This window comes from Chiloscyllium plagiosum, unplaced genomic scaffold (genome assembly GCF_037043375.1).
Source record: "Chiloscyllium plagiosum isolate Xiang-an unplaced genomic scaffold, Cpla_swu_hap1 HiC_scaffold_27, whole genome shotgun sequence".
Taxonomy (NCBI): Eukaryota; Metazoa; Chordata; class Chondrichthyes; order Orectolobiformes; family Hemiscylliidae; genus Chiloscyllium; species Chiloscyllium plagiosum.
Window position 1 is genome coordinate 2,321,824 of NW_028270165.1, and position 144,179 is coordinate 2,466,002.

Below are 144,179 nucleotides of genomic sequence, written 5' to 3' on the forward strand. Positions count from 1 at the left end.
TGATTATCGGGATCCATTCCCAAACACTTTCTTGTGGCCCCCTTGAGCCTTTTAAGAAATGCAGAAGTGGTTCCATCCTTCTCTTGTCGTACTTCAAAGGCCTTAACAAAGTTTTATGATCTTGGTGCCGCCTCTTTAATTCCTAATATTCCCATTTCTCATAGATCCCGCATTGACTCCCTATCTTCTCTGTCATTATTTTCCCAATGTGGGTCAACATTTGGGAATTTTTGTTCTGCTGGGGCCCCTTCTTTCCCAACTGTGTGCCTCTTTTCCCATTCCTATAAAGCCGCTCTCCTAATCATTTCTCGTTCTTCTCCTGAAAATAACGTTCTTAAAATTGCCATCAGTTCTCCCTGGGTATATAAATTAGTCCCCAGGAATTGCTCTAATTGTTCGGCTAGTCCAACCGGATCCTCCATTAAACTTTTCATTTCCTTTTTAAAGACCCTAACTTCACTGCTAGTTAAGGGAGCGTTTACATATCCGATTGTACCTTCCCCAATCGGAACCTCTCCTAAGGGACATAATTTTACATTTTCCATTATCTCTGCCCCTCCTTTACGTGTGGTGGCTCAAATGACTCTGCCCCCCCCCCCCCCCCCCCCCCCCCCCCACCCAGGTTCTGCATCTTTTAGTTCAGAGTCCATTTCCATTTCTGTGTCTGGACTCGGTTCTACTTCGGGAGCTGTAGGCTCGTTCCAGGGAGTAGTATATGGGGGCGGCAAACACATCAAGGGATCCCATTGTGGTTTCCCTTGTTCATTCTTTTTCTGTTCTTTCCCTGATTCCTCCCTATTCATGGGACATAATTTTACTCCCGCGCTCACTATCCAACAAACCGCATAATCGGACTCTTTTTGACTGTCCGCTTCTTTCCGATTGACATATATATTAAGACCTTGACGCAGCCAATCCTCATCGGACCCATATTTGGACCTAAAAATACCAGGCGCCTCAATACTTTCTCTAGTCCAGACAAAACAACAATAGTTTACCATTGTAGCCTAATCTTTCCCCCGTGTCCGGGAGTTGTGTTCCCAATTTCCCAACATTCTCCCTAAAGGACTGTCGGGTGAAATATATTCCCCTTTAACGTTATTTACAGATCGATCGTTACCCAGCCAACTCCCCGTGCCTCCCATTGTTGCTAAGTTAATTAATCTTAACGAGGTCCGGTGTCACCATTTTCCACACCCCCTTCAGGGTCCTGACTAGACACCTTACTCGTCCGATTAATCTGACCAACTATATGCATTTTGAGACTTCATCTGTTTTCCATAAATTACTTTGATGTAAGGATAAAAGAGATTAGTTAGAAACTGATAGTAAGGCAGTCATGACCTGTAAAAAGAACAGGAGTTAACATTTTATTTCATAATCTGTAAAATTTTTAACCTTAAAAGAAATCATGTTAAAATTTCCATAGTAGAAATCAGATTCAAAACAGTCCTGGATCTCAAGCTCCACGGAACAAAGCAGAAACATTCAATCACCAACAAACAAATGTGCATTCAAACCAAATCACAAAGGGTTATACTTTCTCGTTGCTGTCCAGCTCTTTCTCTCTCTCTCTCACACACACACACACACTCACAGACACCATGTCTCACTGACACTTTGAGCTTCCCGCAACGACTCCTCTAGCTTTTGAATATTCATCTGGACGTCTGGCCATAAGTTAGTTACGAAGTGCACCCTCAGTAGCCCTTCAGCTACTCGCCCTTCTGACACGGGCTGCTTTCCATTGACATATGCTTAATTTTATATATCGCCAATTCCCCATACTTTTATATGTCCCGACCACCAAGGCAAGACATAAAAGGTCTCTCTTCTTACCTTGGTCTATGCACAGAGTTACCTGGTCATTTCAGTGCACCCCATCCCGCAGCAATTCTCGCAGCAAATACCGCTGCCCCCGGTTGCCTGGATATATCCTTTGCTGAAAATGTGTTGCTGGAAAAGCGCAGCAGGTCAGGCATCATCCAGGGAACAGGAGAATCGACGTTTCGGGCATAAGCCCTTCAGCCCTTCTTAAAGGATATATCCTTTGAGAACTTTCCCTACCCGGGTCTTGTGCACAAGAGTTGCCCGCCCGAACCCGCCGCGTCTGCTTGCCTTGTTTCCAGGGTCTCCCAGTCCGGATCGTACTCGCCCAAACCGTGAACGACAAGCAACGGAGTCGGAGATCACCGAAATAGGCGAGGTGCACCTCCCCGTTCGTCCCAAGAGTGTCGAGCGGTCTGAGTTTTGGATCCCAGAACGAGGCCCCCAATTGTGAGAAACAGAACTCACTCACAAATCAATCAGCCTGAGACAAAGCCTTGGAAGCAAGAACAATTTATTATCGTCTTGTAAGTAGCGGATGCTTCTGCAATCAAGCAGAAATGCGCGCCAAAGCAGAGCATGTTAGCTTTCTTATTCAGTTTACAAGTTGCGGAATCATGCCTCCCTTTTCCCATCCGATCATAAGCCGATTACCTCACTTGTTAGTTATTTTCTTATCTGGTCATCCTGCTGTCCTTGTCTGCATTCTTTGTTCCTTGTTTGTTACAGCTTGTTCTTTTATCCAGTTTCTCTTATCATACTATAAACTTTATTGTGAAATGCCCCTGCTGCTTCTTTTTGTGGTCAACTACAATACTTTAAAGTTATTTCCTAGATTAGAACTATTTTCTTTAAAAGACCCTCTATATTCATTAAAGTCTTAACCTTACGTATGCTACATGCTACAAGAATTCCGCTTCCCTTCCCCCCACTACACCACCTCACCCATCTGCAAAAACATTTTTAATCTCCCACAGAAAGAGGGATAGGGATGTAAGGCAGGATTTCAGGGAACTAGAGTGGAAGCTGAGGGCTAGAACAAACAGAGTGGTTGTCTCTGGTTTGTTACCCGTGCCACGTGATAGCAAGACAAGGAAGAGGGAGAGATATCAGCTGACACGTGGTTACAAGGATCGTGCAGGAGGGAGGGTTTCAGGTTTTTGGATAATTGGGGCTTATTCTGGGGAAGGTGGGACTTGTACAAACAGGACAGTCTTCTCTTGAACCAGAGGGGTACTAATATACTGAGTGGGAAATTTGCTGGTTCTATTCGAGTGGGTTTAAACTAGCTCAGCAGGGGGATGGCAACCGGGGGTGTAGGTGCAGTGCACAGGAGGATGAGAGTAGGAAGGACAGGGACAGGATTTCAGGGTCACAGGAATGTGATGGCAGACAGCGAAATGGTTTGAAGTTTGTCTATTTCAACGCCAGAGCATCCGCAATAATGTAGGTGAGCTTGCAGCACGGATAGGTACCTGGGACTTGGATGTTGTGGCCATTTCGGAGACATGGAGAGAGCAGGGTGAGGAATGGATGTTGCAGGTTCCAGGGTTTTGATCTTTCATTAAGAACAGCCAAGGCGGTAAAAGAGGGAGAGGCGTGGCCTTGTTAGTCAAGGATAGTATAACAGTGGCTGACAGAACTTTTGATGAGGACTTGTCTACTGAGGTAATGTGGGCTGAGGTTAGAAACAGGAGAGGAGAGGTCACAGCTTGGAGTTTTTTTTATAGGCATCCGCAGAGTTCCAGGGAAGTGGAAGAGGGGATTAGCAAAATTATTCTGAGTAGGAGTGAAAGGAACAGGATGGTCATTATGGGGGACTTTAACTTCCCCAACATTGACTGGAAATGCTTTCACTCTAGTCCGTCGTATGGATCAGTTTTTGTCCAGGGGAGGTCACACTGGATCTGATGCTTGGTAATGAACCAGGCCAGGTGTTTGATTTAGTGGAAGGTGAGCACTTTGGAGAGGGTGACCATAATTCAGTTAGGTTTCATTTAGCGACGTAAAGGGATAGGAACATGCCACAGGTCAAGAGTTATCGGTGGGGCAAGGGCAATTATAATGCAATTTGGGAAGACTTAGGATGCATAGATTAGGGTAGCAAAACGCAGGGGATGGGGACAATTGAAATGTGGAGCTGATTTAAGGAACAGCTATTGTGTGTCCTTGATAGGTATATCCCTGTCAGGCAGGGAAGAAGCTTTCTATAGGTATGTGAGGAATAAAAGTATGATTACGGTAGAAATAGGGCCAATCAAAGACAGAAGTGGGAAGTTGAGTGTAGGCCCTGTGGAGATTGGAGAGGTGTTAATGAATATCTCTCATCGGTCTTCACTCAGGAAAAGGAGAATATTGTCGAGGAGAAGAATGAGGTACGAGATATTAAACTCGAAGGGATCAAGGTTAGTTGCACACAGGTGTTATCAATTCTAGAAGGAGTGAAAGTAGACACTTTCTACTTGGATGGGATTTATCCAAGGATTCTCTAGGAAGCGAGGGAGGAGATTGCAAACCCTTTGGCTTTGATATTTGAGTCGTCATTGTCGACAGGCTTAGTACCAGAGTGGAGGATTGCAAATGTTGTGTCCTTGTTCAAGAAGGGCAGCAGAGATGACCCAGGTAATTATAGACCAGTGAGCCTTACGTCTGTTGAAGGAAAGCTTTTGGAAAGGAATATTAGAGATAGGATTTATAATCATCTAGCAAGCAACAATTTGTTTTCAGATAGTCAACATGGTTTCATCAAGAGCAGATCATGTCTCACAAACCTCTGAGTTTTTTGAGAAGGTGAGCAAGCATGTAGATGAGGGTAGGGCAGTTGACGTGGTGTACATGGACCTCAGTAAAGCCTTTGATAAAGTTCCACATGGTAGACTGTTGGAGTAAATGCAGAGGCATGGGATTGAGGGTGATTGAGCAGTTTGGATTACAAACTGGCTTTCTGAAAGAAGGCAGTGAGTGGTGGTTTATGGAAAATATTCAGCCTGGAGACCGGTTACTAGTGGTGTGCCACAAGGATCTGTTTTGGGACTACTGCGGTTTGTCGTTTTTTTAAATAGCTTAGACACAGGCATAGGTGGATGGATTAGTAAATTTGCAGACGACACTAAAGTCGGTGGAGTACTGGACAGTTTGGAAGAATGTTATAGGTTGCAGGATGAGCAGAGGATTAGATAGGGGAGACAGTGAAAGACGTTTTCTTAGGATGGTGACGTCAGCTTCCCAAAGTGAATCACCTCACATTGAGCTGCATTGAACTCCATTTGCCAACTCTCAGCCCAATTCTGCAGTTTATCCAAGTCCCCCTGCAACCTGTACACATTGAGGGGTAATAGATTTAAGACAGATGTCAGAGGCAAGTTCTTTATGCAGAGAATGGTAAGGGCGTGGAATGCCTTACCTGCTAAAGTAGTCAACTCCGCCACATTAGGGAGATTTAAACATTCCTTAGATAAGCGCATGGTTGATTTTGGGATAGTGTAGGGGAACGAGCTGAGAATGGTTCACAGGTCGGTGCAACATCGAGGGCCGAAGGGCCTGTTCTGCGCTGGATTGTTCTATGTTCTTTGTTCTATGTTCTAAACTTAGTGCCGGAGGCGGAAAGAAATGAGCAGCTTTAAACAAAACCCTCTTGGAGTTCAAAGCTTTCAATGAGAGTCTGAGCCCGGTGGTAAGTTCAGGTAACCTTTATTGCATCCCAACTTTGTTACAGCTTCAGATCCCCCCAGCAAAAAGGCAGAGAAAAAGCAGTTGCTTTTTGAACAGCTCAAGGTTAAAGTGCACACACCACACCTCTCCTAGTCCCACCCCCCTCACTGTCTTTACTATTGCCCAGCACCAAGTTGTCCCTTTGTAATCGGATCCTTGTTACAGCCGTAACCCGGAGGAAGTATTGCCTCACTCAGCAATTTCAACCCATACCCTGTCTCCAAGTAAGTTTCTCCCCGCTCATTTGCCAGGAAGGGGCAGTGTAGAGTCAACCAGACTGCTGTGGGTCTGTAGTCACGTGTAGGTCAGACCGGATAAAGGGTGCAGCTGGAACGACTGAATGAATCTTCTCCCACAATGGCGGTTCCCTTCCCGAACAAGGGAGGGGGTGAATTAAATGGGGGCTTTCTCCCCTGTACCACCCACTCCCTCTGCCATCTGTCGTGGCAGGATTCAAACCTGGGAGTCCCCGGATCTGGGTTGATAGTCCAATCGATAATGGCACTCGGTCGTCACTCCTTCAATCCCCCTGTGATGGCACGTGAACTCGCTGGTGCCTCCGCAGGTGGGAGGAGTAGGTGAAGTCCTTCCCTCACTGAGAGCAGTTGAATGGCCTCTCCCCTGTATGGACCCGCTGGTGGGTCAGCAAGGTGGAGGCCTGGGTAAAGGCCTTCCCACACTCGGGGCAGCTGAAAGGCCTCTCCCCCGTGTGGATCCGCTGGTGCCGCATCAGGGAGAAGACGTGGGTAAAGGCCTTCCCGCACTCTGGGCAGCTGAAGGGCCTCGCACCCGTGTGGACACACTGGTGGGTCTGGAGTTTGGAGGAACGGGTGAAGCCCTTCCCACACTCGGGGCAGCTGAATGGCCTCTCCCCCGTGTGGTTCCGCTGGTGGGTCAGCAGGTTGGAGGAGCAGTTGAAGCCCTTCCCACATTGAGAGCAGGTGAACGGCCTGTCCCCCATGTGGACCCACTGGTAGGTCTGGAGCTTGGAGGAGCAGGTGAAGCCCTTCCCACACTCGGGGCAGCTGAAGGGCCTCTCCCCCGTGTGGATCCGCTGGTGGGTCAGCAGGTTGGAGGAGTAGGTGAAGCCCTTCCCGCACTGAGAGCAGGTGAACGGCCTCTCCCTCGTGTGGGCATGCTGGTGGGTCAGCAGGTTGGAGGAAGTGCTGAAGGCCTTCCCGCACTTGGGGCAGCTGAAGGGCCTCTCCCCCATGTGGACCCGTTGGTGGCTCCGCAGGTTGGAGGAGCAGGTGAAGCCCTTCCCGCACTTAGAGCAGGTGAACGGCCTCTCCCCCGTGTGGACCCGCTGGTGGGTCAGCAGGTTGGAGGAATAACTGATGGCCTTCCCGCACGCTGGGCAGCTGAAGGGCCTCTCCCCTGTGTGGTCCTGCTGGTGGGCCAACAGGTCGGAGGAATGTCTGAAGGCCTTCCCGCAGTCGGTGCAGGGGAATGGCCTCTCCCCGGTGTGAAAGCGCCAATGAGTCTCCAGGGCAGACGGGAAACGGAAACCTTTCCCACAGTCGCCACACTTCCACGGTTCCTCCACAGGGCGGAATTCCTCAGGTTTCTCCATGGCCACAGCTTCAGCTGCACACAAACACGTGTAGAGCCCCTCCCTGCCGTGAAATCCCCTTTCCAGGCCGTATAACGGTTTCAGGCTCCACGCACAGTGCGCTGCAACAGTAGGGTCTCTCGTCCAGTCCCACTGATGCTGAAAACGTCCTCAAACAGGAACCAAAAAGCGTTGACCCCTCTCACAGAAATCACAGTCAAAAATCGTTGCGGTCCCGATGGATTGAGTGACTGTCAGACATTGACATCAAAGAAAGGACTGCAGACGCTGGACAGTCAGTCAAAACATGTGGCGCTGGAAAAGCACAGCAGGTCAGGCAGCATCCGAGGAGCAGGAGAGTCAATGTTTCGGGCATAAGCCCTTCATCCATTGATTTTGAAACTTCAGTCTTCAGATTTTCAAATACTCTGCTAAAAGAGATTACAAAAGTCATCACTATCAGTGCAGGGTAGACATTCAGAACAAGCAATTCTACTTTCTGTGGAGTATTCTTTTGTTGTTCCACAAAATTAAAAGCACCATCCCACTCCGCTCTAACTAATTCCCCTGAGGGTGCTGATTCAGGATCTTACAGGGGCAGGAAAAGCAAAAACATTAAGACTGACATCTCTCTGAATTTTGGAAAACTCCACCTGAAAGTTAACATCTTTCACAACACTGGGATACTGCTGAGTGAGCCTGTCTGATTTTGGGAAGCAAAAACAAAAGTGTCAATTCAGGGTGAACCTGCAATGCAGCTTCTTGAGGAAGGACCAGACATGAAATGGTTAATGACCCCAGGAAGGTGGGAGCAAAATGAGACATCAAGGCATTAACACCAATACACTTCAGTCAAACTGTTCAGCTCCCAGTCAGGGCAGAACATGCTCTGAAAGTCCAGCCTTCACAACCACACTTCTGCTTTCACTGAAGACAATTAGAGTCTCACAGCGCAGAAACAGACCCTTTAGCCCAACCTGCCCAGATATCCTACATTAATCTAGTTCCGTTTGCCATCACTTGGCCCCTATATGGGCCGGGTGCTGGCAGCTGGGACTAAATTGGGTTGGCTATCTTGTCAGCAAGGACGAGTTGGACCGAAGGGTCTGTTTCTGTGTCGTACATCTCTCTGACTCCAGTTGCATTTACCATCACTTGGCCTCGACCCATCTGAACCCTTCATATTCAGATGCCCGTCCAGGAGCCTTTTAACTTGTCATCGTACCAGCACCCAACACATCCTTTGGCAGCTCACGCCATCGCTCAAGCAACACCACATTGAAAGCGTCTGGTCTAGTGCACCAGATGACATCAGGATAACCTCAGATCGTTCCAGATCGCATCGATACTCAGGTCAGTGGCTTTCCCGATCAGGATGTTGTACGTGATCAAACATGTCCGTGGGTAGGCGATCCTCCACCTCTTAGTTCAAGTATCTCTACGAGAACTCCCTTACTGGAGGGTCCCTTGGAGACACTTCAACTGGACTTCATTGAGTTGTAGAAATGAGTTGAGTTACTATAAATATGTTTTGCTTATTGCTGATGTCTTTTCGAAGTGGATTGAAACCTACCCTCCTCCTAACGCTACTGCTGAGACTGTGGTGAAGATTTTGTTTCAGGAAATAATTCCCTGCTTCAGTGTACCTGCATACATTAGCTCAGACAATGGACTCCACTTTGTAGTAATATTAATGGAGAACTCTGTTCCCAGCTTTGTATTTGTCAGCAACTGCATGGTGCTTGTCATTCTCAGGCAGCCGGCCTTGTTGAATGTTTTAACCAGACTGAAGACTAAACTTGCCAAATTAATGGCAGAGTCTGGCCTCTCCTGGTTATGTTAATCCCTGTGGCCTTATTCCAGATGCGATCCATGTCTGCGAGCAAGACACGACTGTCTCCAGCTGAGAGTCTCTCTGGTCACTGCCTCCGCACCCTTTGGAACGATTCGGCTCCCTTCTCAGTCCACTTCCATCACATGACCGAAGCAATGATTGGTTATGTTCTTGCTCTAACTAATGTTATGCATGCCTTTCACTCCCAGGAGCGTGCGGCCTACAGATGTTCCCTCCCTTTCATCCTCGTCACGGGTAGAGCCTGGTTCTTTGGTGCTCATCAAGAACTGGACTGGCAACGGTCTCCAACCTCGTTGTTCCAATGTTAATATGTTGTTCTCATGTTAATCTTATTACAGACATTTGAACTAAGAGGAGGGACATGTAGGGAACCCAAATGGACAGGGTCCACTCCTTTTGTTGGGATTCCAGGATTCTCTCCTCCTCTTCCCCACTTTTGATTGGTGCGGTCAATCAATTTACAATGGTGCAGTTGGACCCAATCTGAGTGCCCAGTGACTTTGATCACCGTAGGGGTGGAAAGTAAAACCTGGAGGGAACCCCTTCCCTTGTGCATTTATAGGCCTTTTCTCTTTTCAGAATCTGATACTGTCACCAAGACCATGTACAATAGAGCTAAGGGAGAGCCCAACGGGAACAGCATTCTGAGGACCATTGTCTCCCATACAGTGCGAGTGCTCGAGTTACTTGGCCCATTTTTTTTTTAAACAGAGCTCAAGCAACACCTTTTACTCCTGTCGACCTGACCAGACCACGCTGCTGTCACATTTCAGTAACCAAACTATTATTTCTTCAGCTCCGGTAAAGCTACCAATTTCCTTGTCCTGGATGGCAAAGATGTCCCTCATAAAGTCACCATCGGAGCCCTTGTTCCCACAACAGTACCTTGTCCTGGCCAGTGGACAAGTCGATGGAACCTCCATCTGAGGAGGATACAGCGGTCGGTCTCAGCCAACCTTGCTCCAACTGGAAGGATCCAAAGGGACTGGGTGACAATACAGGACACCCGATAGCCTGGGGAATCCAGAGTACCCTGAGGTTGGAAGGATCGGCAGGGGTGACAAGTCAACAGAACCGCAATTCTCTCTTTTGCGGCCTGACCACTCGAGGAAATAAGACTAAAGAGGCTCTGGAACAGAGTAAACTGGGACTATCAGACCTGTGTCTTTACTCTGTGCAGAATCGGTATGCCTTAGACTATATACTTGACCGGGAGGGTGAGGTCTGCACCATTGTCCAAGATAAATGCACTATGGGCATTCCCAATCTTACTAGAAATATTAACTAAGATACAAGAAGAGTTCCAGAATGACTGAAGGGACAAGTTGGGGAAACTGCAGATCGGGTTGATGGCACAATTGGCTTATCAATTTAGCTATGTATGTCAGAATACTTTTCTTCTGTTTGTCGGTATTGCTATTGTTAGGTGTTTAATTGCTAGGCTTATGAGGTCCCTCAGTGATATAGATTTGCCCCAGAAGATGCTCCTTTTGCGATCTGATGGCTCACCCACACGTGTCGATGGCGATGATAAATATGACCAGAAGAGCTGCGAAGGTGGAGGTGTCGCTCTACAGGATGTTGATGGCTGGACCACCTTGAAGGGCATTCGTTTGGACTAGCCTTCTCTTTCAGTGATAACGGTGCAATCAAAGGGAGGAATGAGGGTGTGGGCATCTGGGTGAGAAAGTCTATAGCCTTAAAACTTGTCTTTAAACATTCAGACTAAAATGTAATGTTGAATTATTAAATACATTTACTGCACTAGAAAATAAACAGGCAGGAAGGCTCAGAAAGAGGAGAGAACTTAATGATAGGGACACCTGGGCTCACCAAGTGATAACAGGATGCTGAGGCAATTAAGAATGTTTACCTCAGCATCGGTGAGTCTGTGTGAACAGGACACCAAGTGATAACATTCACAGCCGTTCCCGTGTGAAATGAATGATAGTCTTTGAATTTGACCCTGAAACAAGACTCGGTACTTTCCATAGCTTTGTAATTAATGGTTGGATTTTGTCCATTATAATGGATTCTTATTACCCCTTGCAAGCGGAGCATTCACAAAATATATCTTTGCTGTCTTGAGAGTTCAAAAGGACACGAGAGAGAGAGAGACCATTTTATTGCTGAGGCTGTTGAATCCCGTAGAGAATTAACTATTAGTGCTTAACTGCTATGGATTGAATTGAATTGCATTTTGCGACTTTATGATGAGAGATTTTTATTCCAGGCTTCCAAAGAGTATGATCTCCAGGACAAACCAAGAGAGAGGCTTTACAGGTCTGCGTTCTCAAAGGATTCCCTGGGCCACCTCAAATCTCCACTTTAACATGGGAGGTAGGACAAAATGGCTTCTGCTTGGCTAACTCGGTGGGACTGAGTCAGGCAGATACTCACGACTCAGAACAAACAAGAAACCACAGACTGATGCAAATCCAGGGGAAAAAAAACTGCAAATGCAGAAGTAACAAATGTGAACCTAACCATCAATCGCAGAAGTAACGTTTTAATCCTAACCACCAGAGAGGACAAATACGATTTCAAGAACAGGTTGTCGACAAAAAATCATGATAGATTAGATTACCTACAGTTTAGGAACAGGCCCTTCGGCCCAACCAGTCCACACTGACCCTCCAAAGAGTAACCCACCCAGAACCATTTTTCCTCTGACTTATGTATCTAACACCATGGGCAATTTAGCATGGCCAATACACCTGACCTGCACATCTTTGGACTTGGGGAGGAAACCAGATCATTCGGAGGAAACCCATGCAGACATGGGGAGAATGTGCAAACTCCACACAGACGGTCACCCAAAGCTGGAATCGAACCTGGGAGCCTGGTGTTGTGAGACAGTAGTGCTAACCACTGAGCCACCTAGGCTAAGTCAAAAAAGCATGAGGACCATCCGGGATCTGATTGAGCATGATCACATAGTAACAACCAATGTCTGACTCTAAAGAATGTACATAAGTTCTATCCAAACTCTGTAAAAGTTGGCGGATTTTTTTGGCACTCTAGGAGTACTCATCGGTGGCCCAGTGATTAGCACTGCTGCCCCACAGCACCAGCGTCCCAGGTCCGATTCCAGCCTCGGGGGCGCTGTCTGTGTGGGGTTTGCACATTCTCCCCATGTTAGTGTGGATTTCCTTCCACAATCCAAAGATGTGCTGGTTTGGTGTATTGGACATGCTAAACTGCCCATAATGTTAGGTGCATTAGTCAGAGGGCGATGGGTCCGGGTGGGCTACTCTTCAGAGGGTCAGTGTAGACTGGTTGGGCCGAAGGGCCTGTTTCCACATTGTTGGGAATCTAATCTAATCTAATCCTTCTGGGCTGATCAAAGTCTACCGACCGGGCCATATCAAAGAATAAACTATTGCTTGTGTGATTGACAAAGTCACTTCCAGGTGTGTTTATTGACCAATCCCAGAAATCCGAAGATCCAGACAGCAGTCCAGATCAGAACAACCAGATAGGAAATGGTTAATGTCCCCAGGATGTGGGGAGCAAAATAAGACACCAAGGCGTTAACACCAACATCAGGGAAAAACTGAACTATACAGACGTGACAAACATTCGTGGCAAGCCAGAATCACAGATGAACAGCACAGAAACAGTCCCTTCAGTCCATGCTGACCAGATATCCCAAATCAATCTAGTCCCATTTGCCAGCACTTGGCCCATGTCCCTCTAAATGTTTCCCAACATGTACCCATCCAGATACCTTTTAAAGGTTGTAATTGTACCAGCAGCCACCAGTTCCTCTGGCATCTCATTCTTTACACACACCACCCTCTGTATTTAGGAGTTGCCCCTTCGGTTTCTTTTAAATCTCACCCTAAACCTATGAGCAATCCCAGATCAAAGACCTTGTCTATTTAGCCTCGTCATGCCCCACATTATTTATACAAAGTTGTAGGGTCACCCCTGTCGGATATAGGTAAAGCAGTGTTACTTCTGCAACCATAATTGCTTCTGCAAGGTAAATGAACTAACGCCAGGGCATAATTGTTTCAGCCAAGAGTGGAGTTAACAAGAATGAAAGCTATGTGAAGGAAATACATAATTGCTTTTGTATTAGCTAAAATGTGCATACATGAAATGTGCCTGCAAACAATGGTAGATGTTACAGACAAACAGATAAGGTGCTGTGAGGGGAGGGGGTGTGGGTTAAGCTAGATATGCTCGTACAAACAGTTATAAGCATCTGTTTCCTGCTTCTGCAAAAACAAAAAAAAACACAATCAAGGAGATCAGAAGGCTCAGTGTCGGCGAAAAATGGGAGGAAACGTTGCTTTCGCAAACAAGGAAGCAGCTGGCAGTGAAAGAGGATATACGCCAAACACTTTGTTCACGCACAAGGCCGGATAAGGCAAGAAATAGACAAGAGTAATGGGCGCCACCGGGAAAGAATGGAGGGACAAACCGACCTTTTGAGGGTCAGCTTGGAACATCAGGGCGGGGGCGGAGGAATGTGAATGAGGGAAAGAAGCTGAATGTGCTGGAGCCAAAGTGGAGAAAGAACAGAGAATACAAAACCGGCTTGAAGCTGCAATGAGGAATATTGCATGTGCTGTACTTGTACCTGTTGCAGTTACTGGCGGGAACCGGGTGTATTTTAAACATCAAAACAGAAAAGATACCCAGCCCTCCCCTTCCCAATCTCTATCCTTCAGTTCCTCCTCACCCGGGTAACTAAGACACATACCTGAGTTTGCGGAGTCTGCTCCCTCCCTGGATTCACTCCAGTTGCTACAAGTGACCAATTTCCCCTCCTCCCATCTCTGTCTCCCTCCCAGGATGAAGAGTCGTCCAGAGGGCGGGAGATTCACTTTGAAACTGACAGGGCCACTTGCGTGCTGTGACATCACAAAGGAACTCGTGGCGGGGCCGAGGAAAAGTGACGGTTGAGGGGGCGGGGCACTGCGCATGCGCTGCGCCTGCAGCAGACGAGGACGAGAACGCACACTTTCCAAAAAAAACACTCCCTTCAGAGAATCCCCACAGTGTGGAAGCAGGCCACTCGGCCTGACCGAACTTCCCAATGGTGACCCACCCACACCCATTCCCCTACATTTAACCCTGAGTAATGCACCTTACCTGCACATTCTGCCTAATTTAGCATAGCCAATTCACCCTAATCTGCACATCCCTGGGCACAATGGGTAATTTAGCATAGCCAATCCATTCTAACCTATACATCCCTGGGCACGATGGGTAATTTAGCATAGCCAATCCACCCTAACCTGCACATCCCTGGCAGTATGGATAATATAGCATGGCGAATTCACCCTCACCTGCACATCCCTTGGCACTATCGGTATTTCAGCATGGCCAATCCACTTTAGATTAGAGTGGTACTGGAAAAGCACAGTAGTTCAGGCAGCATCCGAGGAGCTGGAAAATTGACCTTTCGCACAAAAGCCCTTCATCAGGAATAGAGGCAGAGTGCCTGCAGGGTGGAGAGATAAATGAGAGGGTCACGGGGGTGGGGGTGGGGATTGAGAGAGATAAATTTCAGGTTGTCAGGTGTATGTTGATTTTAAAGAATATAAAGGTCTTTTAAGAAATAGTTTTAAGCTAAGAAATTACTTGTAGCTGACCACAAAAAAAAGGGCAGCAGGGGCATTTCGCAATAAGCTCATAGTTTGTAGTCTGCTTTTTGGACTATCAAGATAGTAAAGGATGATCTCAGAAGTCAATCGTTTAGATAAAATAAGAGGAACTGGACAAATAACAGGAAGGCTGTAACGAACAAGGACAGCCAAATAAGGCAGATTTAAAGAAAAATAAGCGAGGTAATTAATAAGTATGATAGGCTTTGGCTTGGGTGCAGTGAATTACCAAATGAAGGAATAACGGATGCAAGTAATCACCAAATAAAGGGATAGAATGAAATAGACACTCATAGGTTTATTGCTCAGTGTAGCGGTGTCGAGAGAGCCCTCAGAAAAGTATAAAAAGCTCTGTATTTTACTGTCAGGTATGTCTCTCTTCATACAGCCCCCCATCTTGCAAGATGTTCGAATAAATGTGCTGCTTCAGAACTCTGACTCGGACTGAAAATTATTGATTAAGTTGTGTTCGTTTCTCACAGCACTATGGGTAATTTAGCATGGCCAATACACCCTAACATGCACATCCCTGGGCACTATGGGTAATTCAACATGGCCAATCCACTTTTGATTAGAGTGGTGCTGGAAAAGCACAGCAGTTCAGGCAGCATCCGAGGAGCAGGAAAATCGACGTTTCGGGCAAAAGCCCTTCATCATGAATAGAGCTTGCAGGGTGGAGAGATAAATGAGAGGAGGGTGGGGTTGGGGAGAAAGTAGCGTAGAGTACAATAGGTGAATGGGAGTGGGGAATGGAGGGGATAGGTCAGGGAGGAGGGTGGGGGAAGGTAGCAAAGAGTACAATGGGTGAATGGGGGTGGGGATGAAGGTGATAGGTCAGACAGGAGGGTGGAGTGGCCTGTTCGGATCCGAACTCTGCTGGTTTAGAGGTGGTCCAGAAACCGTGTAGGATGAGTTGGTTCCAGAGGCAGGCACTGAGGAAGCAAATGTGGCTGTGGTAGCGAGTCTGTTTCAGGACATGGTTGAAGAGCTTCAGGGCAGAGGAAATGACCTGGAAGTTGCAGTGGGAGAGGGATTCCTTGATATTCTTGTAGAGAGAGAAGGAAAACTTCTTCAAGGCAGGCATCCTTGCAAGAGGATTCACTGTAGGGTTAAAATCAACTAGGTAAAAACAAGGACTGCAGATACTAGAAACCAGATTCTAGAATCACACAACTCCAGGTTGTAGTCCAACAAGCTTCCTTGGAAGCAGTAACATTTGGAGTGCTGCCTCTTCATCAGGTGGTTGTGGAGGATAAGATCCTAAGACACAATTTAGAGCAAAACATTCCAGTGTCCTGCCACTGAAATGGTATATTGAACAAACCTGGATTGTTAAGTCTTCCACCTTTTCAAATAGGTTGCAGGTCTCATTACAATGTAAATCCCATAACTTCTTGTTGTCACCTTCTTGATATAACAAGGTTTTAATAGCAAAAGCTCACATCTCAGCTCAGACAATGCATTAAAGGTGTTAAGTCAGAGTCTGCCTGTATCCCAATCTTGAGTCAGACTGGTTCTGTTTCCGAAGTTGAATTTACAAACTATTACATGTATTGACTGCCTGCAGATTTTTCCTTAAAAAAAAATGCACATAGAATGTATCTGCAAATATACATCGCTACCCCCCGCCCCCCCCCCCCCCACCCCCCCACCCCCCCCCCCCCCCCCCCCCCCCACCACACACACACAGTTTGTTGAGTGAATTCGTACTTGCAGAATTATGTCTTACTTTGCTCAAAAACTGCACGAATCCATGTAAGATTCTGTAAATCAGTTTAACCATTGTGGCACAGACAGTCTCACACAGGAGAGCTCACACCTTCAATACATTATCTGGACTGACGCAACACCAATTGGTAAAGTTCACTTGAGGATTTAACTATTTTAAAAGGTTTTGTGATTTACATTTGAAAGAACTGAAACTATCATGGTCATTCGAACAGATGAGAGACTTAACAAACAATCCGGGTCTTTTTCAATATACAGTTTCAGTTACATCACACTATAAACTGTTGCTATAAATTCTGTGTCTTACAATTTTATATTCCACAATCCCCTGATGACGGAGTTGCACTCCGAAAGCTACTGCTTCCAATTAAACTTGTTGGACAGAATTTCTCAAGTAGGGCACCATTCGAATCCTGGGAGACTGCTATTTCTTGTTTACTTCGTAATGAACAAACATTAAGCACGGTCACCTATTTATTTCTCATTTTGTTTCATTTTTCTTGTTTTATTCCCTGCGATGATGTGGGAGAATTGTTAGATTTGGGTCAGCCATTTGGTCACATATTAAAGCCTGGAAACCATTTTGAATCTCAGCTTAGAGCCTGCTTGCTAAAGCTCGTGTTTCCCAGGCTCAGCAGAGACGGTTGGCCTTGCAGTTGTACTGCTTCCTGATAAACAATTTCTTTCCTGACATGGGGCTTTATTTCCACCCCCCACAGTTGGCGAGTCAGGCAGGAGATACCCTGGTCCTGCCAGGTCACCAGCCGATATCCTTTGATTGCTGCTTTTGTCGTGTCCATAATAAAGGGGAAAGCTGGCCAGGGACAAAAATGCTGTTAGAAATGATGACACAATTCTCCCTCCTCAGCCATAAGATACTAGTGAGAGAACTCAACATGGTCCTAGCGTCTGGACGTAATGTTGCTGAGAGCACTTGTGCCTTACAAAGTTAGTAATAACGAATTTGCTTACCCCAGGGTTACGAGAGGTGAAACCCTATTTGATAAGCCCAGGACCCACAATGAGGTCCGTGGCATGCTTCAAGGTGCTCCCGATCTGTTTGAGTGCCCAACGTTAGCTTTAATTGGCGAGTAGAAATCTGAAGTATAATTGCTCGCTTCAGGATGTCCAGACTTGAATGAATTTAGCATACAGGACACATTGGGCAACTATTAACTGAGACATGTAGAAAGTTGAAGAGTGTTACAGAGAGAGAGACGCACAGGCAGGCAGAGAGAGAGAGGCACGCAGGCAGAGAGGGGCATAGGCGGGCAGAGAGAGAGGGACGCAGGCAGGCAGAGAGAGAGAGAGGGGGGGGTCATGCAGGCAGGCAGAGAGAGAGACGCAGGCAGGCAGAGAGAGAGAGGCGCGCAGGCAGGCAGAGCGAGAGGCACGCAGGCAGGCAGAGCGAGAGAGAGGCGTGCAGGCAGAGGCGGGCATAGGCGGGCAGAGACAGAGAGGGACGCAGGCAGGCAGAGAGAGAGAGGGGGCGCAGGCAGGCAGAGAGAGAGAGGCGCAGACAGGCAGAGAGAGGGGGGCGCAGACAGGCAGAGCGAGAGAGAGGCGCGCAGGCAGGCAGAGCGAGAGAGAGGCGCGCAGGCAGAGGCGGGCATAGGCGGGCAGAGACAGAGAGGGACGCAGGCAGGCAGAGAGAGAGGGGGGGCGCAGGCAGGCAGAGAGAGAGGGGCGCAGACAGGCAGAGAGAGAGAGAGAGAGAGAGAGAGAGAGACGCGCAGGCAGGCAGAGCGAGACGGAGAGAGGCGCAGGCAGGCAGAGAGAGAGGCGCAGGCAGGCAGAGAGAGAGGTGCAGGCAGGCAGAGAGAGAGGTGCAGGCAGGCAGAGAGAGAGAGGGGCGCAGGAAGAGAGAGAGAGGTGCAGACAGAGAGAGAGGGGCGCAGGCAGGCAGACAGAGACAGAGAGAGGCGCAGGCAGGCAGAGAGAGAGAGGCGCAGGCATGCAAATAGAGACAGAAAAGAGAGAGAGAGAGCCGCAGGCAGACAGAGAGAGTGTGTTTGCTAACCACCTCCTTGCCTGGTCAGCCTTTTTCCCTATCTACAACTTGCTTTCATAGAATCACCTCGTGTACATTGTTATAAATATTGTCTAATAAGAGTAGATTTATTTAGAGTTTACATTCACGGGTACGCCAAGCCTCAGCATTAGGACCGGGGCATATTGGAGCTGAGATGGAAAGGTCCGTTCCTAGTCCTGCTGGGTTACCCGGTCAGCAGTCAAGGTCAAGGGGAGGCCGCATGGACACACACAACACAATGCAAATGAGCGCCACCTCCTGGAGGAACACCAGAAGACTCCGTCAGAGACACATCTTCAGCCTTCATCCATGAATGGCTCAGACTGATCATTCTGCCTTTCACTGCACTCTTTCTTATCTTTCTTTCACTAACTATGTTTGATTGGGCCTGATAACCGCTAGTAAACAGAAATTACAGTTTAATACTTTTTTTATGCACAGAAGGTCAACCACTCTCGCTGCTAGGTATGTGCCCATATCCCCATCCATCCTGAACTCGTACCATGCGAGCCTTTATGGAGTTTGAGCAACTTGCAGCTTTCATTCCCCCTGCCTTTGGAACTGCTCAACTGGATATCAAAGTCACCTCGCAGACAATCCTGTGCTCGGCTCAGTTCACTGTTGTGGTCCTCCTCTCCAGCGATCTCACAATTGCTGAGATTTCCCATTCCTGATGAAACCCCTGATGATGATTCCCAATCCGTGGAACCTTCTGCCCCTGTCCTTACTGAACCCGAGGACTATCAGTCCGATTTCCAAGCACCAACCCCTGACAATCCTCCTGGCTCTGGGTATAATCCCTCTTTCGCTGACACCCACAATCTCTTCCTTTTAATAAAAAGGAGGGATTGTGGGAGAATTTGATCAGAATTGACAAAACTGCATGGAAGCCATTTTGTCACAAAGCAATGTTTGCAATAAAATGTAGCCTGTTAACATAATGCTGTCTGAGCCCTGGCTGAGGAATTCTGTTTTGATAGCCTGACCTTGCAGCTGCAGGCTGTCTCTGCTCCTCAGGCCATTAGACTGTGCTGCATCATAGAATGATGGATTCGTTCTCTCTGTCCCTTATCGGTAATTCGAGCCGAGCTGAACCTGCAGTATAAGGTAACATTCAGTTTTGTAAACATTAAGAAAAATAGCTCTGGACAATGTATGTGAACCTTACGACTGCCCCTCAGTTGCATAATTGATGGAGAGTGGGGCTTGTGTTTTACCATAAAACTTGTAACATTCTGAATTTATTGGAATACGTCTGACTTTGTTTTGAACGAAGAGGTACTCCCCATGGCAGTGAATAAAGCTAATTAATTGCTCAAGGTCTCCTCTCCTGACTACTTTGCTTTAAACGATTTGACACACGAGTTCATTTGCCCCAACAATACTAATAGTTACATCGAAGGGAGAGAGAATTTCTCAAGTAGGACACTATCAGAATCCTGGGAGAGCCCTATTTCTGGTAGATTGTGGGTTGGATTTCGATTGACTGAATGTTTTCTTGTTCTGGAAGCTGTAAAAGAGGCGTGAAAGCTTCAGCAGAAGTCCAGCAAAGCTGAGAACAGACCGACATCTTACTCTGTGGGAACAGGGAGATCAGAGGACAGAGAAATCAGGCCCTGAAACCCGAGCTGACACCAGACTACCGTGTGATCAGTGCTTTGATGAGCAGTACCAACCCTCTGCCTTTACCTCGCTTCCTATCTGACTCCCCCCTCAATATTCAGGATCCAATCCTTGCCATCCTGAAGCCATGTCTTTGTAAGGAGTCTCAGACCATAATTATTCACTTCCAATGTGTGCAGTTAATGCATTCACTTTTGTTACAATGTGGCACACATTCAGACACACCATGTATCTTTTCAGTTTTTGTGACATTAGTATCCAGTTTCGATTGCTGGTATATTTACTCTCCTTGTCCCTTTCTATTGTTCTCTGATGTTCATTTTCCACATCACTACATTGCTCACCGGCCTCGATTTGGATTGGCCATGCTAAATTGGCCACAGTGTCCAGGGATGTGCAGGTTAGGTGGGTTAGCCATGGGAAATGCAGGGTTATAGTTTCATAGTAATAGAAGCAGGAGTATGTCATTTGACCCATCCAGCCTGCTCCGCCATTCATTAAGATCATGGCTGATCTATCCATTGTCTGAGCTCCTCCTTCCTGCATTGTCCCAGCTACCCTTAATTCCCAGACTTAGAGACAGTCTGCCTTGCAGCTGTACTGCTACCTGATAAACAAATTCTTTCCTTGCATGGGAATATCTTTCTCTTTGCAAAGACCTATTGTACACATCAGCAACTAACCAACACTGTCCAGACACTACGTGACTGGGTAAAGTGCCTCAGTTTGCTCAGTTTCCTGCAATTAACAGTTTGCTAATTGTTAAATGACTGTAACCTATAGAATCACACAACTCTGTATCGCGTCGGAGTGACTTGAGACTATTAGGTCGACTTGGCTCTCCCCGTGACTTCCGAATAAACAGTCAATAACTCAAGGTTTGTGTGTCATGATTACTTATCCAATACTTATTGGACTACTACGAGCAAGTCACCCACAGCGTAATCCACTTCCATCCCCAACATGGATCAAGACGCCATCCTTTTTTGCCAGATAAGTAAATGTGTCAAGTTCAGGAAACAAAGCCTGTCAAACATTAACAGGCACAGATCTAGACCAACCTTTTCCAGAGTCTGTCCCTTCACCTCGATTGACTTTCTTTTTCCCTCAGCTCCTACAAACCAACAGCTAAACCCAAGGATGAGAAAAGAAATGGGAAAGGGGACGAGAAAAGAGAGTGCGGTAGTCCCAGATGTTAAACAGAGAAAGGAAGTTGCAGTCTGGACTGAAGCTCAATCTTCATTCAGAGAGAGAGGAGCAACAGAACTTCAGAAGCTCATGGTCGACCTTCCGCATTCAGACAGTGGCAGGGGTTCTGATTAGCAGGAGGACCAGGCCCCTTCCAGACAGATTCAACTGGCCAAATGCCAAAAGAAGGAAAAAAGGGGAGAGCCACAATTTTGTTTCACCTTCCCACCCCCCGGCTCTACATAACCACGCATGTTCCTCGCTTTTCTCCTTACCCTCACCCCTCATGATTTTTCAAATCTCAATAAGGTCATCCCTCAACCTCCTCCACTCCAGTGAAAAAATCCCAGCCTCTCCCTATAACTCAAACCCTCCATTCCTGGCAACATCAAAGTAAATCTTTACCGAACCCCCTCTAATAGTATTCTTCCTATTACAGGATGACCAGAACTGTACTCAGTACTCTAAACAAAATGGCCTCACCAACATCCTGTACAACCTCAACATAGAACAAAGAAAACTTACAACCCAGGAACAGGCCCTTCAGCCCTTCAAGCCTAAGCCGATCCAAATCCCCTGTCTAAACCTATCGCACAATTCCTGAATCTGTATCCCTCTGCTCTCCCCTACTCATGCATCTGTACAGATGCACTTTTTTTAAAAAAAGATATTTTTATTGAAAATTTAACATGTTTTTACAAGTTTACAAATAAAAAAGCACAAGTACAAACACTAATATACAATTAAATCTTAAATAAATAGCCAAAACTTGTCAAACAAAAAGAAGAGATATAAAAAAGAAAAAGACAAAACTCAACTAACTACGAATCTAACCTATAACTAACCAGAGTGTATGATCAAATATCTTACATTATTCAAAAGAAAAAAGGATAACATAGTAATGAAGTAGTGAAATACATGCTCGTAATGAGTTAACATAAGTTGTAATAAAACCCGTATTCATGCGGGATTCCTCTCTCAAGGGACCAGCCAGAACTGTTACCTCAACTAGATGAAAGTCCTTGATAGAATGGCCAAAATATCTGTATCTATGTAATTCAAAAAGGGCTGCCATATTTTATAGAATAATTCAGTTTTTTGGTGCACCATATTTGTAAGGAAGTCAAGGGGAATACATTCCATGATTAATCTGTGCCAATTCTGAAGTCCTAGAGGGCCCTCAGCCACTCAGTTTACCAAGATATTGTTCCTTTCATAGAAATAGAGAATGGAAAATAATTTCCTCCCGTGCACATCCAGAGAAGGTAAGCTCAAGAAGCCCAGAAGAGGAGATACTGGATCTACTGTAATTTCCGTTCCCAAGATTTCTGTCAGAGCGTTTACTACTTTGGTCCAGTATTTGAGGATCTTATGGCATGTCCACAAGCGGTGTGTAAGAATGTCCACCTCTGTATTACATTTGGGACACATTGCAGATGCTCCTGCCCTAAATTTTGCCAATAGTTCTGATACCATATGGGCCCTATGAAGTATCTTTACCAGAATGGCCTGGGTTCTGTTGCAAATGGAGATTTTTTTTGGCATTTTTCCAGATGTCATTCCACTGTTCTGTAGAAACCTCCAGCCCCAAATCCTGATCCCATGTTCTAAGCTCCATATCTTCCGACACTTCATCACGTAATAAATGATAAAGAGTGCTGACCGAGGGTACACCTATTGGCCACAACCATCTACCTTCTCTATCTGATTTATAGAAAACATCTAATAACGTAGTCATCTTCTGTATGTAGTCTCAAATGTAGAAGTATCGAAAGGGGTCTCCATTAGATAATGCAAATTTCTGATGCAGCTGTTCAAAAGACATCAGGACCCCCTTCTCAAACAGATCCCCGAAACAGGAGATATCCCTAGATCTCCAGGATTTGAATGTGGCACCTGTCAGCCCCGGTTGAAAACCCCATGCCCCCACTATAGGCGTATAGGGGGATGTTTTATGTGAATTACCCTCGTTTTGCCACATTATATTCCCAGCTTTAATTGTGTTTAATACTATAGGGTTTCTCCAGTGGTTCGTAATGACTTTCATCTTCTCTAAAAATAAGAGGTTAATAAGAGGGCACTATACTTGAGAAGCCTCGATGTCCATCCAGATTGATTGCGGGTCAGACGTGACCCAATCGGCTATGTAGCTTAACAAGGAACTTAACTAATACTTCCTAAAGTCTGGAAAATCCAGCCCTCCACCCCCCCGCCCCTCCCACTCTCTTTGCCTGTGGAAGCTGTAGCTTCCTTAACTTAATAAGGGGCTGTCTCGGAGTCCAGATGAAAGAACCCAGCCAACCATACAATCTGCGCAGTGCCGTACTCGGCAGCATCACCGGAAGCATTCGCATAGGGTATAAGAGACGGGGCAAGACACTCACTTTAATTAGGGCTATTCGACCTAGCCACGAAATTGGAAGGTCTCCCCAACGTTAGATGCCCTGTCTTACCCTTCCCAATAGATGCACAAAATTGACCTTATATGGCTGGCCAAATACTGGGGTGATAAAATTGCCTAAGTATAAGAAACCCTCCAGAGACCACCGAAAGGGGAAGTCGGATCCGTCCAATAAATGGGACATACTCGTGAGGCATTGCCTCAGGTTTTGAAAAATTAATTTTGTAGCCTGAAAATTCACTACATGTATTAATAACTTGGATTAAGTGAGGCACGGACATCAGAGGATCACGAAGAAAAAGGAGATCATCATCTGCATATGGGGTAATTTTATGTTTACCTGTACCAACCCTCAGGGCCGTTATATTAGAGTAAGCCCATATCGCTTCCGCCAGTGGCTCAATTATTAGCGTGAATAGCAATGGTGAGAGAGGACATCCCTGACAGCAGCCCCTACCCACACGGAAGCTATCCAAACCTAATCCATTGGTGATCACAACTGCTTTGGGATCATTATACAGTGTTGAGACCCATTTGGCAAATACGTTTCCAACGCAAAATCTTTCCAATGTATTGAACAGGTATGTCCCTTCAACCCGGTCGATTGCCTTCTCCGCATCCAATGAGACTACTATTCCTGGTATTTTTTCCTGATGACAGACTTGATTCACATTCAAGACTCTTCTAATATTATTAGATGATCTACGGCCCTTAATAAACCCATTCTGGTCCTCATTTATGATATATGGCAGTACCCTCTCTCGCCTCAATGCTAATGTTTTAGAGAGAATTTTAAAATCTACAGTTAGCAAGGATATTGGTCTGTATCATGCACAATCTTCTGGATCCTTTCCTTTTCTAAGAATAAGGGAGATATTCACCTCTTTCAGTGAAGGCAGGAGGCAGCCCTGACTTATATGAGTAGTTATACATGTCCATAAGTGGGCCAGCTAATACTCCTGTGAACTCTTTGTAAAATTCAACCTGAAAGCCCGCTGGACCAGGTGCCTGACCGCTCTGAAGTTACCCGATTGCATCAAGTATTTCCTGGGTTGTAAGGGGAGCATTCTGGACCGATATCTATTCCGGGATTATGTCCGGAAAGGCCAGGCTTTTAAAAAAGGACTGCATCCTGCTGGCTCTATCTTCACAATCCTTCAATCAGAGTAAAACTTTCTGAAGATTGTGTTGATCCCTTTATGATGTGAATCAGAGTACCAGCACTTTCCCTGATAGCTGGAGGGGTCCTTTTTTTCCTTGCAAGAAATGCTAAGCATCTTCCAGGTTTATCGCTAAATTCATATAATCTTTGTTTTGCAAATAATATTTCCCTCTTTGCCGTTTGGGTGAAGGCGGTATTCAGAGCTGTCCTAAGGGTCATAATCCTTTGTAATTTGGCAATAGAAGGTCTGTCAGCGTATGCTGTTTCAGCTGCTTTTAAGCGAGCGTCAAGTAGACGCTGTTGTTTTCCCTTTACTTTTTTCTGGGTCACCGAGTATGAAATGATCACAACTCTCGCATAAGCTTCAATAGTCTCCCACATCATTGACGGGTTACTAGCCGTACCTGAATTAATTTCCAAGAAAGCTTTAAACTCGAGAAAAATATTTTGCAAGTTTTCTATCCTTCATTAAGAAGGAATCCATACGCCAATGTCAGGGGGATGCCTCGTTGTTCCTAGACTTGATTTCCATGTACACAGCAGTGTGATCAGAAATTATCATATCACCTATTTTACAGGATGATATGGAATTTAAAAATGTCGAGGGGGCAAAAAACATGTCAATTCTAGTGTGACATTTATGTGGATTAGAGTAAAGAGAGAAATCTCTGCCTTGCGGGTGGAGGCACCTCCACACATCTATTAATCCTAATTCTTGATTCAAATCCAACAATTAGAACATAGAACATAGAACATTGAACAATACAGCACAGAACAGGCCCTTCGGCCCACGATGTTGTGCCGAACATTTGTCCTAGCTTAAGCACCCATCCATGTACCTATCCAATTGCCGCTTAAAGGTCACCAAAGATTCTGACTCTACCACTCCCTCAGGCAGCGCATTCCATGCCCCCACCAGTCTCTGGGTAAAGAACCCCCCCCCCCCCGACATCTCCCCTATACCTTCCACCCTTCACCTTAAATTTATGTCCCCATTGTAACACTCTGTTGTACCTGGGGAAAAAGTTTCTGACTGTCTACTCTATCTATTCCTCTGATCATCTTATAAACCTCTATCAAGTCACCCCTCATCCTTCGCCGTTCCAATGAGAAAAGGCCTAGCACTCTCAACCTATCCTCGTACGACCTATTCTCCATTCCAGGCAACATCCTGGTAAATCTTCTCTGCACCCTCTCCAAAGCTTCCAAATCTTTCCTAAAGTGAGGCGACCAGAACTGCACACAGTAATCCAAATGTGGCCTAATCAAAGTCCTGTACAGTTGTAACATCACTTCACGACTCTTGAATTCAATCCCTCTGCTAATGAACGCTAATACACCATAGGCCTTCTTCCAAGCTCTATCCACCTGCGTGGCAACTTTCAAAGACCTATGAACATAGACCCCAAGATCCCTCTGTTCCTCCACCTCACTAAGAACCCTACCGTTAACCCTGTATTCCACATTCTTATTTGTCTTTCCAAAATGGACAACCTCACACTTGGCAGGTTTGAACTCCATCTGCCACTCCTCAGCCCAGCTCTGCATCATATCCAAGTCCCTTTGCAGCCGACAAGAGCCCTCCTCACTATCCACAACTCCACCAATCTTTGTATCATCTGCAAATTTACTGACCCACCCTCCGACTCCCTCATCCAAGTCATTAATAAAAATTACGAACAGCAGAGGACCCAGAACTGATCCCTGCGGAACTCCACTTGTAACTGGGCTCCAGGCTGAATATTTACCATCTACCACCACTCTCTGACTTCGACCGGTTAGCCAGTTTTCTATCCAATTGGCCAATTTCGCTCTATCCCATGCCTCCTGACTTTCCGCATAAGCCTACCATGGGGAAACTTATCAAATGCCTTACTAAAATCCATGTATACTACATCCACTGCTCTACCCTCATCCAATTGTCTAGATCTGGGGCATCCACCCGCAGTACTCTTGGGAATCCTGTCTCTTTCCGGCTCCATTATGCAATTTGAGTCTCCCCCTATAATTGTATGACGAGCACCGAGAGCCATCAGTTTGGAGAAGGATTCTGTTATAAATTTGAAAGGATGCGCTAGGAGACAATACTGGTTTAAAATCCCATATTCCTCTCCATTTATAAGGGCTTTAATTAGTATATATCGTCCAGATTCATCTTTTATCTGACTTAGGATTTTGAAAGGGAGATTCTTCCAAATAAGAATGACTACTCCCCTACATTTTGAGCTGAAGGAAGAAAAGAAGGCCTGATCAAATCCACCCTGTTGTAATTTCAAATATCCTTTATCCAATAAATGGGTCTCCTGTAGAAGAGCTATATGAACCCTTTCTTTTTTGAGGTTTGATAATATTTTCTTCCTTTTGATTGGAGAATTACTCCCCTTGACATTCCAGGTGCACCATTTAAGCGAATGACTCACCATAATCATCCAGGCAAGTCCGAGACCCCGTGGGAGGAGAAACACCAAACCACCCTGAGCATAGACCATAGAAAATTCACAAAAATAGAGATTCTTTATTACACTCACACCAATATAACAAACAACTATTTCTAAATAAAAGAAAACTGAGATTTTTCCCCTCGTTACCAGGGGAATCACTTCCTTTCCGAAAACCCATCATATCCTCTCCCGACCAGTGCCCCACCCTCGACCCAGGCTCCCCATAATAAAGTGAAGAAAATTCAAGTGTATGACTAAGCTAAAGTTAACAATGAGTACCCTACCCTCCTCCCCCTCCCCACCCACACATCAACACCTAGATATATTTGGCGATGTTAATACCACGCATAAACATATAAAACTATAAAATTACAGTCTCAGCAGGTAATAATTAATTATGGTAATACAAAATAACAGGGGGAAATAACCCCGCTTTAAGAGAAAAAATAAGACAAAGCAGAGACCCCTCACCTAAATCTACTAGACCACCCGACCTCTATATATTTACAAAAAAAGGAGAAAAATCGCAGAGTGGAGAACAAATAAGCCCCCCCTCCCTTCTCCCTGGAGATAATATTAAGCAATAAAGTAATAAATGAGAAAAAAAGAAAGGGTGAACCAAAGAAGGGGGAGGGCAGAACAACATCATTCACCACACGAGTTAACTCTTACAATTTATCTAAGAGAGTCCAAAAATTCCTTGGCCTTCTCTGGCGATCTGAAGTTATACACGGACCCTTCGTGGCTAAAACGTAGCGTCGCTGGGTAGCGCAGGGAGTACTGAATGTTTAAATCCCTTAAACGCCCTCCTCTTTTGTACCAGAGCTGGGGGAAAGTCCTGAAACAGCATAATCTTGGATCTTTTGTAAATCATGGCTTAGGGATCTTTCCCAAGATTTCTGGAAGCTTCCAGGAGCATCTGATTCTCCTAAAAGCACTGCAGCTGGAACAGAACCGGGTGGGGGTGCTGGTCCAAGCTGGGCCTGTGTATTGCAACCCGGTGGGCACATTCTACCCTGACCTGGCCTGATCCAGCCTCCAGATTCAATAACTGCGTAAGCCACTGCTCCAGAAACATTGTAAGCTGGTCTTCCTCTTCTCGTTTGGGAAGGCCCAGCAAACGAACATTCTCTCGACAAACTCGAATTTGAGGTCGTTGATGTGATTTTCCAAGGCCCGGACTCGCTGTTTGAGAGTCGAGACCCGACCCACGGAGCCTTTAGCTCCGCCCCTCCGACTCGATGTTCGATTCTTTCCAAATCTCGGTCGTGCTTCTGCAGCGCAACCGAGAGCGACTCCCACCTGCTCCTGGACTCTTCTATGAAGGTGTCGATCTTCTCTGCAAGCTTAGAAATCACTGCAACGAGGCTCGCTACCATAGTTAAGTACCCTGGGGCAGCTGCGGACGCCTCTGCTGCAACTGGGGAGGGGTTCCTATGTGCTGCTAGCTAAGGGCATTCTTTCCTTTAGTCATTCTAACGGGGCACTAAACTGTTCAAGTTTGGTGCAAAATAACTAGTGTATTTAAATAAAAGCTATTTAAGTGATTTGGCAGGTGTGGTGAAGGCAGGCAGCCCACTTTGCCTGAGTCTTGGGCAGAGCACTACAGACTCAGACTTGCTGGGTCGCCGCCATCTTGGATCTCCCCCGCCCAGATGCACCTTAAATTAATCTACTGTCCCTGCCTCTACTTCTGCTGGCAATGCATTCCAGACATCTATCACCCTCTGAGTAAAGTACTTTGTGTGTGCATCTCAACATGATGTCCCAACTCCTGTACTCAGCATGTGAACAATGAATTCTGGATTAGTGGTGCTGGAAGAGCACAGCAGTTTAGGCAGCATCCAAGAAGCAGTAAATCGATGTTTCGGGCAAAAGCCCTTCATCAGGAATAAAAGCAGAGAGCCTGAAGTGTGGAGAGATAAGCTGGAGGAGGGTGGGGGTGGGGACAAAGTAGCATATAGTACAATAGGTGAGTTGGGGAGGGGATGAAGGTGATAGGTCAGGGGCGGAGGGGGAAGAAGGGTAGAGTGGATAGGTGCAAAAGAAGATAGGCAGGTAGGAGAAGTCATGGGGACAGTGCTGAGCTGGAAGTTTGGAACTAGGGTGAGGTGGGGGAAGGGGAAATGAGGAAACTGTTGAAGTCCACATTGATGCCCTGGGGTTGAAGTGTTCCGAGGCAGAAGATACACCATCCTCTCAACCTCTATGTCCTCGGCAGAGTCGGACGGGGAGTTGAAATGTTGGACCCGGGGGGGTGTGGTTGATTGGTCCGGGTGTCCTGGAGATGTTCCCTAAAGCGCTCTGCTAGGAGGCGTCCAGTCTCCCTAATGTAGAGGAGACCGCATCGGGAGCAACGGATACAATAAATGATATTAGTGGATGTGCAGGTAAAACTTTGATGGATGTAGAAAGCTTCTTTAGGACCTTGGATGGAGGTGAGGGAGGAGGTGTGGGGGCAGGTTTTGCAGTTCCTGCAGTGACAGGATGGGAGGGTGGGTTGTAGGGCGGGGCGTGGACCTGACCAGGTAGTCACGGAAGGAAAGGTCTTTGCGGAAGGCGGAAAGGGGTGGAGAGAGAAATATATCCCTGGTGGTGGTGTCTTTTTGGAGGTGGCAGAAATGTCGGCGGATGATGTATGCGAAGGTTGGTAGGGTGGAAGATGAGCACCAGGGGCGTTCTGCCCTTGTTACGGTTGGAGGGGTGGGGTCTGAGGTCGGAGGTGCGGGATGTGGACGAGATGCGTTGGAGGGAATCTTTAACCACGTGGGAAGGGAAATTGCGGTCTCTAAAGAAGGAGGCCATCTGGTGTGTCCTGTGGTGGAACTGGTCCTCCTGGGAGCAGATAAAGCGGAGGAATTGGGAATACGGGATGGCATTTTTGCAAGAGGTAGGTTTTACCTATGTGAACAATGAAGGCAAGTGTGCGAAACACCTTCTTCACTCCAGTTTACCAGTGATGGAACTTTCAAGAACAACGAACCCGAACACCCCCAGGTCTCTGTTCTACAACACGACCCAGGCCCTAACATTACCTGTACAAGTCTTGCCCTCCTTTATTTTAGTAAAATGCAACCCCTCACTTATATCCATACTTCTCTCATACACACACGCTCTCTCTCAGACATACACATACACCATCCTCTCAACACTCTCACCCTCTCGCAGACTCATTCTCCATCACAATCACACTTTATCAAGCATGCACACATGCAAATACACACTCACTGACGCACAGTCTTATACACAAACTCACATACACACACACTTTCCTGATGAAAGGCTTTTCCCGAAACATTGATTTTCCTGCTCCTGGGAAAATACCATGTCTATTTACCCTATCCATGTCCCTCATGATGATATAAAAGCGTATAAGGTCATTCCTCAGACTCTGGCATACGACGGAAAACAGTCCCAGCCTGTCCTTATGTCTCTCCTCACCCAGGTAACCAAGACACATACCTGAGGTCGCAAAGTCTGCTCCCTCCCTGGATTCACTCCAGTTACTACAAGTGAGCCTGCTCCACAATCATTAAGATCATGGCTGATCTATCCATCGTCTCATCTCCTCCTCCCTGCACTGTCACAAGGAACCCCTTCGTTCCCCTATCAGGCAAAAACCCACCTAACTGTGTCTTGAATATACTTAATGAAGCTGCCTCTATTGCTTCCTTGGCCAGAGTATTCCATAGATTTTGATGAAGGCCTTTTGCCCAAAAGATCGATTTTCCTGCTCCTCGGATGCTGTCTGACTTGCTGTGCTTTTCCAGCACCACTCTAATCTAGACTATTCCATAGATTCACGACTCTCTGGGAAAAGCAGTTCCTCCTCATCTCCGTCTGAAAGCTCCTCCCTCTAACCTTGAGGTCGAGTCTCACCCACCAGCAGAAATTACCAGGCAGGATAGGGCTTCATCCCCACAGTGCAATGACATTAGGAAGATGTTTCCATTGGTAGGAGAGACTAGCACCAGAGGGCACAGCTTTAAGAATAAAGGGAAGACCTTTAGGAACAGAGATAAGCGATGTCGCCTTTTCTGCCGACAGCGAGCATGTACAATGTGTTGGTGACACGAGTGAGCAGGCGTGCTGTTGTTCACACCACGGAACAGACACAATATGCTCTGTGGCAATGTTGGTGTTATTGACAGATGTTAAGTGTTCAAATGCCAAGAGGAGAAACAAAGGGTAGAGCCACAGTTCTTTTTCCCCATGTGGCTCAACATTTTATAGCTTTTGCATTTTGTCTGGCTGCTCAACTTTTTTAAAATGACTGTTCGTCAGTGTCGGGGTGAGGTTCACAACTAGAGGGCAAAGGTTTAGGCTGAGAGCAGAAAGATATTAAAAGGTACCTAACGGGCAACTTTTCCATGCAGAGGGTGGTGCACGTATGGAACGAACTGCCAGAGGAAGTAGTGGAGGCCAGTATAATTACAGCATTTAAAACACATCTAAATGGGTATATGAACAGGAAGGGATTAGAGGGATATCAGCCAAGTGCTGGCAAATGGGACTAGATTAATTTAGGATATCTGGTTGGCATGGACAGATTGGACCAAATGGGTCTGTTTCCGTGCTGTACATCTCTGTGACTCTAAATAATAAAGTGTACTTTTCCAAATAACAAACTATATCCATGTTAACAAGGCTTAGTGCACCACATGCTTTACTAACCATTCTCAACAGGTCCTGCCCCTTCAATAACTGAGGAACATATACATGCTGTTGCATAATCTCCTTCACTAGTATTTACACACTACCTTCAGCAATTGCACAAGTAACAGCAAAGGGTAAACAGCACAAGGATTAAACAAACAAACTGTGAGGGTAAACAGCACAAGGATTAAACAAATAGTGGGGGTGAAACAGCACAAGGATTAAACACACAGTGAGGGGGAAACAGCACAAGGATTAAACAAACAGTGAGGGGGAAACGGCACAAGCGCCAGTAAAAGCAGATGGAAAGTGAGTGTAAAATGTCACTATGACAGGACAGGACAGGACAGGACAGGCCCCACATTCCTTCCCCTCCGCCCCACAACCTGCCTCACCTTTCACCTCCCGGGCCCAGTACCTTCCAGGTGGCCCCATAGTTGACACAGGGGCCGCCCCACGACCAGTAGAACTCCACCACCCAGGCGGCCGACGAGTTCCCAAGCAGGCCCTTAGCCTCATCCGCCTCCAGAATGCTCACCGGCTCCTGCCTGCTGTACAGCCGGCCGGTGTGGCCGTGACACAGCAGCTGCGCCAGGAAGGCGGCGGTGCCCAGTGACGGGTGTCTACCCCGGGCCGCACGGCGCCATTTTCCTAACGGCCGCCCTCCCGCCGCTTCCCCGCTCGAGCGACTTCTCCTCCCAACCGCCTTCGCCCCCGCGTGACGTCTGCACGGGGGGATGGGCGGGGCCGGGGGAGCCTCACCGTCACCAAGCAACAGCCACCTCGCGCTACAACTGCTCATTCACAAAAAACAAACTCTCCTGTCTCGCTCTGCAGCTGCAGGGGGGCACTGCCACGTTTCCAGGAGCCCTGTCTACATTGGGAAAGCTCACGGCTCAATTTAAACAGATATTCCGACATCTAACGGAACGGCGTCATATCTAAAGGGGGAATCTGTATTTTAAAGGGACATGGACATTTTAACAGGTATTTCTGCAAATAAAGAGATGTAAATGGACGAGATTATATTTCAAAAGGGACGTGGGCACATTCAAAGGGATATCTTAATATGTAAAGTGACGCAGTTATATCTAAATGAATCTACATTTCGAAGAAACGTTGCCCTATTTGTAAGCAGAAGAACCCCTTTAAGAGACATACTGATATCTAAAGGGGTAAATATACACTATCCAGGAGCAAGATTGCGCTGAGAGGAACATAACACATTTAAAGCGCTGAGCTACATGTAAAGGGGCATTTTTATATTTAAAAAGGTACATTGAAATCTAAAGAGATATTGTACATAATTAAAAATACATGGTAATATTTAGAAAGCACGACCGTATTGGAAACAGTCCAGTCATTTTTTTAAAAAGGGGGTTGGAATGGCCGTGAGATGGTTTAATTTTTAAGAAAATAAGCAGGTTAATTCTGATCCAGTAAAAGCAGTATCCAGTCTCATCTGAGCGCGGAACCAACTCAACTGACTGAACAAGCGAAATAACTTTTCTGTCTGCTCTTTAGATGTGACATCCTCTCCCTCTCTCTGTTGATGCAACAGGATTACCAGAGCTGGAAGTATCACTCTCGGAATTAAATTGCTGATTGACAGTTTACTTGAACTGTTTAACATAAGGATTTAAAAGCTGCTCGCCCGATCTCGCACAAAACACAAAAACAAACTGTTCACCCGTGCCTGTGCAGAGGAGAAATTTCACTTGGAATAGATCACAAAATAAGAACTGTTACCAGTCCCGCAACTCATGTGTTTCCCATGGACAAAGTTAAACATCACACACCACCAGGTTATAATCCAACAGGTTTGTTTGGAAGCACTAGCTTTCGGAGCGTCGCTCCTTCATCAGGTGGTTGTGGAGAATGAGATCATGATCACAATTTATATCCAAAGGAGTCTAGCATCATGGAAAGGTGACACATCAACAATTTAAGATTAAGTCTTTCACCTTTAGAATAGGTTTCTGCTCTTTGGTATGTTAATCCCAGAACTTGTTTTTTGTTACCTTCTCAAGAATGCTACTCAAATGCAGAGCTTTTCTAACAGTAAGTGTGAATTCTGTCTGCACTCGAATGTTGAGTCAGGACTGATATTGTTCTTAGAGAAAAACTCTACATTTAAATGACATTTTTGAGAAGGTAATTTATAGATTAGGGTGTAGAGGTTAGGGTGGATTGGCTGTGCTAAATTACCCTTAGTGACCAGGGATGTGAAAATTAGGATGGATTGGCCATGGGATGGATTTGGGCGAGATGCTCTTTGGAGGGCTAATGTAAAATAGATGGGCTGAATGGCCTGCTTCCACATTGTTGGGATTCTATGACTCCCTCCACAAAGGAGCATTTTATCTGCATCTATCCTGTCAAGCCCCTTTCAGAATTCTACTGGTTTCAATAAGACCACTTCAATAAGATCACTCAATCAGGATTCCCAAACTAAGCTTGTCCCACTTGCCTGCGTTTGGCCCATGTCCCTCTAAACCTTTCTATTCATGTACTCATCCAAATGTCATTTAAAATTTGTAACTTCATCTGCATCTACCACATCCTCATCCAAGTTCATTCCACGTGTAAACCAACCCTCTGTCAAAACGTTGCCGCTCAGGTTCCTTTTAAATCTCTCTCCTCTCACTTTAAAAGAAATATACCCCCTAGTCTTGAGCTCCCCTACGCTAAGGAAGAGCCTTTTGGTGTTCACCTTATCTCCACTCCTCATGATTTTATCAATCTCAATGATGTCACCCCTCAATTTCCTGTGCTCCAGTGAATAAAGTCCCAGCCTCTCCTTGGAACTCAAACCCTCCTGTCTTGGCAACAACCTGGTAAATCTTTACTGAACCCTCTCTATTAGAATTCTCCCTATTACAGGGACACTAGAAGCATACTCAGTACTCTGAAAGTGGCCTCACCAACATCCTGTACAACCTCAACATGATGTCCCAACCCCTCTACTCAATGGTGTGAACAATGAAGGCAAGTGTGCTAAATGCCTTCTTGACCACCCTGTCTAGCAGCGATGCAACTTTCAAAGAACTGTGTACCTGAACCCCACCATATCTCTCTTTTACAGCACGTCACAGGGCCCTACCATTATCTGTACAAGTACTGCCCTTCCTTGTTTTAGCAAAACGCAAGCCCTTGCTTTTATTAATACCTCACTCATACACACGCTTTCTCTCAGACACCCACACATACACCCCCCAACACACTCACAGGCACATACTCCATCACACTCTCACTTTACCAAGCAAGCACACACTCTGATGTGCACTCTCATGCACAAACTCACATGCACACATTCACACATCACTTTGTGGGCAAACTTGTATTGGCAGAATTATGTTTGCAGATACATTCTACTTTGCTCAAAAAGTGCACAAACTGCAGTTAGTCAATCCATGTAATATTTTATAAATTCCTACTCTGGAATGAGAACCAGTCTGATTCAAGATTGGGTTACTGACAGACTCGAACCTCACATCTTTAATGCATTGTCTGGGCTGAGGTGTCACCTTTTAAAAAAAAAACCTTAAGTCATCTCGAGAATGTGAATTAATAGTAGTTCTGGGATTCACAAATTAATGAACTGAAACCTGCAACTCGTTCTAAAAGGTGAAAGACTTAACAGCAATCTTGGTTTGTTCAATATGTCATTTCAGTTGCATGACACTGTGATCTTTTGCGATAAAATCTGAGTCTTATGATCCTGCTCCACGGTTACATGATGAAGGAGCAGCGCTCCAAAACCTCATACTTCCAAATAAACCTGCTCCACAGTTACATGATGAAGGAGCAGCGCTCCAAAAGCCAGTGCTTCCAAATAAACCAGAAGGAAGATAATCTGGTGTTGTGTGATTTTTAACTTTATCCACCCCACCAGTCCAACATCGGCACCTCCACATCATTTCCAGTCGACACAGCCCACACCTCCCAGTGATGCCAGGAAACTGTCCAATGACAATGGGATGATGTAGTTCCCGCACTCCTGAAAAATTCATAATTTCTAACAATACTGGCCACTCATTCACTGCTGCAACCGATAAACAACATTGGAAACATAGTACAGGAGACTGTCAGAAATGAGCACAACAGGTCAGGCAGCATCTGAGGAGCAGGAAAATCAACATTGCCTGAAAAATGTAGATTTTCCTGCTCCTTGGATGCTGCCTGACCTGCTGTGCATTGCCAGCACCACTCTAATCTTGACTCTGATCTCCAGCATCAGCAGTTCTCACTTTCACCTGTAAGAAATGAGCAGTTTTAAAACAAAAACCTGGTTGCAATTCAAAGCTTTCAATGAGAGTCTGAACTTGGCGTGAAGTTCATGTAATCTTTATTGCGACCCAACTTTGTTACAGTTTCAGAATCTCCCAGCAGAAAGGCATAGAAAAAGTAGCAATGTGTTAAAAACAGCTCACAGTCAAAGTGCACACACTCCCTCCAACCCCTCACTTTCTTCATTATCGGTCACCACCAAGTTGCCCTTTGTAATTGGATCCTTGGTACACTCTTAACCTGGAGAAATTATTGCCTCACCCAGCATTTTCAACCCGTATCCTGTATCCAAGTAAGTTGTATAGACAGTGCAGAGTCAATCATACTGCTGTGGATCTGGAGTCACGTGTAGGCCAGATCAGGTAAAGGATGCAGCTGGGACGACTGAGTGAATCCTCTCCCTAAAAAAGAACTGCGTGAATCAGGTGGGAGTTTTCTTCCACCCCCACTCCACCGACAATGGTTTCACCGTTAGATTCTGAACTCCAGATTTCTGACTAAATTCCAATTCCAACATCTGCTGCAGTGGGAATCGAACCCGGGAGTCCCCGGAATCAGATTGATAGTCCAGTCGATAATGGCACTTGGCCGTCATTCCTTCAATCCCCCTGCGATGGCACATGAACTCGCTGGTGGCTCCGCAGGTAGGAGGAGCGGGTGAAGGCCTTCCCGCACTCGGGGCAGCGAAAGGGCCTCTCCCCCGTGTGGACCCGCTGGTGCCTCAGCAGGTTAGAGGAATTGCTGAAGGCCTTCCCGCACTCGTGGCATGGGAACGGCCTCTCCCCTGTGTGGACCCGCCGGTGGGTCAGCAGGTTAGTGGAATGCCTGAAGGCCTTCCCACACTCGGGGCAGCTGAAGGGCCTCTCCCCGGTGTGGACCCGCCAGTGGGTCAACAAGTGAGAAGAATACCTGAAGGCCTTCCCACACTCTGTGCAAGGGAACAGCCTCTTCCCAGTGTGGACCTGCTGGTGGCCTAGCAGGTTAGAAGAATTGGTGAAGGCCTTCCCGCACTCAGGGCAGCTGAAGGGCCTCTCCCCGGTGTGGACCTGCTGGTGCCTCAGCAGGGTGGAGGAATTACTGAAGGCCTTCCCGCATTCAGGGCAGCTGAAAGGCCTCTCCCCGGTGTGGACCTGCTGGTGCCTCAGCAGGTGGGAGGAATTACTGAAGGCCTTCCCACACTCGGGGCAGCTGAAGGGTCTCTCCCCTGTGTGGACCCACTGGTGGCTCCGCAGGTGGGAGGAATTGCTGAAGGCCTTCCCACATTCAGGGCAGCTGAAGGGCCTCTCCCCCGTGTGGACCCGCTGGTGGGTCAGCAAGTGGGAGGAATTCCTGAAGGCCTTCCCGCACTCGAGGCAGCTGAAGGGCCTCTCCCCTGTGTGGACCCGCCGGTGGGTCAGCAGGTGGGAGGAATTGCTGAAGGCCTTCCCACACTCGAGGCAGCTGAAGGGCCTCTCCCCCGTGTGGACTCGCCGGTGGGTCTGGAGGTTGGAGGCATTGGTAAAGGCCTTCCCACACTCAGGGCAGCTAAAGGGCCTCTCCCCTGTGTGGACTCGCTGGTGGGTCTGGAGGTTGGAGGCCTGGGAAAAGGCCTTCCCACACTTGTGGCAGCTGAAGGGCCTCTCCCCCATGTGGACCCGCTGGTGGGTGTGGAGGTTGGTGGAATCGCTGAAGCCCTTCCCACAGACAGGGCAGGGGAATCGCCTCTCCCCAGTGTGGCTGTGCCGATGAGTCTCCAGAGCAGACGGGAAACTGAAGCCTTTTTTGCAGTCGCCACACTTCCACGGTTTCTCCACGGGGCGGGATTCTTCTGGTTTCTCCATGGCTGGAGCTTCAGCCACACACAAACGTATGCAGAGCCTATTCCCCACTGTGAATTCCTCTTTCCAGGCCATATAACTGCTTCAGGCTCCGCACTCAGTGCACTGCAATGGTAGGGTCTCTCATCCAGTCCCACTGATGCTGAAAACGTACTCAAACAGGAACCAAAACGCTTTGCTCCTACTCACAGAATCATAGTTGAAAACCGTTGCAATCCCGATGGATTGAGTGACTGTCAAAGTGAGGACTGCAGACACTGGAGAGTCAGAAAGTGTGGCGCTGGAAAAGCACAGCAGGTCAGGCAGCATCTGAGGAGCAGGAGAGTCAACATTTTGGGCATAAGGCCTTCATCTGTTGATTTTGAAACTTCCATCTTCAGATCTTCAAATGCTCTGTAAAAAGAGATTACAAAAGCCATCACTGTCAGTGCAGGGTAGAAATTCTGAACAAGGAATTCTACTTTCTGTGGAATATTCTTTTATTTTGTTATTCCACAAAATTGAAAGCACCATCCCACTCTCCCTTCCCCTCTGTTCTCACTCCACTCTAATTCCCTGAAGGTGCTGATTCAGGATCTTAAAGGGGCAGAAAAGCAAAAACGTCAAGACTGACATCTCTCTGCATTTTGGATAACTCCACAACACTGGGATACAGTTGACAGTGAGCAGGTCTGATTCTGGGAAGCAAACATAAGTGTGTCAATTCATGGGGTAACCTGCAATGCAGCTATTTGTGGAACAAAATGGTTAACGTCCCCAGGAAGGTGGGAGCAAATTGAGACATCAAGACATTAACACCGACACACGTCAGTGAAACTCTTCTGCTCCCAGTCAGGGCAAAACATCTTTGAAAGCTGCTCTGAAAGCCCAGTCTTCACAACCACACTTCTGCTTTCACCAAAGATAATTAGAGTCATACAGCACGGAAACAGACCCTTTGGCCCAACTTGTCCGAGCTGACCAGATATCCTACATTAATCTAGCCACATTTGCCATCACGTGGCCCCTATATGGGCCGGGTGCTGACAGCTGGGACTAAATTGGGTTGGCTATCTGTTCGGCAAGAATGAGTTGGACCAAAGGATCTGTTTCCGTGCTGTACATCTCTATGACTCCAGTCGCATTTGCCATCACTTGGCCCCGATCCACTGAACCCTTCGTATTCATACACCCATCCAAGTGCCTTTTAACTGCTGGAATTGTACCAGAACCCACCACCTCATCTGGCAGCTCATTCCATAACTGCACCACCCTCTCCATCAAAAAAGTTTCCCCTAAGATCTCTTTTACATCTCTCCACCCCGGCCTTACCGGAAACCTCTTACCCTCTCGTTCTGGACTCCCCCATCTGAAAGAAAAGACCTTGAGTATTGACCCTATCCATGCCCCTCAGGATTCTATAAAATGTCTGTAATGTCACCCTTCAGACTTTGGGGAAAACAGCCCGACCCCATCCTTCCATCCCTCCTCGTCCAGGTAATTAAGACACATACCTGAGTTTGCAGAATCTGCTCCCTCCCTGGATTCACTCCAGCTGCTACAAGTGAACAGATTTCCACCCCTCCCCTCTCTCGCCTTCCCAGGATGAACAATTCCTCCAGAGGGAGGGAGTTTCACTCTGAAACTGACAGGGCCACTTCCGCGCATTGTGACGCCATCAATGGGTCGGGGGTGGGGGAGGGTATGGGAGACGGGGCAAGAGAAAGGGGCGGGACGAGATGCGGGGCTCGGCCGGAAGCGGGACCCCGCACTCCGCCTGTGCTGCCCTGCACAGTTTGCAGAAATTCCTTCCCTTCAGAGAATCCCAGTGTAGAAGCAGGCCACTCGGCGCAACGAGTCCACACCGACCCTCCAAAGGGTAACTCACCCTCAACCATTCCCCTAGCCTTTTTGCTCAAAACTGTTCGAAATGGGGTAAAGTGTTGTTTTTGCAGATGTAGAAAAAGCATACAGAAAAGGGGTACAGCAAGAGAACTATTAACCCTGCAGGTATTTAGGGACTTTTCAGTGTATAATTGTGGTTAATTAAATGCTAACATTGGTGTGTAATTACTATAACAAAAAATTATTTTTGTAAAATTATGCTTTCAGCAAAAAGCTGAGATAACTGAAATGCTTGAGCTACACAAAACGATACAAGTTAATGAAATGTCCGAGGATGGAATGTACCAGCAGAATTGATACAAAATGTGAAACCAGATCTTGACAAAATAAATGTATGTGTCAGCATTTACAGAAAGGATGGTTGCCAACCTGGGGAAGGGGCAAGTAATAAGGGTGGAGCGCAGCTGGGCAGTGGTCTGGTACAGTAAGAGAGATTGGGTAATTAGGAGTCTGGAGACATGCCCTCACTCAGCTCAAAGGGTATAACTGTACACTAACCTGAGTGCTAATTTGCTCATTTGCTTCTGCATTTGATGCCCTTTCGTGCAAGATCGTAGAATAAATTGTCTTGTTTCCAGTTTTGGTGGTCTCGTCTAAATTTTATTAAACTTGTTTCTAAAAGATTTGGGGGCGTGTTCCGGGATCCCAAGCTCCGGTCGCTCGGCATTCTTGGAGAAACGGAGAAGGTGCACCTCGCTGATTTCGGCGATCTCTAGTTTCCCCTTGTTGCCGAGGCAGCTCTGGGCGAGCGTGATCCGGACTGGGAGACCCTGGAGACAGGACGGGCAGACGCGATGCAGCGGGGTCGGTCGGGTAACTCTTGTGCACAAGACCCGGGTAAGAAAAAGGTCTTAAATAAGTATTATCTGGGTGACTGGGGTAGGCAGCGGGTTTTGTTTTGTTGTCAGTCTTTGCCACGAGCGAGGCGCACTATGACACGGCGGTTTGGTCGGGTAACTCTTATGGACGTAAGACCCACATTCGCGGGCGGCCGGGATTTGCAGCATTACTTGCTGTTTCGCCGCGGTGCGAAGGGCAGTAAGACGTGGTGGTTCAGTCAGGTTACTCTTGTGTACATAAGACCCGGGTAAAGGTAAATTTCGGGCGACCTCGATTGACAACGTATTTTGCTGTCTGGTATTGCCGCGGGACGGGGTGCGCATTCGACCAAGTAACATATGTGCACAGACCAAGGTATGAAAATTGACCTTTAAGTATTACCTTGGTGGTCGGTTCCGTACGAGAAGTACGGGAGGAATTGGCAACTTAAAAAAATAGAGAATAAAGGTCTTTAATTGGCTAGGTTAATCTAACAAATAAGGTGTCTAACTGATTCGATCACCCAGCCTTAGACCGGTTATTAAGAAGGGAAACCCCCACGCGGAGATTAGGACCCTGAAGTGGGTGTGGAAGAAGGTAACACCGAACTTCAGAGAGGTTAATTGAAATTATATAAAGAAAACGGCCGAGTATTAAAATGGGAAATAAGAATAGCAATTTAGATGTAGAAGGGGACATGAGAGGGACGTTCGAGGACCACATCCCAATGGACAGTCCTTTAGGAAAAATGTTAAGAGATTGGAAGTACAATCCTCGGACGGGAGGAAAGGATAAAAAACAAAAAGATTAAATGTCAATGAAAAACAGCCTTACAGTCAGGAGGAATCAGATCATGCTTCGTATCAGAAGGGCTAGTAGCTGAAGGGCTACTGAGGGTGCACTTTGTAACTAACTTATGGCAGACGCCCAGAAAAATATTCAAAAGCTAGAGGAGTCGTTGCGGGAAACTCAAAGTGTCTGTGAGACATGGTGTCTGTGTGTGTGTGAGAGAGAGAGAGAGAGAAAAGAGCTGTACAGCTAGTAGAAAGTTTAACCCTTTGTGATTCAGTGTGAATGCACATTTGTTTGTTGGTGATTGAATGTTCCCTGGAGCTTGAGATCCGGGATTGTTTTGAATCTGATTTCTATTATGGAAATTTTAACATGATTTCTTTTAAGGTTAAGGATTTTGCAAGATTATGAAATAAAATGTTCTTTTTACAGGTCATGACTGCCTGACTATCAGTTTCTAACTAATCCCTTTTATCCTTACATAAAAGCGATTTATGGAGGACAGTTGAAGTTTTAACTTGAATAGACAAATCCTTTTAAGGCAGCTCTGGTTATTTCACGATCTATAGCATTGCAATTGAGCAATGACTGGTCAGGACTACTTGGGAGGACTAGTTTTGGATTTGAATCAGGGGACTGGAACCGGGTGATTGTGGTGGATTTCAGAGTTGGGAACTGTGTGCATTTTGCATTTTGAATATTAAACACTGAATAAAAGAATTTATAATATATAAATATATATTTACAAGTAAAATTCCAAAATGTATAGTTAGGAACAGGCTTTAAAGAAAAGCAAGCATCAATTGATAAATTGTATTTGAGATTACAGGGAGCAAGAAAAATTGCAATATTTCTTTGAAAGAATCAAGGTTTAAACAAAACATTGGGTGAGGAGATGTTACAAAAGGGAGGAGAAAGGATCGGGGAGGAGATGTTAAGGGGTCTGGTAGACAGGAAGAAGGATCAAAGTGGAAATCCCCACAGGCGGGATGTTATTACTGTGGAAAGACAGGTCACTTTAAGAGAGAGTGTCCAGATCCGAAAACGGAAGTAAAGGCAGTATCGTTTATGAACCTTGATGAAAAATAGGGGTGTCAGGAGTTCCTGCCCCCGGGTACCCACCAGGAACCCTTGATAAATTTAAAGATGGCACCTTACAAAGAGGACGTAGTTTTCCTAGTCAATATGGGGGCAGCAAGGTCATCCTTAAATTTTAAGCCCAAGGGAGTGGGAACAAAAACAAAAGTTAATTGGATTATGGCAACAGTTTTGTGATGAGAGGCACGAAGAATCAGTTTTGCGTTCATGATGAGATATTGCCACCAAATTGGGGATTTAATTAACTGCAAAAGGTGCTATTGAATCTGTTGAGGTTCTTATAAATGAATGTGCTTGAGCAAAAATATATAATTAATAATTAATATTTATAATAATTCAATTGTGTTAGCCTGAATCAATATTAATTGGCAGGATTCCTTCATACATTCTCAGTGACCTGTCTTATTGATTCATGGTTAATTTAAAACATGACTGCATTAATTCATTGTTAATTAAAGAATGGAAAGCTACATTACTGGCCAGTGTGTGTGCAGGCAGTGGTAGCAATAGCCTTATTGGTAGAGGAGAGTCGGAAACTTACTTTTAGGGGAGCCTTAGTAGTCAGCACCCCACATCAGGTACGGTCAGGAGAAGAAAGGGGCATGATTAGAAGAGCTGCTCTGAGGGAATGGAAAAGAGACATCCGGTGGGTGAGGGAGTGATACCAGCCAAAAACAAATTCCCCAATGTGGACCCACATTGGAAGGGTATGGATGAACATGATAGAGGAAAAATGAGGGACTTATGAGAAATGGTCATTTTGGGTATTAAAGAAGCAGCACCTAAATCTCAGAAGTTTTTTAAAGCTTTTCAAGTAAGACAGGAAAAGGAGGAAGCCCTCTCATCCTTTTTACAGAGATTAAAATAAGCCACTAGAAAATATTCGGGAATGAATCCCGATGATCCGGTAGCACAGGGACTTTTAAAGGTCCAATTTGTGACTAAATCATGGCCGGACATAGAAAAGAAATTACAGAAATTAGAAGGCTGGAGTGAAAAACAGATAGATGATCTGTTATATGAGGCACAGAAAGTGTATGTGAAAAGGGAAGAGGAGAAACAAAAACAAAAACAAAAAGCTAAAATAATGGTTGCAGCAGTTGAAGAAATTACGATAGACAATGTCCAAGGTTAGGACGACAAAGAGAAGCGGTATCATTGATGATTTTTGATGAAGATTAGGGGAGTCAGGGGTTCCCTCCTCCTGTGACCCACCGGGAACCCTTGATAAATTTAAAGGTGGGACCTGAAGGAGAGGAAACAGTGTTTTTAGTGGATACGGGAGCAGCACGATCATCCCTAAGCTTTAGACCTAGCGGTGTTAAATTAACTAACAAAGGTCTCAAGGTTTCTGGAGTAAAAGGCAAAGAATTCTTAAATCAGAATGCAGGACAATGGTTCACAGACTCTAGGATCTTGAAATATGAGACAATCTTAATAGAACAGAATGATCTTGTGTTAGTCACAGACAGTTGCTTGAATCCAGCTGCATTTCTGTGGCGGAGAGAGGGGGGTAGCCCCTGGAAATCCAGAACATGACTGTCTTGATATTACTGAATATCAGACTAAAGTGCGAATGAACTTAAGAGACGTACCGTTGCATGTGGGAGCTCGGTTGTTTATCGATGGGTCCTCCCGGCTGATTGAGGGTAAAAAGCACAATGAATATACTGTAGTAGACAGGATAGAGGGAAGCATTATCGAGGCTGAAAGACTGCCTAACGGCTGGTCAGAGTTCAATGAAAAATTTTTTAAGAACTATACTGTGGCGCTCGGCTCTTCTTTGTCTATTCTTAGGAATAAAGGCCTGTTGGTACAGACACTGCCATTCAAGTTTGCAGTACATCGAATACAACCGGGTAATTGGGTCCTGATCAAGACCTGGAAAGATACCAAACTGCACCCGTGCTGGGAGGGACCATTCCTAACTCTCCTGACTAGTGAAACAGCTATTCGGACTGCTGAGAAAGGGTGGAGTCATCACACTCGCGTTAAAGGTCCTGTGAATGCCCCAAAGGCGGAGTGGCACGCTCATCCTACAGACAACCCTCTGAAAGTTAAGAAAGAAAGAATGAACGGAGACAAAAGACTCTTTTAACGTTTGCTGATATACATATTGTTATTGATTGTAAGGGCTGTGTGACACCTAAAATGTTAAGACAGGACAGTAGGCAGAGTTCAGAGATGGGTAGATACTGGTATAGTATTGTAACGTTAGTAGTACTAACTATTCAAGGAAATGCGAAAAATCACTTCACTACGCTGTGCCAGAATTATGCTAAACAAGAGGGACTTGCCGACTGTTGGGTCTGTGCAGAGGTCCCACACCATGGCAAATCTGGGATCCCCACCTCGGTAATACCGCTCACTAAAAAAAGTGTACGATGTACAATAATTTGATGTGGGTTCAAATAATACAAAGTGGAGGTTTGAAAGAAGCAAATATAGCTTTGCGGGATGGTTCCCAAGGCCAGTTCCAAAACATCAGGGCACTATTGATAGTCTTAGAATTTCCCCACCGAAAGGAGCAGTAAATACCACCTGTTTCTGTAATCAGAATGATGCTGCACCTTTCCAACTGGGAAAATCATCTTGTGTCCACACCAGTCAAGCCACTGCCATGACCACTCCCCAAATATTAAACGGAACATATTGGGTATGCGGTCTGAAGGCCTATCCATCCCGGGGAAAAATATGTTCGTGTGATCAAATGTGTCATATTATGAAGTTGACGAAACACTTCCCCAAAACCAGAAAGGTTGGAGTAGCTGCTGTTACCTCGCTTATATAGTCCCTCACCTCCGAATAGAAAAGCTTGAGCCCAACCTGAGAAAGGAAGGGGGGATAAGACGCAAGACCAGAGAGGTCTCAGAAGGAGACCGTCTACTGTGGACACTACTCCCAAACTACAGCACTACAAGGGCAGGGGTGGAAATACAGAAATAGCAGCTGCCCTTGAAAATTTAATTAATGATACCACCGACGCGATGGGAGAAACTCAATCCCAAATATCGGCCATAATCACTGAAATGATTGCCACAAGACTGACAGCTTTACAGAATCGAATGGCTTTAGACTATCTTTTGGCCGAAAAAGGGGGAACCTGTGCTCTGATTGGTAAAGAATGCTGCACCTTCATCCCAGACATCTCTTCCATAGTGGAAGATAAGGCAGAAATAGTAAAGAAAAAGATAAGCAATATAAGACAAATTGAAGATGAACTCCGAAAAGATGAAGGATGGGGATGGGGTAACTGGAGATTGACCGGGTGGGAAAACGGTTAGTGAATTTAGGCATTTATGTGCTACTAATAATTGTAGGTTTACTGATAGGGTTTAATGTGTTAAAATGGATAATGACTAAGCTGGTAATGTCTTTGGGAGGACAACAACCAATAATGGTACAAACTTAGAAGGACAGAAATGACTAGATTGTGAACCTCGACACCATAGGGTGAAAAGAGGGCAAAACATAAGATTGCAAAAACAACAAATGGTGAAGAAAAGAAATGGGGGAATTGTTAGAAATGGGTAAAGTATGTTTTTGCAGATATAGAAAAAACATACAGAAAAGGGGTACAGCAAGAGAACTATTAACCCTGCAGGTATTTAGGGACTTTAGTGAATTTAGTGTATAATTGTGGTTAATTAAATGCTAACTTTGGTGTGTAATTACTATAACAAAAAGTTCTTTTTGTAAAGTTATGCTTTCAGCAAAAAGCTGAGATAACCGAAATGTTTGAGCTATACAAAATGATACAAGTTAATGAAATGTCCGAGGATGGAATGTACCAGCAGAATTGATACAAAATGTGAAACCAGATCTTGACAAAATAAATGTATGTGTCAGCATTTACAGAAAGGAAGGTTGCCAACCTGGGGAAGGGGCAAGTAATAAGGGTGGAGTGCAGCTGGGCAGTGGTCTGGAAGGGCTTATGCCCTAAACGTCGATTCTCCTGTTCCCTGGATGCTGCCTGACCTGCTGCGCTTTTCCAGCAACACATTTTCAGCTGTGATCTCCAGCATCTGCAGACCTCACTTTCTCCTCAGTGGTCTGGTACAGTAAGAGAGATTGGGTAATTAGAAGTCTGGAGAGATGCCCTCACTCAGCTCAACTGTACACTAACCTAAGTTCTAATTTGCTCATTTGCTTCTGCATTTGATGCCCTTTCTTGCAAGATCGTAGAATAAATTGTCTTGTTTCCAGTTTTGGTGGTCTCGTCTAAATTTTATTAAACTTGTTTCTAACAATACTAACGCTCCTGACTTACGCACCTAACCTGCACATCCCTGGGCACTATGGGTAATTTAGAACTGCTAATCCACCCTAACCTGCACATCCCTACACACCATGGATAATTTTGTATTGCAAATCCCCCCCTAAAATGGATAAAGTTAAAAATCACACAACACCAGGTTGGAGACTAACAGGTTTGTTTGGAAGCACTAGCATTTGGAGCGCTGCTCCTTCATTAGGTGGTTGTCAAGAATAAGGTCATAAGACATAGAATTTATGGAAAAACATGACAGAGTCCATGTCATTGAAATGACATGTTGAACAAACCTGGATTGTTCAGTCTTTCATCTTTTCGATTGGGTTGCAGGCATCATTAACATGCAAATCCCAGAAATACCTGTAAGGCACCTTCTCAAGAGAACTTAAAGTTTTATAACAAAAAGTGACATTTTAGACCAGCTCTGCAAGTGAAGTGTAGTGCGGTGCGGTGCGGTGCGGTCAGGAGAGAGAAAAATGTCTATTTCCATCCTGTATGTCTCTACCTATTTGAGAACAGATGCCTTACTTCTGTTGGTGTAAGTATTGTTGTAAATCATTGCTGGGTACTAATAGTTAGATATAAGGGAGAAGAGAATTCCTCAAATAGGGCAGTATAAGAATCCTGGGAGAGCTCTATTTCTGGTTTACTTGCTAATGAACAAACATTAAACACAAGCACCTATTTATTTCAAATTTGATTTCATTTTCCTTGTGTGATTCCCTGCTGTGACTACACTTGCCTGGATGTTGACAGGCTGGGAGATTGTGGGTTGGGGCTTGATTGACTGAATGTTTTATTGTTTCAGAAGGTGTAGAAGGGAACAGGGAGATCAACAGAGGACAGAGAAATCAGGACCTGAAATCTGAGCTGACACCAGACTACCCTGTGATCAGTGCTTTGATTAGCAGTGCCAACCCTCCACCTTTACCTAACTTCCCATTTGAGGACACCCTCAATATTCAGGATCCAATCCTTGTCATCCTGAAGCCATGTCTCTGTAGAAGTGTCAGATCGCAATTATTCACTTCAATGTATGTAGTCAATTCATTCACTTTTGTTACAATGCAGCACACATTCAGACACACCATTTTTAGTTTCAATTTTTGTGATCTTTAGAATCTAGTTTTGATTGCTGGTACATTTACTCTCCTTGTCCCTTTCAATTGTTCTCTGATGTTCATTTTCCACATCACTACATTACTCACTGGCCTTGATTTGGATTGGCCATAATGTCCAGGGACGTGCATGTTAGGTGGGTTAGCCATGGGAAATGCAGGGTTATAGTTTCGGGGTAATAGAAGCAGGAGTAGGGCCATTTGGCCCATCCAGCCGCTCCGCCATTCATTAAGATCATTGCTGATCTATCCATTCTCTCAGCTCCTCCTCCTTGCATTATCCCAACTACCCTTAATTCCCCTACCATTGCAAAAACCCATCCAACTGTGTCTTGAATATTCTTAATGAAGCTGCCTCTACTGCTTCTTTGGGCAGAGAATTCCATAGATTCACTACTCTCCAGGAAAAGCAGTTCCTCCTCATCTCTGTCCTAAATTTACTCCTCCTAATCTTGAGGCCTGGTTTCATTCACCAGCAGAAATTACTCAATAGGTAGAGCTTCATCCCCACAGTGCAATGAATTCCCACTTTCCACCAAAAACCTGGATGCAACTCATTCAGTTGCTGTCTCACAAATGCAAGATTTCATTGTAACTTCTTCAGTTCCCATTAAGGGCAAAACATCTTTGAAAGCTGCTCTGAAACTCCAGCCTTCACAATCACACTTCTGCTTTCACCAAAGATTAGAGTCATACAGCACGGAAACAGCCCATTTGGTCCAACTTGTCCGGCCAAACAGATATCCTAAATCAACCTAATCCAATTTGCCTGCATGTGGCTCATTTCCCTCAAAACCCTTCCTTTTCATGTACCCATCCAAATGCCTTTTAAAATTCTTCCTCACCTCAAACATATACTTTCTAGTTTGGACCTTTCTACTTTGGCAAAAGTAACTTGGTTATTCACCCTATCCATGCCCCTTCCGAACGTCTATAAGGTCACCCTTCAGCCTCCAGTGCTCTAGGGAAAATATCCCCAGCCATTTGAGTCTCTCCCTGTAGCTCGAACCCTCCAACTCTGACAGGAGCATTAAAAATCTTTTCCGACCCCGTTCAAAGTTTCACAACATCTTTTCTATAACAGGGAGACCAGAAATGAATGCAGTCTTCCAAATATGGACTTACACAGCTGCAACATGACCTCCCAATTCCTGTACTCTCTGCTCTGACCAATAAAAGAAAGCATACCAAATGCCTCCTTCACTATCCTGTCTACCGGTGACTCCACTTTCAAGGAACTATGAACCTGCATTCCAAGGTCTCTTTGTTCTGCAACACTCCCCTTAACGGTGTCAGTCCTGCCTGGATTGCTTGACCAAAATGCAAACTACACACCTCTTAAACTAAACTGCCACTTCTTGGCCCATCAGCTCACCTGATCAATTCTCATTCATAGTGAACTCTGTTTCCTCTCTTATTCCTTTGAAGTTGAAAATCTCCACCCCACACACCCTCTCTCCGTTCTCAGTTTGCTGAACCTAATCCCTGCTGGACCTCATCCTGAAGGGTCTGCTTCATGCTGATTAACAGACCCACACTCAGGGTGGAGAGGGGGGTGGGGACCTAATTGAAACAAGGAATACTGAACAGCCTGGACAGAGTGGAATTTGGAAAGGTGTTTCCATTGGTTGGAGGGATTAGAACCAGTGGGCACAGCCTTAGAGTAAAGGGAAGACCTTTCAGCATGGAGATAAGGAGAAACTTCTTCAGCCAGACAGCAGTGAATCTATGGAATTCACTGCCACAGAAGGCTGTGCAGGCCAGGTCACCGAGGACATTCAAGATTGAGATGGAGACGTTCTTGAGTCTCAAGGTGATGGAGGGTTACGGAGATGAAGTGGGAGAATGTGGCTGAGGAACCTATCAGCCATGATTGAATGGCAGAGCAAACCTTGAATGGTCCAATTTCTGCTCCGATGCCTTATGTTCTCTTGCTGTCCTGGACACACACAGAGTGCATTGGAAGCAGGAGTAGGCTGTTTGGTCTTCCAAGCCTGCACCAACATTCAACAGATTATCGGCAGATTCACAACCATCAAGATGAATAGTTTGGGACTTGTTCACTGGATCACAGGAGGTTTAGAGGTGACCTGACAGAGGTTTATAAAATCACGAGGGGCAGAGATGAGGTGACCGCTGGTATCCTTTCCCTAAGGTGGGGGTTTCAAGTTTAGGCAGCGAATTTGAAGGTGCGAGGAGAAAGGATTTTAAAAAGGCGGGGGGGGGGGGGCACTTTTCTTTTTACACAGATTGGTTTGTATGTGGAATGAATGTGGATGCAGGTTGAGTAACAACATTTAAAAGACATTTGGATAAGTATATGAATAGGAAAGGTTCGGAGGAATATGTGCCAATCACAGGTAGGTGGAATTAGTTTAGTTTGTGAATATAGTCGGCCTTAGACTAGTTTGACTAAAGGGTCTGGTTTTGTTGGTGTCTGACTCTGTAACTGTTCTATACTGGGGTTAAATCATTTACTTGCCTTCCCCCAGAAACATCCACTTCTTTGGTGTTCAAAAATCAGATGAACTCAGCCTTGAATAATATTCAATGACCCCCTAACGCAGGAAGACATCCCCACTTCTGAACGCAATTCCTCTTGTTAATATATCCCTTGCCTTGCTGATTGCTTGCTGTTGAAACTTTATTGCTGGAACAGCACAGCAGGTCAGGCAGCATCCAGGGAACAGGAGATTCGACATTTCGGGCACAGGCCCTTCTTCAGGCCCTGATTGCTTGCTGCACCTGTCCAGGCAAAAGTGAGGACTGAAGATGCTGGAAATCAGAGTCGAGATTAGAGTGATGCTGGAAAAGCACAGCCAGTCAGGCAGCATCTGAGGAACAGGAAAAATCGACATTTCAGGCAAAAGCTCTTCATCTGCACCTGTCTGACAACTGGCACTGACTGGTGTAGAAGGATGCTGAGGCCCCTTTGCACATCCACACATCATTCCTGATGAAGTGCTCGGGAACGAAATGTCGACTTTCCTGGTCCTCGGATGCTGCCTGACCTACTGCCTTTTTGCAGCCCCACACTTTGACTCTAATCTCCAGCATCTGCAGTTCTCACTTTCCCCACATCCCAATATATCGCCATTTAAACAATACATCTCCTTTCTGCTTTTTTTTCACAGCAATGGCTATAACTTCACATTGAGATACTGCATTTGTCACGTGTTTGTAAATTGTGGTCTTATCTACATTGGGAAGACCCAGTGTAAACTTGGGGAACAGTTTGGCGAGCATCACAGCTGGGTCTGCAGATGCTGACCAGACCTCCCAGTCACCACTCATTTTAATTCCCCTTCCCACTCCCTTTCTGACAAGAACATCTTAGCCTTCCTCGATTGCCACAACGAACCAAACCGTAAATTGGGGGAACAACACCCCATCTTCCGCCCGGGCAGCCTACAGCCTGCAGGACTCAACATCAAGTTCTCCAATTTCAAATAACCTCCCTTTCCATCCCCCGACTCCCTTCTCAGCCCCGTGCCCCTCATTTCCACTTCTCCCTTTCATTAACCTGATTTCTTTCACCCATTGACTCATCAGGCCGTAACCTCTCCCTGTCTTCACTTATCCCCACTTTAGCCCCCTGCCCCAGCACCCATCCCCAGTCCTGAAGAAGAGTTACACCCAAAATACAACTTCTCCACTTCCTGATGCTTATTGGTTTGCTGTGTCGTTCCAGCCTCCTGCCTGTCTATTTTGCCAATTGAGACACAGACCTCGACCATGTTTCCAGAGTCTGTCCCCTCCCTGGGTTCACTCCCTTTCCTTTCAGTTCCTGCAAATCAACAATTGAATCCCAGAATGAAAACGAAACAGAAAAGGGGGCGAGAAAAGAGAGTACTGTACTCACAGATCTTAGACAGAGGAAGGAATTTGCAGTCTGGGTGAAGCTCAATGTTGATTCAGAAAGAGAGGAGCAGGAGTAGCAGCTTCAGAAACTCATGGTCCAACTTCCGAATTCAGACAATGCTGTGGCTCTGATTGGCAGGAGGACCATTCTCCTTCCGGTCCTCCAGGGTTGCCTACTGGGCCATCAAAGGAAGATCGCGAGCCTTTTTTTGCGGAACGCGATGAGCATGCCCAGAGTTTTGCTGATACCGGTGGGCATACGCACTGCGTTGCTGACACCGGGTAACATGCGCAGTATGCTAACTGGGGATGCTGGTGTTCCTGTCAGATTTTAAGAGGCCAAATGCCAATGGGGAAAAAAGGGGTTGAGGCACAATTTGTTTTTTCGCTGTGGTTTGACACTTCATTGCTTTTGCATTCTGTCTGGATGCTCAACTTTTGTATGTCTTTTCACCACGTTGGGGGGCGAGTCCAGAACTGGAGGGCATGGGTTTAGGGTGAGAGGGGAAAGGTTTCTGAGGGGTAACCTTTTTGCACAGACGGTGGTGCGTGTCAGCCAGAGGAATTGGTGGAGGCTAGTACGTATGATAATATTTAAAATGCATCTGCATGGGGATATGAATAGGACAGATTCGGAGGGATAAGGGGCCAAATACTGGCAAATGAGTCACTAGATTAATTCAGGATATCTGGTCGGCATAGACCGAAGGGTATGTTTCTGTGCTCTGTGACGCTATTTCTGGATAGTTGGAACAACTTCATTAGGCCATTCACCCCTTACAGTCAAGATCAGAGTGGTGCTGGAAATGCACAGCAGGTCAGGCAGCATCCAAGGGAGCAGGAAAATCGACGTTTCAGACAAAAGCCTGAAATGCTGCCTGACCTGCTGTGCTTTTCCAGCAACACATTTTCAGCTCTGATCTCCAGCATCTGCAGTCCTCACTTTCTCCATTTCTAACCCCTCCCGACTCCCAGGTAGAGTCATCACCATCCATTTTCTGTGTGTGTGTGTCCTTTGAAGGGCTTGATACAGCGGTCAAAGCTGGTTCGAGGCATGAGAAAAGAAGGGTGTGGTTGGGGCTGGGGAGAAAAGAGACAGAATGGATGGGGGACAGAGAGAAACTGTGGGGGGGTGGGAAACAGAGAGAGAGAGAATAAGTGGGGTTGATAGAGAGATTGGGCGGGGGAGAAAGAATGGGCGTGGCGGAGAAGTGGGAGATGGCACAGGGCAGGGTGACACTAGGCACACAGATACACAAGATGATCACTGAGCCATCAGTTAGCCAACTTGACACACAAGATGGCCGCCAGATGACACTACGGAGAGAAACAGCAGAGCTGATACAGATACTGCCTGGGGCCACCAGAATGCCAGCACAATGGACTCACAACCCAGGTGATTAGTTTAAAGCGGGTGGGGGAGAGAATACACATGAGTAATGAACACTGCCCGCCGAATTGTCTGGGTCCAGCCAACACCCATTATAGAAGTGCTAACAGCTTGATACAGACTCAATACCAAATGCTAATAGCCAGGGCTGCAGGAATCCTCCTTCTCAGGAAGAGCAATTAGCGCCCATTACTACAACAATGGATTTCCATGCAGACATTGAAATGGACAATGTCTGCACTGAAACTGACAACGACTGTGCGGAAACTAACAAAGGCTGTGCCTGAACTGACAAAGACTGTACCGAAACTATCAACAATTCTACAAGGATTACCATAAACAAATCATGTTACAAAGACAATAATCTCATCCCTGACCGATTGTATCACAAGATGTATAAAGGTTTCTTGACGTGTGCTCCAGGTCGAGAGAAGTCTCGCAGCTGACACTGTTCTGTTGGTGCCTTTCTCTCCCCGGAGCCCCGGTATTTCCTCGTGCAATAAACTCTGTCATTGAACCTCAATTCTGAATCCGAGCCTAGTGTTTTTCCCCACAACAGGGGAGAGAGAATGGGCGGGGATGGCAGATGGTGGGGGGAGGGAGGGAGAGAGAGAGAATGGATAGAGAGGAGATGGTGGAGGCCTGGAAGAATAGAAATGGGACAGAGAGTGTGGTGAGAGAATAGATGGGGGCAGAAGGTGTGGTGGAGAGAGAATAGATGTGGCAGATGGTGTGCAGAAGGACTGGTCAGAAGGCAGAGGGTGAGGAATGAAATGACAGGGTTGCAGAGGGTTGCGTGAGAGAGAATGGACAGGCTGTATGAAGTATAGAGGGAGAATGGACAAGAAGCTGGGGATGAAAAGAGAATGGACAAGGGGCGCTGTGGATGGCGGGGGAGAATAGACAGTGGGATCTGTGGGTGATGGGGGGAATGGACAGGGGAAGCTGTGGCTGGCCAAGATCAAAAAAGTTGATGACAGTAAACATTTATCAGATTGTTTCTGGAACAGAAAAACTTGCACTGGCGTCTCCCAGAAGAGGGGTGTCTCGTATGTATTCCTTCAATTTGTTTTAAAATAATTGTTATGTATCTTAATTGTTAAGGTGTACCTGGCACCCAGAGAGATGGCTGTGGTTGTTGGAGGTCAGTCATCTCAGTTCCAGGACCGTCTCTGCAGGAATTCATGGGGTAGTGTCTTAGGCTCAACCATCTTCATCAATGATCTTCTTCCATCATAAGGTCAGAGGTGGTGATATTCACAAATAATTGCACGATGTTCACAATTCCTCACAAACTGAAGTAGTTCAGTTTGAAATGCAACAAGATCTTAACAATATCCAATGGGCTGATGAGTGACAAGTAACATTTATGCCACGCCAATGCCAAACAATGACTCATCCCAAAAAGAGATAATCTGACCACTGCCCCGTGATATTCAACAGTGTTACTGTCACTAAACACCCTGCTATCAACATCCTTGGGGTTTACCATTGACCAGAAACTCAACTAGACTAACAACAGACAGAATGGCAACAAGTGCAGGCAACCAGTCAGGAATATTATGGCAAGAAACTCCCCAAATCCTGCCCATCTTCTACAAGGCAGGAGTCAACAGTATAACGGACTACTCTCCCACCAGCTTGGATGGGTGCGGCTTCAACAACATTCAAAAAGCTTGATACCATCCAGGACAAAGTCGTCTGCTTGATTGGCACCATCTCCACATACATCCACTCCCTCTGCCCGACTGTTCAGAAGCAGGAGTGCATATGATCTACAAGACACAACACAGAAATTCACCAAAGATCCTTAGAAAATACCTTCCAAACCAACAACCACTTCCATCTAGAAGGATCAGGCAACAGACACTTAGGAACACAACTTCTTGCAAGTACCCCTCCAAGCCACTTACCATCTTGACTTGGAAATATATTGCTGTTCCTTCAGTGTTGCTGGGTCTAAATCCTGGAATACCCTCCGTAAGGACATTATGGGTCACCGTACAGCGTGTGGACCACAGCAGTTGAAGAAGGCAGGTCACCATTACCTTTTCAAGCGGAACTAAATGCTGGCCAGCCAGTAAAGCTCATGTACCATGAATAACTTTTAATAAATGGTTGGAATCTGCAAATTAAAAAAAAACAGTGTTCAGGTGGAATAGACGTCGGGCTTTGATTTGGTTCTGGATTAGTGGTGCTGGAAGAGCACAGCAGTTCAGGCAGCATCCAAGGAGCTTTGAAATCGACGTTTCAGGCAAAAGCCTGAATAAAGGCAGTGAGCCTGAAGCGTGAAGAGATAAGCGAGGGGAGGGTGGGGGTGGGGAGAGAGTAGAATAGAGTACAATGGGTGAGTGGGGGAGGAGATGAAGGTGATAGGTCAGGGAGGAGAGGGTGGAGTGGATAGGTGGAAAAGGAGCTAGGCAGTTCGGACAAGTCCGGACAAGTCATGGGGACAGTGCTGAGCTGGAAGTTTGAAGAGCTTCCGGGCAGAGGAAATGACCTGGGAGTTGCAGTGGGAGAGGGACTCCCTGAGATTCTTGTAGAGAGAGGAGGAAAACTTCTTCAAGGCAGGCATGATTTGGTCCTTATTTGAGGACGGACAAAGAGCGATATACTGACACTGAATTGGAAATAGAGTTTCGAGTTAAACATCTGTAGTGTTTCACTCAGTGGATCAATTGAAAATCGATTAAAGATTGGCTCCTGGCGTGTATGTCATGAACACATGAAAAAGGACCGTTAAGAAGGCATATGGGACTCTTGATTTCATCTCGTTCATGGCTGATGTCCTACCCACAATCCCATGCGACCCAGATACTGCTCTATCTGCTGTGAGCAATGTTCATGGTGCTCATGTGTGAGATCGGAATGGGGCCCCGTCCCTCGTCGTTCTGATGGACGGTGCGACCAACCTTTGGGAATCCCAGGAGGACCGGAAGGAGTCTGGTCCTCCTGCCAATTAAAACCCCCGCCATTGTCTGAATGCGGAAGTTTGACCATGAGCTTCTGAAGCTCTTCTCTCGCTAAATGAAGATTGAGCTTCAGTATATACTGCATCTTCCTTTCTCTGTTTAACATCTGGAGTACCGCACTCTCTTTTCTCGCCCCCTTTCCCATTTCTTTTCTTATCCTTGGGTTCAGCTGTTGGTTTTTAGGAGCTGAGGGAAAAAGGAAGGGACAGACTCTGGAAAAGGTTGGTTTAGATCTGTGCCTGTTAATGTTTGACAGGCTTTGTTTCCTGAGCTTGATACATTCATTTGTCTGGCAAAAAAGGATGGCCTCTTGATCTATGTTGGGGATGGAAGTGGATTATGCTGTGGGTGACTTGCTCGTAGTAGTCCAATAAGTATTGGATAAGTAATCATGACACACAAACCTTGAGTTATTGACTGTTTATTCGAGAGCTCACGGGGAGAGCCAAGTCGACCTAATAGTCACAAGTCACTCCGACGAGAAACAGAGAGTTATGTGATTATATAGGTTACAGTCATTTAACAATTAGCAAACTGTTAATTGCAGGATATTGAGTAACTAAGTCACATTGCCCAGCGACGTAGTGTCTGGACGGTGTTGGTCAGTAGCTGATAAGTGTGCAATAGGTCCTTGCAAAGAGAAGGATATTCCCATGGAAGGAAAAAAAAATTGTTTATCAGGTAGCAGTACAGCTGCAAGGCCGAGTGTCTCTGTTGAGTCTGGGAATTAAGGGTAGTTGGGACAATGCAGGGAGGAGAAGCTCAGACAATGGAAAGATCATCCATGATCTTAATGAATGGCGGAGCAGGCTGGAAGGGCCAAATGGCCTATTCCTGCTTCTATTACTATGAAACTATAACCCTGCATTTCCCATGGCTAACCCACCTAACCTGCACATCCCTGGACACTGTGGCCAATTTAGCATGGCCAATCCAAATCATGGCCGGTGAGCAATGTAGTGATGTGGGAAATGAACAATAGAAAGGGACAAGGAGAGGAAATGTATCAGCAATCGAAACTGAATACTAATGTCACAAAAATTGAAATGATACATGGTGAGTCTGAATGTGTGCCGCATTGTAACAAAAGTGAATGAATTAACTGCACACATTGGAAGTGAATAATTATGGTCTGAGACTCCTTACAGAGACATGGCTTCAGGATGGCAAGGATTGGATCCTGGATATTGAGGTGTAGTCAGATGGGAAGCGAGGTAAAGGCAGAGGGTTGGCAGTGCTCACCAAAGCACTGAGCACACGGTAGTCTGGTGTCAGCTCGGGTTTCAGGGCCTGATTTCTCTGTCCTCTGATCTCCCTGTTCCCACGGAATAAGATGTCGGTCTGTCCTCAGCTTTGCTGGACTTCTGCTGAAGCTTTCACGCCTCTTTTACAGCTTCCAGTACAAGAAAACATTGAGTCAATCGAAAGCAAACCCACAATCTCAGCCTGTCACCCATCCAGAATTCAGAGTGTAGTCAGAGCAGGGAATCAAACAAGGAAAAATGAAACAATCAGAAATAAATAAATGCTTAATGTTTGTTCATTAGAAAGTAAACCAGAAATAGGGGTCACATAGGATCCTGAGAGTGCCCTACTTGAGGAATTCTCTCTCCCTAGATGTAACTATTAATATTGTTGGGGCAAAGTAACTCGTGTGTCAAAACGTTTAAAGCAAAGTAGTCAGGAGAGGTGATCTTGAGCAATTGACTAGCTTTATTCATTGCCATGGGGAATACCTCTTAGTTCAAAACAAAGTCCGACGTAGTCCAATAAAATACGGAATGTTACAAGTTTTATGTAAAACACAAGCCCCACTCTCCATTAGTTATACAACTGAGGGGCAGTTGTGAGGTTCACATACATTGTCCAGACCTACACTTCCTAATGCCTGCAAAACTGAATATTTTCTTATACTGCATGTTCAGCTAGGCTTGAATTACTAATAAGGGACAGAGAGAACCAATCCATCATTCTATGAAGCAGCACAGTCCAATGGCCTGAGGAGCAGAGACAGCCTGCAGCTGCAAGGTCAGGCTATCAAACCAGAATTCCTTAGCCAGGGCTCAGACAGCATTCTGTTAACAGGCTACATTTTCCTCCAAACATTGCTTTGTGATAAACTGGCTTCCATGCAGTATTGTGTCAATTTTGATCAAATTCTCCCACAATCCCTCCTTTTTTATTAAAAAGAGGAGATTGGGGGTGTCAGCAAAAGAGGAATTATACCCAGAGCCAGGGGGATTGTCAGGAGGTAGTGTTGGGAGATCGGACTGTTAGTCCTCGGGTTCAGTAAGGACAGGGGCAGAAGGCTCCAGGGATTGGGAATCATCATCAGGGATTTCATCAGGAAGGGGAAATCTTGGCCACTGGAGAGGAGGCCACAACAGTGAACTGAGCCGAGCACAGGATTGTCTGCGTGGTGACTTTGATTTTCAATCGAGCAGTTCCAAAGGCAGGGGGAAAGAAAGCTTCAAGTTGCTCAAATTACATAAGGGCTTGCTTGGTACGAATTCGGGATGGATGGGGATATGGGCACATAGCCAGCAGCTAGAGTGGTTGACCTTCTGTGCATAAAGAAAAGTATTAAAGGTTTGTGCGAAGATTTGTAGCTCGGGTGCTCGTTGTTGTGGTTCTGTTCGCCGAGCTGGAAGTTTTTGTTGCAAACGTTTTGTCCCCTGGCTAGGCGACATCATCAGTGCTTGGGAGCCTCCTGCGAAGCGCTTCTTTGATGTTTCCTCGGTGTTTATAGTGGTCTGTCCCTGCCGCTTCCGGTTGTCAGTTTCAGCTGTCCGCTGTAGTGGTTGGTATATTGGGTCCAGGTCGATGTGTTTGTTGATGGAGTTTGTGGATGAATGCCATGCCTCTAGGAATTCCCTGGCTGTTCTCTGTCTGGCTTGCCCTATGATAGTAGTGTTGTCCCAGTCGAATTCATGTTGCTTGTTGTCTGCGTGTGTGGCTACTAAGGATAGCTGGTCATGCTAAATTACCCATAGTGCCCAGGGATGTGCAGGTTAGGGTGAATTGGTCATGCTAAATTACCCATAGTGCCCAGGTATGTGTAGGTTAGGGTGGTTTGGTTGCTAAATTACCCATAGTGCCCAGGGATGTGCAGGTTAGGGTGAATTGGTCATGCTAAATTACACATAGTGCCCAGGTATGTGTAGATTAGGGTGGATTGGTTGATAAATTACCCATAGTGCCCATGGATGTGCAGGTTAGGGTGGATTGGTCATGCTAAATTACCCATAGTGCCCAGGGATGTGCAGGTTAGGGTGGATTGGTGATCCTAAATTACCCATAGTGCCCAGGGATGTGCACGTTAGGGTGGATTGGCTATGCCAAATTCCGCATAATATCCAGGGGTGTGCAGGTTAGGTGTATTACTCAGGGTTAAATGTAGAGCAGTGGGGGTGGAGGAATGGGTATGGGTGGGTTACCCTTGGGAGGGTCAGTGTGGACTCGTGGGTCAGAGTAGCCTGCTTCCACACTGTGGGGATTCCCTGAAGGGAAGGGATTCTCCTTCCCTTCTGCTGCAGGGCCGCACAGGTGCAGTGAGGTGGCCTGCTGTCCACCTCGCCCCGCCCCTTACCGTCACCTTTCCCCCGCCCCTTTTAATGACGTCACAAGGCAGAAGTGGCACTGTCAGTTTGAGTGACACTCCCTCCCTCTGGGCAACTCCTCAACCTGGGAGGGCTGGAGAGACGGGAGGCGGGGAAGTCTGTTCCCTTGTTAGAACTGGAGTGAATTCAGGGAGGGAGCAGTCTCCGCAAACTCAGGTAGGTTTCTTAATTACCCCAGTGAAGAGGGACGGAAGAATAGAGATTGGAAAGGGGGAGGGGTGGACATTTTTTCTGTTTTGATGTTTAAAATGCACCCAATTCCCACCAGTAACTGCAACAGGTACAAGTTCAGCACATGCAATATTCCTCATTGCAGCTTCAAGCCGGTTATGCATCCTCTGTTTTTCCTCCACCTTGGCTCCAGCACATTCAGCTTCCTTCACTCATTCCCATTCCCCCGCCCTGATGTCCAAGCTGACCCGCAAAAGTTCCTCCATTCTTTCTCCAGTGTCTTTTGTGGGTTTTGAAAACTTTCTCAATCCTTTAATTGAGTAGATGAGTTGGGAAGTTATGTTGTAGCTGCACCAGGTTAGGCCACTTTTGGAATGTTGTGTGCAGTTCTGGTCTCTCTGCTAGAGGAAGGATGTTGTGAAAACTGAAAGGATTCAGAAAAGATTGACAAGAATGTTGTCAGGGTTTGAGCTGAACAGGGTTGGGCTGTTTTTCCTTCGAGCGCCAGAGGCTGAAGGGTGACCCGACAGATTTCTATAAAATCATGAAGGGCATGGATAGGATAAGCAGACAAGATGTTTTCCCTGGGATGGGGAGTCCAGAACTACAGGATAATAGGTTTAGGGTGAGGGTGTGGGGAAGATTTAAAAGAGACCTTTGGGGCAATGCCTATGTTGAGGGTAGTGCATGTAAGGAATGAGCTGCCAGAGGAAGTGGTGGAGGCTGGTACAATCACAACATTTAAAAGGCATCTGGATGTGTAAATGAATAGGAAGGGTTCCTTTTTTTTTAATTGGCAGCTCTCAGAATAAACAGGATGTCTGTCACTCCTGTGTATTTTTAAAAAAATCTTTTTTCCTTTTAACCCCCACGATACCGCCGAACTGCGGTAGTGCTTATTTTTTCCCCAGAATCCATGTTGTGTGTGCGCAGGTGTGAGACACAGTGAGAGACACAAGGTGTATGAATTTTTATTCAATTTCCACCACCAGGACGAAAGGAAACACCCGAGTGGCCAATGACAAGCAGTGCCCTTCACAAATAGGAAGGGTTTACAGGGATATGGGCCAAGTGTTGGTAAATGGGACCAGATTGATTGAGGATATCTGATCAGCATGGATGAGTTGGACCTGTGCTGTACATCTGGTAGACAGTGGTTCTCAAAATTCTGTTCCCATTAGGCTCTCCCTTAACTCTCTTGCAAATGGTCTTGGTGACAGTATGAGATTCTGAAAAGAAACAGGACCCATAAATGCGCAAGGGAAGGATTCCGTACATGGAGATGGGTATAGTTACTTATGCCGCATAAGGCCTGCTGTATCCCAGCCAGTGGAACGCAAGCTGTTTGTCTATACGGGCAGGAGGTATATGGCCCCTTTGTCTCACAGGAGTGGGTGAGACAAGTCTCAAATAGGCAGGAGATGTTATGTGGAACATACACACCCATAGCTGGTTCCATTAAAGCAATTCTCATACGACCCTGCAGTAGAGTTAAAAGACATCAGCAAACAGGTGGCAGGAGGGCTCATACAGTATTGGAAAACTTATCCTTAAGCATTTTGACTAAAATGTTTAATTTTGAATTATACAACACATTTGCTGCACAATAGCAAATAGGCAGGGAGAGTAAGACAATTAAGAACGTTTGCCTGAACATCAGTGAATCTGTATAAACAGGACACCAAGTGATAACATTCATGGCTGTTCCTTTGTGAAATTAATAACAATGTTTGATTCTGACCTCAAAATGAAACTCGCTACAAATTGACTTCTCCCTTGAATGATTGTCCTTCACTATTATCTGTCTAGTTCAGAACATGCAGTGCTTTTGTTAACTTTTTGTGTTTGTGACAGTATAGCCTTTGTAAACTTGTGTATAAAGGTAGTCTTCTAAGAGAAAGTGAGGACTGGAGGTCAGAGCTGGAAAAGCGCAGGAGGTCAGGCAGCATCCAAGGAGCAGAAGCTCATGCCCGAAACATCAATTCTGCTGCTCCTTGAATGCTGCCTGACCTGCTGCACTTTTCCAGCAACACGTTTTCAGCTATAAAGGTAGTCTGTTTGTGATAGTACAACAGAGTAGCCTGCCAGGGCTCTTGAAGGAAGAACAATGTCCTACTCTCCTGGGTTATTAGAATCCAGTTAGCCTGGCTTATAGGTATCAGGGTTATGTTGTAACAGTGATGCTATTAGTAAATTAAAGGGATGATTAAAATTAAACTAAAACTGTCTGCAAGAGTTTTTGTAAAATTCCAGACTACCAAAGGTACAATCTCCGGGATGAACCAAGAGAGGCTTGCAAGTTGAGTTCATAAGGAATTCCTTGGGCCGTCTCAAATCTGTACTTTATCAAGAGTTCTTCATTACTCTTACCAACAAAGTGCGATCCATTGTCCGAGCTAATGCACGCAGGTATACCGAAGCAGGGAATAATTTCCTAAAGCAAAATCTTCACAGTCTCAGCAGCAGTGTTAGGGGAATGAAAGGCTTCAATCCACTTAGGAAAAACATCAACAATAAGCTAAACATATTTATAACACTGACATTTCTGCAACTCAATGAAGTCCAGTTGAAGTGTCTCAAAGGGACCCTCCGGCAAGGGAGTTCTACCCGGAGTGCAAGGCAAGCCTTTTCCGGGGTTATGTTCCTGACAAATAAGACACTGGCTGCTAACCCTTTGAGCTCGTTGTTGGAGGCAGGGATGCCACCAAGCCGTCAGGAGAAAGAGTGCGACCGAACGGGCACCATCGTGAGTTGCATAATGTACACAGTCAATAACCCATAGAGCAAGATCATCAGACATACAAGTTTAACCCACGGGAGGAGTCCAGAGTTGGAACTCTGCCTATCAGAGTCCCCCCCCCCCCCCCATTGTCTAAATGCAGAAGTTGGACCATGAGCTTCTGAAGCTGCTATCGCTCCCCTCTCTCTCTCTGAATGAAGATTGAGCTTCACCCCAGACTGCAATGCCCTTCCAGTGTCCAACATCTCTGAGCACGGTACTCTCTTTTCTCACCACCTTTTTCCAGATGGTGAAGGGAGGTGATTTGAAATTGGAGAACTCAATGTTGATCCTCAGGGCTGCAGGCTGCCCAGGCACAAGATGAGGTGTTGTTCCTCCAATTTGCAGTTTGCTTTGTTGTGGCAATGGAAGAGGCCAAAGATGGTCATATTGGGAAGGGGAATTAAAATGAGTGGTGACTGGGAGGTCCAGTCAGCTTCTGTGGACCCAGCTGCGATGCTCGGCGAACCATTCCCCAAGTTTATACTCAGTCTCCACGATGTAGAGAAGACCACAGTTGGCAAACACATGGCAAATGGAGTGCCACAATGTAAAGTTACAGCCTTTGCTGTGGAAAAAAAAGCAGAAAGGAGGTGAATTTCCGATGCTGGAGATCAGAGTCGAAAAGTGTGGTGCTAGAAAAGCACAGCAGGTCAGACAGCATCCGAGGAGCAGGAGAGTTGATGTTTCAGGCACCAGCCCTTCATCAGGAATGATGTGTGGATGTGCAAAGGGGCCTCAGTGTCCTCCTACACCAGTCACTGCCAGTTGTCAGACAGGTGCAGCAAGCAATCAGCAAGGCAAGTGGTATATTAGCAAGAGGAATTGAGTTCAGAAGTGGGAATGTCTCCCTGCAGTTAGAGGGTCATTGAATATATTCAAGGCTGATCTCATCTGATTTTGGAACAACAAAGAAGTGGATGTTTGTGGGGGAAGGCAAGAAAATGATTTCAAGACCAGTCCAGAATAGTTAGTCAGACAGCACAGAAACAGACCCTTCAGTCCAACTAGTCCATGCTGACTATATTCAGAAACTAAGCTAGTCCCACCTAGATTGGGCCATATCCCTCCGAACCTTTCCTATTCATGTACTTATCCAAATGTTAAGTTGTAGAACGAAGAGACCTTGGAGTGCAGGTTCATAGTTCCTTGAGAGCAGAGTCTCAGGAAGATAGTGAAGAAAGCGTTTGGGATGCTTTCCTTTATTGGTCAGAGCATTATGTACAGGGGTTGGGAGGTCATGTTGCAGCTGTACAGGACATCGGTGAGACGACATTTGGAATACTGCATTCAGTTCTGGTCTCTCTGCTAGAGGAAAGATGTTGTGAAACTTTGACAGGAGTTGGAAAAGATTTACAAGGCTGTTGCCAGAGTTGGAGGGTTTGAGCTACAGGGGAAGGCTGAATAGGCCAGAGATATTTTCCCTGGAGCATGAGGGGCTGATGTTTAGGGGTAAGAATAAATTATACAAGAGGGATGGGTTGCACCTTAAAGGTGGGGGACCAGCATTCTGGCAGGTAGGTTTGCCACTGCAACACAGCTGCGTTTAAACTAAATAGCAGGGAGGGGAGGGGAGGGGGGGGGTAGAGGGGACAAACTGGAAGTTTAAGAAGAAAGTTAGAACAAGAGAAGTCAAAAAAGACAATGGAATCAATGGAGCAGAAAACTCAAAAGAAAAGGATCATGTCGTAAGGTCAAGTGAAATAGGGATTGATAGGAAGGGTGAGGGGAGTAACAAATTAAAAATATTAAATATGAATGCACGAAGCATTAGAAATAAGGTGGAAGAGCTTGAAGCTCATTTGGAAATTGGCAGTTACGATGATGTGGGGATAACTGAGATGTGGCTTCAAGTGGACAGAGCCTGGGAAATGAATATTCAAGAGTATACGTGCTATCATAAGGACAGACTAACTGGCAGAGGGGGTGGGGTAGCCTTGTTGGTAAGGAATGATATTCAGTCCCTTGCATGGGGGGACCTAGAATCAGGGGATGTAGAGTCAGTATGGCGAGAACTGAGAAATTCTAAGGGTAGAAAGACCCTAATGGGAGTTATCTACAGGCCACCAAACAGTAGCTTGGATGTAGTGTGTAAGTTGAATAAGGAGCTGAAATTGGCCTGTCACAAAGATATTAGTACAGTTGTTATGGGGGATTTCAACATGCAGGTAGACTGGGAGAATCAGGATGGTACTTGACCCCAAGACAGGGAGTTTGTGGAGTGCCTCTGAGATGGATTCTTAGACCAGCTTGTGCTGGAGCCTACCAGGTGTTGTGCAACAAATCGGATTTGCTCAGGGACCCCGAAGTAAAGGAGCCATTAGGAGGTGGTGACCACCATACAATAAACTTTAATCTGCAGTTTGAAAGGGAGAGGGTAGAATCGGAAGTGACAATATTTCAGTTGAATAAGGGAAGCTATGGAGGTATGAGGGAGGAGCTGGCCAATGTTCAATGGTGCAATCCCCTAGCAAGGATGGCAGTGGAGGAACAATGGCAGGTATTTCTGGGTATAATGCAGAAGATGCAGGATCAGTTCATTCCAGAAAGGAAGAAAGGTCCTAAGGAGAGGAAAGGGGTGGCCGTGGCTGACGAGGGAAGTTAAGGACCATGTAAAGACAAAAGGGAAAAAGTATAACATAGCAAAGATGAATGGGAAATCGGAGGACTGGGATGTTCATAGGGGCATGGATTGGGTGAATATCCAAGGTCTTTTCCCCTGGGTATGGGAGTCCAGAACTAGAGGGCATATGTTTGAGCTGAGAGGCGAATGATTTAATGGGGACCTGAGGGGCAGACCTGCTCGCTCTCCGCAGTATCCCAGTGTTGTGAAAGATATTCACTTTCAGGTAGATTTATCTTGACATTAGTCTTGATGTTTTTGCTTTTTCTGCCCCTGTAAGATCCTGAATCAGCACCTTCAGGGGAATTAGTTAGAGTGGCGTGAGAACAGAGGGGGAGAGAGAGTGGGATGGTGCTTTCAATTTTGTGGAATAACAAAAGAAAAGAATATTCCGCAGAAAGTAGAATTCCTTGTTCTGAATTTCTACCCTGCACTGACAATGATGACTTTTGTAATCTCTTTTTAACAGAGTATTGGACGATCTGAAGACAGAAGTTTCAAAATCAACAGATGAAGGGCTCTCCATTGTCTGCAGTCCTCACTTTGACATCAATGTCTGACAGTCACTCAATCCATCGGGACGACAACAATTTTCCAACTATGATTCTGTGAGAAGGAGCAAAGCTTTTTGGTTCCTGTTTGAGTACGTTTTCAGCATCAGTGGGACTGGATGAGAGACCCTACTGTTGCAGTGCACTGAGTGTGGAGCCTGAAGCAGTTATATGGCCTGGAAAAAGAAATTCACGGTGGGGAGGGGCTCCACACGCGTTTGTGTGTGGCTGAAGCGTTGGCCATGGAGAAACCTGAGGAATCCTGCCCCGTGGAGAAACCGTGGAAGTGTGGCGACTGCGGGAAAGGATTCCATGTCCCGTCTGTCCTGGAGACTCATCGGCGCAGCCACACCGGGGAGAAGCCATTCTCCTGCTATGTCTGCGGGAAAGGCTTCAGCGATTCCTCCACCCTGCTGAGACACCAACGGATTCACACGAGGGAGAGGCCCTTCAGCTGTCCCGAGTGCGGGAAGGCCTTCAGCAAATACTCCGCCCTGCTGACCCACCGGCGAGTCCACATGGGGGAGAGGCCGTTCAGATGTCCCAAGTGCGGGAAGGACTTTACCCAGGCCTCTGCCCTGCTGAGGCACCAGCGGATCCACATGGGGCAGAGGCCATTCCCCTGTACAGAGTGCGGGAAGGCCTTCAGCAATTCCTCCAACCTGCTGACCCACCGGCGGGTCCACACGGGGGAGAGGCCATTCCCCTGTCCTGTCTGCGCGAAGGCCTTCAGCAATTCCTCCAACCTGCTGACCCACCAGTGGGTCCACACAGGGGAGAGGCCATTCAGCTGCCTGAAGTGCGGAAAGGACTTTACCCAGGCCTCCAACCTGCTGAGGCACCGGCGGGTCCACACGGGGGAGAGGCCGTTCAGCTGCCCCAAGTGCGGGGAGGACTTTACCCAGGCCTCCAACCTGCTGACCCACCAGCGGGTCCACACGGGGGAGAGGCCGTTCAGCTGCCCCAAGTGCGGGGAGGACTTTACCCAGGCCTCCAACCTGCTGACCCACCAGCGGGTCCACACAGGGGAGAGGCCTTTCAGCTGCCCCGAGTGTGGGGAGGGGTTCAGTCAGGTGAGCCACCTGCGGAGGCATGAGCAGCTCCACTAGGGGGAGAGGCCCTTCAGGGGCCCCGAGTGCAGGAAAGGGTTCACCTGCTCGATTAAGCTGCTGACCCACCAGTGTCTCCACACCAGGGAGAGGCCGTTCACCTACTCTCAGTACGGGAAGGGCTTCACCTGCTCCTCCCTACTGTGGACGCACTGAAGCGGCGACGGCCACGTGCCATTATCGACTGGACTATCAACCCAGTTTCGGGGTGCTGGGTTCGAATCCGGCCACGGCAGATGGCAGAATTGGAATTTGGTCAGAAACTGGAGTTCAGAATCTAACGATGAAACCATTTTTTGCGGGGTGGGGTGGGGGGGGGGAGGTGGAGAAAATCCCCATCTGATTCACTCACATCCTTTTTAGGGAAGGAAACTGCTGTTGTGGGAAAGGATTCACTCAGTCGTTCCAGCTGCATCCTTTACCCAGGCTGGCCTACACATGACTCCAGACCCACAGCAGTGTGGTTGACTCGACACTGCCTGTCCAACTTACTTGAATACAGGATACAGGTTGAAATTACTGAGTGAGACAATACTTCCCACAGGTTAAGGCTGTACCAAGAATCCAATTACAAAGGGATAACTCGGTGGTGATCAATACTAAGGAAAGTGTGGTTGTGGGGGGATGTGCGCGCACTTCGGTCTTGAGCTGTTTGAAAAGTAGCTACTTTTTCTCTGCCTTTTTGCTGGGGGGATCTGAAGCTGTAACAAAGCTGGATCACAATAAAGGTTACCTGAACTTACTGCCGGGCTCAGACTCTCATTGAAAGTTTTGAGCTCCAAGAGGTTTTTGTTTTAAAGCTGCTCATTTCTTTCAGCCTCCTGCACTGAGTTTCCAATGTCATGTATCAGATGGAGCAGTGAATGAGTAGCTAGTATCGTTAGAAATTGTAAATTTTTCAGGAGTGCAGGTACTGCGTCATTTCATCAGCATTGTAAAGTTTCCTGGCAGCACTGGGACTGTGTTCACTAGATGTGGAGGTGCCGGTTTTGGACTGGGGTGGATAAAATTTAAAAACTCTCACAACACCAAGTTTATTTGAAAGCACCAGCTTTTGGAGTGCTGCTCCTTCATTGGGTAGCTGTGGAGCAGGATCGAAAGACATTACATTTTATAGCGAAAGATCACTATGTCATGGATATATTGAAGAAACCTAGATTGCTGTTAAGTCTTTCATCTTTTAGAATGGGTTGCCGGTTTCAGTTTGTTCGTATGTAAATCATTGAACATCTTTCAAGTCATGTTCTTGAGATGATCTAAGGTTTGATTTTTTTAAAAAGTCACATCTCAGCTCAGACAATGCCTGAAAGGTGTGAGGTTCGAGTCTGTCAGAACCAGTCTAATTCAAGGTTGGGATCCTATTTCCCAAGTAGGAATTTATAAAATATTACATGGATTGAGTGCCTGCAGACTGTGCGCTTTTTAAGCAAAATTGAATGTATCTGCAAATATTCTGCCAATACAAATTCACCGTGTGTGTGTGTGTGTGTGTGTGCGCGCGCGCATGTTTGGTAAAGTGTGAGTGTGATGGATTATATGTCTGTGAGAGGCTTGGTGTATGTGTGTATGAGATAGGTATGAACGCAAGGGTTTACGTTTTACTAAAACAAGGAAGTGCAGTTAATTGTAGGACCCTGGGTCATGTTGTAAAAGAGAGAGACATAGAGTCATAGAGATATACAGCATGGAAACAGACCCTTTGGTCCAATCTATCCACACCGACCAGATATCCCAACCCAATCTAGTCTCACCTGCCAGCACCCGGCCCTTATCTCTCCAAACCCGTGACATGGGGTGGGGGGTTAGGTACATAGTTCTTTGAAAGTTGTATCACTGGTAGGCCCTGTAATAGGAAGGAGACTGTTAGAGAGGGTTTGGTAAAGATTAATCAGGACTGAATACCAAAGAGGTCTTCCTTCACGTCGGGGAGCTCAAAACTAGGCGGCATATTCTTTCAAGGTGAGAGGAGAGAGATTTAAAAGGAACCCGAGGGGCAACATTTTGACAGAGGGTGGTTTGTGTGTGGAATGAACTTGCTGAGGAAGTGGTAGATGCAGGTACAGTTACAACATTTAAACGACATTCGGATGGGTGCATGAATAGAAAGGTTTAGAGGGATATGGGCCAAATGCAGGCAAGTGGGACTAGTTTAGTTTGGGAAACCTGGTCAGCATGGACGAATTGGACCGAAGGATCTGTTTCTGTGCTGTATACCTCTCTGAACCGGAAGTGATCTTATTGAAACCAGTAGAATTCTGAAAGCGGCTTGACAGGATAGATGCCGATAAAATGCTCCTTTTTCGGGGGAGAGTCATAGAATCCTGACAATGTGGAAGCAGGCCATTCGGCCCATCTATTCCACACTGGCATTCTGAAGAGCATCTCACCCATACCCACCCCCTTACTCTGTATTTCCCATGGCTCATCCACCCTAACCTGCCCATCCCGGGGCACTATGGGTAATTTAGCATAGCCAATCCACCCTAACCTGCCCATCCCAGGGCACTATAGGTAATTTAGCATAGCCAATCCACCCTAACCTGCCCATCCCAGGGCACTATGGGTTATTTAGCATAGCCAATCCACCCTAACCTACCCATCCCAGGGCACTATGGGTAATTTCGCAGGGCCAATCCACCTTGATCTATAAATTAGATTAGTCCACAAGGGTGAAAAGTACAAGGAATTAAAAACAAACAGTGAGGGTAAAAAGCACAAGCCCAGTGACTTGTGTCTGCCCTAGGTCGCGCGGCACCATTTTCCTAACGGCCGCCCTCCCGCCGCTTCCTCGCTCGAGCGACTTCTCCTCCCAACCGCCTTCGCCCCCGCGTGATGTCTGCACGGGGGGATGGGCGGGGCCGGGGGAGCCTCACCGTCACCAAACAACAGCGTCACCAATGGACCGACAATCGAAACTGGATACTGATGTCACAAAACCTGAAACGATACCTGGTGTGTCTGAACGTGTGCCACATTGTAACAAAAGTTATGAAAGATATTAACTTTCAGGTGGAGATATCCAAAATGCAGAGAGATGTCAGTCTTGATGTTTTTGCTTTTCTGCCCCAGTAAGATCCTGAATCAGCACCTTCAGGGGAATTAGAGCGGAGTGAGAACAGAGGGGGAGAGAGAGTGGGATGGAGCACTGAGTGTGGAGCCTGAAACAGCGATATGGCCTGGGAAGAGGAATTCAAGGTGGGGACAGGCTCCACGCCCGTTTGTGTGCGGCTGAAGCGTTGGCCATGGAGAAACCGTGGAAGTGTGGCGACTGTGGGAAAGGCTTCCATTTTCCGTCAGCCCTGGAGACTCATCGGCGCAGTCACACTGGGGAGAGGCCATTCCCCTGCACCAACTGCGGGAAGGACTTCAGACATTCCTCCCACCTGCTGGCCCACCAGCGGATCTACACTGGGGAGAGGCCCTTCAGCTGCACTGTGTGCGGGAAGGCCTTCAGCAAGTCCTCCAGCTTGCTGACCCACCAGCGGGTCCACACGGGTGAGAGGGCACTCCCCTGCCCCGAATGCGGGAAGGTCTTTACCAGGCCTCTGCCCTGCTGAGGCACCGGCGGGTCCACAAGGGGGAGAAACCCTACAGCTGCACTGTGTACGGGAAGCACTTCAGCTTGCCCCAACTTGCTGACCCACCAGCGGGTCCACACGGGGGAGAGGCCATTTCCTTGCCCTGAGTGTGGGAAGGCCTTTACCCAGGCCTCCAACCTGCTGAGGCACCGATGGGTCTACAGATGGGAGCGGCCCTTCAGCTGCCCTGAATGCGGGAAGGCCTTCACCCGCTCCTCCTACCTGCGGAGCCACCAGCAAGTTCACGTACCATCGCAGGGTGATTGAAGGAATGACAGCCGAGTGCCATTATTGACTGGACTATCAAACCAATTCTGGGGATTCTCGGGTTTGAATCCCGCCGCGGCAGCTAGTGGAATTGGAATATGGTCAGAAATCTGGAGTGAAACCGTTGTCAGTGGGGTTGGGGTGGAAGAAATCCCCATCTGATTCACTCAGCTCCTTTTTAGGGAAGGAAACTGTTGTTGTGGGAGAGGATTCACTCAGACATCCCAGCTGTCTCCTTTACCTAGTCTGGCCGACAGCAGTGTAGTTGACTCCACACTGCCCATCCAACTTCCTTGGATACAGGATACAGGATGAAGTTCCTGAGTGAGGCAATACTTCTTCTGGGTGAAGGCTCTAGCAAGGATCCAATTACAAAGGGACAACTTGGTGGTGACCAATAATGAAGAAAGTGAGGGGTTGGAGGGAGTGTGTGCACTTTGACCTTGAGCTGTTTTTAAAACATTGCTACTTTTTCTATGCCTTTCTGTTGAGAGATTCTGAAGCTGTAACAAAGTTGGGTCACAACAAAGATTACCTGAACTTCCCGCCGAGCTCAGACTCTCATTGAGAGCTTTGAACTCACAGGTTTTTGTTTTAAAACTGCTCATTTCTTACTGGCAACAGTGAGAACTGCTGATGCTGGAGATCAGATTCAAGATTAGTGTGGTGCTGGCAAAGCACAGCAGGTCAGGCAACGTTGATTTTCCTGCTCCTTGGATGCTGCCTGACCTGCTGTGCTCATTTCTTACAACCTCCTGTACTATGTTTCCAATGTTGTGTATCGGTTGCAGCAGTGAATGAGTAACCGGTATTGTTAGAAATTGTAAATTTTTCAGGAGTCCAGGTACTACATCATGCCAGCGGCATTGTACAGTTTCCTGGCAGCACTGGGAGGTGTGGGTTGTGTCCACTGGAAACGATGTGGAGGTGCCGCTGTTGGACTGGGTGGATAAAGTTAAAAATCACACAACACCAGCTAATAGTCCAACAGGCTTATTTGTAAGCATTAGCTTTTGGAGCGGTGCTCCTTCATCAGGTAGCTATGGAGCAGGGTCATTAGACACAGAATTTATAGCAAAAGATCACACTGTCATGCAACAGATAGGACATATTGAACAAATCTAGATTGCAGATTAATCTTTCATCTTTTAGAATGGGTTGCAGGTTTCAGTTCATTAATATGTAATCCCCCGAACTACTTTTAATTCACCTTCTTGAGATGATTTAAGGTTTTATAAAAATAGGTGACATCTCAGCTCAGACACTGCACCAGAGTGTCTATGTCCCAATCTTCAATCAGACTGGTTCTATTAATCAAAGTAGGAATTTATAAAATATTACATGGATTGACGGCCTGCAGTTTGTGTGCTTTTTGAGCAAAATTGAATATATCTGCAAATATAATTCTGCAAATGGAAATTCACCCCATTGACTTATGTGTAATTGTATCTGCACGAGTTTGTGCATGCATGCTAATGAAGTGTGTGTGAGATGGAGTATAAGCCTGTGAGATGGTGTGAGTGTTAGGGTGTGTGTGTGTCTGAGAGAGCGACAGGTAAAGACATGGGGTGTTTGTGGAACAGGATCATAAGACACAACCACCTGATGAAGGAGCAGTGCTCCAAAAGCTAATGCTTGCAAATGAGCCTGTTGCAGTATCACCTGGTATGGTGTGAATTTTAACTTCGTACACCCCAGTCCAACACCGGCTTCTCCAAACCGGGTACATAGTTCTTTGAAAGTTGCATCATTAGTAGACAGGGTTGTGAAGGAGGCGTTTAGCACACTTTCCTTCATTGTTCACACCGTTCAGTGCAGGAGTTGGGACATCACGTTGTGGTTGTACAGGATATTGGTGAGACCACGTGGAGAGGACTGAGTATAGTTCTGGTCGCCCCATTGACGACCACAAGTTGTTGGGTGAACTTATTTCGATTTATAAAGTCATGGGGCGTGTAGGAAAGGTAAATATCACAGGGGAGAAAAAAGTATGCAGCTCCCCTTTTTTACTTCTCTTGGCATTTGGACACTTAAATTCTGTCAGTAACAGCCTCATCGCCAGAGATCAGACTGCGCGTGCTCGCCGGCGTCAGGATGAAATTGCGCATGCTCCTCACTGCACGCAAGGCACGCCTCGCCACTTTCTTTTGATGGGCCAATCAGGAGCGCTGGAGGACCGGAAGGTGACTGGTCCTCCTGCCAATCAGAGCCTTCCTATTGTCTGAATGCAGAAGCTGGAACACGAGTTTCGGAAGTTGCTGCTCTCTCTCTGAATGAAGATTGAGTTTGTTCCAGACTCCCTTCTTACTTCTGCTAATCTAATCGTTTTACCACATCTGTCTGTAGTGTGCAACCCCCCCGATAGCTGGGTCTTATTACTTTTGCTGATGCAACACAGGGTCTTATTTGGTTACCTTGTTCATACTAACTCCCTATGTGCGTGACCATTGCTACTGTCATGTCAATACATCTGCTTCTACCAGTCGACCACCTCCCTTTTCAGTTAGTTATTTTTTGGAATATACCCTCATGATTCTGCCTTGCGATTTTTGCAGAAGCAAGATGCAGCTACTTGTAACTGCTTGCAACCATATCTAGCTTAACATATTCCCCCCAGCACGGACGAGTTGAGCCGGAAGGTCTGTTTCTGTGCTATAACACTGGAATTGTCTTCGGTGAATGCAGAAGTGTGGTTGGACTTTCAGAGCAGCTTTCCAAGATGTTGTGCCCTTACTGGGAGCAAAAGAAATTACAATGAAGTCTTTAATTTGTGAGACAGCAACTGAGTAAGAGTACATCTGAGAGTTTGGTGGAAAGTGGGAATTCATTGCACTGTGGGGATGAAGCCCTACCCTAGCCAGTCATTTCTGCTGATGGATGAGACCAGGCCTCAAGTTGAGGGGAGTAGATTTAGAGCTGAAAATGTGTTGCTGGAAAAGCACAGCAGGTCAGGCAGCATCCAAGGAACAGGAGAATCGACGTTTCGGGCATAAGCCCTTCTTCAGGAATGAGGAAAGTGTGTCCAGCAGACTAGATAAAAGGTAGGGAGGAGGGACTTGGGGGAGGGGCGTTGGAATTGCGATAGGTGGAGGGAGGTCAAGGTGAGGGTGATAGGCCGGAGTGAGGTGGGGGCGGAGAGGTCAGGAAGAAGATTGTAGGTTAGGAAGGCGGTGCTGAGTTTGAGGGATTTGACTGAGACGAGGTGCGGGGAGGGGAAATGAGGAAACTGGAGAAATCTGAGTTCATCCCTTGTTGTTGGAGGGTTCCCAGGCAGAAGATGAGGTGCTCTTCCTCCAACCGTCATGTTGCCATGGTCTGGCGATGGAGGAGTCCAAGGACCTGCATGTCCTTGGTGGAGTGGGAGGGGGAGTTAAAGTGTTGGGCTACGGGGTGGTTGGGTTGGTTGGTCCGGGTGTCCCAGAGGTGTTCTCTGAAATATTCCGCAAGTAGGCGGCCTGTCTCCCCAATATAGAGGAGGCCACATCGGGTGCAGCAGATGCAATAGATGATGTGTGTGGAGGTGCAGGTGAATTTGTGGCGGATATGGAAGTGTCCCTTGGGGCCTTGGAGGGAAGTAAGGTGTGGGCGCAAGTTTTACATTTCTTGCGGTTGCAGGGGAAGGTGCCAGGAGTGGAGGTTGGGTTGGTGGGGGATGTGGACCTGACGAGGGAGTCACGGAGGGAGTGGTCTTTTCGGAACGCTGATATGGGAGGGGAGGGAAATATATCCCTAGTGGTGGGGTCCGTTTGGAGGTGGCGGAAATGACGGCGGATGATATGTTGTACATGGAGGTTTGTGGGGTGGTAGGTGAGGACCAGTGGGGTTCTGTCTGGTGGCGGTTGGAGGGGCCGGGCTCAAGGGCGGAGGAGCGGGAAGTGGAAGAGATGCGATGGAGGGCATCGTCGACTACGTCTAGCGGGAAATTGCAGTCCTTGAAGAAGGAGGCCATCTGGATTGTACAGTTTTGGAACTGGTCCTCCTGGGAGCAGATGCGGCGGAGACGAAGGAATTGGGAATATGGGATGGCGTTTTTACAGGGGGCAGGGTGGGAGGAGGTGTAGTCTAGGTATGTGGGAGTCGGTCGGTTTATAGTAAATGTCCGTGTCGATTCGGTCACCCGAAAAGGTCTAGGAAGGGGAGGGAGGAGTCTAAGACGGTCCAGGTGAATTTGAGGTCGGGGTGGAAGGTGTTGGTAAAGTGGATGAACTGTTCAACCTCCTCGTGGGAGCACGAGGCAGCGCCGATACAGTCATCGATGTAGCGGAGGAAAAGGTGGGGCATGGTGCCAGTGTAGTTGCGGAAGATGGACTGTTCCACATATCCTACGAAGAGGCAGGCATAGCTGGGGCCCATGCGGGTGCCCATGGCTACTCCTTTGATTTGGAGGAAGTGGGAGGATTGGAAAGAGAAGTTGTTCAGGGTGAGGACCAGTTCAGTCAGTCGAAGGAGGGTGTCGGTGGAAGGGTACTGGTTGGTACGGTGGGAAAGGAAGAAGCTGAGGGCTTTAAGTCCTTCGTGATGGGGGATGGAGGTGTACAGGGACTGGATGTCCATGGTGAAGATAAGGCGTTGGGGACCAGGGAAGCGAAAATCATGGAGGAGGTGGAGGGCGTGGGTGGTGTCCCGAACGTAGGTGGGGAGTTCTTGGACTAAGGGGGACAGGACCGTGTCGAGGTATGCAGAGATGAGTTCGGTGGGGCAGGAGCAGGCTAAGACAATGGGTCGGCTGGGGCAGTCAGGTTTGTGGATTTTGGGCAGGAGATAGAAACGGGCGGTGCGGGGTTGTGGGACTAAGAGGTTGGAGGTGGTGGATGGGAGATCCCCTGAGGTGATGAGGTTCTGGATGGTTTGGGAGATGATGGTTTGGTGGTGGGAGCTGGGGTCATGGTCAAGGGGGCAGTAGGAGGAGGTGTCCGCGAGCTGGCGTTTAGCCTCAGCGGTGTAAAGGTCGGTGCGCCAAACTACTACCGCACCTCCCTTGTCTGCTGGTTTGATAGTGAGGTTGGGGTTGGAACGGAGGGAGTGGAGGGCTGCACGTTCCGAGGGAGAGAGGTTGGAGTGGGTGAGAGGGGTGGAGAGGTTGAGGTGGTTAATTTCGCGGCAGCAGTTGGCTATGATGAGATCGAGGGCGGGTAAGAGGCCAGCACGGGGTGTCCAGGTGGATGGGGTGTGTTGGAGGCAGGTGAAGGGGTCGTCAGGGGGTGGGCGGGAGTCTTGGTTGAAGAAGTAGGCGCGGAGGCGAAGGCGGCGGAAGAATTGTTCGATGTCACGCCGTGTGTTGAACTCGTTAATCCGGGAGCGTAGGGGAATGAAGGTGAGGCCTCTGCTGAGGACTGATCTTTCATCCTCAGAGAGGGGTAGTTCTGGAGGGATGGTGACTTGCAGCAACTAAAAGGCAAGAGAGTGAATTCGGCAGGGACAGACTCCAGAAACGTTGATCCAGGTCTGTGTCTTAATTGGCAAAATAGTTAGGCAAGAGGCATCAGATGGTAGAGAAGTCGACGTATTAGGTGTAACCCTTCTTCAGGGCTGGGGCTGGGTGCAGAAGCTGCAGATAAAAGGGGGTGGTGGTGAAGTGGGAATAGGTCGAGACAGTTAGAGGGTACGACCTGGTTGGTCAATGGGAGGAATAAATCTGGTTGGTGGCAGGGAGGAGGACGGGGATGGGAATGGAGAGGGAGGTTTTTCTGAAATTGGAAAACTCAATGTTGAGTCCTTCAGGCTGCAGGCTGCCCGGAAGATGAGGTGTTGTTCCTCCAATTTGCGGTTAGATTCGTTGTGGCAATGGAGGAGGCCAAAGATGGTCATGTCAGAAAAGGGGTGGGAAGGGAAATTGGAATGGGTGGTTAGATTAGATTACTTACAGTGTGGAAACAGGCCCTTCGGCCCAACAAGTCCACACCGACCCTCCGAAGCGTATACCACCCAGACCCATACTCCTACACTTACCCCTTCACCTAACACTATGGACAATTTAGCATGGTCAATTCACCTAACCTGCACATTTTTGGATTGTGGGAGGAAACCCGAGCACCCGGAGGAAACCCACGCAGACACGGGGAGAATGTGCAAACTCCACACAGAGAGTCGCCTGAGGCAGGAATTGAACCCGGGTCTCTGGCGCTGTGAGGCAGCAGTGCTAACCAGTGTGCCACCGTGCCGCCCACCTACTGAGAGTTCTGGTCGCCCTCTGCAGACACAGCTGCGATGCTCGGCAGATGTCTTTTTAAATGTTGCAATTGTACTAGCCTCCACCATTTCCTCTGGCAGCTCATTCCGTACACATAATACCCTCTGTGTGAAAAAGTTGCCCGTCAGATCTCTTTTGTATCTTTTCCCCTCACCCTAAACATATGCCCTCTAGTTCTGGACTCTTTTCCCCCTGACCCCCTTCCCTGGATAAGGCTTTGTCTATTTATCCTATCCATGCCCTTCATGATTTTATAGGTTACTCCTTAGCCTTCAACGCTCAGGGGAAACAGCCCTAGCCTCCCTATAGATCAAATCCTCCAACCCTGGCAACATCCTTGTAAATCTTTTCTGAACACTTTGAAGTTTCATAACATCTTCCTGATAGTAAGGAAACTAGAATTGCACACAATATTCCAAATGTGGCCTAACCAATGTCCTGTACAGCTGCAACATAACTTCCCAAATCCTATGCTCAGAAGATTGGGAGAGTTTTTAAAACCTACAAAAGACAACTGGGAAAGAATGGAGGGACAAACCGAACCTTTGAGGGTCAGCTTAGAGGCATCAAGGTCTCAGGACAGGGAGTGGGGACTAGATTGATTTAGGATATCTGGTCAGTACAGTCGTGTTGGACAGAAGGGTCTGTTTCTGTGCTATATATCTCTATGACTCTGGCTTTCGACTAACTTTTGCCACGTCAATAGGTTCACTTTCTCTCTAATGCCGGTGTTAATGCCTTGACGTCTCATTTTGCTCCCACCTTCCCGGGGACGTTAACCGTTTTGTGTCTGGTTGTTCCTCGAGAAGCTGCGTGGCAGGTTCACCCTGAATTGACACTTTCTTTTTGCTTCCCAAAATCAGACCTGCTCACTCTCAGCAGATCCCAGTGTTGTGAAAGATATTAGCTTTTCAGATGGAGGTATCCAAAATTCAGAGAGATATCAAGTCTTGACATTTTTGCTTTTCTGCCCCTGAAAGATCCTGAATCAGCACCTTCAGGAGAATTAGTTAGAGCGGAGTGAGAACAGAGGGGGAGAGAGAGTGGGATGGTGCTTTCAATTTTGTGGAATAACAAAAGAAAAGCATGTTCTGCAAAAAGTAGAATTGCTTGTTCAGAATTTCTACCCTGCACTGGCGGTGATGAGCTTTGTAATCTATTCTGACAGAGTTTTTGAAGATTTGAAGAGGGAAGTTTCAAAATCAACAGATGCAGGCTTATGCCCGAAACATTGACCCTCCTGCTCCTCGGATGCTGCCTGACTCCCCTGTGCTTTTCCAGTGCCACATTTTTCGACTGACTCTCCAGCATCTCCGGTCCTCATTTTGATGTCAATGTCTGACAGTCACTCAATCCATTGGGGCCAGCAAAGATTTTCAACTGTGATTTCTGTGAGAGGGATCAAAGCTTTTTGGTTCCTGTCTGAGTACGTTTTCAGCATCAGTGGGACTGGACGATAGACACCACTGTTGCAGCGCACTGTGTGTGGAGCCTGAAACCGTTATACGGCCTGGAAAGGGATTTCACGGAGGGGGGGGTCTCTACACGTGTTTGTGTGCAGCTGAAGCTTTGGCCATGGAGAAACCAGAGGAATCCCGCCCCGTGGAGAAACTGTGGAAGTGTGGTAACTGTGGGAAAGGCTTCCGTTTCCCGTCTGCCCTGGAGACTCATCGGTGCAGTCACACCGGGGAGAGGCCATTCCCCTGCACCGCTGCGGGAAGGCCTTCAGACATCCCTCCCACCTGCTGGCCCACCAGCAGGACCACACAGGGGAAAGGCCTTCTGCTGCCCCGAGTGCGGGAAGGCCTTCATGTTTTTCTCCGCCCTGTTGGCCCACCAGTGGGTCCACACAGGAGAGAGGCCGTTCAGCTGCCCAGAGTGCAGGAAGGCCTTCAGGTATTCCTCCACCCTGTTGAGCCACCGGCGTGTCCACACGGGGGAGAGGCCCTTCAGCTGCCCCGAGTGTGGGAAGGCCTTCAGCACATCTTCCACCCTGCTGAGGCACCAGTGGGTCCACACCGGGGAGCGGCCGTTCACTTGCACTCAGTGCGGGAAGGGCTTCACCTACTCCTCCCACCTGCACAAGCACCAGCGAGTTCACGTGCCATCACAGGGGGAGTGAAGGAGTGACGGCCGAGTGCCATTATTGATTAGACTATCAACCCGGTTCTGGGGACTCCGGGCTCGAGTCCCGCCACGACAGATGGCAGAATTGGTATTCAGTCAGAAATGTGGATTTCGGAATCTAACAATGAGACCGTTTCAGGGAGGGGTGGTGGGGGGGAGAAAGCCCCCATCTGATTCACCATCTCCCTTGTTAGGGAAGGGAACCGCCATTGTGGGAAAGGATTCACTCAGTCGTTCCAGCTGCATCCTTTACCCGGTCTGGCCTACACGTGACTCCAGACCCACAGCAGTCTGGTTGACTCTGCACTGCCCTCCCCCCACTGGCAAAGGAGCGAGGAGAAACTTAGTTGGAGACAGAGTATGGGTTAAAATTTCAGAGTGAGGCAATACTTCCTCCAGGTTAAGGCTGTACCAAGGATCCAATTACAAATGGACAACTTGGTGCTGGCTAATAGCAAAGACAGTGTGGTGGTGGGGGGGTGGGGGTGGGGGTTGGTGGTGGGTGAGTAGGAGGGGAAGTGTGGTGGCGGGGGGAGGAGGTGAGATGTGGTGTGTGCACTTTGACCTTGAGCTGTTCAAAAAGCAACTAGTTTTTCTCTGCCTTTTTACTGGGGGGATCTGAAGCTGTAACAACACTGGGTTGCAATAAAGGTTACCTGAACTTACCACCGGGCTCAGACTTTCATTGAAAGCTTTGAGCTCCAAGAGGTTTTAGTATTAAAGCTCATTTTTTTCAGCCTCCTGCACTAAGTTTAGAACATAGAACAATCCAGCGCAGAACAGGCCCTTCGGCCCTCGATGTTGCGCCGACCTGCGAACTATTCTCAGCTCGTTCCCCTACACGATCCCAAAATCATCCATGCGCTTAAATAAGGATTGTTTAAATCTCCCTAATGTGGCTGAGTTGACTACCTTAGCAGGTAGGGCATTCCACGCCCTTACCACTCTCCGTGTAAAGAACTTGCCTCTGACATCTGTCTTAACTACAAATTGAGGGGTGATAGCTTTATGTCCTCTCGTACAAGCTGATGTCATCATCCTAGGAAAGATTCTTTCTCTGTCTACCCTATCTAATCCTCTGATCATCTTTTATGTCTCTATCAAATCCCCCCTTAGCCGCCTTCTTTCCAATGAGAAAAGACCCAAGTCTCTCAGCCTTTCCTCATAAGACCTTCCCTCCAGACCAGGCAACATCCTGGTAAATCTCCTCTGCCCCTTTTCCAATGCTTCTGCATTCTTTCTGTAATGGGGTGACCAGAACTGTACACAATATTCCAAGTGTGGCTGCACCAGCGTTTTGTATAGTTGCAGCATGATATTGCGGTTCCAGAACTCAATCCCTCTATCAATGAAACCTAACACACCATGTGCCTTCTTACCAGCACTATCCACCTGGGTTGCAACTTTCAGGGATTTATGCACATGGACTCCAAGATCCCTCTGCACATCCACCCTACCAAGAATCTTTCCATTGACCAACTATTCTGCCATCCTGTTATTCTTCCCGAAGTGCATCACCTCACATTTACCTGCATTGAACTCCATTTGCCACCTCTCAGCCCAATTCTGCAGTTTATCCAAATCCCCCTGCAACCTGTAACATTCTTCCAAACTGTCCAGTATTCCACCGACTTTAGTGTCGTCTGCAAATTTACTAATCTATCCACGTATGCCTGCGTCTGAATGAGTTATAAAAATGACAAACAGCAGTGGTCCCAAAACATCCTTGTGGAACACCACTCGTAACTGGACTCCAGACTGAATATTTTCCATAAACCACCACTCGCTGACTTCTTCCAGTTTCTAATCCAAACTGTTAAATCACCCTCAATTCCATGCCTCTGCATTTTCTCCATCAGCCTACCATGTGGAACCTTATCAAAGGCTTTACTGAAGTCCAAGTATACCACATCAACTGCCCTACCCTCATCTACATGCTTGGTCACCTTCTCAAAAAACTCAATGAGATTTGTGAGACACGACCTGCCCTTGATGACACCATGTTGACTATCTGAAATCAAATTGTTGCTTGCTAGATGATTATAAGTTTTATCTCTTATAATCCTTTCCAAAATCTTTCATAGAATAGAAATAAGGCTCACTGATCTATAATTACCTGGGTCATCTCTGCTGCCCTTCTTGAATAAGGGCACAACATTTGCAATCCTCCAGTCCTCAGGTACTAAACCCGTAGACAATGACGACTCAAATATCAAAGCCAAAGGCTCTGCTATCTCCTTCCTAACTTCCCAGAGAATCCTCGGATAAATCCCATCCAGCCCAGGGGACTTGTCCACTTTCACTCCTCGAATTGATAACACCTGTGTGTAACTAACCTCGATCCTTTCGAGTCTAATATCTCGTACCTCATTCTTTCCCTGAGTGAACACCGATGAGAAATGTTCATTTAGCAGCTCTCCGATCTCTACAGGGTCCACACTCAACTTCCCACTTCTGTCTTTGACTGGCTCTATTCCTACCCTAATCATCTTTTTATTCCTCACATACCTACAGAAAGCTTTAGGGTTCTCCTTTATTCTATTTGCTGAAGACTGCTCGTGTCCTCTCTTTGCTCTTCTTAACTCTCTCTTTAAATCTTTCCAAGGTGATCTGTAATTCTCCATCGCCTCATCTGTACCATCTTGCCTCATCAACACAAGCCTCATGGAACAGCATCACAAGACACAGAACTTATGTCAAAAGATCAGTGTCATGCAACTGATAGAAAATATTGAACAAACTTAGATAGTCTTCATCTCTTAGAATGGGTGCGGGCTTTGGTTCGTTAATATGTAACAATGTTCTTGAGATGACTTAAGGTTTTATAAAAAAAAGATATCTCCGCTCAGACAGTGCATTAAAGGTGTGAGATTTGAGTCTCAGTATTCCAATCTTGAATCAGACTGCTTCTGTTTCCAAAGTCGGAATTTGTAAAATATTAGATGCATTGACTGCTTGCAGATTGTGTACTTTTTGAACAAAATTAAATGTATCTGCAAATATAATTCTGTCAATACAATTTCACCCCATAGAATAGTGTGTGTGTGCATGTGAGTTTATGCGTGAGCGTGCGCAGAAGTGTGTGTGTATGCTTGGGAAAGTGAGTGTGATGGAGTATGAGCCTGCGAGTGTGAGAGAGTGTTGAGGGGTGTGTGTGTGACTGTCTGAGAGGTAGAGTATGTGTGTGGGAGAGAGAGGCTTAATAAAAGCAAGGGGTTGCATTTTTGCTAAAACAAGGACTTGTACAGATAATGGTCGGGCCATGAGTCGTGTTATAGAACAGGCAGACATGGGGGTGGTGGAGGATGTTCAGGTACATAGTTTGTTGGAAGTTGCATCACTGCTAGACAGGGTGGTTCAGGCGGCATTTCGCAACATTGCCTTCATTGTTCACACCATTGAGTATAGGGGTTGGGGCATCATGTTGAGGTTGTACAAGATGCTGGTGAGGCCAATTTCAGAGTACTGAGTACAGTTCTGGTGGCCCTGTAATAGGAAGAATACTATTAGAGAGAGTTTAATAAAGATTTACCAGGATGTTGTAAGGATTGGAGGGTTTGATTTAGAAGGAGAGGCTGGTACTTTATTCACTGGAGCACAGGAAGTTGGGGGGGGGGGGGTGACCTCCTTGAGATTGATAAAATCATGAGGAGTGGAGGAAAGGTGAATAACAAAGGGCTCTTGCTTAGCATCGGCGTGCTCAAAACTTGGGGGGGCGTTTTTTTAATGTAAGGAGAGAGATGTAAAAGGAACCGGAGGGGCAACATTTTGAAAGAGGGTGATTTGCATATGGAATGAACTTGCTGAGGATGTGGTAGATGCAGGTACAGTGACAACATTGAAACAGCATTTGGATGGGTACATGAATGAAAGGTTTAGAGGGATATGGGCCAAATGCAGGCAAGTGGGACTGGTTTAGTTTGGAATCCTGGTTGGCATGGACGAATTGGACCGAAGTATCTTTTTCTGTGCTGTATACCTCTACTGAAACCGGTAGAATTCTGAAAGGGGCTTGACAGGATAGATGCAGATAAAATGCTCCTTTGTGGAAAGGGTCATAGAAGTGTGACAATGTGGAAGCAGGCCATTCAGCCCATCCATTCCTCTCTGGCCCTCTGAACAGTATCCCATCCATACCCAACCCCTTACTCCATATTTCCATGGCCATTCCACCCTAACCTGTACATCCCTGGTCACTATGGGTAACTTAGCACGGCCAATCCTCCCTAACTTCTACACCCGAATCTATAACTTACCTTCTCAAGAATGTAATTTAAATGCAGAGCTTTACTAAGAAAAATGTCAGTCTGACTAAACATTGGGAAACAGACAGAATTCAAACTTACTGTCTCTTAAAGGGATATTTCTGCTTATAAATAGGGCAACGTCTCTTCGAAATGTAAATTCACTTAGATATAACTGCGTCACTTTACATATTAAGATATCCCTTTGAATGTGCCCACACCCCTTTGAAATGTAATCTTGTCCATTTAAACCTCTTTATTTGCAGAAATAGCCCGTTAAAATGTCCATGTCCCTTTAAAATACAGATTGCCCCCTTTAGATATGACACCGTTCCGTTAGATGTCGGAATATCTGTTTAAATTGAGCCGTGAGCTTTCCCAATGTAGACAGGGCTCCTGGAAACGTGGCAGTGTCCCCCCTGCAGCTGCAGAGCGAGACAGGAGAGTTTGTTTTTGTGAATGAGCAGTTGTAGCGCGAGGTGGCTGTTGCTTGGTGACGGTGAGGCTCCCCCGGCCCCGCCCATTTCCCCCCTCCCCCGCCCCCCCCACCCGTGCAGACGTCACGCGGGGGCGAAGGCGGTTGGGAGGAGAAATCGCTCGAGCGGGGAAGCGGCGGGAGGGCGGCCGTTAGGAAAATGACGCCGTGCGGCCCGGGGCAGACACCAGTCACTGGGCACCGCCGCCTTCCTGGCGCAGCTGCTGTGTCACGGCCACACCGGCCGGCTATACAGCAGGCAGGAGCCGGTGAGCATTCTGGAGGCGGATGGGGTTAAGGGCCTGCTTGGGAACTCGTCGGCCGCCTGGGTGGTGGAGTTCTACTGGTCGTGGGGTGGCCCCTGTGTCAACTATGGGGCCACCTGGAAGGGACTGGGCCCGGGAGGTGAAAGGTGAGGCAGGTTGTGGGGGGACGGAGGGGAAGGAATGTGGGGCCTGTCCTGTCATAGTGACATTTTACACTCACTTTCCATCTGCTTTTACTGGCGCTTGTGCTGTTTCCCCCTCACTGTTTGTTTAATCCTTGTGCTGTTTGCTCTTTGCTGTTACTTGTGCAATTGCTGAGGTTAGTGTTTAAATACTACTGAATGAGATTATGCACCAGCATGTAAATGTTCCTCAGTCATTGAAGGGGCAGGACCTGTTGAGAATGGTTAGTAAAGAATGTGGTGCACTAAGCCTTGTTAACATGGATATAGTTTGTTATTTGGAATAGTAGACTTTATTATTTAGAGTCACAGACCCATTTGGTCCAACGTATCGATGCCAACCAGATATCCTAAATTAATCTAGTCCCATTTGCCAGCACTTGGCTCATATCCTACTAATCCCTTCCTGTTCATATATCCATTCAGATGTGTTTTAAATGCTGTAATTATACCGGCCTCCACTACTTCCTCTGGCAGTTCATTCCATACATGCACCACCCTCTGCATGGAAAAGTTGCCCGTTCGGTACCTTTAATATCTTTCTGCTCTCACCCTAAACCTATGCCCTCTAGTTGTGAACCTCACCCCTACACTGACGAAAAGACACTTAAAAAAAAGTTGAGCAACCAGACAAAATGCAAAAGCTATAAAATGTTGAGCCACATTGGATAAAAGAACTGTGGCTCTACCCTTTATTTCTCCTCTTGGCATTTGAACACTTAACATCTGTCAATAACACCAGCATCGCCACAGAGCACATTGTGTCTGTTCCGTGGTGTGAACAACAGCACGCTTGCTCACTCGTGTCACCAACACATTGTCCATACTCCTCGCTGTTGGCAGAAAAGGCGACATCGCTTATCTCTGTTCCTAAAGGTCTTCCTTTTATTCTTAAAGCTGTGCCCTCTGGTCCTAGTCTCTCCTACCAATGGAAACATCTTCCCAATGTCATTGCACTGTGGGGATGAAGCCCTACCCTGTTCGGTAACTTCTGGTAGGTGAGACTAGGCCTCAAGGTTAGAGGGAGGAGCTTTCAGACAGAGATGAGGAGGAACTGCTTTTCCCAGAGGGTCGTGAATCTATGGAATAGTCTAGATTAGAGTGGTGCTGAAAAGCAAGTCAGGCAGCATCCGAGGAGCAGGAGAATAGATGTTTTGGGCAAAAGGCCTTCATCAAAATTATGGAATACTCTCTGGCCAAGGAAGCAATAGAGACAGCTTCATTAAGTATATTCAAGACACAGTTCGGTGGGTTTTTGCCTGGTAGGGGAATTAAGGGGTTCCTTGTGACAGTGCAGGGAGGAGGAGATGAGACGATGGATAGATCAGCCATGATCTTAATGATCGTGGAGCAGGCTCACTTGTACCAACTGGAGTGAATCCAGGGAGGGAGCAGATTTTACGACCTCAGGTATGTGTCTTGGATACCCGGGTGAGGAGAGACATAAGGACAGACTGGGACTGTTTTCCGTAGTGTGCCAGAGTCTGAGGAGTGACCTTATACGCTTTTATATCGTCATGAGAGACATGGATAGGGTAAATAGACATGGTATTTTCCTTTGGATGGGGGAGCCCAGAACTGAAGGGTAATAAGTTTAGGATCAAGAATGTGGTGTTGCAGCAAGTCAGGCAGCATCCCAGGAACAGGAAAATCAACGTTTCGGGGGAAAAGCCTTTCATCAGGAAAGTGTGTGTGTATGTGAGTTGGTGTATAAGACTGTGCGTCAGTGAGTGTGTATTTGCATGTGTGCATGCTTGATAAAGTGTGATTGTGATGGAGAATGAGAGGTTGGTGTATGTGTATTTCTGAGAGAGAGTGTGTGTATGAGAGAGGTATGGATATAAGTGAGGGTTTGCAGTTTACTAAAATACAGGAGGGCAGGACTTGTACAGGTAATGTTCGGGCCTGGGTTGTGTTGTAGAACAGAGACCCGGGGGTGTTCGGGTTCGTTGTTCTTGAAAGGTGCATCACTGGTAGACGGGGGTGAAGAAGGTGTTTCGCACACTTGCCTTCATTGTTCACATAGGTAAAACCTACCTCTTGCAAAAATGCCATCCTGTATTTCTAATTCCTCTGCCGTATCTGCTCCCAGGAGGACCAGTTCCACCACAGAACACACCAGATGTCTTCCTCCTTTAGAGACCACAATTTCCCTTTCCACGTGGTGAAAGATGCCCTCCAATGCATCTCGTCCACATCCCGCACCTCTGCCCTCAGACCCCACCTCTCCAACCGTAAGAAGGACAGAACTCCCCTAGTGCTCACCTTCCACCCTACCACCTTCACATAAACCAAATCATCTGCCGACATTTCCGCCACCTCCAAAAAGACCCCACCACCAGGGATATATTTCCCTCCCGACCCCTTTCCACCTTCCGTTCCCTCCGTGACTACCTACAACCCACCCTCCCATCCTGGTACCTTCCCCTGCCACCGCAGGAACTGCAAAACCTGCGCCCACACCTCCTCCTTCACCTCCATCCAAGGCCCCAAAGGAGCCTTCCACATCGATCAAAGTTTTACCTGCACATCCACTAATATCATTTATTGTATCCGTTGTATTGTAAAGTTAACTCACTGTTAACTTTAGCTTGGTAGTACACTTGAATATTCTTCACTTTATTATGGGGTGCCTGGGTCGAGGGTGGGGCACTGGTCGGGAGAGGATATGATGGGTTTTCGGAAAGGAAGTGATTCCCCCGGAAACGAGGGGGAAAATCTCCGTTTAAATATGTTTTTGTTTTTTTATTTCGAAATAGTTTTTTATTATATTGTGAATGTATTAAAGAATCTCTATTTTTGTGAATTTTCTATGGTCTATGCTTGTGGTGTTTTGGATGGTGTTTCTCCTCCGGGGGGGTCTCGGACTTGCCTGGACGATTATGGTGAGTCATTTGATTAAATGGTGCACCTGGAATGTCAAGGGGAGTAATTCTCCAATCAAAGGGAAGAAAATATTACCAAACCTCAAAAAAGAAAGGGTTGATATAGCTCTCCTACAGGAGACCCATTTATTGGTTAAAGGACGTTTGAAATTACAACAGGGTGGATTTGATCAGGCCTTCTATTCTTCCTTCAGCTCAAAAAGTAGGGGAGTAGTCATTCTTATTTGGAAGAATCTCCCTTTCAAAATCCTAAGTCAGATAAAAGATGAATCTGGACGATATATAGTAATTAAAGCCCTTATAAATGGAGAGGAATATGGGATTTTAAACCAGTATTGTCCCCCGGCACATCCTTTCAAATTTATAACGGAAGCTTTCTCCAAACTGATGGCTCTCGGTGCTCGTCATACAATTATAGGGGGAGACTTGAATTGCATTATGGAGCCGGAAATAGACAGGATACCCAAGAGTACTGCGGGTGTATCCCCCAGATCTAGACAATTGGCGGATTTGAATCAAGAATTAAGATTAATAGGTGTGTGGAGGTGTCTCCACCCGCAAGGCAGAGATTTCTCTTTTAACTCTAATCCACATAAATGTCACACTAGAATTGACATGTTTTTTGCCCCCTCGACTTTTTTAAATTCTATATCATCCTGTAAAATAGGTGATATGAAAATTTCTGATCACACTGCTGTGTACATGGAAATCAAGGCTAGGAACAATGAGGCATTCCCCTGACATTGGCATATGGATTCCTTCTTAATGAAGGATAGTAAATTTGCAAAATATTTTTCTCAAGAATTTAAAGCTTTCTTGGAAATTAATTTAGGTACGGCTAGTAACCCGTCAATGATGTGGGAGACTATTGAAGCTTATGCGCGAGGTCTGATCATTTCATACTCGGTGACCCAGAAAAAGTTAAAGGGAGAACAACAGCGTCTACTTGCTGCTCGCTTAAAAGCAGCTGAAACAGCATACGCTGACAGACCTTCTATTGCCAAATTACAAAGGATAATGGTCCTTAGGACAGCTCTGAATACCGCGCTCACCCAAACGGCAAAGAGGGAAATATTATTTGCAAAACAAAGATTATATGAATTTGGCAATAAACCTGGTAGATGCTTAGCATTTCTCCCAAGGAATAAAAGGGCCCCTCAAGCTATCACGGCTATCAGGGAAAGTGCTGGTACTCTGATTCACGATCCTAAAAGGATCAACACAATCTTCAGAAAGTTTTATTCTGATCGCAGGATTGTGAAGATAGAGCCAGGAGGATGCAGTCCTTTTTTAAAAGCCTTTCCGGACTTAACCCCGGAACAGGTATCGGTCCTGAATGCTCCCCTAACAACCCAGGAAATACTTGACGCGATCAGGCAACTTCAGAGCGGTAAGGCACCTGGCCCAGAGGGCTTTCAGGTTGAATTTTACAAAGAGTTCACAGGAGTATTAGCTGGCCCACTTATGGACATGTATAACTACTCATATAAGTCAGGGCTGCCTCCTGCCTTCACTGAAAGAGGTGAATATCTCCCTTATTCTCAAAAAAGGAAAGGATCCAGAAGATTGTGTGTCTTGCTAACTGTAGATTTTAAAATTCTCTCTAAAACATTAGCATTGAGGCTAGAGATATGGGTCTCAACACTGTATAATGATCCCAAAGCAGTTGTGATCACCAATGAATTAAGTTTGGATAGCTTCAGTGTGGGTAGGGGCTGCCGTCAGGGATGTCCTCTCTCACCGTTGCTATTCGCGCTAATAATTGAGCAAATGGCGGAAGCTATACGGGCTGACTCTAATATAACGGCCCCGAGGGTTGGTACAGGTTAAACATAAAATTACCCTATATGCAGATTATGATCTCCTTTTTCTTAGTAATCCTCTGATGTCCGTGCTTCACTTAATCCAAGTTATTAATACATGTAGTGCATTTTCAGGCTACAAAATTAATTTTTCAAAATCAGAGGCCATGCCTCACTAGTATGTCCCACTTATTGGACGGAGGGTTTCTTATACTTAGGCGTTTTTATCACCGCAGTATTTGGCCAGCTATACAAGGTCAATTTTGTGCATCTATTGAAAAGGGTAAGACAGGGTCTTCAACGTTGGGGAAACCTTCCAATTTCCTGGCTCGGTAGAATAGCCCTAATTAAAATGAGTGTCTTGCCCCGTCTCTTATACTCTGAGAATGCTTCCGGTGATGCTGCCGAGGCCGGCACTGCGCAGATTGTATGGTTGGCTGGGTTCTTTCATTTGGAATCCTAGACGGCCCTTCATTAAGTTAAGGAAACTACAGCTTCCACAGGCAAGGAGGTCGGGCTGGACTTTCCAGACTTTAGGAAGTATCAGTTAAGTTCCTTGTTAAGCTACATAGCCGATTGGGTCACGTCTAACCCGCAATCAATCTAGATGGACATCAAGGCTTCTCAAGTACAGTGCCCTCTTATTAACCTCTTATTTTTAGATCAGATGAAAATCATTACGGACCACTGTAGAAACCCTACAGTACTAAACACAATTAAAGCTTGGAATATAATGCGGCAAAACGAGGGTAATTCACATAAAACATCCCCCTATACTCCTATAGTGGGGGCATGGGGTTTTCAACCGGGGCTTACAGATGCCATATTCAAATCCTGGAGATCCAGGGGTATCTCCTGTTTAGGGGATCTGTTTGAGAAGGGGGTCCTAATGTCTTTTGAACAGCTGCATCAGGAATTTGGATTACCGAATGGAGACCTCTTTTTCGATACTTCTACATTTGAGATTACATACAGAAGACGACTACGTTATTAGATGTTTTCTATAAATCAGATAGAGAACGTAGAGTGTTGTGGCCAGTGGGTGTACCCTCAGTCAGCACTCTTTATCATTTATTACGTGATGAAGTGTCGGAAGATATGGACCATCTGCTTAGAACATGGGATCAGGATTTGGGGCTGGAAATTTCTACAGATATGTGGAATGACATCTGGGAAAATGCCAAAAAAAAATCTCCATTTGTAGCAGAACCCAGGTCATTCAGTTAAAGATACTTCATCGGGCCCATATGGCACCGGAAAGATTGGAGATGCTCCTGTCCTAAATTTTGCCAATGTGTCCCAAATGTAAAGCAGAGGTGGGCATTCTTACACACCGCTTATGGACATGCCATAAGATCTTCAAATACTGGACCAAAGTAGTAAACGCCCTGACAGAAATCTTGGGAATGGAAATTACAGTAGATCCAGTATCTCCTCTTCTGGGCTACTCGAGTTTACCTTCTCTGGATGTGCACGGGAGGAAACTATTTTCCATTCTCTCCTTCTATGCAAGAAAAAATATCTTAGTAAACTGAATTGGCACAGATTAATCATGGAATGTATTCCCCTCGACTTCCTTACAAATATGGTGCACCAAAAAACTGAATTATTCTATAAAATATGGCAGCCCTTTTTGAATTTCATAGATACAGATATTTCGGCCATTCTTTCAAGGGCTTTCATTTAGTTGAGGTAACAGTTCTGGCTGGTCCGGGGTCCCTTGGGAGAGGAATCCCGCATGAATACGGGTTTTATTACGACTTGATGTTAACTCATTACGAGCATGTACTTCACTACTTCATTACTATGTTATCCTTTTTTCTTTTGAATAATGTAAGATATTTGATCATACACTCTGGTTAGTTATAGGTTAGGTTAGTAGTTGAGTTTTGTCTTTTTCTTCTCTGTATCTCTTCTTTTTGTTTGACAGGTTTTGGCTATTTATTTAAGATTTAATTGTATATTAGTGTTTGTACTTGGTTTTTTTTATTTGTAAACTTGTAAAAACATGTTAAATTTTCAATAAAAATATCTATAAAAAGAAAAAGGTTCATCTGTACAGATGCATGAGTACGTGGAGAGCAGAGGGATACAGATTCAGTAATTGCGCGATAGGTTTAGACAGGGGATTTGGATCGGCTTAGGCTTGAAGGGCTGAAGGGCCTGTTCCTGGGTTGTAAATTTTCTTTGTTCTATGTTGAGGTTGTACAGGATGTTGGTGAGGCCATTTTGTTTAGAGTACTGAGTACAGTTCTGGTCACCCTGTAATAGGAAGAATAGTATTGGAGGGGGTTCGGTAAAGATTTACTTTGATTTACGTTGCCAGGAATGGAGGGTTTGAGTTATAGGGAGAGGCTGGGACTTTTTCACTGGAGTGGAGGAGGTTGAGGGATGACCTTATTGAGATTTGAAAAATCATGAGGGGTGAGGGTAAGGAGAATAGCGAGGAGCATGCGCGGTTATGTCGAGCTGGGGGTGGGGAAGTGAAACAAAATTGTGGCTCTACCCTATTTTCCTCCTATTGGCATTTGGCCAGTTGAATCTGTCAGTTACACCAGCATATCTACAGAGCCTACTGCGCGTGCCCCTCGGTGTCAGCAAAAAACTGCACATGCTTCTATCTGTCTGTAAAAATGGTGCATGAATTTCATTTGCCGGCCCAATGAGGAGCACTGGAACACCGGAAAGAGCCTGGTCCTCCTACCATTCAGAACAGCCCTATTGTCTGAATCCGAGACGTCGATTTTCCTGCTCCTCGGATGCTGCCTGACGTGTGCTTTTCCAGCACCACTCTAATCTTGACCCATGAGCTTCTGAAGCTGCTGCTGCTCCTCTCTCTCTCTCTGAATGAAGATTGAGATTCATCCAAGACTGTAATTTCCTTCCTCTGTCCAACAGCACTCTCTTCTCTCACTGCCTTTTCTATTTCTTTTATTTTCATGCTGGGATCCAATTGTTGACTTGCAGCAACTGAAAAGAAAGGGAGTGAATCCAGAAAGGGGACAGACTGTGGAAAAGCTGGTCTAGGTCTGTGCCTCAAACACATGGCAAATGCAGTACCACAGTGTGAAGTTATAGCCTTTGCTGTGGAAAAAAAAAGCAGAAATGAGGTGTATTGTTTAAATGGTGATATATTGGGAAGTGGAGAAAGTGAGGACTGCAAATGCTGGAGATCAGAGTCAAAATGTGTGTGGCGTTGGAAAAGCACAGCAGTTCAGACAGCATCCAAGGAGTAGGAAAGTTGACGTTTCAGATACGAGCCCTTCATCAGGAATGATGTGTGGATGTGCAAAGAGGCCTCAGCGTCCTCCTTCACCAGTCACTGCCAGTTTTCAGACAGGTGCAGCAAGCAATCAGCAAGGCAAGTGGTATATGAGCAAGAGGAATTGAGTTTAGAAGTGGGAGTGTCTTCCTGCAGTTAGGGGGTCATGGAATATATTCAAGGCTGAGTTCATATCACTTTTGAACAACAGAGAAGTGGATGGTTCTTGGGGTAGGCAAGAAAATAGTTTTAAGGCTAGTATAGAACAGTGACAGTCATACAGCATAGAAACACACCCTTCTATTCATGCTGACTATATTCACAAATTAAACTAATCCCACCTGTCTGTGTTTGGCCCATATCCTTCTGAACCTTTCCTGTTCACGTACTTATCAAAATGTATTTTAAACATTGTAATTGTACCTGCATCCACCACTTCCTCTAGACATTCATTCCACACACAAACCATTTTTCTTTTAAATAAAGTGCTCCTCATGTCTTTCGACTTGTTCTACTCTCACTTTAAACATTTGCTCCCTAATCTTGAAATGACACCTGCCATTCACGTCACCTATACCCCTCATGATTTTTAAATCATTTTTAAACCTCTCGAAGGACACCTCTTAACCTCCGATGCTCCAGTGAAAAAAGTCCCAGCCTCTGCATCTCGATGTAGGGAGATCCATATCCATTTATGATCTGTTCAATGCTCGTGCAGGCTTAAAAGACCAAATGGCCGACTCCTGCTCCCAATTCTCAGTGTCCTGGACAGCAAGAGGCTATAAGACATCGGAGAGAAAGTGAGGTCTGCAGATGCTGGAGATCAAAGTTGAAACTTTATTGCTGGAACAGCACAGCAGGTCAGGCAGCATCCAGGGAACAGGAGATTCGACGTTTCGGGCACATTCCTGAAAAAGGGCCTGTGCCCGAAACGTCGAATCTCCTGTTCCCTGGATGCTGCCTGACCTGCTGTGCTGTTCCAGCAATAAAGTTTCAACTATAAGACATCGGAGCAGAAAGTAGGCTATTCAGCCCATCGGGTCTGCTCATACCATTCAATCGTCGCTGATCAGTTTCTGAGCACCATTCTGCTGCTTTCTCCCTGTCACCCTCGATCCCCTCAATACTCAAGAACCTAGCTATCTAAGTCTAAATATCCTCAGTGACCTGGCCTCTGCAGTCTTCTATGCCAATGAATTCCATAGATTCACCACTCTGAAGAAATTTCTCCTTATCTCCATTCTAAAAAGTCTTCCCTTTACTCTAAAGCTGTGCCCTCGGATCTTAGTTTCTCCTATCAATGGAAACATCTTCCCAACATCCACTCTGTCTAGGCTGTTCAGTATTCTGTATGTTTCAATTAGATCTCCCCTGACTTTGGCCCTGCTAATCAGCATGAACCAGACCCTTCAGGATGAGGTACAGCAGGGGATTAGGTTCATCAAATTGAAAATTGAGGGAGAGTGTGTGGGATGGAGATCTTCAGCTTCTAAGGAATAAGAGAGGAAAGAGAGTTCACTATAAATTAGAATTGATTGGATGGGCTGATAGGCTAAGGAGGGGCAGATGGAGTTGAACTTGGAGAAATGTGATGTGTTGCATTTTGGTCAAGCAATGCAGGCAGGACTTAGACAGGGGGAGTGTTGCAGAAGAAAGAGACCTTGGAGTGCATGTTCATAGTTCCTTGTAAGTGGAGTCGCAGATAGACAGGATAGTGAAGATGATGTTTGGTATGCTTTTCTCTATTGGTCAGAGCATTGAGTGAAGGAGTTGGGAGGACATATTGCGGCTGCACAGGACATTGGTTAGGCCACTTTTGGAATATTGTGTGTAATTCTGATCTCCATCCTATGGAAGGATGTTGTGAAACTTGAAAGAGTTTGGAAAAGGTTTATAAGGCTGGTGTCAGAGTTGGAGGGTTTGAGCGAGAGGGAGAGGCTGAATAGGCTGGGGCTGTTTTCCCTTGGTGTCGGAGGCTGAGGGGTGACATCATAGAAGTTTATAAGGGGCATGGATAGGGGTGAATAGTCAAGGTCTTTTCCTCTGAGTAGGGGAGTCCAAAACTAGCAGGCAGTGGTTTGAGCTGTCTCAATCAGATCCCCTCTCAGTCTTCTAAACTCAAGGGCATACAAGCCCAGTCGCTTCAGTCTTTCAGTGTAAGGTAATCCCGCCATTCCAGGAATTGACCTCGTGAATCTACGCTGCACTCCCTCAATAGGCAGAATGTCTTTCCTCAAATTTGGAGACCAGAACTGCATGCATTACTCCAGGTGTGGTCTCTCCAGGGCCCTGTACAGCTGCAGAAGCACCTCTTTGCTTCTATACTCAATTCCTCTTGTTATGAAGGCCAGCATGCTATTAGCCGCCTTCACTACCTGCTGTACCTGCATGCTGGCCTTCACTGACTGATGTACAAGAACACCCAGATCTCTCTGTACTGCCCCTTTACCTAAATTGATTCCATTGAGGTAGTAATCTGCCTTCCTGTTCTTGCCACCAAAGTGGATAACCATACATTTGTGGGCGGCACGGTGGCACGGTGGTTAGCACTGCTGCCTCACAGCGCCAGAGACCCGGGTTCAATTCCTGCCTCAGGCGACTGACTGTGTGGAGTTTGCACGTTCTCCCCGTGTCTGCGTGGGTTTCCTCCGGGTGCTCCGGTTTCCTCCCACAGTCCAAAAGATGTGCAGGTTAGGTGAATTGGCCGTGCTAAATTGCCCATAGTGTTAGGTAAGGGGTAAATGTAGGGGTATGGGTGGGTTACGCTTCGGGGGGTCGGTGTGGACTTGGTGGGCTGAAGGGCCTGTTTCCACACTGTAAGTAATCTAATCTAATCTAATTTATCCACATTAAGCTGCATCTGCCATGCATCTGCCCACTCACCTAACTTGTCCAGGTCACCCTGTAATCTCCTAACATCCTCATCACATTTCACCCTGCCACCCAGCTTTGTATCATCAGCAAATTTGCTAATGTTATTGCTGATACCATCTTCTATATCATTAACATATATTGTAAAAAGCTGCGGTCCCAGCACGGATCCCTGCGGTATCCCACTGGTCACTGCCTGCCATTCCGAAATGGAGCCGTTTATCACTACACTTTGTTTCCTATCAGCCAACCAATTTTCAATCCAATGTAGTACTTTGCCCCCAATACCATGCGCCCTAATTTTACTCACTAACCTCCTATGTGGGACTTTATCTGGACTTTCAGAAAGCTTTTGATACACTACATCTACTGGATCTCCCTTGTCCATCTTCAGAGTTACATCCTCAAAAAATTCAAGATGATTAGTCAAGCATGATTTCCCTTCATAAATCCATGCTGACTCTGTCCTATCCTGTTACTACTATCCAGATGTGCCGTAATTTCATCCTTTATAATAGACTCCAGCATCTTTCCAACCACTGAGGTCAGACTAACTGGTCTATAATTTCCTGCTTTCTCTCTCCCACCTTTCTTAAAAAGTGGTATAACATTATCCACCCTCCAATCCTCAGGAACCGACCACGAATCTATCGAACTCTGGAAAATAATCACCAACGCATCCACGATTTCCCGAGCCACCTCCATCAGTACCCTGGGATGCAGACCATCAGGCCCCGGAGACGTATAAACCTTCAGACCTAACAGTCTCTCCAACACCAAATCCTGGCAAATATAAATTCCCTTAAGTTCAGGTCCTTCAGCCACTGTTACCTCAGGGAGATTGCTTGTGTCTTCCCCAGTGAACACAGATCTGAAGTACCCATTTAATTCCTCTGCCATCTTTGTTCCCCGTAATATATTCCCCTGTTTCTGTCTTCAAGGGCCCAATTTTAGTCCTAACCATTTTTTGCCTTGCACATACCTAAAAAAGCTTTTACTATCCTCCTTTATATTATTGGCCAATTTACCTTCGTACCTCATTTTTCCTCTGCATATTTCCTTCTTAGTAATCCTCTGTTGCTCTTTAAAAGCTTCCCAGTCCTCAGTTTTCCCACTTATCTTAGCTATGTTATACTTTTTCTCTTTTAACTTTATATGTTTCTTAACTTCCCTCGTCAGCCACGGCCACCCATGTCGCCTCCTGGGATCTTTCTTCCTTTTAGGAATGAACTGATCCTGCAACTTCTGCATTATATGCAGAAATATCCGCCATTGTTCCTCCACGGCCATCCCTGCTAAGGTATTGCACCATTGAACTTTGGCCAGCTCCTCCCTCATAGCTCCATATTTCCCTTTATTCAACAGAAGTACTGTCACTTCCGACTGTACCTTCTCCCTCTCAAATTGCAGATTGAAGCTTAATGTATTATGGTCACTACTTCCCAATGGCTCCTTCACTTCGAGGTCTCTGACCAATTCTGGTTCGTTACACAATACCCGATCCAGAATTGCCTTCTCCCTGGTCGGCACCAGCACCAGCTGCTCTAAGAATCCATCTCTGAGGCACTCCACAAAGTCTTTTTCTTGAGGTCCAATACCATCCTGATTCTCCCAGTCTACCTGCATGTTAAAATCCCCCATAACAACTGTAGTAACATCTTTAAGACAGGTCAATTTCAGCTCCTGATTCAACTTACATCCGACATCCAGACTACTGTTTGGGGGCCTGTAGATGACTCCCAAGAGGGTTTTTTTACCCTTAGTATTTCGCAGCTCTATCCACACTGACTCTACATCCCCTGACTCTAGGTCCCCCCGCACAAGGGACTGAATATCCGCCCTTACTAACAAGGCCACCCCACCCCCTCTGCCTGCCGGTCTGTCCTTACGATAGCACATGTAGCCTTGAATATTCATTTCCCAGGCCCTGTCCACTTGAAGCCACGTCTCAGTTATCCCCACAATATCGTATCTGCCAATTTCCAAAAGAGCCTCAAGCTCATCCATCTTATGTCTAATGCTTCGTGCATTCATGTATAGTATTTTTAATTTGTTACTGCTCTCACCCTTCCCATCAACCCCTATTTCACTCAACCTTACAGCATGATCCCTTTCTGAGTTTTCTGCCTTATTGGTACAGTTGTCTTTCTGGACTTCTCTTGTTCTAACTTTCCCCTCAATTTCCTTTTTAACCATCTAGTTTGTCCCCTCCCCCCCGCTACTTAGTTTAAATGTAGCGGTGCTGCAGTAGAAAACCTGCATGCCAGAATGCTGGTCCCTAACCTATTAAGGTGCAAACCGTCTCTCTTGTAGAATTTATGTTTACCAAAAAATATACCCCAGTGATCCAAGAACTTAAATCCTTGCTTCCTGCACCAGTTCCCCAACCACACGTTCAAGTCCATTATCTCCCTGTTTCTGGCCACACCAGCACGAGGAACTGGAAGCAAACCAGAGATAACCACTTTGGACGTCCTGCTTTTCAGCCTTCTTCCTAGTTCTCCGAAGTCCCGCTGTAGTATGTTCCTCCTCTTCTTCCCGACATCATTTGTGCCGACATGTACCACCACCTCTGGCTCTTCACCCTCGTCCTTGAGGATTTCCTGCACTCTGTACACGATGTCTTTCACCCTGGCACCAGGAAGGCAACACACAATCCTTAAATCCCATCTGTTGCCACAAAAACCCCGGTCAGTTCCTCTCACGATGGAGTCCCCTATTACCACGGCTCTGTGCGATGTCCAACTCTTCCGCTCTGCCTCTGCGCCAACTTTTGATTGACAGACCTGGCTGCCTTGCGAACTGGCAGTGTCATCAGTCTCTAATGTTTCCAAAAGCTTCAACTTCTTCCTGACAGGTACTTCTCCTGGGGTCTCTTGCACCTGTCTCCTCTCTGCCTTCCTCATCGTCTGCTCTCTTCTGGTATGGTCAGTGTAATAACCTCACTGAAGGTCTTATCCAGAAAGATCTCGTTCTCTCGGATGAGCCTAAGGTCCTCGAGTTCTTTCATCAGCGCTGCAATATGCTCGGTCAATAGCTGAATGTGCACACACTTTCCACACATATACGAGCCAGACACACCAGAGTCGTTGACCTCCCACATCAAGCACGTAGCGCACTGAACCAGCTGGGCAGTCATGTCTTCACCCTCTTCAACTGTGGTGTAATCACTTCACTCAAACTTCTTGTCAAAGATTCCTGAACTGAAGCCTCACTCTTCGATCCAAACTTCCTTAGACCCACTTTTTGTGGCAAGTCTGTGGACCTGGGGTTTAGAACTCACCCACTCTAATAGCCATCACTTACCTTCCCGACCGGCTTTGCGCTCCGCCTGAACTTCCGCCCAGCTCCCGCCGCTTTCTGCTGTGAAAAGAAAAGGGTTTTGGTTAACTGATACAAATATTTTCCACTTGTCCAACAATCCAATATCAGCTGTTTCAGTCATTGAGATGGTTTTGATTCATCTACTAAATACTCTTATTAGACAATATTCATGACAATGTATGCGAGGTGATACTATATATGCAAGTTGTAGACAAGTAAAAAAGGCCGACCAGGCAAGGAAGTGGTTAACAAACACAGGGCATCCCTCTTCAGGTATGTTTACAAATTAAACACGCTTCAGATCTTTTCCTAGCTGCTTTCCGAAAATCTGGGTGCCACCAGGTTTGAGTATGTTAACAATAATGTACATCATCAACTGAAATAGGCAGCAACAAAGAATGAACACAAACCAGTCCAGCAGGGGTCACCCACATTTTGGTTTGAGTATTGAGGGATTACCCTTTTTGAAACCCCTGTGATATCAGTACCATACCCAGGCTAATGTGCATTGAAACCAGATTATGAAGTGTTAACTTTTCTGCAAACTTCTGCCTGTGTGTCTCTCTGTAACATTTTCCAACTTTCTTCATATCTCAGTTTGTCAGCTCTTGTTTATTCCTTCCTCCCAAGGCTAATGAAGCACACGCTTTCCAGAACAGTCCAAATTAGGGAGTTGAGCCTCGTAAAGATTAGATTAGATAAGATTACTTACAGTGTGGAAACAGGCCCTTCGGCCCAACAAGTCCACACCGCCCCGCCGAAGCGCAACCCACCCATTCCCCTACATTTACCCCTTACCTAACACTACGGGCAATTTAGCATGGCCAATTCACCTGACCTGCACATCTTTGGACTGTGGGAGGAAACCAGAGCACCCAGAGGAAACCCACGCAGACACGGGGAGAACGTGCAAACTCCACACAGTCAGTCGCCTGAGGTGGGAATTGAACCCGGGTCTCTGGCGCTGTGAGGCAGTCGTGCTAACCACTGTGCCACCGTGCCGCCCACAAGTCCTGGCTATGACACATAGCTGCCTAACCAAGTATGCAAACTCTCAATATCTGTCAGCCGTTCCATTTGCAACTCGAACACTCTTTTCAAAGTAAGTTGTTCGTGTCTCTGCATGAGTCCACAACCCGGTGAAATACAACGGATTCTTTAATGGTTGCCCAATGTGTCCTGTGCCAAATTCATTCAAGTCTGGATGTCCTGAAGCAAACAATTATACTTCAGATTTCTACGACCCAATTAAAACTAATGTTGAGCACTCTAATGGATCGGGGGCATTTTATATAAATAATTATTCCCTCCGGTGTGGAAACGGGCCCTTCAGCCCAAAAAGTCCACACCGATGCTGCGAAGAGCAACTCACCCAGACCCATTCCCCTACATTCACCCCTGACGAATGCACCTAACACTATGGGGCAATTAAGCATAGCAAACTCACCTCACCTGCACATCTTTGGGCTGTGGGAGGAAATCCGCTCAGACACTGGGAGAATGTGCAAATGCCACACAGACAGTTGCCCGAAGCGGGAATTGACCCAAATCACTCCAAAAGTTACTGCTTCCAAAAATAGACAAATTATTTTCCCTGGGATCGGGGAGTCCAGAACGAGAGGGCATAGGTTTAGGGTGAGAGGGGAAAGATATAAAAGAGACCTAAGGGGCAACCTTTTCACGCAGTGGGTAGTACATGTATGGAATGAGCTGCCAGAGGATGTGGTGGAGGCTGGTACAATTGCAACATTTAAGAGGCATTTGGATGGGTATATGAATAGGAAGGGTTTGCAGGGATATGGGCCGGGTGCTGGCAGGTGGGACTGGATTGGGTTGGGATATTTGGTTGGCATGGACAGGTTGGACCGAAGGGTCTGTTTCCATGCTGTACGTCTCTGACATTCCAAAAGTTACTGCTTCCAAAGAAGCCTGTTGGACTCCAACCTGCAGTTGTGTAATTTTAACCTTTATCCAGGTTAATAAGTGGATTAGCCATGCTAAATTCCCCATAGTGACCAGGGATGTGCAGGTTAGGGTGGATTGGCTATGCAAATTAGGCATAATGTGCATGACTCAGGGTGAAATGTCGAGCAGTGGGGATAGGGGAGTGGGTGTGGGTGTGACCCTTGGGAGGGTCGGGTCGGTGAGGCCGAGAGGCTTGTTTCCACACTCTGGGAATTCTCTGAAGAAGGGGTTTATGGAAAGTGTTGTCCTTCCCCTGCTGCAGGGCAGCGCATGCGCAGTGGCCCGCTGACGGTCTCGCCCAGTCCTCTTTCCGTCACTATTCTCGCCACGCCCCTGGTTCCTTTATTGACGTCACAACGCGGAAGTCGCCCTGTCAAAGTGAGTCTCCCTCCCTCTGGGCAACTCTTCATCCTGGGAGGGAGGGAGAGATGGGAGGAGGGGAAATTGGTCACTTGTAGCAACTGGAGTGAATGCAGGGAGGGAGCAGACTCTGCAAACTCAGGTATGTGTCTTAGTTACCCGGGTGAGGAGGAACTGAAGAATCGAGTTGGGATGGCGGAGGGGTAGATAGCTTTTCTGTTTTTATGTTTAAAATGCACCCGATTCCCACCAATAACTGCAACAAGTACAGCACATGCAATATTCCTCATTGCAGCTTCAAGCCGGTTTGGCATCCTCTGTTCTTCCTCCACCTTGGCTCCAGCACATTCAGCTTCCTTCCCTCATTCCCATCCCCCCGCCCTGATGTTCCAAGCTGACCCTCAAAAGATCGGTTTGTGTCTCCATTCTTTTTTTGTGGGTTTTGAAAGCTTTCCCAATCCTCTAATTATAAGAGTTGGGAAGTTATGTTGTAGCTGCACCAGACATTGGTTAGGCCACTTTTGGAATGTTGTGTGCAATTCTGGTCTCTCTGCTAGAGGAAAGATGTTGTGAAACTTGAAAGTGTTCGGAAAAGGTTGACAGGGATGTTGTCAGGGCTTGAGCTGAACAGGCTGGGGCTGTTTTCTCTCGAGCGCCAGAGGCTGAGGGGTGACCCTACAAACTTTTATAAAATCAGGAGGGGCATGGATAGGGTAAATAGACAAGATCTTTTCCCTGGATGGGTCATAGGTTCAGGGTGAAGGTGAGATTTAAAAGGGGCAACTCCTATATTCAGCAGTTGGTGCGTGCAAGGAATGAGCTGCCAGAGGAAGTGGTGATGGTTGGTACAATTACAACATTTGAAAGGCATCTGGATGGCTATTTGAAGAGGAAGGGATAGAGGGACATGGGCCAAGTGCTGGCAAATGGGACTAGATTGATTTAGGATATCTGGTCGGCATGAACAAGTTGGACTGAAGGGACTGTGTCTGTGCTGTATGTTTGTGATTCTGGCTTGCCACTAATGTCTGTATGCTCAGTTTCTCTCTGCTGTTAATGTAAATGCCATTGTTAGAATCAAAACTCACTTATAAATCGGAGACTAAGCCGTGGAAACAAGGACAATTTATTACAAACTTGCAAGTCCGGGCACCCCGCCAGCCTGGCAAAGAGTGCAAAGTTATGCAATCATTTTTATACGGTTTGTGTGTTGCAGGCTCACATCCCTTTCCCTATTCTTACCCTATCATAATCATTTATTTCATTTCATTCCCTTATTTGGACAAACCTTAAGATAATTACTTCACTTGTTTTTCTCTTTCCTTATCTCTGTACCAGGCTCCCCTTGGATGACTGCATTCTTTGTCTTGTTACTATAAGCTTTATTGTGAAAATGCCCTTACTTCTTCTTTTTGTGGTCAGCTACAACACTCCATAGTTATTTCCGAGCTTAAAACTATTTTCTTTAAAACTACTTCTTTAAAAGACCCCTATATTCATTAAAGTCTTAGCCTGAAGTATACTACATGCAACAAGAATTCCATCACCGTTTGTATAATGTCCCACCCCTCCCCATCTACAGAAATGACACTCCACTAGCTCTTACAACAACTACGTTTCTATATCGCCTGCAGCAAACTACATTTCTTATTTTCCACACCATGATGTCTCATTTTGCTCCCCACGTCCTGTCAATAGGTACACCTGGAAATGACTCTGTCAATCACACAAGCAATTGTCTATTCTTTGATACTGCCAGGTCGGTAGACTCTGATCAGCCCAGAAGGATGAGTACTCCTAGACTGCCAAAAGAATTCGCCGACTTTTACAGAGTTTGCAGAGAGCTTATGTACATTGTTTATAGTCAGACATGCAGCATGACCACATATTAACAACCAATCAGATCCCACAAAGTCCTTGTCCACTTTTGACTTAGCCTATCATAATTTCTTGTAAACAACCTGTTCTTGGAATTGTATTTGTCCTCTCTGGTGATTAGGGCTAAGCTGTTACTTCTGCAATTAATGGTTAGGTTCACATTGTTACTTCGGCATTTGCAATTTTTTTCACCGGATTTACGTCAGTCTATGGTTTCACATTTGTTCTGAGTCATGAGTATCTGCCTGACTCAGTTCCAACCGAGTTAGCCAAGCAGAAACCATTTTGTCCTACCTCCCAGATGCCCACACCCTCATTCCTCCCTTTGATCGCACCACGATAATGGAAAGGGAAGGCTAATCCAAACAAATCTATAATACAATCCCAATAAGGTGATCATCCCTTTCTTATTTCTCAGTTCCACCCAAATAACTTCCCTGGATGTATTTCCAGGAATATCCTCCCTTAGCACAGCTGCAATGCTATCCCTTATCAAATATGCCACTCCCCCTCCTCTTTTGCCTCCCTTTCTATCCTTCCTATGGCATTTGTATCCTGGAACATTAAGCTGCCATCCCTGAGCCATGTTTCAGTAATTGCTATGATATCCCAGTCCTATGTTCCTAACCATACCCTGAGTTCATCTGCCTTCCCTTTTAGGCCCCTTGCATTGAAATAAATGCGTTTAATTTATTAGTCCTACCTTGTCCCTGCCTGCCCTGACTGTTCGACTCACTTCTGTTCTCAACTGTACCCGTCTCAGTTCGATCTCTTTCCTCACTATCTCCCTGGGTCCCACCCCTCCACCTTACTAGTTTAAATCCTCCCAAGCAGTTCTAGCAAATTTCCCTGCCAGTATATTAGTCCCCTTCCAATTTAGGTGCATACCGTCCTTCTTGTACAGGTCACTTCTACCCCAAAAGAGATTCCAATGATCCAAAAATGTGAATCCTTCTCCCATACACCAGCTCCTCAGCCATGCATTCATCTGCTCTATCCTCCTATTCCTGCCCTCACTAGCTCGTAGCACTGGGAGTAATCCAGATATTACCACCCTTGAGGACCTCCTTTTTAAAATTCTACCTAACTCTCTCTCTAATCTCCCTTCAAAGTCTCAACCATTTCCCTTCCAATGTCGTTGGTTCCAATGTGGACAATGACCTCCTGCTGGCCCCCCTCCCCCGTGAGAATATTCTGCACCCTCTCTGAGACATCCTTGATCCTGGCACCAGGGAAGCAACACACCATTCTGCTTTTTCTCTGCTGGCCACAGAAACGTCTGTCTGTACCTCGGACTACAGAATCCCCTAACACAATTGATCTCTTGGAAGCCGACGTACCCCTCGTTGCATTAGAGCCAGTCTCAATACCAGAAACTTGGCTGTTTGTGCTACGTCCCCTGAGAATCCATCACCCTCTACATTTTCCAAAACAGCAAAACTGTTTGAAATGGGTATATCCACAAAAGACTCCAAACAGGTATGCTGTTTTGGAAAATGTAGGGGGTGATGGATTCTCAGGGGAACGTAGCAATGCAAGGGGCCTAACAGGGAAGGCAGATGAACTCAAGGCATGGTTAGGAACATGGGACTGGGATATCATAGCAATTACGGAAACATGGCTCAGGGGACTGGCAGCTTAATGTTCCAGGATACAAATGCTACAGGAAGGATAGAAAGGGAGGCAAAAGAGGAGGGGGAATAGCATTTTTGATAAGGGATAGCATTACAGCTGTGCTAAGGGAGGATATTCTTGGAAATATATCCAGGGAAGCTATTTGGGTAGAACTGAGACATAAGAAAGGGATGATCACCTTATTGGGATTATATTATAGACCCCCCTCAATAGTCAGAGGGAAATTGAGAAACAAACTTGTAAGGAGATCTCAGCTATCTGTAAGAATAATAGGGTGGTTATGGTAGGGGATTTTAACTTTCCAAATATCAACTGGGGCTGCCATAGTGTTAAAGGTTTAGATGGAGAGGGATTTCTTAAGTGTGTACAAGACAATTTTCTGATTCAGTATGTGGATGTACCTACTAGAGAAGGTGCAAAACTTGACCTACTCTTGGGAAATAAGGCAGGGTAGGTGACTGAGGTGTCAGTGGGGGAGCACTTTGGGGCCAGTGACCATTATTCTATTCGTTTTAAAATAGTGATGGAAAAGGATAGACCAGATCTAAGAGTTGAAGTTCTAAATTGGAGAAAGGCCAATTTTGACGGTATTCGGCAAGACCTTTCAAAAGCTGATTGGAGGCAGATGTTCGCAGGTAAAGGGACAGCTGGAAAATGGGAAGTCTTCAGAAATGAGATAACAAAAATCCAGAGAAAGTATATTCCTGTCAGGGTGAAAGGCAAAGCTGGTAACTATAAGGAATGCTGGATGACTAAAGAAATTGAGGGTTTGGTTAAGAAAAAGAAGGAAGCATATGTCAGGTATAGACAGGATAGATGGAGTGAATCCTTAGAAAAGTATAAAGAAAGTAGGAGTATACTTAAGAGGGAAATCAGGAGGGCAAAACGGGGACATGAGAGAGCTTTGGCAAATAGAATGAAGGAGAATCCAAAGGGGTTTTGCAAATATATTAAGGACAAAAGGGTACATAGGGAGAGAATAGGGCCCCTCGAAGATCAGCAAGGCGGCCTTTGTGTGGAGCCACAGAAAATGGGGGAGATACTAAATGAATATTTTGCATCAGTATTTACTGTGGAAAAGGATATGGAAGATATAGATTGTAGGAAAATAGATGGTGACATCTTGCAAAATGTCCAGGTTACAGAGGAGGAAGTGCTGGATGTCTTGAAACGGTTAAAGGTGGATAAATCCCCAGGATCTGATCAGGTGTACCCGAGAACTCTGTGGGAAGCTAGAGAAGTGATGGCTGGGCCTCTTGCTGAGATAATTGTATCATTGATAGTCACAGGTGAGGTGCCGGAAGACTGGAGGTTGGCAAACGTGGTGCCACTGTTTAAGAAGGATGGTAAGGATAAACCAGGGAACTATAGACCAGTGAGCCTGAGCTCGGTGGTGGGCAAGTTGTTGGAGGGAATCCTGAGGGACAGGATGTACATGTATTTGGAAAGGCAAGGACTGATTAGGGATAGTCAACATGGCTTTGTGCATGGGAAATCATGTCTTACAAGCTTGATTGAGTTTTTTTGAAGAAGTAACAAAGAAGATTGATGAGGGCAGAGCAGTAGATGTGATGTATATGGACTTCAGTAAGGCGTTCGACAAGGTTCCCCATGGGAGACTGTTTAGCAAGGTTAGATCTCATGGAATACAGGGAGAACGAGCCATTTGGATACAGAACTGGCTCAAAGGTAGAAGACCGTGGGTGGTGGTGGAGGGTTGTTTTTCAGACTGGAGGCCTGTGACCAGTGGAGTGCTACAAGGATCGGTGCTGGGCCCTCCTACGTTTTGTCATTTACATAAATGATTTGGATGCAAGCATTAGAGGTACAGTTAGTAAGTTTGCAGATGACACCAAAATTGGAGGTGTCATGGACAGCGAAGAGGGTTACCTCAGATTACAACAGGATCTTGACCAGATTGGCCAATGGGCTGAGAAGTGACAGATGTAGTTTAATTCCGATAAATGCAAGGTGTGCATTTTGGGAAAGCAAATCTTAGCAGGACTTATACACTTAATGGTAAGGTCCTAGGGAGTGCTGCTGAACAAAGAGACCTTGGAGTGCAGGTTCATAGCTCCTTGAAAGTGGAGTCGCAGGTAGATAGGATAGTTTGGTATGCTTTCCTTTATTGGTCAGAGTATTGAGTACAGGAGTTGGGAGGTCATGTTGCGGCTGTACAGAACGTTGGTTAGGCCACTGTTGGAATATTGCATACAATTCTGGTCTCCTTCCTATCGGAAGGATGTTGTGAAACTTGAAAGGGTTCAGAAAAGATTTACAAGGATGTTGCCAGGGTTGGAGGATCTGAACTGCAGGGAGAGGCTGAACAGGCTGGGGCTGTTTTCCCTGGAGCTGAGTCGGAAGCTGAGGGGTGACCTTATAGGGGTTTATAAAATTATGAGGGGCATGGATAGGATAAATAGACAAAGTCTTTTCCCTGGGGTTGGGGAGTCCAGAACTAGAGGGCATAGGTTTAGCGTGAGAGGGGAAAGATATAAAATAGACCTAAGTGGCAACCTTTTCACGCAGAGGGTAGTACGTATATGGAATGAGCTGCCAGAGGATGTGGTGGAGGCTGGTGCAATTGCAACATTTAAGAGGCATTTGGATGGGTATATGAATAGGAAGGGTTTGGAGGGATATGGGCCGGCTGCTGGCAGGTGGGACTAGATTGGGTTGGGATATCTGGTCGGTATGGACAGGTTGGACCGAAGGGTCTGTTTCCATGCTGTACATCTGTGACTCTAAATGCCCTTCAAGGTGGACCAGCCATCAACATCCTGTAGAGTGGCACCACCATCTTTGCAGCTCATCTGGTCATATTTATCATAGCCATCAACATGTGGGTGAGCCATGGGATTGCAAAAGGAGCATCTTCTGGGGCAAATCTATATCACTAAGGGACCTCATAAGCCTAGCAATTAAATACCTAACAATACCGACAAACAGAAGAAAATTATTCTGACATACGTAGCTAAATTGATAAGCCAATTGTACCAAGAGCCCGATCCCCATTTTCCCCAACTGGTACCTTCAAGGAATACCTGGATCTCGTCTTGTATCTTAGTAATAGTGCGATCAGGAATGCCCATAATGCATTTATCTTGGACAATGGTGCAGACCGCACCTTCCTGGGCGAGGATATAGTCTAAGGCATACCGATTCTGCATAGAGTAAAGATGCAGATCTGATAATCCCAGTTTATTCTGTTCCAGAGCCTCTTTAGTCTTATTCCCGAGAATAGTCAGGCTGTAACAGCGGGAATTGTGGTTCTTTTGACTTATCACCCCAGCCGATCCTTCCAGCCCCCCGGTACTCGGTGGGGGGGGAGGAGGTGGAGAAGGAGTGTTTGACCTTGAGCTATTTAAAAAGCAGCTACATTTTCTCTGCCTTTTTGCTGAGGGGATCTGAAGCTGTAACAAAGTTGGATCGCAATAAAGGTTACCTGTACTTACTCCTGGGCTCAGACTCTCAGTTGAGCTGCAAAGCTTTTTATTTTAAAGCTGTTCATTTGTTTCTGCCTCCTGCACTAAGTTTCGAATGTTGTGTATCAGATGTAAATTTTTCAGGAGTGCAGAGTTTGTCATTTCATCGCATTGTAAAGTTTACTGGCAGCACCGGGAGCTGGGTGCTGTGTTCAGTAGAAATAATGTGGAGGAGCCGGTGTTGGACTCGGGTGGGTAAAATTAAAAATCACGCAATACAAGGTTATAGTCCAACAGGTTTATTTGGAAATACTAGCTTTCGGAGCGCTGCTCCTTCGTCAGGTGGTTGTGGAGAATAAGATCATGATCACAATTTATATCCAAAGGAGTCTAGTGTCACAGAGATGTGATACATTAAACAATTCTAGATTTAAATCTTTTAGAATAGATTTCTGCTCTTTGGTTTGTTAATCCCAGAACGTGTTTTAAATAGCATTCTCAAGAATGTAATTTAAATGCAGAGCTTTTCTAACAATGTCAAGTCTGACTCGACATTGGGACCCAGACAGAATTCACAACTATTGTTAGAAAAGTTCTGCATTGAAATGAAATATATCACCACCACCCACGGTGCCCCTGTGCATTCTCGCCTGCCACCCACTATGCCCCCAATCCACTGCCCTCCATGTTCCACAGCATTGTGTCCATTCCATCTCTCGCCCAACACCTCCATTCTCTCTGTCATGCCACCCTCTGCACCCTTGTCCATTTTCTCTCTCTTGTCCCCCTCCCTCAGCTCACCCCCGTCCATTGTCTTTCCCTGCTGTGTGCCCCTCCTGCAGCCCTCTTTGATCGCTGTGTATCAAGCTGATGAAGAGAGAGAATGGATGCTGGGAGACAGGAGGGGCCAGAAATAGGTTATATTTAAAATTGAGAACAGGTAAAATTATACATTCAGAAACATTATTAAAGTCTGAAAGCATGTTCAATTTTTTAAGAGCTGCTGGAATCTTTCTGAAACTTGGACTGAAATATGTGCAGTTAGGCCACAGCTCAGGATAGGCTGGAAGGGGTGAATGGCCTGTTCCTAGTCTTGTGACATTGGTTCTGACGATGCAGAAATAGTCATAGCGTTGTATAGCATGGAAACAAACCCTTCAGTCCACGCCGACCAGATATCCTAAATTAACCTAGTGACCCATTCGCCAGAATTTGACCCATGTCCCTCTTAAACCCTTCCTATTCATATCCCCATCGAGATGCCTTTTAAATGTTGTAATTGTACCAGCCTCCTCCACTTCCTCTGGCAGCTTATTCCATACACGCACCATCCTCTGCTTGATAAGGTTCCCCCAACCCCCACCTTCCCTCTCTCCCTCCCAAGATGAAGAGTTGCCCAGAGGGAGGAGGTTTCACTCTGAAACTCAGAAGATCATTTCCACACAGTGACATCAACAATGGAGCAAGAGGTTGGGGCGAGGTGTCTGGGTAATGTGCTGGGGAAGGGGCAGGGCCAAGCTGAAGGCGGGCCCCCACACTGCACCTGCTGCACATGGCCGGCCGGATGGTCCGCGCTGCCTTGCAGAGTTTGCAAAAATCCCTTCCCTTCAGAGAATCCTCACATTGTGGAAGCAGGTCACTCTGCCCAATGGGTCCACACTGACTCACCAAAGGGTAACTCACCGACACCCGTTCCCCTATCCCGATTGCTCGACATTTACCCCCAACTAATACACCAAACTGGGCAGTATGGGTAATTTAGCGCAGCCAATCCGCCCTAACCTGCACATCCCGGGGTACTATGGGTAATTTAGCATGGTCAATACATCCTTCACCTGGACTAACACCGGGTTAGAGTTAAGCAGATTTATTTGGAAGGGCTCCTATTTGGAGCGCTGCTCCTTCATCAGATGGTTGTGGAGAATAAGGTCATAAGGCACAGAATTTATGGAAAAATATTATAGAGTCCTGCCACTGAAATGATATCTTGACAAACCTGGATTGTTGAGTCTTTCATCTTTTAGAATGGGTTACAGGTATCATTAATGTAAATCTCAGAACTTCCTGTAAGGCACCTTCGAGAAAACATAAGGCTTTATAACAAAATGTGACATCTTAACTCAGACAATTCATTAAAAGAGTGAGGTCAGAGTCTGTGTGTATCCCAATCTTGAGTCAGACTGGTTCTATTTCCAAAATGCCAGAAGTTTCTCCTTGCCTCCATTCCCTTTAATCTGAGGCTGTGCCCACTAGTTCTAGTCTCTCGAGTCAATGGAAATTTTTTCCCACCTTCCATTCTTTCCAGGCCATTCAGTATTCATTACGTTTCAGTTAGAACCCCGCTGCTTGTGGGCCGATTAACCAGTGTCAACTGCATCCTTCAGGATGAGTTACAGCAGGGATTAGGTTCAGCAAACTGAGAATGGAGGGAGAGTGTGGGATAGAGATTTTCAACTTCTAAGGAATAAGCAAGGAAAGAGAGTTGACTATAAATTAGAACTGATCAGGTGGGCTGATTGGCCAAAGTCTGGTAGATGGAGTTTAAATCAGAGAAATGTGTGGTTTGCATTTTGGTCAAGCAATCCAGACAGGACTGACACCGTTAAGGGGAGTGTTGCAGAACAAAGAGACCTTGGAGTGCAGGTTCATAGTTCCTTGAAAATGGAGTTACCAGTAGACAGGATAGTGAAGCAGGCATTTGGTATGCTTTCCATTATTGGTCAGTGCATTGAGTATAGGAGTTGGGAGGTCATATTGTGGCTGTGTAGGACATTGGTTAGTCCACGTTTGGAAGACTGCATTCATTTCTGGTCACCCGTTTACAGGAAAGATGTTGTGAAACTTTGAAAGGTGTCGGAAAAGATTTACAAGGCTGCTGTCAGAGTTGGAGGGTTCGAGCTACAGGGAGAGGCTCATTCAGCTGGGGATATTTTCCTGAGAGCATTGGAGGCTGAGGGGTGACCTTATAGACGTTCATAAGAGGCATGGATAGGGTGAATATCCAAGGTCTTTTCCCCAAGGTAGGAGAGTCCAAAACTAGAAGGCATATGTTTGAGGTGAGTGGGAATTTTTAAAGGCATCTGGATGGGTACATGAATAGGAAGGGTTTAGAGGGATATGAGCCACATGCAGGCAAATTGGAAGTAGATTAATTTAGGATATCTGTTTGGCCGGACAAGTTGGACCAAAGGGTCTGTTTCCGTGCTGTATTACTCAAATCTTCTTTGGTGAAAGCAGAAGTGTGATTGTGAAGGCTGGAGTTTCAGAGCAGCTTTCAAAGATGTTTTGCCCTTAATGGAAGCAGAAGTTACAATGAAACCCTGCATTTGTGAGACAGCAACTGAGTGAGTGAGTACATCCAGGATTTTGGTGGAAAGTGGGAATTCATTGCACGGTGGGGATGAAGCTCAACTTATTGAGTCATTTCTGCTGGTGAGTGAAACCAAGTCTCAAGTTTAGGAGTAGATTCAGGACAGAGATGAGGAGGAACTGTTTTTGCTGGAGTTTAGTGAATCTATGGAATTCTCTGCTCAAGGAAGCAGTAGAGGCAGCTTCGTTAAGTATGTTCAAGACACAGTTGGATGGGTTTTTGCAATGGTAGGGGAATTAAGGGTAGTTGGGACAATGCAGGTAGGGGAGGATCTGAGACAATGGATAGATCAGCCATGATCTTAATGAATGGCAGAGCAGGCTGGATATGAAACTACAACCCTGCATTTCCCATGGCTAACCCACCTAACCTCGACATTATGGGCAATTTAGCATGAACAATCCAAATCAAGGCCAGTGAGCAGTCTAGTGATGTGGGAAATGAATTTTAGAGAATGATAGGGACAAGGAGAGTAAATATACCAGCAATCAAAACTGGATTCTAAAGATCACAAAAATTGAAACCAGAAACGGTATTTGAATGTGTGCTGCATTGTAACAAAAGTGAATAAGTTGACTGCACACATTGAAGAGAATAATTGTGATCCGAGACTCCTTACAGAGACATGGCTTCAGGATGACAAGGATTGGATCCTGAATATCGAGGGTTTGGTCAAATGGGAAGCGAGGTAAAGGTTTAGGGTTGGTGCTGCTAATGAAAGCACTGATCACAGGGTAGTCTGGTGTCAGCTCGGATTTCAGGTCCTGATTTCTTGGTCCTGTGCTGATCTCCCTGTTCCCACAGAGTAAGATATTGTTCTGATCTCCGCTTTGCTGGATTTCTGCTGAAGCTTTGTCCCCCCCTTTTTTTTTTCACTTTCCGGAACAATAAAGCATTCAGCCAATCAAGCCTCAACCCACAATCTCCCAGCCTGTCAACCATCCAGACACATAGTGTAATCATAGCAGGGAATCACATGACAAATGAAACCAAATTTGAAACAAATAGGTGCTCATGTTTAATGTTTGTTCATTCAGAAATGGGGGTCTCCCAGGATTCTGATTCTGTCCTACTTGAGGAATTCTCTCTCTCTTACATCTATCTATGAGAACCCAGCTATGATTTACAACAATATTTACACCAACAGAAGTAAGGCACCTGTTCTCAAATAGACATTTTATCTCTCATGCTTGCACACACACAAGTCCACAGGAGTGAATGTATATTTGCAGAGCTGAGCAGAAATGTCACTTTGTTATTAAAATTATATGGAGAAGGTGCCTTCCAGGAAGACTGGGGTGTGCATATTAATGATACCTGCAACCCATTTGAAAAGATGAAAGATTAACAATCCAGGTTTGTTAAATGTATCATTTCAGTGGTAGGACACTGTCATGTTTTTCTATAAATTCTGTGTCTTATGATCTTATTCTCCACAATCACCTGATGAAGGAACAGCGTTCCAAAAGCTAGAGCTTCTAAATAAACCTGTTGGGCTATAACATGGTATTGTGATTGTTACCTTTGTCCAAGTTAGGGGGGATTGGCTATGCTAAGCTATCCATTGTACCCAGGGACGTGCAGATTAGGTGTGATAGTCAGTGAGTAGAGCATCAGGTGTAGGGGAATGGGTGTGGGTGGGTTACCCTTTGAGGGTTGGTTTGGACTCGTTGGGCTGAGTGGCCTGCTTCCACGCTGTGGGGATTCTGTGAAGGGAAGGGATTCCTGCAAACTGTGCACCTTGCCCTGACCCTTTTGTTTCGTCCCTTCTCCCTCCCCCTCCCTCACCCATTGGCGTCACAACACGGAAGTGGCCCTGTCAGTTTGAGTGAAACTCCCTCTCTTTGGGCAACTCTTCATCCTGGGAGGGACAGAGAGGGGAGGGGGGAAATCTATTCACTTGTGGCAATTGGAGTGAATCCAGGGAGGGAGCTGACGCTGCAAACTCAGGTATGTGTCTTAATTACCTGGGTGAGGAGGGACAGAAGGATGGGGAGGGGCTGTTTTCCCCATTGCGCCACAGCCTGAGAGGTGACATTATAGACTTTTATAAAATCATGAGCATGGATAGGATAAATAGTCAAGGTCTTTCCCTTGGGATGGGGGAGTCCCGAACTGGAGGGTCATGGGTTCAGGGTGAGGGCAGTGGGGAAATGTAAAAGAGACCTCAGGGGCAACGTTTTCATGAAAAGGGTGATGAGTATATGCAATGAGCTGCCAGAGGAAGTGGTGGGGGCTGGTACAATTCCTGCAGTTAAAAGGCATCTGGATGGGCATATGAATAGATAGGGATCAGATGGAGAGTGGCCAAGTGGTGGCAAATGCGACTGGAGTCAGAGATATACAGCACGGAAACAGACCCTTCGATCCAACTCGTCCTTGCTGACAAGATAGTCAACCCAATTTAGTCCCAGCTGCCGGCACCCGGCCCATATCGGGGCCAAGTGATGGCAAACGTGACTAGATTAATTTAGGATATCTGGGCAGGTTGGGCCAAAGAGTCTGTTTCTGTGCTGTGTGACTCTAATTGTCTTCAGTGAAAGCAGAAGTGTGGTCGTGAAGGCTGGACTTTCAGAGTATGTTTTGCCCTGACTGGGAGCAGAAGCGTTTGACTGAAGTGTGTCGGTGTTAATGCCTTGATGTCTCATTTTGCTCCCACCTTCCCGGGGTCGATAACCATTTTGTGTCTGGTCCTTCCTCAAGAAGCTGCATTGCAGGTTCACCCTGAATTGACACTTTTTTTGCTTCCCAAAATCAGATCTCCTCACTCTCAGCAGGATCCCAGTGTTGTGAAAGATATTAACTTTCAGGTGGAGTATCCAAAATTCAGAGAGATGTCAGTCTTGATGTTTTTGCTCATCTGCCCCTGTAAGATCCTGAATCAGCACCTTCAGGGGAATTAGTTAGATCAGAGTGAGAACAGAGGGGGAGAGAGAGTGGGATGGTGCTTTCAATTTTGTGGAATAACAAAAGACAAGAATATTCCACAGAAAGTAGAATTGCTTGTGCAGAATTTCTACCCTGCACTGACAGTGATGACTTTTGTAATCTCTTTTTAACAGTGTATTTGAAGATAGAAGTTTCAAAATCGACGCGTGAAGTCCTTATGCCCGAAACATTGACTCTCCTGCTCCTTGGATGCTGCCTGACCTGCTGCGCTTTTCCAGTACCACACATTTCGACACTGACTCTCCAGCGTCTGCAGTCCTCACTTTGACGTCAATGTCTGACAGTCACTCAATCCATCGGGACCGGAAACAATTTTCAACTGAGTCTGTGAGAAGGAGCAAAGCGTTTTGGTTCCTGTTTGAGTACATTTTCAGCATCAGTGGGACTGGATGAGAAACCCTACTGTTGCAGCGCATTGAGTATGGGGTGTGTAGCAGCAGGAATTGACGGCAGGGAGGGACTGGAAACGTGTTTGTGTGCAGCTGAAGCTTCGGCCATGGAGAAACCCGAGGAATCCTGCCCCGTGGAGAAACGGTGGAAGTGTAGTGATGGCAGGAAAGGCTTCTGTTTCCCGTCTGCCCTGCAGATTCATCGGCGCATCCACACAGGGGAGAGACCATTCTCCTGCCCAGAGTGCGGGAAGGGCTTTGCACAGGCCTCCGCCCTGCTGAGGCACCAGCGGGCCCACACCGGGGAGAGGCCATTCCCCTGTCCCGAGTGCGGGAAGGCCTTCAGCAATTGCTCCGACCTGCTGAGGCATCAGCGGATCCACACAGGGGAGAGACTGTTCCCCTGCCCCGAGTGCGGGAAGGCCTTCAGCAATTGCTCCGACCTGCTGACCCACCGGCGGGTCCACACGGGGGAGAGGCCCTTCAGCTGCCCCAAGTGTGGGAAGGCCTTCAGCAATTCCTCCAACCTGCTGAGGCACCGGCAGGTCCACACCAGGGAGAGGCCTTTCAGCTGCCCTGAGTGTGGGAAGGCCTTCAGCGATTCCTACCGCCTGCTGAGGCACCAGCAGGTCCACACGGCGGAGAGGCCCTTCAGCTGCCCCGACTGTGGGAAGGCCTTCAACAATTCTTCAACCCTGCTGAAGCACCGGCGGGTCCACACGGGGGAGAGACCATTCCCCTGCCCCGAGTGCGGGAAGGCCTTCAGCTATTCCTCCCACCTGCTGACCCACCAGCAGATTCACACAGGGGAGAGGCTGTTCTCCTGCCTCGAGTGTGGGAAGAGATTTACCCAGGCCTCCAACCTGCTGACCCACCGGCGGGTCCACATGGGGGAGAGGCCGTTCAACTGCCCCGAGTGCGGAAAGGACTTTACTCGCTCCTCCCATCTCCGGAGGCACCAGCGAGTTCACATACCATTGCAGGGGGGATTGAAGGAGCGACGGCCGAGTGCCGTATCGACTGGACTGTCAACCCAGTTCCAGAGATCCCGGGTTTGAATCCCACTGCAGCAGATGGCGCTATACAGGGTATGGATTGAAATTGCTGAGTGAGTCAATACTTCCTCCAGGTTAAGGCTGTACCAAGGATCCAATTACAAAGGGACAACTCAGTGGTGACCAATAGTAAAGAAAGTGGTTGGGGGTGGGGTGGGGAGTGTGCGCGCTTTGACTTTGAACTGTTTAAAAAGCTACTTTCTCTCGGCCTTTTTGCTGAGGGGATCTGAAGCTGTAACAAAGTTGGGTCGCAATAAAGGTTGCCTGAGCTTGCTGCTGGGCTCAGACTCTCATTGAAAGCTTTGAGCGGCAAGGGGTTTTTGTTTTAAAGCTGTCATTTCTTTCAGCCTCCTGCACTAACCTTCCAATGTCGCGTATCAGATGGAGTCGTGAATGAGCAGCCAGTATCGTGAGAACTTGTCAATTTTTCAGGAGTGCAGAGTGTGTCATTTTATCGGCGTTGTAAAGTTTCCTGGCAGCATCAGGAGGTGTGGGCTGTGTTCACGAGAAATTATATGGAGGAGCCGATGTTGGACTGGGCTGGATAAAGTTAAAAATCACACAACACCAGGTTATAGTCCAACAGGTTTATTTGGAAGTATGAGCTTTTGGAGCACTGCTCCTTCATCGGGTAACTGTGGAACAGGATCATAAGACACAGATTTTATAGCAAAAGATCACAGTGTCATGCAACTGAAATGACATATTGAACAAACCAAGATTGCTGTTAAGTCTTTCACCTTTTAGAATGAATTGCAGGTTTCAGTTCATTAATCTGTAAATCCCAGAACTACTATTAATTCACGTTCTCGAGATGGCTTAAGGTTTTTTTTAAAAAAGTGACATCTCAGCCCAGACAATGCATTAAAAGTGTGAGGTTCGAGTCTGTCAGTATCCCAATCTTGAAACTAAAACCAGTCTAATTCAAAGTAGGAATTTATAAAATATTACACTGATTGACTGCCTGCAGTTTGTGCACTTTTTGAGCAAAGTAGAAATATCTGCAACCCAATCTGAAAGTTGAAAGGCTTAACAATCCAGGTTTGTTCAATATATCATTTCAGTGGCAAGACACTGTAATGTTTTTTCTATAAATTCTGTGCCTATTCTCCACAACCACCTGATGAAGGAGCAGCACTCCAAATGCTGGTCCTTCCAAATAAACCTGTTGGATGATAACCCGGGTTTGTGTGATTTTTAACTTTGTCCAGTTTAGGGTGGATTGACCGTGCTAAAGTACCCATAGTGCCCAAGGAGGTGCAGGTTTGTGTGGATTGGCTGTGCTAAATTACAGTGTTCAGGGATGTGCAGGTTATGGTGAATTGGCAAGGCTAAGTTACCCATAGTGAAGATCTTGACCTCTCTTAAGGGGCCTTTTGGTTGGAGATTGGTCAAAAGAATCAATTAAATGCAGTCTGTACAAAGCAAGGTTATCAGTTTAATAAGGCAGCTTGACGCAATTCTGTCCAGCAACACAGTGATTAAAGCTTCTGTGTTCCATGGCGATGTTGCGTGATTACATTAGAAAATTACACATTATTTATTTGTGTTTTTTTTAACAGTACAGTCTTAATTACAAAAGACCAATCAAATGTAAAAAGGTGACATGATTTACAGTAGGTTAATCCAATGTTATTTCCTGGGAAAGGGGTCTTAAGTACGTAAATCATCATGCCATGGTAGCAGTTCAAGGTTAGTTCAAATGGTCAATTAATGTGTCAGTGTTCATTTTAAGAAAAGTCCATTGTCCTCTTATCTTTGGATTTTAGCTTAATTCTGCAAAACAGCAGGACAAGTTCAGAGTTCAATCATTATTCTCAGCCATTTTGTTGTATTATTTTAAATTGAAAAGCCATTTTGTGGTTAGTAAAAATCTACATATACTTGTTGCATCTGACAATAACCTAAATTCAAATTTTAGATCCTCACCTGAAGCATCAGAGTCTGAGGGGTGACCTTATAGACGTTTGTAAGAGGCATGGATATGGTGAATACCCAAGGTCTTTTCCCCAGGGTAGGGGAGTCCTACCCTGTTTGAGGTGAGATGGGAATGATTTCAAAGGGATCTGAGGGGCAACTTCAGGCAGAGAGTGGTACATGTATGGAATGAGCTGCCAGAGGGAGTGGTGGTGGCTGGTACAATTACAACATTTTAAAAAGCATCTGGATGGGAATATGAATAGGAAGGGTTCAGAGGGATATGGGCTACATGCAGACAAATGAGACTAGATTAGTTTAGGATATCTGATTGGACGAATTGGACCAAGGGTCTGATTCCGTGCTATATGACACTAGCATTAATTGTCTTTGGAGAAAGCAGAAATGTGGTTGTGAAGACGGGACTTTCAGAGCAGCTTTCAAAGATGTTTTGCCCTTACTGGGAGCAGAAGTTGTTACAATGAAGTCTTTCATGTGTGAGACAACAACTGAGTGAGTGAGTACATCTGGGATTTTGGTGGAAAGTGGGAATTCATTGCACTGTGGGGATGAAGCCGTGTCCTATCCAGTCATTTCTGCTGGTGGGTAAGACCAGGCCTTAAGATTAGGGGGAGTAGATTTAGAACAGAGATGAGGAGGAGACAGTGAGGACTGCTGCTTTTCCTGGAGTGTAGTGAATCTAGGGAATTGTCTTCATGAAGTATATTCAAGACACAGTTGAATGGGTTTTTGCATGGTAGGGGAACTGAGGTTAGTTGGGGCAATGCAGGTAGGAGGAGCTGAGATGATGGATAGGTTGACCATGATCGCAATGAATAATGGAGCAGGCTAGAAGGGCCAAATGGCCAACTCCTGCTTTTATTTCTACGAAACTATTTCCCATAGCTAACCTACTTAATCTGCACATCACTGGGCACTATGGGTAATTAACATGATGAATTCACTCTAACCTGCACCTACCTGGACACCATGGGTAATTTAGCACAGCCAATCCAACCGAATCCGCACAACACTGAACACTGGGTAATTTAGCATGGTCAATCCACCCGAACCTGGACAAAGTTAAACATCACACAACACCAGGTTATAGCCCAACAGGTTTATTTGGAATTACTAGCTTTCAGAGCACTGGTGGTTGTGGAGTATAAGATCATAAGGCACAGTGTCCTGCCACTAAAATGATATATTGAACAAACCTGGATTGTTACCTCTCTCATCTTGTACAGTGGGTTGCAACTATTATTCGTATGCAAATTGTGATAACATAAGGTTTTATCACAAAAGGTGACATCTGGGCTCACTGGTTCGCACTGCTGCCTCACAGCCCCAGGACCTGGGTTCGATTCCAGCCTCTGGCGACAGTCTGGGTGGAGTTTGCACATTCTCCCCGTGTCTGCGTGGGTTTTTTCTGGGTGCTCCGGTTTCTTCCCACAATCCAAAAATGTGCAGGTTAGGTAAATTGGCCATGCTAAATTGCCTATTGTGTTACATGCATTAGTCAGAAGTAAATACAGGGAATGAATCCTGGTGGATTACTCTTCGGAGTGTCGGTGTGGACTTGTTGGGCCAAAGGGCCTATTTTGATACTGTAGGAAACTAATCTAATCTCGGCTCAAACAATGCATTAAAAGTATGAGGTCAGAGTTTGTCTATATCCCAATCTTGAATCAGACTAGTTCTGTTTCTAAAGTAGGAATTTATAAAATACAATATGTTCTGACTGCTTGCAGATTGTACATTTTTGAGCAATGTATCTGAAAATATAATTCTGCAATTGCAAATTCACCCCCAAGGACTTGTGTGTGCTTACATGCATGAGACAACAAAAACGTCTATTTCCGTGCTGTATATCTGTCTATTTGATAACAGGTGCTTTATTATTGTTGTAAATCATGTAAGGGAAAGAGAATTCCTCAAGTATGGCACTATCAGAATCCTGGGAGACCCCTATTTCTGGTTTACTTCCTAATGAACAAACATTGAGCATCAGCACCTATTTATTTCTAATTTTTGTTTCATTTTTCTTGTTTGATTCCCTGGTATGATTACACTTTGTGTTTGGTTGGTTGTCAGGCTGGGAGATGGTGGGTTAGGTTGCGATTGACTGGATGTTTTATTGTTCTGGAAGATGTAAAGCGGGGAGGGGTCAAAACTTCAGCAGAAATCCCGCAGAGCCGAGAACAGACCAACATCATACTCTGTAGGAACAGGGAGATCAACAGAGGACAGAAATCAGGACCTGAAATCCGAGCTGACACCGACTGCCCTGTGATCAGTGCTTTGATTAGCAGTGCCAACCCTCTGACTTTACCTAGCTTCCCATTTGACTACTCTCTTGATATTCAGGATCCAATCCTTGTCATCCTGAAGCCATGTCATAATTATTCTCTTCAATGTGTGCAGTCAATTCATTCACTTTTGTAACAATGCAGCACACGTGCAGATACCCTGTTTTTAGTTTCAATTTTTATGATCGTTAAAATCCAGTTTTGAATCCAAATACATTTACTCTCCTTGTCTCCATCGTTTCTCTGATGTTCATTTCCCATGTCACTACATTGCTCACTGGCCTTGATTGGGTCCCCCCCACCTTATCTCAGTCCCAACCCTCGGACTCAGCACTGCATTTTTGACCTGCAATCTTCTTCCTGACCTCTCTGCCCACACCCCCTCTCCGGCCTATCACCCTCACCTTAACCTCCTTCCACCTATCGCATTCCCAACGCCCCTCCCTCAAGTCCCTCCTCCCTACCTTTTATCTTAGCCAGCTTGGCACACCTTCCTCATTCCTGAAGAAGGGCTTGTCCCCGAAACATCGATTCTCCTGTTCCTTGGATGCTGCCTGACCTGCTGCACTTCTCCAGCAACACATTTTTCAGCTTCCTTCGTCATTTCTGCCACCTCCAAACAGATCCCACCACCAAGGCTATATTTCCCTCCCCTCCCCTATCAGCATTCCGGAAAAACCACTCCCTCCGTGACTCCCTCGTCAGGTCCAACCTCCACTACCGGCATCTTCCCCTGCAACCGCAAGAAATGCAAAATGTGCGCCCACACCACCCCCCTCACTTCCCTCCAAAGCCCCAAGGGATCCTTCCATATCTGTCACAAATTCACCTTCACCTCCACACACATCATTTATTGCAGCCGCTGCACCCGATGTGGCCTCCTCTACATTGGGGAGACTGGCCGCCTACTTGCAGAACATTTCAGAGAACACCTCTGGGACACCCGCCCCATAGCGGAACACTTTAACTCCCCCTCCCACTCCGCCAAGGACATGCAGGTCCTTGCCCGCCTCCATTGCCAGACCATGGCAACACGACGCCTGGAGGAAAAGCGCCTCATCTTCTGCTTAGGGATGAATACAGATTTCTTCAGCTTCCTCATTTTCCCCCTCCCCCCACCTTATCTCATTCCCAACCCTGGACTCAGCACCGCCTTCTTCTTGACCTGCAATCTTCTTCCTGACCTCTCCGCCCCCACCCCCTGTTCCTTGGATGCTGCCTGACCTGCTGTACTTTTCCAGCAACACATTTTTCAGCTTTGATTGGGATTGGCCGTGAGAAATTACCCATAGTGCCCAGGGATGTGCAGGTTAGGTGTATTTGTCAGGGTAATGTAGAGCGGTAGGGGAATGGGTATGGGTGGGTTCCCCTTCAGAGGGTCGGTGAGGACTCGTTGGGCCGAGTGGCCTGCTCCCACACTGTGGGGATTCTCTGAAGCGAAGGGATGTTTGCAAACGGTGCAGGACAGCGCAGGCGCAGTGTGGGACAGCTGGCTGCTGCTTCACCACGCCCACCCGTTCCTTTTATGACGTCACAACGTGGAAGTGACAAACAGATTGAGTGAAAATCTCTCCGTCTGGGCAACTCTTCATCCTGGGGTGGGAGGGGCGGGGAAATCTGTTCACTTGTAGCAACGGGAGTGAATCCAAGGAGGGAGGAGACCCTGTCAACTCAGGTATGGGACTTAATTACCAGGTGAGGAGGGGCAGAAGGGTAGAGATTGGGAAGATGGAGGGTTAGATATCTTTTCTGTTTTCCTTTGCGAAATGCACCCAATTTCCACAAGTAACTGCAACAGGTATAAGTACAGCACATGCAGCTTCAAGCCGGCTGTGCATCCTCTGATATTCCTCTGCCTTGGTTCCAGCACATTTGGCTTCCTTTCCCATCCCCACTCCATTCCACATTTAAAAGGCGTCTTGATGGGTATATGAATAGGAAGTGTGGAGGGATATGGGCTAAGTGTTGCCAAACGGGACCAGATTGATTAAGGATATCTGATCGGCATGGATGAGTTGAACCGAAGGGACTAATCCTGTGCTGTATAGCTGGTAGACAATGGTCCTCAGAGTTCTGTTCCTATTAGGCTGGCGCTTAGCTCTGTTGCACATGGCCTTGGCGACAGCATCAGATTCTGAAATGAGAAAAGACCTAAAATATGTGCAAGGGAGGGGTTCTGTTCCGGGTCCATACATGGATATGGGTGTAGTTACTTATGCCGCAAAAGGCCTGTTGTCCCCCAGCCAATAGAACGCAAGCCGTTGATGTACACAGTGAGGAGGTCTGAAGCTCATTTGCCTTACGCAAGTGGGTGAGACAAGTCTCAATTAGGCAGGAGATGTTATGTGGAACATGAACAATTGCACACCCATAGCTGGTACCATTAAAGAAATTCTCATACGACAGTGGAGTTAAAAGGTGTCTGTAAACAGGTAGCAGCAGGGCTAATACAGTATTGGAAAGTGATACTGTATTTCTTTCAGAGAGTCGGCAGTAGGGAGTCTGACAAATAGATTGGGATCAGAGGACTGGGGATGGGTCAAGAAAGTCATCTACCGATAGAGAAGAGTAACGTACTACTGCCTCTGGGGTGAGCAGCGTTCTGTGGACCTGTATAAATAAGTTGTTTGTAGACTTAGGAGTTTCCCCTATCAGGCTTCCCTTTTCTCGAGCAGGCCTGTCCTGCAAAAAGGGATGGTGTTCCCAGGCGTCCTTAAAATATTTACCATAATAACGGAATGGATCAGTTTTATCCTCACTCGGCTTGCGTCTGCAGGTAAAATCAAAAAGACAGGTTCGGTAACGACATGATTTCTACTGTCCAGATGGACCATCTGGTCTTTCTGATGTAAGAGTCCATTGCAATAATCAATCTTCATCACGTTCCACACGTCGAAGGCGTCTGGTCCAGTGCACTGGACGACATCTCCTCAGCACGGGTGGTGGATAATCTCTGATCATTCCTGGTCGCATCCATATTTAGTGGCTTTCTCCATCAGGATGTTGTATGTGATCAAACAGGTCAGTAGATGTGCAATCTCCCACATGTCCCTTCTCTTATTACAGATACTTGAACCAAGAATAGCATTAGAACAACAGCAAAATTCAAAAACCCAAATGGACAGGGTCCACTCCTTGTCTTGGGATTCCAGTATTCTCTCCTCCTCTTCCCCCCTTTTGATTGGTGCGGCCAGTCAATTTACAATGGTCCAGGTGGACCCAAGCCGTGCGCCCAGCGACTTTGACCACCGTAGGGGTGGGAAGTAAAACCTAGAAGGAGCCATCCCATCTTAACGAGCACCAATGAACCAGGCTCTATCCATGACAAGGCTGAAAGGGAGGGAACATTGCCGTAGGCCGCACGCACAACGTTCGTTAGAGCAAGAACATAGCCAATCATTGCTTCGGTCATGTGGTGGAAGTGGACTGAGGAGGGAGCCGAATTGTTCCGAGGGGTACGGAGCGGGCAACTGCAGTGAATCTCAGCTGGAGACAGTCGTGTCTCACCTACAGACGTGGATCGCACCTGAAATAAGGCCACAGGGAGTAGCATAACTAATGCATCCACTAGAATACAGAAGGAGCTTGATACGATAAGGAAATGTTAACCACACTTTTGGCTCTCGATGCAGGTGCAGTGGCACTGAATCACAAGATAAAAGTGACCTCAACGTTATGACCTCAGTTATTTACCAGTTAATATCAGTGGATCAACTATCTGTCAATGAAGTGATATCATGTATTGATTGGTAATTGTCTGAATATACAATGCGATCACGGCCCATGTTTTCCTTTAAGAAAAGTGTACAAGTGCCTCTGTATTAAGCCATGTGTGCAGTTCCTCTGAGGAATACAGAAATGTTTCCGGACACACTGTATCCAGCCATATGAAGAAATAAAGAGTGAAGTCTAAAACAGTCACACCGATGGTGAGGGTTCATTGATCGCGGAACCGAGTGACCCCACCAGGGGTCTGATTTTCACTTGCAAACTCAGGTATGTGTCTTAATTACACAGTGAGGAGGGACAGAAGGATAAAAGATTGGGAAGGGGATGGGATAGATGTCTTTTCTGTTTTTACTTTATCTTTTCTTTTCTATCAGGGACTGACACTGATGACCTTTGTAATCTCTTTTCACAGAATATTTGAAGTTGTGAAGACGAAAGTATCAAAGTCAACAGATGGAAGGCTTAGGCCTGAAACATTGACTCTCCTGCTCCTCGGATGCAGCCTAACCTGCTGTGCTTTTCCAACGCCACACTTTCTGTCTCTAACTCTCCAGTGTCTGCAGTCCTCACGTTGACATCAAAGTCTGACAGTCACTCGATCCATCAGGACCACAACAATTTTTGACTATGGTTCTGTGCCAAGGAGCAAAGCTTTTTGGTTCCTGTTTGAGTAAATTTTCAGCATCAGTGGGACTAGATGAGAGATTCTACCGTTGCAGTGCACTGAGTGTGGAGCCTGAAACAGGGATACGGCCTGGGAAGAGGAATTCACGGCAGGGAGGGGCTCTACACGTGTTTGTGTGTAACTGAAGCTTCAGCCATAGAGAAACCCAAGGACTCCCGCCCCGTGGAGAAACCATGGAAGTGTGGCGACTGCGGGAAAAGCTTCCGTTTCCCGCCTGTCCTGGATACTGATCGGCACAGTCACACCGGGGAGAGGCCGTTCCCCTGCACCGAGTGCAGGAAGAGCTTTACCCGGGCCTGCAACCTACTGACCCACCAGCAGGTCACACGGGGGAAGAGGCCCTTCAGCTGCCCAGAGTGCAGGAAGACCTTCATCTATTCCACCACCCTGCTGAAGCATCAGCGGGTCCACAAAGGGGAGAGGCCCTTCAGCTGCACCGAGTGCGGGAAGGGATTTACCTGGGCCTCCACTCTGCTGACCCACTGACGGATCCACACCGGGGAGAGGCCATTCACTTGCCCAGTCTGCTGGAAGGCCTTCAGTGCTTCCTCTACCCTGCTAAAGGGGAGAGACCCTTCATCTGCCCCGAGTGCAGGAAGGCCTTCAGCGATTCCTCCGCAACATCAGCGGGTCCATACAGGGGAGAGGCTGTTCACTTGCTCAGTGTGGGAAGGGGTTCAGTCAGCTGAGCGACCTGTGGAGGCATGAGCAGCTCCACGAGAGGGACAGGCCCTTCGGGAAGGGGTTCACCTGCTCGGTCAAGCTGCTGACCCACTGGTGGGGGTAGTGGCCATTCACCCGCTTTCAGTTCAGGAAGGGCTTCACACACTGCACCCAACTGTAGAGGCACCAGTGTGTTCATGTAGGGTCAGGGGTTGTGCAGGTTAGGGTGGATTGACCCATAGTGTCCAGGGATGTGCAGGTTAGGTGTATTAGTCAGGGGGGGTAAATGTAGAGCACTAGGGGTAGGGGAATAGGTGTGGGTGGGTTACCCTTTGGAGAGTTGGCGTGGACTCGTTAGGCCGAATGGCCTCGCTGAAGGGAAAGGATTTTTGGAAACTGTACAGGGCAGCACTGGCGCAGTGCGTGCAAGCGGCCGTCCGGAGTAAGCGCAGTGCGGCAGCATGTTTTTGGGCCTCACTCCATTGATGATGTCACAAGGCGGAAGTGTCCCTGTCAGGTTTGAGTGGAACTCCCTCCCTCTGGGCAGCTCTTCATCCTGGGAGGGGGAGGGGAAGTGGGAGGGAGAGGGAGGAGAGGGCGAAATCAATTTTTATTTAAGGTAGACGGGTGGGGCGAGTCCAGAATCAGATGGCAGACGTTTCAGGTGAGAGGGGAAAGATATACCAAGGGGCAACCTTTTCATACAATAAAGAAAAGCTCTGCCTTTAAATTACATTCTTGAGATTTGATATTTAACAGAAGTTCTGGGATTAACATTCCAAGGAACAGAAACACATTCTAAAAGATTTAATCTAAAATTGTTTCATGTATGACATCTCCATGACACTGGACTTGTTTGCCTATACATTTTGTGATCGTGATCTTATTCGCCACAACCACTGCTGAAGGAGCAGTGCTCTGAACATGAATGCATCCAAATAAACCTGTCGGATGATAACCTGGTGTTGTGTGGTTTTTAACTTTGTCCAGGATAGGGTGGACTGGATTTGCTAAATTATCCATAGTGTTCAGGGACGTGCAGGTTAAGGTGGATTCGCCATGGGAAAGACAGGGTAGGGGGTGGGTATGGGTGGGGTGGACTCAATGGGCCCAATGGACTGTGTCCACATTGTCTATAACTTACCCCCACAACGGAGCATTTTATCTGCGTGTACCCCGTTAAGCCCCTTTCAAAATGTTACTGGTTTCAATAAGATCACTTCTGGTTCTTAGAGTCATAGAGGCATACAGCACAGAAACAGACCCTTCAGTCCAACTGGTCCATGTCGACCAGGATTCCCAAACTAAACCAGTCCCACTTGCCTGCATTTGGCCCATATCCCTCTAAATATTTCTATTCATCAACCCATCCAAATGTCTTTTAAACATTGTAACTGTATCTGCATCTCCCACTTCCTCAGCAAGTTCATTCCCCAAACAAACCACCCTCTGAGTCACTGCCCCTCAGGCTCCCTTTAAATCTCTTTGCTCTCGCCTTAAAGAAATTGCCATTCGTTTTGTGTTCCCCTACGTAAAGGAAGAGCCCTTTGCTATTCACCTTCCCTCCTCCCCTCATGATTTTATAAATCTCAGTAAGGTCACCCCTCAATCTCCTACGCTCCAGTGAAAAATGTTCCAGCCTCTCCTATCTCAAACCCTCCAGTCCTGGTAACATCCTGGTAAATCTTGTCCAAATGCCCTTTAATAATAATCTTCTTACAACAGGGCAACCAGAAATATACTCAGTACTCAAAGTGGCCTCAGCAACATCCTGGACAATCTCAACATGATGTCCCAACTCCGATCCATGACAGTGTGAACAATGAAGGCAAGCATGCGAAACACCTCTTAACCACCCTGTCTACCAATGATGCAACTTTCAAAGAATTATGTCCCTGAAAACCCCATGTCTCTCTGTCTTACAACACGACCCTGGGCCCTACCATTTACTGTACAAGTCCTGCCCTTCCTTCTTTTAGCAAAATGCAATCCCTCGATTTGATCCATACCTCTCTCATACACATGGTCTCTTTCAGACCCACACACACTTACGCACACCCTCTCTCTCATTCATGCGTGCACACATGTCAATGGGGTGAATTTGTATTGGCAGAACTATATTTACAGATACATTCAATTTTGCTCAAAAAGTGCACAATCTGCAGGCAATCAATCCATGTAATATTTTATGAATTCCTACTTTGGAAGTAGAACCAGTCTGATTCATTGGGGGGGTCATTATAGGTGATCATTATGGGGGACTGTAACTTGCCCAACATTAACTGGAAATGCTTTCACTCTGGTACGTCTTATGGATCAGTTTTGTCCAGTGTGTGCAGGAGGGTTTTCTGGCACAGTATGTCAAAGGGCTGACAAGAAGGAAGGTCACACTGGATCTGGTACTTGGTAATGAACCAGGCCAGGTGTTTGATTTAATGGTAGGTGAGCACTTTGGAGAGAGTGACCATAATTCAGTTAGGTTTCATTTAGCGATGGAAAGGGATAGGAACGTGCCGCAGGGCAAGAATTATTGATGGGGCAAGGGCAATTCTAATGCAATGAGGCAAGACTTAGGATGCATAGAATGAGGTAGCAAAATGCAGGGGATGGGGACAATTGAAATGTGGAGCTGGTTTAAGAAACAGATATTGTGTGTCCTTGGTTGGTATGTCCCTGTCAGATAGGGAGGAAGTGATAGGTAAGGGAACCATGGTTTTCTACAGAAATTGCATCTCTTGTTAAGCAGGAGAAGGAGACTTTTGTGACAATGAGATGAGACGGTTCAGATGAGGCCATGGAGAGCTACAGATTAGTTAGGAAGGATTTAAAGAGAGAGTTAAGAGTAAACAGAGGACATGAGCAGTCTTTAGCAGGTAGAATAAAAGAGAACCCTAAAGCTTTCTATAGGTATATGAGGAATAAAAGGATGACTAAGGTAGGAATAGAGCCAAAGACAGAATTAGGAAGTTGTGTGTGGGCCCTGTGGAGATCCAAGAGCTGTTAATGAATATTTCTCATCGGTCTTCACTCAGGAAAAGGAGACTATTGTAGGGGAGAAGAATGAGATACGAGATATTAGACTAGAAAGGATCAAAGTTAGTAAGGAGGAGGTGCTATCAATTCTAGAAGGAGTGAAAGTAGACAAGTCCCCTGGGCCGGATGGGATTTATCCGAGGATTCTCTGGGAAGCTAGGGAGGATATGGTGGAGCCTTTGGCTTTGATCTTTGAGTCATCATTGTCTACAGGTTTAGTACCAGAGGAGTGGAGGGGTGCAAATGTTATGCCCTTGTTCAAGAAGGGCAGTAGAGATGACCCAGGTAATTATAGACCAGTGACCCTACGTCTGTTGCAGGGAAGCTTTTGAAAAGGAGTATAATCGGATTTATAATCATCTAGCACGTAACAAGTTGATTTCAGATAGTCAACATGGTTTCATCAAGGGCAGGGCATCTCTCACAAACCCCATTGAGTTTTTTGAGAAGGTGACCAAGCATGTGGATGAGGTTATGGCAGTTGACGTGGTGTACATGGACCTTAGTAAAGCCTTTGATAGGGTTCCACATTGTAGGTGTTGGAGAAAATGCAGAGGCATGGGACGGGGGGTGATTTAGCAGTTTGGATCAGAAACTGGCTTGCTGAAAGAAGACAGTGAGTGGTGATTTATGGAGAATAATCAGCCTGGAGTCCCATTACTAGTGGTGTGCCACAAAGATGTGTTTTATGACCACTGCTATTTGTCATTTTTATAGATGACTTGGACGTAGACATAGGTGGATGGGTAAGTTTGCAGTTGACACTAAAGTTGGTAGTTCCAAATAAACCAGTTGGACTATAACCTGGTGTTGTGTGATTTTTAACTTTATCAACCTCAGTACAATACCAGCACCTCCACATAGTTTCTCATGAACACAGCCCACACCTCCCAGAACTGCCAGTAAACTTTACAATGCTGATGAAATGACACAGTACCTGCAGTCGTGAAAAATTTACAATTTCTAACGATACTAGCTCCTCATTCACTGCTCCATCTGATACACAACATTGGAAACTTAGTGCAGAAGACTGAAAGAATGAGCAGCTTTAAAAAAAAAACCTCTTGAAGCTCAAAGCCTTCAATGAGAGCCTGAGCCCAGGGTAAGTTCAGGTAACCTTTATTGTGACCCAACCTTGTTACAACTTCAGATCCCCCCAGCAAACAAGTGTACAAAAAGTAGCTTTTCTAAAAAACAGCTCAAGGTCAAAGCCCACACACTCCCATCCCCCTGCCTTTCTTTACTATTGGTCAGCACTGAGTTGTCCCTTTGTAATTGGATCCTTGGTAAAGCCTGAACCCATAGGAAGTATTGCCTCACTCAGCAATTTCAACCTATACCCTGTCTCCAACTAAGTTTTTCATGGCTGTGGGTCTGGAGTCATGTGCAGGTCAGACCGGATAAAGGATGCAGCTGGGACGACTGAGTGAATCTTTTCCCTAAAAAGGAAGTGAGTGAATCACATAGGAATTTCTCCACCCCCACTCCCCAAAAATGGTTTCATCGTTAGATTCTGAACTCCAGATTTCTGACTGATTTCCAATTCCACCATCTGCCGCGGTGAAATTCAAACCTGGGAGTCCCCGGAACTGGGTTGATAGTCCAGTCAATAATGGCACTCGGCCGTCGCTCCTTCAAACCTCCTGCGATGGCTCTGCAGGTGGAAGGAGTGGTTAAAGCCCTTCCCGCACTGAACCTGTCAGTACCTCAGCAGGGCAGAGGAATAACTGAAGGCTTTCCCTCACTCGGGGCAGCTGAAGGGCCTTTCGCCTGTGTGGATCCACCGGTGGATCATCAGGGCGGAGGAATTACTGAAGGCCTTCCCGCACTCGGGGCAGCTGAAGGGTGTTACGCCTGTGTTGATCCACCGGTGGATCAGCAGGGCGGAGGAATTACTGAAGGCCTTCCCGCACTCGGGGCAGCTGGAGGTCCTCTCGCCCGTGTGGATGTGCCAGTGGGTCAGCAGGTGGGAGGCCTGGGTAAAGGTCTTCCCGCACTCTGGGCAGTGGAGGGCCTCTCCCTGGTGTGACTGCCAATGAGTCTCAAGGTCAGACGGGGCATAAAAGCCTTTCCCACAGTCGCCATACTTCCATGGTTTCTCCATGGGGCAAAATTCCTCCGGTTTCTCCATGGCCAAACCTTTAGCTGCAGACAAACACATATAGAGTCCCTCCCTGCTATGAATTCCTCTTTCCAGGCCGTATAGCTGTTTCAGGCTCCACGCTCAGTAGGCTGCAAAGGCGGGTCTCTCATCCAATCCCACTGATGCTGAAAACGCACTCAAATAGGAACCAAAAAGCTTTGCTCCTTCTCACAGAATCACAGTCAAAAATCGTGCTGGTCCCGATGGATTGAGTGACTGTCAGACATTGACGTCAAAGTGAGGACAGCGATTACTGGATAGTCAGTGTAGGAAAGTCCGGCGCTGGAAAAGCACAGAAGGTCAGGCAGCATCCGAGGAGCAGGAGATCGATCTGTTAATTTTGAAACTTCCATCTTCAGATCTTCAAATAATCAGTAAAAAGAGTCATCACTGTCAGTACATGGTAGGAATTCAGAACAAGCAATTCTACTTTCTGTGGAATATTCTTTTCTTTTGTTATTTCACAAAATTGAAGCACCATCCCAGCCTCTCTCCCCCTCTGTTCTTACTTCACTCTAACTAATTCTCCTGAAGGTGCTGATTCAGGATCTTACAAGGGCAGAAAAGCAAAAACATCTCTCTACATCTTGGAGACCTCCACCTGAAAGTTAATATCTTTCACAACATTGGGATACTGCTGAGAGTGAGCAGGTCTGATTTTTGGAAGCAAAAAAAAAACAATGAGTTTGCAATAACCCCTTCTCTTCAGACAATCCCCACAGTATGGAAGAGGCCACTCAGCCCAACACGTCCACACCGACCCTCCAAGGCCACACCCATTTCACTACCCCTATTGCTCCACATTTACCCCTGACTAATGCATCTAACCTGCACATCCCTGGGCACTGTGGGTAATTTAGCATGGCCAATCCACCCCACACAACACCAGGTTAGAGTCAGAGGTTTATTTGGAAGGACCAGCGTTCGGAGCACTACTTCATCAGGTGGTTGTGGAGAATAAGATCATAAGGCACAGAATTTCTACAAAAATATCAGTGTCCTGCCACAGAAACGATATTTTGAACAAACTTGGATTGTTAAGTGTTGTATCTTTCAGAATGGGTTGCAATTATCATTAATGTGTAATCTGAGAAATTCTTGTTGGTCACCTTCTCAAGATAACTAGGTTTTATAGCAAAAGGTGACATCTCAGCTCAAGATAATGCATAAAAGTGAGGTCAGAGTCTGTCTGTGTCCAAATCTTGAGTCAGACTGGTTCTATTTCCAAAGTGGAATTTACAAAATATTACATGGATTGATTGCCTGCACTTTTTGACCAAAATAGAATGTATCTGCAAATATAATTCTGCAAATTCAAATTCACCCCCATTGACGTATACGTGTGTATGTGCATGAGAGAGAAAAAAATCTATTTCTGTGCTGTATATTAAAAAAAAGTGAGGGTAAACAGCACAAGGATTAAACAAACAGTGAGGGTAAACAGCACAAGCGCCAGTAAAAGCAGATGGAAAGTGAGTGTAAAATGTCACTATGACAGGACAGGCCCCACATTCCTTCGCCTCCGTCCCCCACCCCCCAACCTGCCTCACCTTTCACCACCCGGGCCCAGTACCTTCCAGGTGGCCCCATAGAGCAGCGGTCCTGTGACAACCCGCTGTCAGATGAAGAACTGGACTATGCGGACCCGACCCGAAGACACCAGAGCGGGGAAATGGCTTCAGCGTGGAGCCGGACAGCTACCTCAGCCCTGGGAGAGTCCAGCAGTTTGCTGTCACCACGGGGATGCACACAGCTACCCCAGAGGGGCAAGACCAGCAGCAAATGGACAGTGTCAACCTTGTAAACTGTTAAAATGGGGTTAAAAATTGCCAGCATCAATGTACGTAGTATCAAATTGGCTACGCGATGTGTTTCTATGATGGCCTTCCTGGCCAACGTTAAAGCCGACGTCCTGTTTCTGCAGGAGTGTGGGATACTGCACCTCAGCAGCTACAGGAGATGGTCGAGCTTATGGGCCCATGGGCCGTCAGTTTGGTCGGGAGGCAATGATAGCCGCGCCTCCGGGATTAAGGAGGTGGTGGGCGAGCGCCTCCTCATCGCCGACATCATGTACAGGAATGCTCCCCTGAGACTGATTAATGTGTATGCCCCAGTGGGTAAGAGTGAACGGTTGGCCGTCCTGCAGCAGCTTCCACTGTTACTGGCTACGTCCAGGCCGGTCATTGTGGCCGGAGACTTCAACTGTATCATTGATGCAGATGGACGATCCGGCGGGGGGGACAGTAAACTGGACACCACATCCAGAGCCCTGACGGACACGATAAAAGATGCCAAGCTGCACGACGTCTTCAGCACCCCTGCAGATGGAGCGCAGCGTAGATACACCTGGTCACGGGCAGACGGGTCTATCCGCTCAAGGATAGATTACCTGTTTGTGTCCCGAACGTTCTCGGTCAGATCCACCGACGTCAAGCCGGTGTTCTTCTCTGACTGTCACCTACAGGACGAGCACCGGGCTGGTAAGGGAACGTGGAAGCTGAACACAAAGCTGTTGACCCCGGGAAACATTGAGGAGCTCAAGAGGGACTACGCAGGTTGGAGAATCGTGAAGCCCCTCTTTGAGTCCCCAGCAGACTGGTGGGAAACAGTAAAAGGGAACATCAAGAGGTTCTTCATCCTCAAAGGTGTTCAGGAGGCGAGAGAGAGGCGGAGAAAACTGTCCCAGCTCCAGGAAAGTATGCAGAATCTGCTCCTGCTGCAGACGATGGGGGTGGATGTCATGGAGGACCTCAAGGAGGTGAAGGGCCAGCAAGCCTCGCTCTTTGCTTCGGAGGCCTCCAAGATAATCTTCCGGTCCAGGGTCCGCTCGGTGGAGCAGGACGAGACGTGCTCACGTTTCTTCTTCCAGAAGGTGCACAAAGAGAGCTCCGTGCTCAGCAGCCTGAAGGAAGAAGATGGCTCGATAACGTCATCTCAGGCTGACGTCATGAGGATCAGTAAATCCTTCTATGCCAGTCTGTATGACGCAAAGCTGACTGACAGCACGGCCTCCCAGTCGTTCCTGTCCTCGATCACGGAGGTCTTAGACGACAGAACACGGGAGAGGCTGGACCAGCCGCTATCTCTGGACGAGCTGACCAACGCCCTCGAGTCCTTCGAAAAGAATAAATCTCCCGGAAGCGACGGCTTACCGGTCGAGCTCTATTCCGCTCTGTGGGATTTGATTGGCCAGGACCTGCTGGAGGTGTATGTCAGTATGCTTCGTGCAGGTACCATGAGTGAATCCATGAGGAAAGGCATTATCACCCTCATCTACAAGCGGAAGGGACCTCCCACACCGAACTCAAAAATTGGAGACCAATCTCACTGTTGAATGCGGATTACAAAATTCTGTCAAAGGTAATCGCCAACCGGGTCAGGTCTGCTCTGGGGTCGGTGATTCACCCTGACCAAACCTGTGCTGTGCCGGGCAGGAAGATCGCTGAGAGTCTCACACTCCTCAGGGATACGATCGCCTACGTGCAGGACAGAGGGTTGGACACCTGCCTGATCAGCCTGGACCAGGAGAAAGCCTTTGACAGGATATCACACAGGTATATGAGAAATGTTCTCTCCAAAATGGGCTTTGGGGAGGGAATCTGCAATTGGATCAGACTGCTCTACACCAACATTGTCAGTGCAGTCTCAATCAATGGGTGGGAATCAGATAGCTTCCCAGTCAGATCTGGAGTCAGGCAGGGCTGCCCTCTCTCTCCTGCCTTCTTTGTGTGCTGCATAGAGCCATTTGCCGAGTCCATCAGGAAGGATGCGAGCCTGAGAGGGGTGACTATTCCTGGCAGCGGGGGCCTGCAGGTTAAGGCCTCCCTGTACGTGGATGACGTCGCCGTTTTCTGCTCGGATCCGCTGTCCGTGCACAGACTCATGTGCATATGTGACCAGTTCGAATGGGTCTCGGGGGCCAAGTAAACCGATGCAAGAGTGAGGCCATGATCTTTGGGAACTGGGCCAACCAATCCTCGATCCCCTTCACCGTCAGGACCGACCACCTGAAGGTGCTGGGTATTTGGTTCGGGGGGGCTAGGGCGCGCGCCAAGTCTTGGGAGGAGCGTATCAGCAAAGTGAGGCAGAAACTGGGCAGATGGACGCTACGGTCGCTCTCCATCGCGGGAAAAAACCTGGTCATCAGGTGTGAGGCACTATCATTGCTATTATAAGTGGCACAGGTCTGGCCTATTCCCAGAACCTGTGCCGCTGCAGGCACCCGGGCCATCTTCCAGTTCATATGGAGGTCAAAGATGGACCGGGTCCGAAGGGACTTGCTGTACAAAGATCTGGGCAACGGGGGAAAAAATACACCCAATGCCACCCTCACCCTGATGGCCACCTGTGTGTGTGGCTGCATCAAGCTGTGCGTGGATCCCCGGTACGCAAACACCAAGTGTCACTACGTACTGAGGTTCTACCTGTCCCGGTGTTGCGAAGGATGGGCCTGGCCTCGCTGCCGCGGAACGCTCCGAGTAGTTGGACCGTTCCATATCACCTGTCCTTCGTGGAGAAGTTTATGAAGAAAAACACCTTTGACCACAAGTCCATCAGGAAGTGGTCAGCACATAGTGTCCTTGAGACCCTTCAGGAAAAGGAGAGGGCGGATCCTATCGAGTGGTTCCCTGAGCAGACTGTCAAAGCCATTTGGCAGAATGCCTCATCACCAGAACTTTCCAACAAGCACCAAGATATGGCTTGGCTGGTGGTGAGAAGGGCTCTGCCTGTGAGATCCTTTATGCACGACCAGACTCTCAGCCATACCGCACACTGCCCTCGAAGCGGCTGCGGGGGGACGAGACTGTCACACACCTCCTTCTGGAATGTGCCTATGCAGAGGAAGTCTGGAGAGGAATGCAGTGGTGTTTGTCGATGTTCGTCCCGAGCAGCGCGGTGACGCGGGACTCCGTGCTCTACGGCCTGTTCCCCGGGACGCACACCAAGACAAACATCAACTGTGCCTGGAGGATCATCAACTCGGTGAAGGACGCTCTCTGGGCGGTCCGAAACCTGCTGATCTTCCAGCTGAAGGAGTTGACGCAGACTGAGTGTTGCAGACTGGCACATTCCAACGTCCATGCAGTCATTTGGGCTCTGCTGACACCTCAGCTAATTATATGGGCATATGATTGAAAAATGTACAGACCTGTATATAAAAATGATAAATTGTGATCTCTGTATGTACATGTTTACATATGTATGGCATGACCAACTGTACAGACCATCAAATTATTTTATGAATAAAGTATATTTTTGAAATTAAAAAAAAGGTGGCCCCATAGTTGACACAGGCTCCCCCGGCCAAATAATTGCTGCACAACTGTTGTCAATATTGATACCCAGGAAAGCTATTTTGTTTATTTTGTTTAATATATTTCCTTTCTAAAGATCTTATCCAAATTATAAAATGATTGTATTTTCATTTGAAATAAAGTTTGCAGTGTCTTATTCAATAGTTGAAAGTAACTTTGTACTTAATTGCTCCGTTTGGGATTAAACATTGTGACATTGGGATTAAACATTAAACAGTGACAATAGCCAAGCTTTAGAAAATCCATCACTGAGCCCCACGACCAGTAGAACTCCACCACCCAGGAGGCCGACGAGTTCCCAAGCAGGCCCTTAACCCCATCCGCCTCCGAAATGCTCACCGGCTCCTGCCTGCTGTACAGCCGGCCGGTGTGGCCGTGACACAGCAGCTGCGCCAGGAAGGCGGCGGTGCCCAGTGACGGGTGTCTGCCCCGGGCCGCACGGCGCCATTTTCCTAACGGCCGCCCTCCCGCCGCTTCCCCGCTCGAGCGACTTCTCCTCCCAACCGCCTTCGCCCCCGCGTGACGTCTGCACGGGGGGATGGGCGGGGCCGGGGGAGCCTCACCGTCACCAAGCAACAGCCACCTCGCGCTACAACTGCTCATTCACAAAAACAAACTCTCCTGTCTCGCTCTGCAGCTGCAGGGGGGACACTGCCACGTTTCCAGGAGCCCTGTCTACATTGGGAAAGCTCACGGCTCAATTTAAACAGATATTCCGACATCTAACGGAACGGCGTCACATATAAAGTGGGCAATCTGCATTTTAAAGGGACGTGAACATTTTAACGGGCTATTTCTGCAAATAAAGAGGGTTAAATGGACAAGATTACCATTCAAAGGGATGGGGGCACATTCAAAGGGATATCTTACTATGTGAAGTGACGCAGTTATATCTAAATGAATCTACATTTCGAAGAGATGTTGCCTATTTGTAAGCAGATGTATATTTACCACTTTAGATATGAGTATGTCCCTTTAAGAGACATAATCATATCTAAAGTGGTAAATATACATTGCGCTTAGAGGAGCAGAACACATTTAAAGGGCTGAGCTACAAGTAACGGGGCATTTTTATATTTAAAACGATACATTGAAATCTAAAGAGACTTGGACATAATTAATGGTATATGGTAATATTTACAAAGCATGACCATATTGGAAATAGTGCAGCCACTTTGAAAAAGGGGTTTGGGGTGGCCGTGAGATGGTTAATTTTTAAGGAAATAAGCAATTTATTACGATTTGAAGTGATCTTGAAGGGGTAATGTAACCAGTAAATGGCAAAGGTAATTGCAAAATTCTTGAAAAGAAAACGATTCCAGATATATGCGGATGCAGGGAAATAATTCAACAAAAGAGCCATTATTAATTTGATGGACCAAACAATCTCCTTTTGAGAGATATAAATGGGAGCATCAATATTGAAGAAGAAATTCCTATTTTTGTCCTCCCCCCAAAAGTCTCTGTCTTGTCAGAGTACGGTGCAAGCCAGTACAATTTGTTATGCCACAGTAGACCTTGCAACTCAACCTCACCGAATATTCATATCTGTGTTCTTAGCAGTCAAATACTGGCTCTGCCAGTGATGCTCACATTCCACGAACAAATAAAACAGATTATGGTGCTGCTATCACTGCATGTGCCAGAATTAAAAGGATCAGAACAATTCTGAACTCACACTACACACAGTTTGTGTACAATGCCATTATTTCTACTTAGTCTGTACCAAATTAAGAGCAGCCAGTTTACATTTCATTGGCAATTCTGCATGTTGACTTTCTATCATCACAATCTCTTTGACGTTCTTGTATGTGCCTAAATTAATCTTCAGATTATTCAATTGTGAAACAATGTTACTAGACTAAAAATTCACAACTTCACCAACTGCCAAAACATTTTTTTAGGCTATTTGGGCAGTAGCACTGACAAATGAAACATCAAAGAAATACAAAGGTATGAAGAGGGTTACATACATTTAACCAAATACAATGGCAGTGCAGAGAATTTCAGAAAAAGTGCAATAAATATTCACTTTTTACCCCTTGTTCAACTCATTCAAGAATTTCAAATTGAATTTGTGGTAATTCAAGAGCAAATGGCAACATTCGTTTGATAATAGATTCACCATAAATTGTGAAAGATCACTTTTATCAAAGTCACAATGTTTAATCCCAAACGGAGCAATTAAGTACAAAGTTACTTTCAACTATTTAAGAAGACACTGCAAACTTTATTTCAAATGAAAATACAATCATTTTATAATTTGGATAAGATCTTTAGAAAGGAAATATATTAAACAAAATAAACAAAATAGCTTTCCTGGGTATCAATATTGACAACAGTTGTGCAGCAATTATTTGGCAATTGACCAACTAATTGAAATAATTTCAGAATAAATGAGCTGTTTCATTATTATACACTGAGATATTTTAATACCAATCACATGAAAAGAAAATGGTTGCCTTAAAGAGCCAGGTAAAGTTAAATAAAATAGAAAAGCATCTTACAGAATTCACTTCAAATCATCTCTGGTGAATCACAAAAAGATGATGCTCAATAAACCAAATGATGGACAATCACTGGTAATGATGGAAAAACACTATAAAGAAGGTAGATATCTCAATTATACCTTAAAAGAATATCTACTCTGCCTTGGACAAGAACAACTGAAAGTTTTTTTTTGTCTGATTGAAATCTACAATAGCCAAGCTTTAGAAAATCCATCACTGAGCCCGATCTTGAATAAACGTTTTTTTCCCCAGGAAATCCTTTTCAACTTTCGGGCTTCTCCAGCTACAATTAGCATGAAGGAAAGGTGAAGCTCAGTGGGGAAAGGCTGAGTAATAGCATATCTAGGCTCTCACCTAAGTATTCTCCGAAGAAAAACATACATCTGGATGGGGACATGAATAGGAAGTATTCAGAGGGATATGGGCCAAATGCTGGCAAATGGGTTACTAGATTAATTTAGCATATCTGGCTGGCCTGGACTGAAGGGTTTGTTTCTGTGTGCTCATTACAGATACCCATCTTCTGGGATCCCAATATAAGCTGTTATTTTCATAAAATAATCTGACAATTGTTGACTTCCATCAACCTCCCGAGAAATTTCCTCTCTCTGCAAAGTGGTGTTCACGTTGGCAAGTTCAATCCTCCTCCGGTCCTCTGGAACACACTCTATAATGCACAACGTTCTCAATACCTGTTTAACGTTCAGTGGGAAACTACTTTCAGTCCAACAGTTAGACAGAATTCCTCCGAAATGTTTTTGGCAAATGCACTGCTCCCACAAGAGCTTGTGGGCCCACAGTTCAATTGCTTTTAACAGCCTTTTTTTTTTAAAATTTCCTCACCTTCCCAGAATACAGAATTTCTCCCACCAGAAACTGTTTGCCCTGAAAAAAATCCAGCAGGAAGATGATTATGGAGCTATCAATAAAAATGCCTCATATGGTTCACCCAAGGTTAGAAATGGAAGAACATCTCTCTTCAAAGTTACTGTTCCATTTACCCTTTCAAAATTCCTCGAATTTAAGGTGTTCCATTGTAGCATTTAATTATGATCCATTATAAGCAGTATCCAGTCTCATCTGAGTGCGGAACCAACTCAACTGACTGAACAAGCGAAATAACTTTTCTGTCTGCTCTTCAGATGTGACATCCTCTCCCTCTCTCTGTTGATGCAACAGGATTACCAGAGCTGGAAGTATCACTCTCGGAATACAATTGCTGATCAACAGTTTACTTGAACTGTTTAACATAAGGATTTAAAAGCTGCTAGCCCGATCTCGCACAAAGCATAAAAGCCAAACTGTTCACCCGTGCCTGCGCACAGGAGAAATTTCACTTGGAATAGATCACAAAATAAGAATCGTTTCCAGTCCCACAACTCATGTGCTTCCCACGGACAAAGTTAAACATCACACACCATCAGGTTATAATCCAACAGGTTTGTTTGGAAGCACTAGCTTTCGGAGTGCCGCTCCTTCATCAGGTGGTTGTGGAGAATGAGATCATGATTATGGAATTTAGAGCCAATGGAGTCCAGAGTCATGGAAATGTAATGCATCAAACAATTTTAGATTAAATCTTTCACCTTTTGAATGGGTTTCTGTTCTTTGGTATGTTAATCCCAGAATTTGATTTTAATTACCTTCAAGAATATCATTCAAATGCAGAGCTTTTCTAACAATAGGTGTGAATTCTGTCTGCGTCTGAATATTGAGTCAGAGTGACATTTTTCTTAGAGAAAAACTCTGCATTTAAATTTCATTTTTGAGGAGGTAATTTATAGATTAGGGTGTAAAGGTTAGGGTGGATTGGCTGTGCTGAATTACCCATAATGACCAGGGATGTGCAATTTAGGATGGATTGTCCATGGGAAATACGGAGGATGGGAATGGATATGGGTGAAACTCTTCGGAGGGCCAGAGTAAAATAAATGGGCTGAATGGCCTGCTTCCACATTGTCGGGGGAGTCATAGAATCCCAACAAAGGAGCATTTTGTCTGCATCTATCCTGTCAAGCCCCTTTCAGAATTCTACTGGTTTCAATAAGATCACTTCTGGTTCAGAGAGGTGTACAGCACAGAAACAGGCCCTTTGGTTCAATTCATCCATGCCAATCAGGATTCCAAAACTAAACTAGTCCCACTTGCCTGTGTTTGGCCCATATCCCTCTAAACCTTTCTATGCATGTACTCATCCAGATTCCACATGCAAACCACCTCTGTCAAAACGTTGCCCCTCAGGTTCCTTTTAAATCTCTCTCCTCTCACTTTAAAGAAATATGCCCCTGATTCTTGAGCTCCCTTACACTAAGGAAGAGCCCTTTGCTATTCACCTTACCTCCACTCCTCATGATTTTATCAATCTCAATAATGTCACTCCTCAACCTCCTGTGCTCCAATAAATAAAGTCCCAATCTCTTCTTATAACTCAAACCCTCCAGTCTTGGCAACATCCTGGTAAATCTTTACCGAACCCTCTCTCATAGAATTCTTCCTATTACAGGGCCACCAGAATCGTACTCAGTACTGTACAAGTGGCCTCACCAACATCCTGTACAACCTCAACATGATGTCCCAACCCCTATACTCAATGGGGTGAACAATGAAGGCAAGTATGCTAAATACCTTCTTGACTACCCTGTCTAGCAGCGATGCAACTTTCAAAGAACTATGTACCTGAACCCCACCATGTCTCTCTTTTACAGCACGACACAGGGCCCTAGCATTATCTGTACAAGTCCTGCCCTTCCTTGTTTTAGCAAAACACAAGCCCTCGCTTTTAATAGCTCACTCTAAGACACCCACACATACACGCCCCCAACACTCTCACAGGCTTATACTCCATCACACAGTCACTTTACCAAACATGCACACACTTTACGTGCACTCTCATGCACAAACTCACATGCACGCATTCACACATCACTTTTTGGGCAAACTTGTATTGGCAGAATTATGTTTGCAGATACATTCTACTTTGCTCAAAAAGTGCAGAAACTGTAGGCAGTCAATCCGTGTAATATTTTATAATTTCCTACTTGGGAACTAGAACCAGTCTGATTCAAGATTGGGATACTGACAGACTCGAACCTCACACTTTTAATGCATTGTCTGGGCTGAGATGTCACTTTTTTAAAAAAAACCTTAAGTCATCTCGAGAACGTGAATTAATAGTAGTTCTGGGATTTACAGATTAATGAACTGAAACCTGCAATTCATTCTAAAACGTGAAAGACTTAACAGCAATTTGGTTTGTTCAATATGTCATTTCAGTTGCATGACACTGTGATCTTTTGCTATAAAATCTGTGTCTTATGATCCTGTTCCACAGTTACCCGATGAAGGAGCAGTGCTCCAAAAGCTCATACTTCCAAGTAAACCTGTTGGACTATAACCTGGTGTTGTGTGATTTTTAACTTTATCCAGCCCAGTCCAACATCGGCTCCTCCATATAATTTCTCGCGAACACAGCCCACACCTCCTGATGCTGCCAGGAAACTTTACAACGCCGATAAAATGACACACTCTGCACTCCTGAAAAATTGACAAGTTCTCACGATACTTGCTGCTCATTCACGACTCCATCTGATACGCGACATTGGAAGGTTAGTGCAGGAGGCTGAAAGAAATGACAGCTTTAAAACAAAAACCCCTTGGCGCTCAAAGCTTTCAATGAGAGTCTGAGCCCAGCAGCAAGTCCAAGTAACCTTTATTGCGACCCAACTTTGTTACAGCTTCAGATCCGCTCAGCAAAATGGCAGAGAAAAAAGTAGCTGCTTTTTAAACAGCTCAAAGTCAAAGCGCACACACTCCCCCCACCCCCCCATCACTTTCTTTACTATTGGTCAGCACCAAGATGTCCCTTTGTAATTGGATCCTTGGTACAGCCTTAACCTGGAGGAAGCATTGACTCACTCAGCAATTTCAACCCATACCCTGTATAGCGCCATCTGTTGCAGTGGGAATCAAACCCGGGACCCCCTGGAACTGGGTTAATAGTCCAGTCGATAATGGCACTCAGCCGTCATTCCTTCAATCACCCCATGTGAACTCGCTGGTGCCTCTGGAGGAGGGAGGAGCGCGTGAAGTCCTTTCCGCACTCGGGGCAGCCGAAGGGCCTCTCCCCTGTGTGGACCCGCCGGTGGGTCAGCAGGTTGAAGGAATTGCTGAAGGCCTTCCCACACTCGGGGCAGCTGAAGGGCCTCTCCCCCGTGTGCACCCGCCGGTGCCTCAGCAGGTTGGGGGAACTGCTGAAGGCCTTCCCGCACTCAAGGCAGCTGAAAGGCTTCTCTCCATTGTGGACTCGACGGTGCCTCAGCAGGTTGGGGGAATGGCGGAAGGCCTTCCCACACTTGGGGCAGCTGAAGGGCCTCTCCCCCGTGTGGATCCGCTGGTGAATCAGCAGAGAAGAGGAATTGTTGAAGGCCTTCCCACACTCGGGGCAGCTGAAGGGCCTCTCCCCGGTGTGGGTCCGCCGGTGGGTCAGCAGGGAAGAGAAATCGCTGAAGGCCTTCCCACACTCAGGGCAGCTGAAGGGCCTCTCCCCCGTGTGCACCCGCCGGTGCCTCAGCAGGTTGAGGGAACTGCTGAAGGCCTTCCCACACTCTGGGCAGCTGAAGGGCCTCTCCCCGGTGTGGGTCCGCCGGTGGGTCAGCAGGTTGGAGGCCTGGGCAAATCTCTTCCCACACTCAGGGCAGGAGAACGGCCTCTCCCCTGTGTGGGCCCGCAGGTGCCTCAGCAGGTGGGAGGCCCGGGTAAATCTCTTCCCGCACTTGGGGCAGTTGAAGGGCCTCTCCTCCGTGTGGGACCGCTGGTGCCTCAGCAGGTCGGAGCATTTGCTGAAGGCCTTCCCACACTCTGGACAGGAGAATGGCCTCTCCCCTGTGTGGATGCGCCGATGAGTCTCCAGGGCAGACGGGAAATGGAAGCTTTTTCCGCCATCACCACACTTCCACCATTTCTCTACGGGGTGGGATTCCTCAGGGTTCTCCATGGCCGAAGCTTCAGCTGCGCGCACACACACACTTCCAGCCCCTCCCTGTCGTCAATTCCTCTTTCCAGGCTGTAGATGCTGCTACACACCCCACACTCAATGCGCTGCAACAGTAGGGTCTCTCATCCAGTCCCACTGATGCTGAAAACGTACTCAAACAGGAACCAAAATGCTTTGCTCCTTCTCACAGAATCATAGTTGAAAATTGTTTCCGGTCCCGAAGGATTGAGTGACTGTCAGACATTGACATCAAAGTGAGGACTGCAGACGCTGGAGAGTCAGTGTCGAAATGTGTGGTACTGGAAAAGCGCAGCAGGTCAGGCAGCATCCGAGGAGCAGGAGAGTCAATGTTTCGAGCATAAGAACTTCATGCGTTGATTTTGAAGCTTCTATCTTCAAATCCACTGTTTAAAAGAGATTACAAAAGTCATCACTGTCAGTGCAGGGTAAAAATTCAAAACAAGCAATTCTACTTTCTGCGGAATATTCTGGTCTTTTGTTACTCCACAAAATTGAAAGCACCATCCCACTCTGTTCTCACTCTGATATAACTAATTCCCCTGAAGCTGCTGATTCAGGATCTTACAGGGGCAGAAAAGCAAAAACATCAAGACTAATGTCAAGATAAATCCACCTGAAAGTGAATATCTTTCACCACACTGGGATACTGCTGAGTGTGAGCAGGTCTGCTTTTGGGAAGCAAACAAAAAAGTGCCAATTCACCCTGAACCTATGACCCTCCAGTTCGGGACTCCCCCATCCCAAGGGAAAGACCTTGTCCATTTATCCTATCCATGCTCATGATTTTATAAAAGTCTATAATGTCACCTCTCAGGCTGTGGCGCAATGGGGAAAACAGCCCCTCCCCACACGGGTAATTAAGACACATACCTGAGTTTGCAGCGTCTGCTCCCTCCCTGGATTCACTCCAGTTGCCACAAGTGAATAGATTTCCCCCCTCCCCTCTCTGTCCCTCCCAGGATGAAGAGTTGCCCAAAGAGAAGGAGCTTCACTCAAACTGACAGGGCCACTGCTGCATTGTGATGCCATCAATGGGAGGGGGAGGGAAAAGGGATGAAACAAAAGGGGAGGGGCGAGGTGCACAGTTTTCAGGAATCCCTTCCCTTCAAATAACCCCCACAGTGTGGAAGCAGGCCACTTGGCCGAACGAGTCCAAACCAACCCTCGAAGGGTAACCCACCCACACCCATTCCCCTAGACCAGTTGCTCTACTCCCTGACTATCACACCTAATCTGCACGTCCCTGGGTACAATGGATAACTTAGCATAGCCAATCCCCCCTAACTTGGACAAAGTTAAAAATCACAACACCATATTATAGCCCAACAGGTTTATTTAGAAGCTCTAGCTTTTGGAACGCTGTTCCTTCATCAGGTGATTGTGGAGAATAAGATCATA

General features: G+C 46.5%; 2 protein-coding genes, 1 long non-coding RNA gene and 3 pseudogenes across 4 annotated transcripts; 3 read left to right on the top strand and 3 right to left on the bottom strand.

The window, feature by feature from the left end:
• Nucleotides 1–5,879: 5,879 nt before the first annotated feature.
• LOC148142842 (uncharacterized) lies at nt 5,880–37,907 on the bottom strand. The gene is given in 2 exon segments (XM_087975753.1): nt 5,880–7,249; nt 36,693–37,907. Coding segments are annotated over 2 exon segments (2,406 nt in total). The 3' UTR covers nt 5,880–6,058.
• Nucleotides 19,303–32,301, bottom strand: LOC148142843 (uncharacterized). The gene is made up of 3 exons (XR_015751045.1): nt 32,193–32,301; nt 27,121–27,174; nt 19,303–19,421 (listed from the first exon to the last, which is right to left on the bottom strand). It is a non-coding gene; the product is annotated as an uncharacterized LOC148142843 (long non-coding RNA).
• A 6,774-nt stretch (nt 37,908–44,681) lies between the features above and the next one.
• LOC148142844 (endogenous retrovirus group 3 member 1 Env polyprotein-like) lies at nt 44,682–45,909 on the top strand (annotated as a pseudogene).
• Nucleotides 45,910–65,839: 19,930 nt separating this feature from the next.
• LOC148142845 (uncharacterized) lies at nt 65,840–67,120 on the top strand (annotated as a pseudogene).
• A 33,658-nt stretch (nt 67,121–100,778) lies between these two features.
• Nucleotides 100,779–124,905, top strand: LOC148142846 (uncharacterized; annotated as a pseudogene). Its single transcript, XR_015751039.1, has 3 exons — nt 100,779–100,904; nt 114,133–115,379; nt 124,347–124,905. The product of XR_015751039.1 is annotated as an uncharacterized LOC148142846 (transcript).
• Nucleotides 124,906–141,459: 16,554 nt separating this feature from the next.
• LOC148142847 (uncharacterized) lies at nt 141,460–142,760 on the bottom strand. Its single transcript, XM_087975754.1, has one exon. It carries the CDS (start codon nt 142,758–142,760, stop codon nt 141,804–141,806), a length of 957 nt encoding a protein of 318 aa, XP_087831880.1. The 3' UTR covers nt 141,460–141,803.
• Between the last annotated feature and the right edge of the window lie 1,419 nt (nt 142,761–144,179).

What these genes read in the sequence shown, in the direction of transcription:
- LOC148142847 (XM_087975754.1), bottom strand. Translation starts at nt 142,760, where the DNA reads ATGGAGAACCCTGAGGAATCCCACCCCGTAGAGAAATGGTGGAAGTGT.